A 144,179-nucleotide genomic window follows, 5' to 3' on the forward strand; every position below is an offset into this window, starting at 1 on the left:
AAAACTTCCCACTATTATTCCACAGCCGAGTAGGTTTGGGAGTACGGAATAAAATGCTGGAAAATCACATCTCTCATCAAAAAAGTTAACAGATTTCACCCTGAATTCACAAGGGCTGCTAAAGCAGAAAGGCCTTTTGTCCAATCACTTTTCTGATCACAATCCAAATGTGATTACAAAACAACGGTCTGCCCTCTTAGTTTAGTGGCTAAAATGTAGACTATAGGTTGAACCTTCCTAGTCTGGCACTCTGGTCCAGAAACATCCATGGTCCGGCATGATTTTAGTTAGCCAGTGTCCACTTATGGGTGTGGCCAGGTTTCCCGCGGTCTCATAAAGTTTGTTTACAGCCCCCAGTCCTGGTGCCCAGCGTTCTGTGCTGCTATTTAGCTCTAATTTACCCCTCAATGTCTTCTCAGAGCCCAGCGAGCAGTGGAAAGATTGGCGATGCTGTTAGACCATTGAGCTCCCATGGTCCAGCAAATTCTCTGGTTCGGCACCGGTCAGGTCCAGAGGGTGCCGGACTAGAGAGGTTCAACCTGTAGAAGAGTGGATGTACAATGTTTCCCAACACCACTGTTCCAGGGTGCCAGAGCAGTGTTTCAAAAGTGACTGGAGATCTTGGCTGTTCCCATTTTTGGGTGCTGATTAAGCCATTTAAAAGGCATATGATGTTCTCAAATGAGTACTCAAGCACTTTAGGCACATAAGCACGGCCAGACTGGGTCAGCCCAAAAGTCTATTAGCCCAGTGTCCTGTCTGCCCGCAGTGGCCAATGCCAGGTGCCCCAGAGGGAAGAAACAGGACAGGTGATCTATGCTCTGTTGCCCAGTTTCAACTTTCACAATATCAGGCTGCTTCACGGAATATCAGCTTGTGCATTCCAGAAATCAGGGGCGGGGAACCTAAGGATCCAGCCCCCGGCTTGCCTGGATCCAGCCTGAGGCTCAGGGCTCTTCACCCAGCATTGGGGAGCCCATGGTGGTGCTCCAGTCCCACCTCCCCTCATCGCACCCTGCAGGGCTGGAGCACACAAAATCTACCAGCCTGGGACCCCTAAGCTCTGATGTGTGAGAGGCATGTGGGAAGGGTCTTTCTGTGTCTCAGTCAGAGAGAGGGTTTTTTTGTTTCTCAGCTGTGTGCGGCCCGACTGATTTTTCTGACCCCAAAAAGGGTCCCCCACCCCTGCCATAAATGGAGGCTTCTAAAACTCCCAGTTGCTTTCTACAATCTTGGGCTTTTCTACTTAAGAACTGGAGAGAGACTGAATAGCTACAAGCAGCAGAGGGGGGAGCAGGTGGGAAGAGCCGGCTTTGAAGCCAGCTCCCCTCTGCCTGCCCCCCTGCTGCCTTCCACAAAGGCAGTGAGGGGGGCAGGCAGGAGCCAGTGCTGGAGAACAGCCTGCTTAAAAGGCAGCTCCCACCGAAGCATCCGTTCTGCAGAGTCGCCTCTGCCCCCACCCCTGCCCTGCTGCTGCCTCTATCAGAGGCAGTAAGTAGCGTGCGGCAGGGGAGGCTGCCGTGGAGCATCCTCTGTCTGCAGTGGACCCAGGTTTGTCACGGACAGAAGCTGCTCTGTGGGATGCTGGCCAAGCCTCTGACCACGGGGAGCTCGACCTCTGCGGACAGGGGTTGGTGCTGCCTCTGATACAGAGGAAGCAGCATGGGAGAGCAGGGCTGGGAGCGCACTGGTTGCCAGCCCCCAGGGACTATCGAATAGTCGTGTAACTGATAATATTTGATGCAGTTACACAACTGTTCAATTCATCACTAACATCCTGAAGACACCCGCAGACTTCACTACGTCCCAACCAGCATACTTGTTTTCCCAACTGGAATACAAGCCAGCACGCAAAACTACATTTTCAAACACATTTTCTTTCATCTTTTTTTCCACCCCGTTGCTCTTGGCCTCCCTTCATGTATGAAGCATTGAAGACAACTGGAGCCCTCTAGTCAGAAAGGAGCTGGGTTTTTTTTTTAAGTGAATTGGCCTGGATTCGAGCCTGCAATCTGCACTCGGGAAAATCTAAATTGACTCCAGAATGCCTGAGGAGAGATGGCTCAAAACTGCTATTTAAAGTCGGAAAAATAACCGTTCTTCCCTCGTTGGAAAAAAAAAGACAATAAAAAACCCTCTAATGCGAATACTTTATTATCAATGAGTGACTGGTATTAGCTTTTTGTCTGGTATTAATAATATTTCCAAAAACCATACATCAAAATTAAGGGCTTTCTCCTATTTTTGCTGTATAATTTTTTAAAATCTGTATTGTAAGAATTATATAAGCCAAAGTGCATTTTCCTTTTTTTGTCCATATACACATTGCACCATACATAAATAATTACATTGTAAAAATGACTCCATAATTACAAGTATAATATATATTTTCATATAATATATAAAACTTTATATTAAATCTAGGTAGATGATATTTGGGATAGTCTGTTTCTCTCTCTCTCTTTCTCTTTCCTTTCTTTCGGCAGAGGTTGATTGTTATCTACTGTTGCTGAGTAATATCTCCAACCAGCAAGGACAGGACGTGATGAACTGTCTGGAATAACACGGCCCCCATCCTTTCGCAAAGCTTATCCGAACGCTGTTTGGGTCGTAGGGCCCATCTGCATAATCCAGATCCGTGGCGTGTTGTAAGAGGCAAGACTTCTCGTAATCAAACACCTTGATCGAATAGCCAGGCATCACTTTGCGCACTATTAAAGTCCTACAATTGGGGATGTCCAGAGTGGGGGAGTTGACAAAGATAGGGTGCTCACTGCGATTGTAGGCCCATACCCCGTCTGGCTCTTTGCTAAGTAAAATCCCATAGCCGATTTTGCTCCGAGTCCTTCTAACAGTTTCACTCCTATTTTCCAGGGTTAGCTGTCCGAGACAGAAGCCATTTCCTTGAGGTAGGTCATAAAATATACTGACAGACTGTTCATACACTGTGTAGAGGCGTCCCACGCGAGTCCGATGTTCCCAGTAGGCAACATTACACCAGTGGCTCTGCTTAATGGCATCTGGGGACATACTGGCATCTGTGGGAGGGATAAAAGCAAAGGAACATTCAAAGGTTGCTCACATAGCACCGACTGACTTCAAACCGACAGCTCTAGTCTCACACATACACACACAAATAACCCATTTAATAATGATCACGGCTTGAAAATGACACAAGGGAAGAAACCCCAAGCTAAATCGACCCCACGGCAAATCCTCTGTGCTCACACCAGGGCCATCAAAAGGGGTTGCCAGATGGTTTCACCAAAAATACCGAACACCCCCCCCACCAAAAAAAACCAACGGAGAAAAAATTCTGTTGAGAAAAACAGAAGAGGAGGAGACCAAAATTGTTGAGTTAAAAAAAGGACCCTGAGCATTAAGCAAAAAAAAAAAAAATATATATATATATATATATATATAAAAATAATTAATAATAAAGACCCCCTTCAGAAACGCGTTTGAGGCTTTTTGGCTCTAACAGGCTGTTGGCGGCTGTCCACCATCTTGTCTTCCTGCTCCGTCGCCAGACAGCTGCCGTGCAGAACCAGGTAAGCACCCGGGATTTTCGCCTCCTGGCTGGGAAAATATCAGAAAATACCGGACATTTTAGATGTCTGGTATTTTCTGAATTTTTGCTACTGGAAAGGAGGCAAAAATACCGGACTGTCCGGGTCAATACCGGACACCTGGCAACACTACCATCAAACTATCCCAAGCGACTTGCCAAAACACATACCACTTCCTCTTTCTCACTGGCAGCATGTCTAAAAGCCACAAGCAGGCTGGACCTTTTTGTGCTCGGTGCTGTGCAAACATACAAACAAACAGGGGCGGACCGTGGCTATGGGGGACTCGGTCACTGTCTAAGGCGTTGCTACCCCGGGCGCCCCCAATGACGTCAGTCCATTGACGGCTCTGCAGGCAGGGGCTTTGGGCTGCTCCTGCAAACAACAATCTCTGTCCCAAAGTGTTTGCAGTCCAAAAGACAAGACTTAGCAGGAGGAGGATACAAATCAAAGGGGCCAGAGTGGAGGGTCAAGAGTCACAAAATAAAAATGTAACAGGTTGTGCAAACTCTTAGAGGGTGAGTAAAATCCCATTTAAAATGATATGTTTAACTGGCCCGCCATAGGGAGGTGGTGCTCCAGCTGGATCCACCGCACCACAAGCAGCTCTGACCAGGCTGGGTGCGGGTTAACCAGTTACCAGTAGGCATCACCCAGTAAGGTGGATTTGCTAAAATCCCAGAGCTTACCAGTTAACCAGTTACCCGTTTACATACCTACTGCTCATCCAACACCCGATTCATATAAATTCTACTGCATACTTGGTCTGGCCACTATGGTGCACGTGCTATTCCATATTGTACACTGTCTCCCATCTTGTGATCACAGTAAATGTCACACACAGCTGGACCACTGTACTGTTCCTCAAGTGCTAAGAGAACCAATGCAAGTTCCTTCATGTTACACCTGTTGTCAGAGGCAGAGGGAAGTATTTTATCAGAACACCAGGCAGTAAGCGCCTACATTGACGTAAGCAAAATACAGGACTATGTAGCACTTTAAAGACTAACAAGTTGGTTTATTAGATGATGAGCTTTCGTGGGCCAGACCCACTTCCGCAGATCAAATAGTCTGGCCCACGAAAGCTCATCATCTAATAAACCATCTTGTTAGTCTTTAAAGTGCTACATAGTCCTGTATTTTGCTTCAGCTACACCAGACTAACACGGCTACATTTCTATCACATTGACTTAAACATTAATCATCTCCGTTGACAATCCAGGACACCAAAGGACACAAAATATCTGTGAAATGTTTTCCAACTAATTTTTGAAAACAGAAATTACTTCAGTCAGGGCTACTTGATCTTAGTCACCAAACATGTACACCAACGTACCTTTGTTTTCAAAGGGAAACTCATGTTGACACGTAATGCATGGATATACCCTTGAAATGTTACTACCTTTCAAGGTAAAGGATCTGAATGCAACTATAGTTTGGATTATTTCTCCTAGCTAACAATTTTGGCAAAGGCTCTGGTGTCACTCTAATGAGAATAAGAAATGAAAGGCCCACTTCCATGGCAACGGTAGAATATTTTCCATAAACTACACAAGTGTATGTGTGCAACCTTGACTGGCTGATCTTCCCACCAACAAGAAGCTTCCTCTTTCTGTGAGCCACGTTCAGTGAAGAATGGAGGTTCTGGGAAGTGAGAGGCGAGTTTAAAATTGACGCTTATTATTATTTACAGGGCCTCTTGAAACCATAACAGAATTCACATCTCTTAAAAGGGTCCCTAAAAGGTGAACCAAGCTCTTTCCAAACGCATGGACCTGATGAATACAGACTTCCCCCCACCAAAAAAATCGGCTCTGATTTCAAGGATGACTGAATAATAAATAGATTCTTCATCCAGGGTCTCCATTCTTCAGCTGCAATGCCATTAGATTTAGCTTATATCTTCCGGCTACTAATAATGCACAGCATACGTGCTCCCCCGTCACAGAGCTCTCAGCATTCAAAACACTCATGACATGCACACATTCCACCCCCCGGAAAAGTGAGCTTTGCATATTTTCCTTCGCTGACAGTAATCTTTTTTATGGAGGTGCACTTTGGACTACGATTTTTCTGCTTCCAATTGGTTTAGTGCTAAATGGTTTACTCCGTTGGCAAAACTGTGCTTAGCGACAAGTGCCGCCCTTAACTAAATAAGCCAACACGACATAAAGAAAACAATTACTTCATTTGTTACTGCATGGGGGGCGGGGGAGGAGGGAGGCTGGTCTTTTCATAACCAAGCTAAGTCGGCCACTTCTGTATAAAATAGGCCTAACATTTTTGTTCCGGGCCAGGGTCTCAGAGTTACAAACCCGGCACGAAGCTCTGCGTTGAGCCAGCCTTGTTCTGTACCCTGCATTAAGCTCCCTGACAATATATCACAAGACCGTGGCCTCTTGACCTTGCTGCCTTCATGCCATCAAGTCTGATTAACTCACACACAGAGTGATGCCATTATTTTGCTTCAGAGACTCTATTAAGGCACCGGATTTAAAGCACAGGCCTACAGCCCCAGTTCTTTTCATTCTCAAATTACACTGGAGTGGAATGGGCTTTCCCTCCCATTAACAGCCTTTGAATGAAGCGGCTTTGTGAGAGTTTAACTTGAGTTGTAACTCTACAACTTTAAACCAGGGGCGGCGGCGGGGAGGGGGGCGGAGGAGGAAAAAAAAGGTAGATAATTGGGCTTTTCCACCTCTAAACATAGAGGTGGCCTGGCCCAAATCTGGCTGCATGCTGCAAGACAAGGCTGGGGTATGTTCACTGTCCAGCATCAGCCTCTTTAGGTGGACGCTCATGAGCTGTCCAAGGCACAAACCTTAACAGGAGGAGACCGACTCTTCCCATCCCCCACACATCTGTTTGTAGAAGCTCCAGGCCCCATCCATGTGAACGGCTGCCAAGCAGAAGCACCAGCCCTATTTCTCCAGAGCCCCCACCCTGAAGACTGAAGGTCTGGAGTCTCCCTTGCTCTCTGAGGTGGCTTGTCTGAAGGAGCAACCCAGTGCTCAGTTGCTACCAAAAATTCAGGGTGTCGTCCTGGTCCCCCCTGAAGTAAAGGGCAAAACTCCCAGTGATTTCAATATGGCGAGGATTGCACCTCAGAGTAGACAGGGGAGGGCTAAAGGCATCTTTTTGGCTCTACCACTGCTCTGCTTGTAAACAGGATTTCTCAGAAGCTACGTGCTCAGAACCTGTAACTCTTATGCAAAGAAATGTGTCTGAGTGCCTCTGATGAGCAGGCTACTAAAACTCTGGGGCTGTGTCTACATTGGCACCCTTTTCCGGAAAAGGGATGCTAATGAGACAAGTCGGAATTGCAAGTGCTGCGGGGAATTTAAATATCCCCCGCGGCATTTGCATGAACACGGCTGCCGCTTTTTTCCGGCTCGGGGCTTTGCCGGAGAAAAGCGCCAGTCTAGACAGGATCTTTCGGAAAATAAAGCCTTTTCCGGAAGATCCCTTATTCCTGATTTTAAGAGGAATAAAGGATCTTCCGGAAAAGGCTTTATTTTCCGAAAGATCCCGTCTAGACTGGCGCTTTTCTCCGGCAAAGCCCCGAGCCGGAAAAAAGCGGCAGCCATGTTCATGCAAATGCCGCGGGGGATATTTAAATTCCCCGCGGCACTTGCAATTCCGACTTGTCTCATTAGCATCTCTTTTCTGGAAAAGGGTGACAAAGTAGACACAGCCTGGGTGAAAAATAATGCAGAGCTGAATTCATTAATATATTACCCAGGCGATGTATTTTAAATAAGATTCTTCTTCACAGGATCTTAGAAAGAAAAGATGCAGAGTAGGGGTGTGAACGGGAACCCGGTTAACTGGGTTTATGGGAGCAAACTTCCCCCCTGATCTGAGAGTTGCTCCAGCTCCAACAGGCCCTCGCATGGGGCCGCCAGCCAGCAGCTTGCCCCGTGCTGCTGGGGCCAGGAACTGAGAGCTGACAACTTCCCCCCCCCTCACCCTGAGTGGCTGAGACCAGGAGTCAAGACCTGGCATCCTGCCCCCACAGTGGCTGGGGCCAGTAGCCGAGAGCCAGCAGCCCGCTCCCCTCAGTGGCTAGGGCCAGGAGCTGAGAGCCGGCAGCACACCCTGAGCAGCTGGAGCCAGAGACCCAGGGCCGGGAGCTAGCCCCACATGACTGGGAGCAAGCTGCCAGCCCTGTGTGTCTGGGGCTTAGGGATGTAATAGTGCAGACACTTAACCAATAACCAATAAGAAAACCCTTTACTTAACAGTTAATGCTATAGACTACACGCATTTCCCTCCCCCACCTCTGTCAGTACATTTTTTAGCAGATTGGCCAGCAGCCTGGCTCAGTCCTGGCTTGTGCTAGGTCCGGGGCCTACCCCTGCTGTGGTTCTGCATTTAGAGTGTATTAGAAGCTGGGTGGGCAGGCAGCCCGGCTCCATTCTGGCTCATTCTGGATCCGGGAGCTCAAACCCAACCCAGACAGGGGTTGCTGCCACCCTGCGCTGCTGCCTCTGTATCAGAGGCAACAGCACAGGGCGACAGGCAGCCAGTCCGCGAGGGGAGTTGGTTTTTAAAGTGGCTCTGCTCACAGACCAGCTCCCGCCTGGCACCCTCTGGAGTGGCAGGGGGCTCCTCAGACGTGAGGCCGGAGAGCACTGGCTGCTGGCCCTGCCCCCGGGGACTACAGAATAGTCGAATAACCGATAAGAATTCATGAGGTTAATCGACTATTCAATTAACCGATATTTAACATCCCTACCAGGGACAGGAGCCTGCAGTCAGCTCCACACAGCTGGGGCTGGGTGCCGGTGGCTGGGCCTAGGGGCTGGCAGCCAGCCCCGCACAGGGCTGGGAGAGGGCACCCCGTGGGCTGGTGCGGTCCCCCACGCAGGATCACGCTTCGTCAGTTAACCAGTTAAACGTTAGGTCAAACTAACGTTTAACTGATGAACTGGGATTTTACATCCCTAATGAAGAAGGCCTATTAGTCAATCCAAATCCAGCTCCCAAGATTGTTCTCAGCAGCATGTTTGAAAAGCCCCTAACAGGGGGGCTCCCTGGCACCCCCCTTCCATGAGGTGATCATGACAGAGCCTAATAGACCTTACATTGCATTTCTCCCCTGGTGTAGACCTGGCCTCAGACCTGCTCCTTAACCACTGACCCATCCTTTGGTACATGTCACTTCCCTTGTCAGTCTTTCAAAAGCCAATTAATACAGACAAGAATTTAGCAGCAATATGATAGGATGCGTAGTCCCACTTGACGGCCCCCTACTTCCACTGTCGAAAGGCAAACAGCTGCCTGATGGAATAACTAGAGAATGGTTAATGTTGGGGCTGCTGTTTTCAATGTAGCATCAAGAGTCTGGTGCCCACATACCACAGAATGCAACTGGGAGTAAGTGATCTACCTCACTTAGGTGCCTTTGAAATTTGCAGCCTGACTCCAGAAGATCAGCAAATTACACAGGCAGAGGAAGTGGTGAAGACCAGGACTTAACAGGGTTCAAAAAAGAAGTAGATAAATTCATGGAGGTTAGGTCCATAATGGCTATTAGCCAGGATGGTGTCCCCAGCCTCTGTCAGAGGTTGGAAATGGATGACAGGAGACGGATCACGTGTGGATTCCCTGTTCTGTTCCCTCCCTCTGGGGCAGCTGGCATTGGCCACTGTCGGCAGACAGGACACTGGGCTAGATGGACCTTTGGTTTGACCCAGCGTGGCCGTTCTTATGTTTTTATGACTGAGGAAATGGGAGTCTTTTGTTTTCACATTGAAGTCGTACCCGTGTTTTTCTTCTGTAATCATAAATGACATTGTTACGGCTGTATCTCTCGCCATCCCTCACACAGACATCCCCAGCGATAAGAAAGAGGTTTATTCAGCTCTTGACTGGCTCACGGACAGTCACAAGGTTAGCTTTTCCTCATCTCGTAAACCCTTCATCTCATGAACAGCATATCCCGTCCTGGACTCGGCAATGTTTTAGCTCAACGTTGAAAATCAATAGGCTGTGCTGTAAAAGGTCTGCCATATGCCTTGTGACACACTGAGAGTTAGCGCGGAGACACTGGGACACACTGAATGCAGTTAATTGTCAAATCGTTGGACGGAAGCTGAAGTTCCTGTTCAACTAAGAAAATTAATCTTGGGAAGTAACATCCAGCACAATCACATAACTTAGCCCTGTGGCTCGACACATCACACTGACCAACATAAACAAAAGTCCCCTTACAACCTGTTTGCTTTGGGCTCCAAAGCAAAAAAACGAATCCCAGCTCCGGCAAATTTCCCTTCCATCTTCCTAGATGGCTGGAAACTGTTCAGTGAGTCACTATATAATAAAGAGTCCTTCCAAGTTCTCCAGACTGTTCACAACACAACGAATTTGTAAACACAAGATTTTTTTTCTTTAACCCTTTGTCAAAAGACTTTATCTCCTTTACCATCTCGAAAGGACATACAGCCCCTGGCTTGTGGGGAAATTAAATGATGAGCAGGCTTACTCTTAACTTCATCCACGGTGCTGTGAGGAACTTGTATCCAAGCACATCAATAAATAGTGTTGGCTAGACTCTGCTCTTCCCAAAATATGTCACAGTGACTTGCCAGCCACTCATCTTGGGACCATGCAGTTTTGGGAGACCGATTCAAAGTTAATTTTGAATTATAAACATGTGTTTGGATTCAAATATGACATTTTTCAGCCTCACGCATCTCTAATCAGAATAAAGACCAGTCATTTTGAGATTTTTAGAAGTAATTTTAACCAGTTGAAAAAAAAGTTTCTGAACTGCAGTGTTTGCAAAATTGCATGGATACAGTCAATGATATTAACATAAATCTGCCCTGACAAAAGTCTCATCCATTCAAGCATTTCCAAAACACTTATCCGTCAAATCAAATTCTGTCCTCAGTTATGTTTGTACAAACCACTGAATTCAAGGAGTTTGGAATGGGTATAGCAAACCTGGTATTTTATTACAATTTTCCCCTGTGTATTGCCATCCAATGAGAGTAATAATTTGTTCCATGCCAATTTTCTTTATATAATATTAAAACAAACAGTTATATATTTCTACTGAAATGTTAAAGCTTTCTGAAAAGAGGATGACTGGCAGACAGAACTATAGTAAAAAGAACAGAGCACAGGTACTGAGCGGCTGAGTTTCATTTGTAATTAAATCGTCCATGGCGTACACTGTAAACAAACAGAATTTGCTGTGCAGAATAATCGTATCTTTTTGCTAGCTTTCTAGATAATCTTTTCCCTAGACTATCATGTATCTGAGATACCCTCTATATCAGATCCCCTTCCTACACCAAATGTTACGTTTTGTTGTTGTCTCACATTAAGTCTAGTCATGCCAACAGTCTTTGAGCTACAGTAAAGTTTGTGGCTTTTCATCTGTAGGGTCTGGAACCTGGTAGCAATTACAGAGTTCTGCATCTGTTTAACCTCCTAACCTCTGCAAAGCCCCGTTTGCCCATTAGGTAAGTAGTTTTTGTTATTATATTTTTCAGAAATTACCCCTTAACCCTAAATTTCTCTAACCAACTCAAAGGAGGATAACATCAATGCTCGATTTTGCATGGAGTTAAAAGTAAAATTATTGAGACCTGCCAGCCTTAGACATTTTAAAAAGGTGTTTTTATTGCAAATCGCTCTGCCTGCTGTCCAATAAAACCAACGACTAAGGAATGCAGCGGTATACGCTCAACATCAATTTCCAGCTCCAACAGCAGGCTGTTACTGTCCCCAACAGTATGCAAACTTTCCACGAATATGCAATAATTTGATAGGAATTCCTCCTCCCTATCTGGAGTAGTGAAAACAAGGGACTTTTTTTTTCAACTAGGATGTTCCTAATCAATCATTACATCACTGTTGATGAAGTCAAGAGATTAAATGCCTTTTATTAAAACAACCTCCAGACGTGACTTGAGAATCAATTCATATAGCTGTCTGCCCAAACAGGAGTGTACACACACATCCATCCACACACCCACTCAATACATCTCATCCAAAACAACCAGCCAACACACTTCATCTCTTTTTCCCCTCATTTCAGTTCCTTTCAAGGCTGTCCAGAAAGGAGGGAGGTAAGCAATGAAAAAGTATTTGAAACATCTCCTGTGCTTGGAGCTGAGACGGATGGTAGTTTGAGTTAACAGCATTTGGACAGACAAGGCAGCGAAAAGTCACCCCTGCAATCTTACTTTTCTTTGGTGGTGAGTGGGCTAATAATGGCTTTTAAAAGCCATGCAAGAGCTGAAAAGGAAACCCATCTAAGGCCCAAAGGCAAATAAAACACACTGAAAGGAGACAGTTAAAATGTTCCAGTGAAAAGACGGTGCCTCCGGAAAGCTTTCTAAAGGGTCTCTTTATGAGCCCCGTACACAGCCTCGCTTTCGGCTGTCTCCCCTGCTAAACAAAGTGGCTGCCTGTGCAGAGGTGGATTGGTTTTCATTCTTTTATCTCCCGGCGTATTCAAACAAATCCTGAAAAGATGAACTCATTTTGCAGCCCTGACATAAAGCAAGCACTTTAGCCAGCCCCTATTACAAGAGAGTCTGCTCTGTGTCTTATCCGCTGCCAAGTATTAGTTTCGCCTCCAGCTATTAGACTCTACCACTCACCAGACAGCAGGGGCAACGGACAGAAAGACAGATCCCTGCAATTTAAATAAATAGCTGGAGTCTCCCCTTCTTTTGCACGCTGTCCTGGATGGGCTGACAAGAAGATCAGGAGGGGTTTTTGGACAGAGCCGTGCTTGTTCAAGTTCTTTCGGAAAAGTCTGTAAGCCCGTTCCTGCTTTCCTCAATGGGACCGGCCACATTTTTAACAACTATCGTTGTAGGCAGCTACAACTTATAACAACCACATTTCGGCTGGCGTCAGAGCTATCTCTGCCATCAAAGCCAGCTTTATCGATCGGACGTATACACTGGAACTCTGGCTCTTGTTTACTTTTGGGCTTGTTCCGCAGTGTCACCGTCTCCCCCGGTGAAGCTGTGCCTCCCCACAGACACATCCAAAAGGAAGCCCAAAAGGCAATTCTCTTTCTCCGTGTGGGGTCTCAAGGTAAAGAAAACCTACCTTGAGGTTTGGATGGTTTTGTGATCTGACAGCCCTTTAAATGCAAGTCAAGTTCAAAGCGCCTTCGCTAATAAAATGCCTCTTGTAAACGAAATGCGAACAAAGAATGCCTTTGCTGGCTATTTCGTACTAACGTTAGAAGTGCTGCCGAATTGTCCAGCACATTTTACCAACATTTTCCAGAGAGCATGCAAAAATCACTAGCTACTTGCTAGCATGCAGGACTGAAATAGCTCTGCTTCTGTTTAAATTGAGGCCCCAAATTAGTAGTATTGACCGATAAGCACATACTTCAAGCCACCCCTATTCCATAAAGTATGTGCTAAAGCAGTCCTCTCAAACTCACGGTCCATGTCTGGCCAGAACAGTTCCTCACCACTTCTCTGCAGCTCCCGCCGCCACAGGGAACGTGGGAAGGCCTGACCACTGTTGCCCCACTATGTCAGTCCCCATTCCCTAATAATCTCCAAGCCTATTTCCCTCAGGGGACGTGGTGCCATGGCGGGAGAGGGTTAGAGGGATGGTGGTGGGAAGAGGCAGGGCTTCGGGGCCAGGAACCAACAGTTCTCCTCCCTGCACCGGCCAGGACAACTGCTTTGGTGGGGGATGGCCCTCAAGGCTGTGAGTTTAAGACCCCCTGTGCTGAAAAGTTAGATCCAAGCTGTTCTGGGCAGGGGAAAACTTCTGCATCTATGTGGCACCCCACTGAAGCAAATTAATGAGGCTCTACTGCAAGGGTTAAAGAGGTTCTGGACACCTGGCAGGATCCAGATCCTCTGTGTGTTAAATCTGGAGACTAAATTCAACCACTAGCACATGAAATAGAAGGATTTAATACTACTCAAGACTAACTTCCACCCACACTCTTAAGAGTTGCTAAGTCCCTTCCATAACACAGACCCTTGGTTGGGAGTGAGATTTACACGTCATCTGGTGGGTGGGTGTGTTCAGAAACTGATTATCAAACTTTGATCACTGTTCTGCTGTGATTCAGACTGTGGTAAAGTGGCAATGACGTCTGGTCGTACTTTTGTTTCAAGACAGAAAGGAATCAATACAATGCTTTGAAGCGTATTATCATTCCGGTGCTATCGTATCTTAAGTCAGGGCGGGGAGCCTTTTTTGGGTCGGGGGCCACTGACTCAGAAAAATCAGTCGGAAGCCACACACAAAGGAGAAGCAAAACAAAAAACAAAATGCCAAACCCCGAACCCTGACATGCTGAGGAGAAAGACCCCCGCACACACACATTCCCTTTGCACCCCAAAGCCCAGGGGCAACCAGCCAAATAGATTTTGTGTGCTCCAGCCCCACACGGGGTGGGGGAGGGGCTGGAGTGCCAGCCAGCACAGGCTCTTCAATGCTGAGGGAAGCCATGAACCTTGGGGGCCAGATCCAGGAAAACCGGGGGCTGCATTGGGCCACCGGGCCTGAGGTTCTCCACCTCTTTCTTAAATAGTCACAAATCAAGCTGTTTTATTTTCTAAATGGAGACTCCCAAGAGGGATGAGAACTGTAACCCCATGGTATTGAACTTTTACAAAGTAACCCAAAGGGATGCTGTTTACATATGTTCTGAATGACACTTACTATGGGTTACTCAAAGGAAAGATGATTTAACAAAGTTATTGCATCTCCCAAACAAGGTTCCCTTTCATGTTTTTCATCCTCGTGAGCAATACGTTTTGTTCTCCACAAGGCAGAAACACAGGCTGCCGGCTGTGGGCACTCTGCTAATCACCGGGGTGGCGCCTGAATCTCTCCAGGGTGGCCACCCAAGCGCTCAGTCTACAGGGAACTCTTCTCTCAAACTCTTTTAACAGACATGGACTTGAAAAGTCACCTAGGACTTTCTTGTAAAGGGCTGGACTGCAATATTTGAAGTGTCGAAATTATTTAAGAGAACAAGTCCAACAAACTTTCAATGAGATCTGAGCTCCTAATTCACTTAGGATTTTTAAAAAAATCATACCCTGGATCTGTAATAAAGAATTTCTAATGTGTAATGGGCCACATACCATGTCTGCAACCATATGCTTCACTTACTCTATGGAGAAGCTTGCAGGAAGTTTTCCATTCTACTTTTATCCCTCTTTAGACTATACAGGTTGAACCTCTCTAGTCTGGCACCCTCGGGACCTGACCGGGGCCGACACAGAGAATTTGTCAAACCACAGGAGGTCAATATTGTCCAGCAGCATTACCGATACTTCTACTGCTTACTCTTAGAAGACACTTAGGGATAAATTAGAGCTAAATAACAGCACACACTGAGAGCCAGGATAGGTGGCTGTAAACAAACTTTATGCGACCACAGGAAACTTGGAAGAGTGCCGGATTAGAGAGGTTCACATTAATTATATTATATTATATTATATTATATTATATTATATTATATTATATTATATTATATTATATTATATTAATGTTCAGTAATCACTTACCTTTGCTTCAAAATAAACACCACATATTATATGAAAGCATACAACAGAGATAATTGTAGATATAGATGTTATGCTGTGAATAATTTCCTAAGCAAGGTCCAGCTAGAAAATGCAGCAAAAAGAAATTTACATATTAAAAAAAAACCAAACCACCCCACAAGGGAGCCATCAGTGGAAATAAACCCTGCTAATATTCTTTGAAATAAGTTCCAGGGTAGTGAAGAGGTTAAAACTTTCCAATGTAGAAATGGAATTTTTATGGCCCTACAAAAAACAATTAATTGTCAACCTGCCCCAGCAATGCTCACAATCATTTCTGTTAAGCCAATATACTTAACATACTTTAGCCTTACAAGTTTCAGCTGGAATGAATCACTAAAAAAAAAAAAGTTAAAAAAAAGCCGTTCCCCCCACCCCACCAACTACTACATTGCATTAAGCTCCAACAAAAAGACGCCTGTGTGGATTTTCTGCCTGTGGAGAAATTACATATGTGATCATGTATAGCGCACAGAATATGATCATCCCAAAAGCTCTCATTTTCCACTGTTTTCTTACAAGCATTTATATCTGCTTTTCCGAGGTGCAGAGATATTGATTTGTTGCAGATGGCCACTTAAAACAGGATGCCTAAAATTGCTTGTTTGTGGAGACCAAGTCTTTGAGATAACTTCAGAGCCACTGGTTCCTAGACTATCAGTAACTGCCATTTCATTTCAGTTCTAAGATTTAGGAAAATAAGCCACCAATCCAAGGGAAGGAAGATGCTCCACAAATCTGAGCGGTGGAGCTCTTCCAGAGTCCAGCATTTCGCCGTTCATTTTGTGGAAGAACTGAAAACCAAAGTAAGTGTAATTTCTTTTATGGATACTCTTCAATGTGTCACCAAAATAAGTGCCTCGAGGGCCGCAACACAGCATAAAACACCCCAATGCCAGGCTTCAATTCTTAGTTGTTATCCCTTCTGCATGAAAATCCAGGTCATATCTTCACTACCACAAGACCGACATGGCAGCGGTTAATCTTTCAGTGGTCGATTTAATAGGGCTGGTAAAGACCCGCTAGGCTGAATGCTGAGGGTGCACTCTGTCGACCGTGGTACTCCTCGCAGTTGCGAGGAGCTAGGGAAGTCGATGGGAGCATGTCTCCCATCCACCTCCCTCTGTGGGGACAGCGCTAATCTCATCTTAAGGTATGTCGACTGCAGGTACGCTATGTCTGTAGCTGGAGTTCCGTACCTTAAGCTGACCTTCAAGCTTTAGTATAGACAAGGCCCCAGTGAAGGACAGAAGAAAAGTAAGATGTGAGGGTATCACTTTTTTGTTCCTATTGGGAAGAGCTAGGGGGTTCAGCATCCTGCACTCATGGAAAGGCCAGGAGGACACTCCTGAGGGACTGGAAGGAAAAGCAGCGGATCCCATTCGAGGGGAGGAGCAGTGGGTATGTGTCACTCCCCTGGGAGTTGAGTCATGACTATATTGCCATCGGCTGCCTCCTCAGAAAGGAACTTAGAGCTAGGGATGTAGACAAATAGTCGAGTAGATGATTAACCGATAAGGCTAGGCTTGCTGGTTAATCTTCTTGACTACTTGCATTTACCCCCAGCCTTGCTGCCTCTGTATCTGGGAACCCCCGCAGGTCTGGCCTCTGTCTGCAGCCAGCCTGGACCGCCGTGGACAGAGGCTGCTTCGCAGCAGCCTTCCCCACCCAAACAGCCTCTGTCCTTGGGGAGCTGACACACAGGCAGCAGCGCGGGGAGACGGGCAGCCGACCTGCACGGGGAGCTGCTTTTTAAACTGGGTCCCCTCATGGACCAGCTCTCTCCTGGCACCCCACGCTGCTGCCTCTGATACAGAGGCAGCAGCGCAGGGTGGCAGGGGGCTCCCTGGGAGTGGGGTCGGAGTGCATTGGCTGTTGGCCCCGCCCCCAGGGAACTATAGACTAGTTGAGTAACCGATTTAAATGTATGCGGTTACTCGACTAATCTATTATCCGATATCTAACATGCCTAGCCCCTGCAAAATTCTGCCCAGGGAACGCCAGACGGTGTGCAGAGAAAACTGAGGTGTGTGTGTCTGACCAGCTCAGGAGAATTTCCCACTGGCCTCTGCACTTCATGGGCACTACTAGCCCTGCTCCTTCAGAAAGGCTACTATGCCACACTGAGAGAGCAAGGGGAACGGAGGCTGTCCAGAAAACAGCCTGGAGCCTGCGAGGTACCTTTGCTTTTTCAGCAGGATCTTCTCCGGAACAGGAAAATCCCATTGTGGAATACAGTTCAGACTTCCCTTCTACACAAAGCACACACTTGAACTATTTGCATACAGATGTTTCCAGAGGGGCCATTCCGGCTCAGGGAAAGCTCCCAGTGAAGGCAGAATCCATCCCGAAGGACAACTTGACCGGTATTTCTGATATACACAAGAAGCGCGTCAGACTTCAATTGCAGCAAGGGAGGTTTCGGTTGGACACTAGGAAAGTCAGGGGAGATAAACACTGGAACAAATTGCCTAGGGAAGCTGTTGATTCTCCATCTCATGCACTTTCAAGTTGGCCAAACTGATTTTCTCAGGGGCCCATAGGAAATACACTCCCAGCGCCTGCTGATTTTCCCCGGGGACTGGGCCTCAGGTCTCCCATGTATTTGGACACCTCACTCCCACGATGCCTAGATAGTTGGGATGATCTATGCCTGGGGTGTGTAACTCTCTCAGAACCCTTAAAACGTCCCAACCTGGACCACAACCAATAACTCATCATTTTGTGAAGGCCTCTGAGACGCTATCACAGATTTCAGGCTTTCCCTCATGACCTGACCCGGGCTCTATTTGAGTTGGTGATTTTGCTGCCAAAGACTCCACACTACATTATCTAAGTTCTGCAATCATCTTTTTTCTTTAAATAACTTCCCAATCAATAAAGGCCAGATTCCCTCACACTTACCTGTACTGTGTAGTATTTTACTCTATCACAGGACGTTCGGCCTCCCTGACAGACAATTAAAATCCTACTGTAAGCAACAAGCAGAAGGAAGGGACTAATGACAACACGCATTATTAGCATACCAGCAACTTTTTCTGAATAAAAGAAACCACTCCACAAAACCATCTGGAAAAACTTACCACCCGTATCAATACAGATTCCTATTAAGTTCTGGTCTGAAAACTCCAATTCGAATGACACTCTTAAGTTGGCTTTTTTGAAGGGACTAATTTCAAGAAACTCTGGTGTCTGATACGTCATTCCCTTGCCTTTTAAATACTGTGTCCTGAATATTATAGGTAAATTGTTTTCCGCTCCCCTGTTGATATTTATGAGGGTCTCTTTGGCAAGAGAGAAACTGGCTATACAGAAGAACGCATGAAAAAACAAACAAATGGCAAAGAAAGTATTTTTAGACTCTCAGACTTTACAGCCAGAAGGGGACCATCATGATCATCTAGTTCAGTGGTTTTCAAACTTTTTGTCATTTGCAGACCCCTATAAAATGTTGAATGACTAAGCTTAAACATAGTCTGTGGATCGCCAGAAGTCTGCAGACCACAGGTTGCAAACCACTCTCCTATATAACAACCTTCTGTGGGCCCATGACACGGATGTGGTCTGCAAAGCCCCAGAGGTGCAGACTACAAGCTGAAAACTACTGCTGTCTTCTGACCTGCTGCACGGTGAAAGCCACCGACCCTCACCCATTCTCTCCTGTAACAGAGCCCTAACCTCTGGCTGCGTTACTGAAGTCCTCGAATCATCATTTAAAGATGTCAAGTTACAGAGAAATGGCCATTTACTCTAGTTGAAACCTACAAATGACCCATGCTATCGGGGAAAGCAACCCCCACCGGGGTATCTGCCAATCTGACCCAGGAAAAAATTCCTTCACTACCCAAATATGGCAAGTCTGTTGCATGATGAGGATGCCGCTAATCTTTTCGCAACTCCATTGAGTACAGTGTTTTCAGGTACGCACAAAGGTGATTTTTTCCCCTAAGATAACTTAGCCCTTTAATCTCCATTTCTCATAGGCACATCCATGACATTTGAGCACATCTGTGTGCTATGCGGTACACGTAACTGATACTTGGCGCGTGAAGGCATAGACATACGTGATAAAAAGGGGCTCCATATGTAACCGCTCCCTGCCAGCCCCTCCTTACCAATTATTTCTCAGTTGTTTGCAGGATGCTCCATCTCATACAAGTCAATGGGAGTTTTGCCACTGACTCCAACAACAGTAAGATCTCAGCAAATATTCCGATCAAGGCCAATTCTTCTGATAAAGCAAGAGGGCATGACGCCAAGGCCTACAGAGAACTGGGTGACACGTACTCCGTGTCAGAGGATACGCAGCCAGGAGCCTTCCTGAGGTAAGCAGCTCCCACCCAAACAGACAGGAATCGTCTCCAGTTTAGACAGAGGGGAGAGAAGCAAAATGATGAAAGATGGGAAGCGGATGTTGGAGGGGAGGAGGAAAGGGTTACAGAGATCAACTTGCCAAGGAATCGGGGGGCCTACAGCTACAACAGGCTTCTGGGTTCATTTTGGGAAGATTTAGCTCATTTCTCTGCTTTTTTTTTCCCATGCGCCCTTCTGCTTTGTTCTCACGGCCCCATAGCACTATATGGAGAAATCCCCCAATGCACATAGCGCCCCCTGGAGGTAGGGAGCAGGGGAGTGTGAACGGGCACTCAAATCTCTTAAAAACTACCCTGCCCTCTGCCAAAGCTTCAGATCTTGGGAACTGTGACTCTCAGAGCCTAAAAGTGTGTCTGCAATCCTTGACCAGAAACATAAGACAGAAAACACACGAGGCTCTGGGAGAACTCATCTCATAAATCATTCGGTTGTTAAGTTTCCCTTTTAGCCACAGCAAAGTCAAACTCTTCCTTCCCCCCACTGTTAACCATCCTTTGTTTGCTTTATCTCTTGGCTGCTTGGGGTGGCAGCGAGCCAACTCTTGTTATTAATTAATCTAGGGGGCGCATGCTGCATTCCTGGCCACCCTAACCACTTCCTACTTTGGCTGGGACGGTGGGCAGAAATTCAGCCTGCCAAATCCTTTTAGTTACATTAGGCTCCTTGCAATATCCTCACCGTATCTGGTGACCACAAATTGCAAGAAAGAATATTGAGACTCAAACATAAAAAAAAAAAAAAAAAAAAAAAAAAATCAGCCACGCTTCTGACACATAACTATGTATTAACCATTTTCCTACCACTGGGGCGAGATTTCTATAGGATTAACTCTGCTCCCACTGAAACCACTGGGAGTTTTACCCCTGATTTCAATGGAGGCACAGTTAGATCAATGCAGAATGCACTGAAAATCCCAACTTTAGTGCTGAGGGGGAAAAAACCACTCCACGAGAGATGAGGAGACAAAACGTCAACAAGCAGACATGGACGTGCTCCCCTAAACAGCAGACCCTGAAAACAATCTAATAATTTCTTTCGCCTGTAAATCGTCTTCATCTGAGAGCTTCAAAGCATTTTACAAACACCAGCTAATGATTAGACCCAATTTCAGAGTAAGTTTCAGGCCTAGTTCTCAAGGCACTTTACAAAGGTTCATGAATTATGACTTAGCACTATTTTACAGATGGGGAAACCAAGGCAGAAAAAGTCAAATGATTTACCCAACTCCATACAAAATGTAAATGGCAGAGCTATGAAGAGAATGCACAACTTCTAATTCCCAGTCCACTGCTTTAACCACTAGAGAAGATCATCTTACAAGAGGATACACTGAAGCACAGAGATTTGAGGCTGTTAAAACACCATTTGTTGCATGGTTCACACTAACAAGCCATACACACTGCTCTTCCGGCCAGCATAGGCCAGGAACGGCCACTGTACAAAAGTGTTCTATGCGGACTTAGACTACAAGAGCTTTGGTAAGACTGTCATGCCAGGCAGCTGTAAAGGCCTGGCTACCGATGTTCAAACCTTCACACCTCCAGCCTCTGCAAAACTATCAATCAAGTTCCACTGGTGATCTAGCCGCTGTGTGAACACTCATGTCCATCGGGCACTAGTGTCATTATGACTGACAATACTAATTAAACCTGTCAACACTGGCACCCTTGGAATCTAACTGGTGCCGAACCAGAGAATTTGCCAGACTATGGGAAGTTCATAATGTCTAGTAGCATCACCAACACTTCCACTGCTTCCTGGAATCTGAGAAGACAGTTAAGGGTAAGTTAGATCTAAATAATTGCACAGAACACTGGGAGCCAGGACTGGTGGCTGCAAACAAACTTTTATGAGGCCGTGGGAAACTTGGCCATCCCCATGATAACTCAAATCATGCCAGTCTCTGGATGCTGCCGGTCTAGAGAGGTTCAACCTGTATTATGCATTAATTATACTGCAGTAAGTCCCAGTGGATCATTACATCATCTGTCCCTGGTCAAGTTAAAAGTGTGTTAACCAGCGTTAGAATGAATCATGTTTTAAACTGGTCCGGCAAACAGTTCAATTTCTAATGCCTAGCAGGCCAGCGCCTGGTGAAATCAGATGGAAGATCCCTACTGGCTTTGGTAGGCACTGGATCAAGCTCTTGATCCACTAGTTGTCTAGTTGTCACTGGATACAACTGTCACGGTTGTATCACACAGCAAATCTGTGACATAGTCAGGAACAGAACCCAGGTCTCCAGTCACATTCTCTCTAGTCACTAGTGATGCTGCCTCTATGCAGAGGATGGAAAAAAACTCGTGGCAGATTTTTCCAGGTTTCTAGGGTAATAACTAACAGAAATAAGCATTTTTAGAACAACAAGGGACAGCTGTTGCAAGCACCATGTTAGCTGAGCAAGCATATGGCCAGCTATTCGTGCCATTTGGGCCATTGTTATACTCTATGTTACTAAGAAACTTGTCAAAGTGAAAACACCAGGGCACGTTTGCTTGCACTCTCCAGACACATGTGTTTCTGCACACTACAGGAATGGGAGTTTCTGCCATGCTGGTGCCTGTTAACAAACCCTACGGGAAAACCACACACGGTAGCAAGAAGCGGAGAGACTCCCAGTCAAATGGCAGTTCAAACAACTAGACGCATTTCTAGAGTATCTTACAACCCAAATCTGGACTAAATTTTCAGGAGTGATTAGTGATTTGGGTGCCTCAGTTTTAAAGTGCTACATAGTCCTGTATTTTGTTTCATAGAACACTAGAACTAGCAGGGACCTTTGACAAGTCATCAAGTCCAGTCCCCTGCCCTCGCGGCAGGAGCAAGCACTGTCTAGACCATCCCTGACAGGTGTCTGTCCAACTTTCTCTTAAATATCTTCAGTGATGGAGATTCTACACCCTCCCTAGGCAACTTATTCCAGTGTTTCACCACCCTGACAGGTAGGAACTTTTTCCTAATGTCCAACCTCAACCTCCCTTGATGCAATTTAAGCCCATTGCTTCTTGTCCTATCCTCAGAGGCCAAGGAGAACTATTTTTCACCCTCCTCCTAGTAACACCTTTTAAGGTACTTGAAAACCACTATCATGTTCCCTCTCAGTCTTCTCCATTCCAAACTAAACAAACCCAATTCTTCCAGTCTTCCCTCATAGCTCATGTTCTCTAGACCTTTAATCATTTTTGTTGCTCTTCTCTAGACCCTCTCTAATTTCTCCACATCTTTCCTGAAAAGCCGTGCCCAGAACTGGACGCAATACTCCAACTGAGGCCTAACCAGTGCAGAGAAGAACGGAAGAATGACTTCTCGTGTCTTGCTCACCATAAGGATGTTAAAGATTAGTCGACTAGTCTTTATCGACTTGCTTATCGGGATAGTCTTTTGACTAGTTGACATCCACCTCTTGCTACCTCTATGAGATAGAGGCAACAAAGGGGCGGGGGAAGGGGTGCAGCACTGCCACTTTGAAACCCCAAGGCGGCCACTGCACAGCTGATTCGCGGATCAGCTGTGCGGCGGGCTGCCCCTTTAAAAGGCCGTCTCTGCACGATTCAAAGGAGCAGCCAGTTCCATGCGGACCCAGGGCTGTTGCTACACTTCAAAGGCTGCGGGGAGCACGGGGCCAGCAGGGGACTCACTGGCCCTGTGCTCTTTCACAGCAGCAGTGCCACATGGAGCCTGAGCTCAGACTCTGGCCCCAGGCTCCACACGGCACTGCCACTTTGAAGCACCCTCTTCCCCCCCACCCCTTGCTGTCTCTTTTTGACAGAGGCAGCAAGGGCGGGGTGGGGGAGGGGAGGAAGCGACTAGTCGTTCACATCCCTAATTCGACTCTCCTTTTCTTCTGGAGACGGGCTGACTGAAACTGTGTGTTGCCAGGGTGATTGTGGCAAAGTGGGCTCTGTCGTGGGGAGCTAACTCTGCCCTTTGGGACAGGACAGAATAATGGTGGGCATTAAGGCTACTGTGCATCAGTAACATTTTCGCCTCTCCAGATGGAGAATGTGGGAAAGATTCCTGCTCTTCCCCTGGTCTGCCAGTATACTCATGCCCGTAAACACACACACACACACACACACACACACACACACACACACACACAAAAACATACATGCTGACCACACATCTACACACACAGTTGGCAAATTTTTCTGATAACAAGCTTGTTTATGTAAGTGTAGACATTCCGGGGATGACTACAGCCCTTGCTTACAGTCAGCAGCCCCTCTGCTCCGCCTACCCCCACTGAGGATTACTCATGGCCCAAAATATGTGGGCTCTTAGTCCCGCGTAAGGCAACGAGCAAACAATGAATCAAGCACGCAGGATTTGGGTTCTACATAAGTATTTCTTATTTAACATTCATAATCCTCTCACGGAAAGTTGGAGACCCCCTGCCTTCCGGACTCTTTCTATATATGAAAGCATCGTGAATTGGTCTCTACGAGAGAAAACATCCATGGAAAATAATTCTTGTGCCATTTGGATACTCTACTGGAGCACTGTTTGGGTAGTTCAATGTGTGCTGTTGAATATCACCCCCACGCTCAATATTCAGTAGAGAAAATTAATAATACGTAGGCTACATCTAGACTGGCATGATTTTCCGCAAATGCTTTTAATGGAAAAGTTTCCGTTAAAAGCATTTGCGGAAAAGAGCGTCTAGATTGGCACGGACGCTTTTCCGCAAAAGCACTTTTTGCAGAAAAGCGTCCGTGCCAATCTAGACGCGGTTTTGCGCAAGAAAGCCCCGATCGCCATTTTTGCGATCGGGGCTTTTTTTGCACAAAACAATACCGTGTTGTCTACACTGGTTCTCTTGCGCAAAAGCATTTGCGCAAGAGGGCTTTTGCCCGAACGGGAGCAGCATAGCATTTCCGCAAGAAGCACTGATTTCAGACAGTAGGAAGTCAGTGTTCTTGTGGAAATTCAAGCGGCCAGTGTAGACAGCTGGCAAGTTTTTCCGCAAAAGCAGCTGCTTTTGCGAAAAATCTTGCCAGTCTAGACGCAGCCTAAGAGTTTTTACTCCAGTTTTACTACATGATAGCAGATATTTTGCTAGCTGATAGCAGATAGGTTTACTACCCAATAGCGAGTAGTTTTACTAGATGATAGCGGATAGGTTTACTACACGATAGTGGATAGTTTTACTAGATGATAGCGGATAGGTTTACTACACGATAGTGGATAGTTTTACTACACGATAGTGGATAGTTCTACTAACATGGATTAAACATAGCTGTGGAACAAGCATAACTATGTTTTTTATATTTACTACAATGGGACCCATCAATGTACCAACGTCTATCAGAGCACCATAATAGAACAAATTCAGACATGGAATTAGCAGCTACAACTCTGCACTGTGGTTGAATATACTTTCATTTGGTGGGACTGGACCTCATGTGTTTATTAAATTATCTAAAAAAGCAGGTATAGCTAATGCGTAGCCTCTAGCAGAAATCCATTACAGCCCAGCAAGTCAGTAATGCCTGGTTTTTATAAGTCCCCTAAGCATTTTCACCATACTCTCCCATTTGACAAAATCCCTCACCATGCATGAGAATGGAGGTGACTCATGCCAACTACCCACCCTTCCCAGAAGGATTTGTTTTCAGTTCTAAAAACCACAGTTTAAAAAAAAATGGAAACAAAAGAAAATACCAACACACACACTCACGCCCCTTCCCCTCCCCCTCTCCCAAATGACAGGAGAGAAACCAACTTATGAAAGAAAATTCACCTTCTATTCTGCTGTTCCACTCACACCAATCCAGAGGCAGTGCATTAATCGTGCCTTGTTTTGTGTCTCCAAAGAGCAGGGGGTGATTTGATACACAATGGACACATTAGTACTTAAGCCACAAAGTGTACAACGAGGACACATGGACAGCATTAACTTCGAGTCTCCTGGTTTTCCATGTCACTCATCCAGCATAATTTAACTATAATCATTTGTGGGGGTCATTATGGGGGTCATAGCAGTCAGGAGAAATATGATTGTTCTCAGGAAAATAAGTGCCTTCCACTGATGTATCCTCCTAGCTTTCTTGGACAAACAGGCATCAGGGGGGCGGCGCACGGCAAGACTTTAAAGCTAAATAAATCACTTTTCCAGAAAGCATTCAATTTACTCCCACGAAATGCCAAATCTAAAATGCCCAGCCTGATCGATGTTATTGCTCTTAGCTCTGTAGCCCTGCCAGGGCTTCGCGTAGAATGCCCATAGAACATTCTGGCACTGAGGGAAAGTCTGAAGAATTCAGTTATAAACACTGGTAATTAAGAGCGCTTGGTTGAGTGTAACACTAAATGACTTTCTCATTTCAGGAAAAAGAGGAGAGGAGGGGCAGTAGGAAAATTTGCAAATCAGGGGCAGTCAGATTAACAGAGCATACGAATGCTTCATCACGGCTAACGAGTTCAAGACCGTACACAACTACTCAGAATTTAGCACCGAGGGAAAAACGTTCCTCTGCTCTTCAGTGTGAACGGATGGAAAAAATAAAAGAAATATTTTTGAAGTATACGCAATAGTGTGATCACAAAGCTTCAGGCTATCTCATTTCACTTTACTGCTGAAGGACCTTGTCAGTACAGATCACACACGTGCGTGCACACACGAGTGTACACAAAGAAATACGCCCCCAAAAGCCAGCAGAAAAAATATTCAGTGAAAAAATGAGGTCTGTTGTATTTTGCTGGAGTAAATCAGCAGAGCTGTTGACACAGTTCCACACCCTGCACATGCTTAATTCCTATTTACACCAGATTAGCTTTATTCCTCCCTCCCCACAAGATTTCCCACTCTTTGTGGCGGGGAGAAAGTGAGTGTGACAGATGGGACACTGTTAAACCTGATTACAGTACCCAACATTGCTGGCCTTATACATGCTGTCCAGTTAGTGAACCAGCATCCTTACATTGTTAACAATAGGAAAGAAACTGCACAATTCACATATTTTATAAAGCTGGGTTAAATCAACATCTGCAAAAAATATCCCCGTTAAACGAAAGAGCAGGGTTTCATTAAGTAAATTGCAAGTTGGCAAAAATTCTGAAAGAAAGGGGGGAAACCCACAGCCAGCTCTGTAATTTAAACCTTATTTTAACTGTGACGACTACAGCACGAGGCTCGCCTTTCCCAAAGAAACAATCAAATAAAGTCTAAAAAAACTCCCCGTCCTCCTCGTCGCCACCTCAGCGGACCACAATGTTTGCAGTAATTATAACGTTACCTAGAGCTTTCCCATAGAGCGACCGAGAAAAACAATAAACCCAGTGGAATCCTCTTCAATAATCCTCATTGCCATGAAATGTTAAAAAACCGGCCAAACTCTGGGAGTTTCCACAAGAGCGGCGTCCAAACCTTTGCACAACTGAGGGGCTGCTGGTTGTCTACTGAGCCCTGGGCCTATGGGATGCCCTTGATTTGTATAAAATGAAGCTCATTGCACTCAATCCACCTTCAGTAGAGCGGTGCAGCCAGCCAAGACTACAGGTTCCGAGCACAGACCTCCAGCTTGATCCACATTGTGCTTGTTTACACGGTAAGATGCGGAACTAGGTCTAGCTCTTATTTAAAGATTAAGGGGGCAGTATTCTTGCGGCACACAAAAGGCAAACATCTGCCCTACACCGACGTTCATCTGAAGTCATTCCATTGCTACCATGGTGATCCTGGAGGTCCGTCCCCACACCAGGGACCGTGTCACTACGTTCCATTCAGTGAATTCTTCAACGGAAAGGAGATGGGCTAAAAGCATTCATTTGGCAGCTTTGGCCCGGGGAAATATAGCAGTCTTTGTGATGCCCCATCACACGCACCACGTTAATCATAGAATCATAGAATAATAGGACTGGAAGGGACCTCAAGAGGTCATCGAGTCCAGCCCCCCGCCCTCAAGGCAGGACCAAGCTCCGTCTACACCATCCCTGACAGATGTCTATCTAACCTGTTCTTAAATATCTCCAGATAGGGAGATTCCACCACCTCCCTTGGCAATTTATTCCAATATTTGACCACCCTGACAGTTAGGAATTTTTTCCTAATGTCCAATCTAAACCTCCCCTGCTGCACTTTAAGCCCATTACTCCTTGTCCTGTCGTCAGAAACCAAGAGGAACAAATTTTCTCCTTCCTCCTTGTGACACCCTTTTAGATATTTGAAAACCGCTATCATGTCCTCCCTTAATCTTCTTTTTTCCAAACTAAACAAGCCCAGTTCATGAAGCCTGGCTTCATAGGTCATGTTCTCTAAACCTTTAATCATTCTTGTCGCTCTTCTCTGTACCCTTTCCAATTTCTCCACATCTTTCTTGAAATGTGGCGCTCAGAACTGGACACAGTACTCCAGCTGAGGCCTAACGAGCGCAGAGTAGAGCGGCAGAATGACTTCACGAGTTTTGCTTACAACACACCTGTTGATACAACCTAGAATCATATTTGCTTTTTTTGCAACAGTATCACACTGTTGACTCATATTCAACTTGTGGTCCACTATGACCCCTAGATCTCTTTCCGCCATGCTCCTTCCTAGACAGTCGCTTCCCATCTTGTATGTATGGAACTGATTGTTCCTTCCTAAGTGGAGCACTTTGCATTTCTCTTTATTAAACCTCATCCTGTTTACCTCTGACCATTTCTCTAACTTGCTAAGGTCATTTTGAATTATGTCTCTATCCTCCAAAGAAGTCGCAACCCCACCCAGTTTGGTATCATCTGCAAACTTAATAAGCGTACTCTCTATCCCAATATCTACATCATTGATGAAGATATTGAACAGTACGGGTCCCAAAACAGACCCTTGAGGAACTCCACTTGTTATCCCTTTCCAGCAGGATTTAGAACCGTTAACAACAACTCTCTGACTACGGTAATCCAGCCAATTATGCACCCACCTTATCGTGGCCCTATCTAAGTTATATTTGCCTAGTTTATCAATAAGAATATCATGCGAGACCGTATCAAATGCCTTACTAAAATCTAGGTATATGACATCCACCACTTCTCCCTTATCCACAAGGCTCGTTATCTTATCAAAGAAGATAATACATAACGTTTTCCTGCCCAGAACCTGGAGCTAGCGGTGGGTCCAAGAGAAAGGGATGGGATGGCTGATAAAATGTATTTCATAGAGTAAACTAAAAATCGGGACACTTTCATCTATATGTCTTTGAAGATGACTGTAAGTGGTGATGCTTACCGGATTCTGGTTAACCGGTGGGGGCGGAAACAGCTCCCCGCCCGCCATGGGTAGGGGGCTGCTCCAGCCCCGTGTGGCCCAACACAGACAGGGGCTGCTCCAGGCATCAGGAGCAGCCCCTGTCCTTCACGTTTAACGGGTTCACCTATTTCATGGGATTTTACAACCCTACTTATCATCGTTTGTAATGCCTGGGAGACCCCAGGAGCTCCCACAATAATTTGTGTTACTCTGATTCACACCAATGTGCCGTAGCAAACAACACAGCAGCGCCTTCTGAGTGTCACTTATCACATTCCCCGCCCTTTTCCTCCATCCATCAGACCTGCCTCACCCTAGGGGGAAGGCTCTGCCTTCCCAAACCGCCAGCCAGCCTGGCCGCGCCCACGGCCTGCCTACTGTAGGTGTTCTGGGAGCAGTGCGTTGCTGTCCCCAGCGCCTGCCTTCCCAGTGCTCCTGGCTGGAACCACTCTTCCCTCACCTCTCCCTCTCATTCCCCCGGTGCTCCAGGGAGGTTGGGGAGTGCGATGCACTGCCCCGCCTCCTCTCTTCCCCATTGGAGGCGGGGCCTCAGCAGAGGGGGCGGGGCTGCAGGTGAGGCTCGGGGCACCCCCCGCACCGCCCGCCCGTGCTCACTTTATGTGCTCTTCTCCCATTCCGGTGTTCTTGCCTTCTTCCGTGGGCCTCTGAAGGCGTCTCCACGGCAAAACCCACCTACGTGGCAGCAGCGGGTCTCAGAGCAATGCCAGCCAACCAGGGCTCCCGCTGCCCAGTTAGCTCAAAACTGCAGTGTCATTTCAGGGTGTTCCAGCCTGAGCTCAACCGTCTACACCAGTGTTTCTCAAACTGGAGTCTGCGAACCGCCAGGCGCCTGCCAGCCCTGCAGATCAGCTCGCCCCCCTCCCTTCCCTCTTTCAGCTCCTCCCCCTGCTTCCTCGCAGGCCTCCTGCATTCTTATCCCCTGTTCAATGGCATGCATGAGGGAAGGGGAGCAGTGGGGTGGAACAGGGGCAGGAAGAGGTGGAGCAGGGGCGGGGCTTAAGAGGCAGGGCCAGGAGCTGAGCAAGGAGGAGAGGCTTTCGGGGGAGGGGAGTCCATGAAAAATTTTAAACCAAAATGGGGGACCTCAGGTGGCTAAAATCTGAGAACTGCTGGTCTACCCCAGTGTTCCCTGTAAGCCATATGCTTGGGCAGCCTCTCTGGAGAGATTCCAGTGCCGCCCAGCTGCTTAGCAGAGCGCCCCCAGCTAGGTCTGTGTTCCTCCGGGTGGTGCACTCTCACACATGCCTCAGTGCACATAAAAATGTATTCTGCACATGAATAGGAAAAAATCCACCTCTGGATGGAAAAAGATCAGAGGGGACACGTGTCTCCACTGCGTTTAGCCCCACAGTGCAAGCCTGAGTCGGCTGTCCCTCTGAGACTCGCGGCTGCGGGTTTCTATTGTGTGGTGCAGGCGTACCCGTTAGGTGCACAGAATTACCTCCTGGTCCCACAATGCCAGGCATCCAGCATTTCTTCATTCCATCCCTTCCAAAGAGCCTCTCTGTGCCCCAGACCCAGACTTACTAACATAAACATCCACCCCGGGCCCATTTTCCTCTGCCCTGCCACTTGACTCTGGTTTCCCGGCTCTGTCTGGTAGCGTGGGGCGTGTGTGACGAGCCATCTTGCACGGTGCGTTGTCTGTGAGTGACATTCGTTGGGCCACACTGCCGTGTTAGCCATGGTCTTGGACACCCCTCTGCCCCAGGCCTGGAGTAGCTGCAGGAGGCACTGAGACACAATTCCTCCCTGGCTCGCTCCTTGCCAGGGGTTTGCTGCTCACTTTAGCCAGCAGTGCATTATGATGCCGGCCAGGCCAGTTTCAGCTGTGCTGGCCACGGAGCAGCAGATGGGGAAGGAGTAGGAATGAGGCTGCATATGGTGCCTAGTTACTCCTAGTCCCTCCAGGTGGAGTTCTGTGTTCACCTGACAATTTCTCTCCTTTTCTCAGGGCTGCCCTTAAAACATTCCGCGAAGATGCTGCTGTACAGAGGGGGGTATTTTGCTGTCACCACATCACTCAGGGGGTGGATTTTTCACACCCCTGTACAACGCAGTTACACCCAGATACGGTGCTAGCCTGAAGTAACAAGCGCCCGAGATCTGTTCCAACAGGTACGTCAGCCTGCTTACAGCCAGGAGACGGGACCAGCCTTGCCAATCACAGGAAACCAGGGAATTCCCCATCCCCTGAAGGTGTCTCCATTTGGGATGTCGGCAGCCAGGATAATTCATTTCTACTTCCCTGAACTATAGGTTGGGTTGCATGGAGTTTGAGGAAAAAACATCTACTGCAGAGCCTAAGGTGACAAACCCAGATCTCTGGACGTCGATTTCCATCTCCATTCTGGAGGATCCACCTAACTCCAGTGTTGTCCCGAACTGGGGATCTTTTTACTCAACCTGGATCCCGCGGGGCCAGAGACAAACTCCCCAGAGGGTAACTGCAGCCCTAGACACAGCTGGGAATCAGGCAGACACATCACTGAGTCCCAGGATCAGCGAGGAGCTGGAAATAAAGGCTGCAATTTCCACAACCTCCCTAGGCAATTTATTCCAGTGCTTAACCACCCTAACAGGTAAGAAGTTTTTCCTAATGTCCAACCTAAACCTCCCTTGCTGCAGTTTAAGCCCATTGCTTCTTGTTCTATCCTCAGAGGCCAGGAAGAACTATTTTTCTGCCTCCTCCTCATAGACTTCAAGGTCAGAAGGGACCATTATGATCATCTAGTCTGACCCCCTGCACAGTGCAGGCCACAGACTCTCACCCACCCCCTCCTAGAATAATCCTCTCACTTATATCTCAGATATTGAAGTCCTCAAATGGTTTAAGGACCCCAAGATGCAGAGAATCCTCCAGCAAGTGATCTGTGCCCCATGCTACAGAAGAAGGCAAAAAACCTCCAGGGCCTCTGCCAATCTACCCTGGAGGAAAATTCCTTCCTGACCCCAAATATGGCGATCAGCTGAAGCTTGAGCATTAGGAAAGACTCACCAGCCAGACACCCAGAAAGTTCTCTATAGTAACTCCTATCATCCCTCCATTGACCTATTTACCACTGATAGTGAAAGGTCAATTAGTTGCCAAGATCACGTTATCCCATCAAAGCATCCCCTTCATAAGCCCAGCTAGCTTAATCTTGAAGCCAGATAGGTCTTTTGCCCCCACTACTTCCCTTGGAAAGCTGTTCCAGAACTTCACTCCTCTGATGGTTAGAAACCTTCGTCTAATTTAGAGTCTAAACTTCCTACTAGCCAACTTATATCCATTTGTTCTTGTGTCCACATTGGTATTGAGCTTAAATAATTCTTCTCCCTCCCTGGTATTTATCCCTCTAATATATTTAAAAAGAGCAATCATGTCCCCCCTCAGCCTTCTTTTGTTTAATGTAAACAAGCCAAGCTCCTTGAGTCTTCTTTCATAAGACAGGTTTTCCATTCCTCGGATCATCCTAGTGGTCCTTCTTTGTACCTGTTCCAGTTTGAATTCATCCTCCTTAAACATGGGAGACCAGAACTGCACACAGTATTCCAAATGGGGTCTCACCAATGCCTTGTATAACGGCACTAACACCTCCTTATCCCTACTGGAAATACCTTGCCTAATGCATCCCAAGACCGTATTAGCCTTTTTCACAGCCATGTCACAATGGTGGCTCCATAGTCCTGTGATCAACCAGGACTCCAAGGTCCTTCTCTTCTTCCGTTACTTCCAACTGATGTGTCCCCAGCTTATAACTAAAATTCCTGTTATTAATCCCTAAATGCATAACCTTACACTTCTCACTATTAAATTTCATCCTATTGCTATCACTCCAATTTACAAGATCATCCAGATCTTCCTGTATAATATCCCGATCCTTTTCTGAATTGGCAATACCTCCCAACTTTGTGTCATCCGAAAACTTCATTAGCACCCTCCCACTTTTGGTGCCGAGGTCAGTAATAAAAAGATTAAATAAGATTGCTCCCAAAACTGATCCCTGAGGAACTCTACTAGTAACCTCCCTCTAATCTGACAGTTCACTTTTCAGTATGACCTGCTGTAGTCTCCCCTTTAACCAGTTGCTTATCCACCTCTCAATTTTCATATTGATCCCCATCTTTTCCAGTTTAACCAATAATTTCCCATGTGGTACTGTATCAAATGCCTTACTGAAATTGAGGTAGATTAGATCCACTGCATTTCCTTTATCTAAAAAATCTGTTACTTTCTCAAAGAAGGAGATCAGATTGGTTTGGCATGATCTATCTTTTGTAAAACCATGTTGTAATTTGTCCCGATTGCCATTAACCTCAATGTCCCTAACTACTTTCTCCTTCAAAAATTTTTCCAAGACCTTGCATACTACAGATGTCAAACTAACAGGCCTGCAGTTACCCGGGTTACTTTTTTTCCCTTTCTTAAAAATAGGAACTATATTAGCAATTCTCCAGTCAAATGGTACAACCCCTGAGTTTAGAGATTTATTTAAAATTTTTGCTAATGGACTTGATATTTCATGTGCCAGTTCCTTTAATATTCTTGGATGAAGATTCTCTGGGCCCCCCGATTTACTCCTATTAAGCTGTTCGAGTTTGGCTCTTACCTTGAATATGGTAATATCTACCTCCATATCCTTATTCTCATTTGTTATGTTGCCATTATCCCTAAGCTCTTCATTAGCCTCATTAAAGACTGAAGCAAAGTATTTGTTTAGATATTGGGCCATTCCTAGATTATCCTTAACCTCCACACCATCCTCAGTGATTAGCGGTCCCACATCTTCTTTTTTTTGTTTTTTTCCTATTTATACGGCTATAAAAACTTTTACTATTGGTTTTAATTCGCTTTGCAAGGTCCAACTCTACCTGACTTTTAGCCTTTCTCACTTTGTCCCTACATGCTCTAACCTCAAAAAGGTAGTTTTCTTTGCTGGTCCTTCCCATCTTCCACTCCTTATATGCTTTCTGCTTTTTCTTAATTACCTCTCTTAGATGCTTGCTCACCCAGCTTGGTCTAAAGCACCTGCCTATAAATTTTTTCCCCTTTCTTGGGATACAGGCTTCTGATAGCTTCTGCAATTGTAACTTAAAATAATCCCAGGCCTCCTCCGCCTTTAGATCCATAAATTCTTTAGTCCAATCCACTTCCCTAACTAATTTCCTTAATTTATTAAAGTTAGCTCTTTTGAAATAAAAAACCCTAGTCTCAGATTTATTTTTGTTTATCCTTCCATTTAGTTTGAACTGAATTAAGCTCATGATCGCTCGAGTCAAGGTTGTCCCCTACAACCATTTCATCTATGAGGTCCTCACTAGTCACCAAAACCAAATCTAAAATGGCATCCCTCCTTGTTGGTTCTGCAACTACTTGATGAAGGAATTCATCAGCTATCGCATCTAAGGAAATCTGAGCCCTATTATTACTAGCACTTGTTCTCCAATCTATATCTGGAAAGATGAAGTCTCCCATGATTACGCAGTTTCCATGAGTATTTACTTCATTAAAAACATTAAAGAGGTCTCTATCCATATCCAAATTAGATCCCAGTGGTCTATAGCACACCCCAAGCACTATCCTAGGGGAGGATCTGATAGTTTTCTTCCCCAATGTGATTTTTGCCCAGACAGATTCTGTCTTCTCCATTCCATCACTTTTTATTTCTTTACAATCTACCTCATCGATATACAATGCGACTCTACCACCTTTACCCTTATTTCTGTCTTTCCTAAACAGCACATACCCTTCAATACCTGTACTCCAGTCATGCCTAGTATTCCACCATGTTTCTGTTATTCCTATAATATCTGGTTTCACTTTCTGGACCAATAGCTCTAGTTCCTCCATTTTGTGGCCTAGGCTCCTCGCATTGGTGTACAAACATCTTAATTTTTGCTGTTTGGCCTCACTCACATTCTTTACCCTTGTGACACCCTTTTAGATATCTGAAAACCACTATCATGTCCCCTCTCAATCTTCCAAACTAAACAAGCCCAATTCTTTCAGTCTTCCTTCCTAGGCATGGTACATGCAGGATCCAGCCAAAAAACTCTAGCCCTGCTAACCACTAGCACCAACAGATCCATTGCTCGGTTCCAAAATCTCACTGATCAACTGAAAGGGCTTGATAAATTACAGCGGAGTGTCCACTAGGGGTCGCATGGACCTTGAGCTGAGAACTCCAGGAGGTGCTCCATACCAGCAAGTCCCAGTGAAGTCCGCGGGATCCGAGGATCCTTTTTAATACCTTAATGCTGGAGAAATTAAGAAGCAGCAACCTCAGACATGTCTCGGCTGCATAGTCAGATGGCACAAGAATGCCCACCCTCACGCCACATAGCCAGGTTATGCGGCAGTGAATCAATCAAGTGATTCCAGATTTACTGAGCGCAGAAGCGGTACAGAAAGACGAAGACACAGGTGACAAAGCCACCATTCTGCTTCCAGGGTGTGTCTTCTAAAGCGGCATTTCCCAAAGAAATGCAGACGTCTGAAAGTTGCACCTTGCCGGCTGTCTGATCACTCAGACATCCTGTTTATTCCACCCTCTCTGAGTCCTTCTGGACCACACGGATGGAGAGTGAACTCACTGCTATAAGTGATCTTTACTGATGGCCCAGAGTTGGTAGGGGTGTGAACAGGTAACCAGTTAAGCATTCCCCGGGAATGGCCCCCCAGGAGTCAGCAGAGGGGGAAGCGGCAGGGTAGGAAGGGTGCCAGCTCCCAGCCCGCGAGTAGGCAGCCTTGCGCAAGGTGGAAGCAGTAGCACGTGAGGGGCAAGGAGACTGGCCGGCAGCCCTCTCCCCCTGCTGCTTCTGGACCTGTGAAGCTGCCAACTCCCTCCCCTGTTCAATCAGCTAACTTAACCAGCTCATGAATGAAACGGAATTTTACACCCTTAACAGCTGATGGCAGGGGGAACGTTTTCAAAGGCTAAAGTTTAAAGGACTGTACGGGGATAGAGCTGTAATCCAGTGAAGGCACTGGGGGCTTCATTCCACTCCCAGGGAAGGTCAACAGGAGCATTTTGTAGATTTCAGCGGGAGGTGAATAGGAGGCTACGTTTCAGAGGAGACACAAGTATGGCGACACATGTAAACCAAAGCAGTCACGCTTCTGTCTAGCACCTCAGGCCTAATCACAAGGCACCCCCCCCCCCATCCATAGCTGGAGTCCCGTACACCGAAACGCTAGCTGAGCAACCACAGTGCCAACTGCAGGCAGTGAATCTACACTGCTGGGAAATATGGTAGTCTTGCCGTCACGGGAATCAAAGGCTACTGAAGAACTCCATCAGAATCGTCCCTGACAGAGCTTCCCAGCCATCTCCGTAGGATCACTGCGCTCTTTGGTGAACGCAGACGGCGCAATGGCTAGCCTCAAATGATAACGTTCGGACAGCTACTGCCACAAAAGCTGACACCAGCCGAGTTCTAAGCCAAAACTGTAAGTCATGATTATTTTGCACTAATTTCACCTCTGGCACATCTGGCTTGTGTAGTGCCTTCAGCATAGGATCCTCCGACATTCACTGTCCATTCCGGTCAATTTCACGGCCAGAGGATGTTAAACATGATAAATTCCATGATGTCATGTATTTAAAACAGAAATCTCACGGCGTTGCAAGTGTAGAGTATTGTTGCCCTTACTTCTGCATCGCTGCGGGCTGCAGCTTTGCCTCCAGAGCTGGGCAGATGGAGAGAGGCAGCGGCTGGCCTGGGATGGTGTGGCCACCCTTACTTCTGCACGGCTGCCGGCACAGCTGGGACCTCAGTCAGCAAGTGCCCCCCTCCGGGAGCCCCGTGCTGAGAGGGCAAGTGGGGCACTGTGGCGCTACCCCTGCTTCTGTGCTGCCGCTTGTGGGGCGCTGCCTTCAGAGCTGGGCACCCGGCCAACATCCCAACCACCGCTCCCCACGGGCCCAGGGCAGAAGTAAGGGTGGCAATACCGTGTCCCTACTAAAATTACCTTGTGGTCCCCCTGCAACTCCCTTTTGGGTCAGGACGCCCAGTTTGAGAAACGCTGGTCTCTCCCAGGAACTCTGTGCAGTACGGCGTAAAAGCAGCCGAAAGACCAGAGAGACAGCGCGCGCGAAGACCAGATCCTATGATGAGTTTCACATGGCTGTGGATCTGGTAGGGCTCTACTTAGGAATAGTGTTGAACTATGCCTTGCAAGACTGCTATGAGGCCGTAAGCTGCACTCTTTCCCATTTCAGAGACAAGACTACAGAGATGCAGAGGTCAGTCCACTTGTTCAAAGCCGGGTAGCAGAGCTACTAGTAGAATCTGTCTTATTAGTTCTCATTTCCAGTCCCGGGCTCTACACATTAAACAACACTCTTCTTCCTCTCTCAGCTCAACCCCGGGAGTTCGGTAGGGTGGCACACAGAGTCAAGTGACTACCCTGGTGTCAAGTGACTACCCTGGTGTCTCTCGGCGGAGAATCGAATCAGCTCCACAATCCACCGTCAGTTAAGGTGCTAAGGGCAACATTTCAGTCGTGATTCTATGTTTCCTGGCTCCTGAGGGTTCCAGCCAGGCCATTCATGTTATTTATAGGTTCCTGTGTATGAGTTTCCATTTGTTTGTCTATTTAAAAGCAATTAGGTGAAAAAGAACTCCTGGAGTACAGACAAGTTTTTGAAAATGTGTATTAAAAAAAAGTGGTCTGCAGGATCTAAAATGATCAACAGCTCCTTTGGAAACATCCCAGCATTTCCTTAAATGCCTATTGTGTAAATATTTAAGGTACTTCATGAAATTCCTACAATGTACTTAGTCGGCCATAAATCTCTATGTCAGAACCATTGCTGTCTACTGTTTGAGCACCACTTCACAATTTTTAAAAATTCTAACAGCCATTTTTGAAAGCTAATTTTGGACCCAACAGACCATACAGTCTCTCTAAAACACTAGGCTATTTTTCAAAATAATGGGCAAGCTGGATAGACGCTCCCATAGTTCTTTCGGACTAACGGATGTCATTCCAAAATAACGCTGCTGTGGAGACGTACCCTTATAGTCAATTGTGACAAAGAGCCTTTGGAGAACTCATGAATACACAGCCATTCCTCTGCCACACTTATACGTAGGGTTGCCAGGTGTTCGGTTTTGAACCTGACAGTCCAGTATTTGAGCTTTCTGTTTGGGAAACAAATTGAGAAAATATAAATGTCCAGTATTTTCTAAATGTGATGTAATGTAGATTGTGATGTAATGTCAAGTGTGTCTGGTATTTTTGTTGAAACCACCTGGCAACCCTGCTTATACACTGCTGCTCCTCGTGCTAAAAATCTGCAGGAAATAATTACAAACCCGGTCCACCTCTTCTCCCAAAATGGAGTGTGGTTGTGTAATAAATCATCCCAGAAAGCACACCTCCAGTAGTCACTCAATATCTTTTCTAAACTACCGACAGTTGCCACGCAATAGTCTGCATTATGAATGGAAGGGCTGTAATTTTTCAATGTAAAATCCACAACTGGATCTTTTTTGTAGTAGGAGCAAAAACGATGTAAAACTGGAATAAGTCACTTCTATTTCATTTGCAGTCCTACTGCTTCAAGAACGAAATAATTTCTTTGCAAATGCCATGTGGCATAAATGCGAACTGTCTGAACTAACAGGCAAACAACACATTTAGCACAGTTTCCATTAAAGTGTTTCCTTACTGCAGTTTAGTTGTCTTTGAGGCCAAAAAAACCAAACCAAACCAAAAACCCTTAAAAAACGGCGATGGAGAAACACAAGCTTATTGACGCCGCAAACGAATGGCTTTGTATTGTGTCAGATGACATTTGCAAAGGAAGTCAGAGAAGACTTGGATGGCAGTGAAAGGCTACTGTTTTAAAGGAGAAAGTGTGCTGTTCAATTGAACGGGTAAATAACTTTGTCTCCGACTAAATCACTGAAAGGCTTTCAAATTCCCGGCACTTCTCATTTTTATTTATTGTTGTACCCCAATGCCCCCAGCCTTGTGAACAGTGCTGTTTGAGGCTTTGCAAAAGCAAGTTGTGTCAAGACATAAAAGGTCATTATGTGCTTGGTGCCCAGCTCTTAATTACATGGTGAGCAGCCTGTGTTTATTTTCCAACCCGCATTATCTTTTTCACTTTATTCTAAACCACTCCCCAATGTGAACGGTGGTAGCTGGATTTAGTGACACTGATGTAAGTCCAGAATAGTTCCATGGATTTCATATATGTTGGATTTATACCCGTGTAACTGACAGCCAATGTTCCCGCTAATTTTTTTCCACCCACGTGTGGAATGAATTTTATTATATGTACCGAGGCATGTGTGGATGCGCACCAGCAATAGAAACACATGCTTCCAGCTGTGAGTGACTGTGGTTCTCTGCTAATCAGCTGGGCAGCAGCTGAATCTCTCCTGGGTGGCCACCTGAGCTCACAGCTTAGAGGGAACACTGCCGAGAGGAGCATGTGGTTCTGGATATTCAATACTCTTCTTTTTTTTTTTTTCTTTTTAAAAGAGCATCTTGCTCTAAATGACATTCACTGCCATCCGTTATTAAGGAGCTAACACCCCACTGTCTTCAGCAGAGAATTTTCAATCCGTGGCATCAGACAGCGCTACGAACCTCCAAATTCAGCACATACTAAGGATGTTAAAATTTAGATTAATCAACTAATCAAACACCTGATGCAACGTGCATCGACTATTCGATTAGTCGATAAGGGCACCTCTGCCTTTGAAATGCAGCAAGAGTCCTGCCAGTTCTTGTTACATTTCAACGGTATAAGCGCCGCAGGGAGCACGCAGCCAGCGGGGGGACTAAATTCTGCTCACCTTGCTTACACAAAACCATTGTGACTAAAACGGTTAGTAAAGCAAGGAGCGTCTCACCCTCTGTAATCACCAAATTGCTTTCTGCTGCTCTGTCCAAATGCTTCTGAAAAGCTCTGTCCTCTACGACACATTCCAGAGGCCGTGTGTAACCAACACATCGCACTGCGCGTCTCTGAACCACGTTAGTGAAGCCTTAGGGTATGTCTACACTTGCAGCCTATTTTGGAATAGGGCTGCAAATGCAGGCATTCGGAATTGCCAATCAAGCTCAGGATTTAAATATCCCGCGCTTGATTTGCATCTTCTCGGCTGGGTGCCATTTTTGAAATTTGTAAGCCCGGAATAACTGCCTGCGTCTACACACGGCAGCGAAACGGACGTTCGAAATAAAGCCCACGGAACACACTGTGCAGAGACACACACAGTGTGGTCCCAGCAACTGGGTACGTTGAGAGCTTTGTGGGGCTGCAGCAACCAGGGAGCCTGCCCAAGGATCCCGCTGGGTTCCTGGTGAGGAGCTGCCTAGGGTAAGTGCCTCCTGGCCAGCGCCTGCACCCAGAACCCCACTCCCTCCTGCCCCGGGTCACAGCTCCCTCCCAGACTCCTCCGGCACCCTGGTCCCCTACCCCAACCTCCCTTGTGCACCCAACCTCCGTCCCAGACCGTGTACGCCAACCAGGAACACAGAAAAGTGTCCCTTGACCACTTGCCACATTGTTGGAGTGGCCTCCTTCAAAAATTAATGCCCAGCCTTGTTACCCAAGGCCCCCCTGCGGGACCACACCCCACACCCTAGTGGCAGGCCCCCACCTGCACCCTCCCCAGAGTGGGCAGCACATGGCCAGGCGGGAAGATGCAAATCAAGCGTGGGATATTTAAATCCCGGGCTTGATTTGCAATTCCGAATGCCTGCATTTGCAGCCCTATTCCGAAATAGGCTGCAAGTGTAGACATACCCTCAGGCACCTGCTTGACGCTAAGCACACAAAAGGCAACAGTGCTAGACAGGAGGAAATGACAGTTAAAGCTTCTGTCACGGATATTTTCAGTAAAAGTCACGGCCAGGTCGTGGGCAAAAAAACCCCAAAACTTCATGGAAGCTGGGACAAAATAGGGATCTGCGAGTCCCCACATCGTCTGCAGTGGGGCAGTCGCATGAGGGACAGGAGCAGTCTGCAGCAGCTACAGGGGCCCACAGTGGCAGGGAACTCGAGGGGTTCCCCCTCCGTCCACAGGGGCTAGGGCTACCCCTGCCATCCACAGCTCTGGGGCCCAGTAATGGCCAGGAGCAGGGGGGAGTTGGGTTTCTCACCAACTTGGAGCTCAGGGCTTCTCCCAGCTCTGAAAGCCCGCGCTGCCAGGAGCTCTGGGGGGTTTCTCTGCCACCCAGGAGCTCGGGATACCCCGCCATCCACGGCAGCCATGAACTGAGGGGTGCCCCACAGCTCCCTGCCCCTTCAGACTACGGTGGGACCCTGCAGTCACAGGGGTCACTGGAAGTCACAGATTCTGTGAGTTCCAAGAGCTCCGTGACGAAATCGTAGGCTTGATTATAGTATATGCGCTTAATGGACTCAAAATCTTAGATTATCTCCCCTTGTGGAAAGACTCATAGAATTTAAATTAACACTGTAATTCCGCTATAGGTATTTTTAGCCACTCTACAGAATTTAAGAGATTAAATGTCTGTCACAGAATTCCATACAACAGTTAAAGGAAATGGAGGAGGAAAAACAGAAAAGATCTCTTTCTTTACTAAATTCTGTGCTGATTTGGAATAACATCTATAGAACCTCCTGAGTATTTAAGAAACCCTATCGGCTTCATCCATAGCAATATCTGTAAGACTTTTCGACTCTGTTGTTTATTTAGCATGTGTTAGAGTAAAACTCCATATTCACGTACTAGAGAGACACGGCGGGTGAGGTAGTATCTTTTATTGCACCAACTTTGGCTGGTAAGCAAGACAAGTTTTCAGGTAAACTCAAAAGTTTGTCTCTCTCACCAAGAGACAGTGGTCTAATGAAAGGTTTGACCTCACCTCGTCTCTCTCATATCTTGGGACTGACATGGCTACAACACTGTATATTCATGTGTGGTATTCTTCACATAATAATCTGCTGAGATTGCTTTATGTAGCTATCGATTGATAAATGACAAATATAGATATGTAATATGAAGGTGATACAGTGCTCAGAAGCAACCCTATGTTAACTACCTCGTGTTTGTACATTTAGAAAGGGGACAAGTTGCTTCTTTTAGCTTCCAGAGGGTTACTATAAAAGGGAGAAACAAAAAGATGGTATTTTTAAACTCCTACACCCATGATAATTAATGATATTTTCTGCCTGTTACATCATGTTCTTGACTTCAAACAATGACGCTAACCCAGCTCTAATTCAAATTAACAAGAATTTTGCCACTGATGTAAAAGGGAGCAGGCAGAGGCTGATACATTACAGTATTTTTGATTTTGAAAAATGGGTTTTCTCTCTCACATGCCACAGATGATCACCCCAACACACTTCCTTAGCTTGGCGGCCAAACAGAATCAACCAAGATGACAAAATTCTATAGCAAACACACAGCACCAGGTGCCACCAAATGATCTCAAATATTTCTCCATTATTTCCACACAGACAAATGTTTCAAGGTCTCTCATGGTTTAGTGTTTTCACCAATTTTACAGACAAAATGCCCTGTGCCTTTATGTTAGTTTGGGCTTAAAACTGCTAGCATTGAATGGTGTATGCAAATACCAGCATTTAAACATCGAGCTATTTGCAAGTACAAGCAAAGATTGCCTAACTTTTAGCATTTGTGCTCTCTCTTAATTGCACCTGCAAAACTGAAGGGTATTTTTTACCTATGGACCCAGGTTGTTTTTCCGGGTGTCTGAAAACAACACGCACATCCGTAGTTTCCAAGCAGGAAAAAAGAACACCCCCTCCAGCTGCTAACATAAATAGGATGATCCTTTTAAAGATATCCCAGTGCACAATTCACAAGCCCCACACTCACAAAAATCAGCAGCCCCAGCCCTTAATTAGAAAGCCTACTGATCCAACCTGTGGCTGAGTTATTCAGCGTACTGGGGTGGGGACTAGTTTGCCGGCTATAATCAGTCTCATTTTACCCAAAGTGGCATTTACCAGGAATAGTATAAAAAACACCATCATTCAAATGCCACAAACCCCATTAAAAAGTGAACGTTTGTGCTAGGAAGTGCAAGGCTCCATTCGCACATGGCATCAAGCGTGTAAACGATGGGTGGAATTCAAGTAGCCGGGAGGATAGGGATTAACTGAAGCTGGCACACGAGAGACTCTAACATCAAGAAGCCCGCATCTCACCTTAGAAGCACTTTTAGGAGCTGCTATTGTTTTGCAGTTTGATGGAGCTACCTGTTTGAACTGCCAAGAACAGACTGTGAGCCTGTTGGTTAAAAAGATCCTTCTAAAAATCTAAAGTTTTTCTGCATCACTAGAACTTGCTAAAGTTTTCCTTTTTACATGCATAACAGACACGTCCATAAAAATTCTGCTTCATTCTGTCCTGGGTTCATTACTAGCCTTGTAGCATCCGCATCTCCATTGAATATTCACACTGCATTTCCCCTTCCCTTTGTTAAGCAAGTTGACCGTCTCCACCTTCTCTTTTGCGGCAGAAAATTCAAGTCTGCAAAGGGCCTCTTCAGCTAGTCAAGAGAGTCACTGACATGCAAAAGGAAACAGCACAACCTCCCAGAGGAGAATGAAACCCAGTCTTCCTTCATCCACATGAGATGGCTCCATAGCTTTGGCTGTGTGGCCTATCATCATATCAGTGCAGGTGTAGACACATTATAGAATGTGTCTTACCATTCCAATAACTTGATTAAAGATAAAGGGTTTTTTTTTCCTGCTTCTACTTCCCATATTCTCCTTGCGCACAGAAAGCTGCCTGGACTTCACCAACAGATCTGGCTGAACTGTTCAACTACAGGGTATCTGGAGGTAGATGGTCATGTCAAAGGGATGCGGAGCATAAGACCGTGTCCTGGAAATACAGTTTTGAGCATGGGACACACAATCCCATTCTCAGTTATATACGTCAGCTTTGTTCCCAGCCTGTAATGTTCATAAGAACGGCCATTCATTTCTGAACTCTTTAAAGTTCACAGCCAATTTGATTTTCCACTCATTTTCACAGTGGTGTATAGCACACAGACTTGTTATAAGACATTGGCAGCCAGTAATTTGAGCTAAACTGTGCAAAGAGGGGGTGTGGGGGCAACCAATTAGAGCTGTGCCAAACTTCCCTAATGAGACCTGAGACAGCCAAACTCACCTGGTTTCAGGTTTCCTTACAACTCCAGAGACACAAATATGTTTGTAATTCTTTTGGTGACTCTGGGCCAAGTTTCTAGCAGGCCAATGCCTGGGACTGAAATCAGGGGGAAAAACATAGCAGTTTTGACCAGAAACCAGGAAAAAAAAATACTTGGCAGTTTCGGACAAGTTTTGTTTGATCACAAACCTCAGGGTTCAGACTCCCATGGTTTTGAAAGCTCTGAGATTTGTAGAGCTCTGCCCCAACCCAGTGACTAGGCTAACAGACATTTCTCCAAGCATATTTTCTTGTCAGTCCAGGTTCGGCATTTCGAAAACGAAAAGGAATCAGAGAGCCTTGTGATTCATGCATAGCTGATGACCCCTATGCTGTATGGAGATGACTTCCAGTTTACGTCATTACCTCGCCGCAAAGCACACCAGCTCACAGAGAATTCAACCCCGTCGCACTAAAAGGCTATTCCCACATACACAGAGCTTCCAAGATCTTTCCACCTGCTACAAAGTCAGGCTGGAAAAGCAGAATGCTTGGCAGAGGCCTCTCTTCCCTCAAATCAACAACCCACAGCCTTCTTCAAAACAGAGGCGCCACTGTGGAAGTATTCGAGTCGCATTATTTCCAAACCTGGGTTCCCGATTTATTCACCTCCCGACGGGAGTTCCACTGGGGCAGAGAGCATCGTGGAAACCAAACACCGGCCAAAGCCGTCAGTCAAGAGTAGTCGATGAGCATGGGGTAGAAAGGATAATGTAATGGAGGCTCCACTTATGAACACTCAACTGTTACCCCCGGGGAGCAATCTAATCTTTACCCCCTACACAGATGGTTGCTGGACGGGACTACCATTCAACAGCCTTGGAAACTCTTTGGATTATTCAGATTCTTCAACTGAGGCCGTGAGTTTTACCCCATCAGATGGGGGAACAGTGGCTAGTGAGTCCTTTGGCCCTATAGTAATACCAATGGGCAAATAACAATGACACTAAGTAACTTGGGACTACTAAGCCCTTTGCCTTTGAGTCACTGGTTCAAGAATGATGACAGGGACCAACCAGGGGGGCCAGGGACTGACCGACCACGGAGGACACACTGCAAAGTCAAAGATGATGCAGATTGTTGGGGCACCGTGGAGGAAGCAACCTCATGGCATGTGAGATGGCGCGTGTCAGTGTGTTTGTATGACATCAATACTACATTCACCGTTATCGAGGAGAAAAGTAAAGCCACCACCAGAAAGGTCATGGTTATTACTGCTAACGTACAGAGAAGGGCATAAAGCACAGGTTCTCTCCAGCCCCATGAAATCTCATGCCACACACTCTCAAAGCTGCATGTTTCTGCGAGTCCCTAAGGTGCAACAGGTCTACTCGTTATTAAGGATGTTAAATTGTGAGTTATTGACTAATCAAACAGCCGATGAATTTTGCATCAACTATTTGATTAGTCGATAGGGCGCTTCTGCCTTTCAGGTGCAGCAACAGCCCAAGAGCTGTTGCTACACTTCAAAGGCGAAAGTGCCCCGTGGAGCCGGGGATCAGCTGGGGACATGGCTCCATGCGGCGCGGAGAGCCTGACGCCGGGCTCCCTGCAGCGTTTCAAAGCAGCAGCGCCGCACGGAGGCCGGGGTCAGCAGGGGAGTCCCCAGCTTTTATGTGGCACTGCCGCTTCGAACACCACGTGCAGCCTGGGGACACCCCAGCTGGCCCCGGGCTGCACGCGGCATTTCAAAGCAGCAGTACCACCTGTAGCCTGGCTTCACATGGCACTGCCGCTTTGAAGTACCCCTTCTCATCCCCCCCCCCCCCCGATAGAGCAATTAATCGACAAGGCTGTGGACTAGTCCGTCACATCCCTACTTGTTGTTTTTAAAGTTACAGACTCACACAGCTTCCCCCCGGAGACTTTTTCCCGTGGAATCTGTCAGACAAATCGAGCTCCAAGGTAAGTGAACACAACGGGGCTGAAAATGGCTCCCCGTCCTTCGCGGAGTCAGCCCTTCAGCCGATGGCGGACTCTCAAGGAAGTGGGGTTAGTGTTTCGCTGGGAAGCTGCAGAGCATCCGGCACATGCTCGTCACTTGGGAGGGGATGCTGGATTCGCGGGAGCGCTGAGTTCCGCAGGAACCACTCTCACGGCCCAAAGGACCGTCTGCGCCATGGAGACTGTGCTCACCAAAGAGGAAAGCCGTGCCGGCAGGTCACGCAGGCGGCTGCCAGTGAGGGGTCTGAAGCGAGAACCGAAAGCCGGGCGACCACTTGACGATCCCGTCCGCTTTTCGTGTTTTACCCAAGCCAAAGGAAACGGCTGAGGGGGATCGCTGGATGTAGGACGAGGTTCGGCCACTGGTTCAGATACATCCCAGGCTGGTAGTCAGCCATAACACCAGGATGAGAAGCACGAAGTAATCTGATTGCTGCCTCTCGCCCAAGCGTAGCTTCTTAAAGCTCAGTATGTTTGTTACCCTCATCCCGGCCCAGGAATCGGCCTTAGCAGAAAGGGTTAACTATCCAAGAGGAATTTTTGGACCATCCAACTGAATGGCACAGAAAATTATCCCTCTAGTAGAGGCTTTCTGGTATGGAAGTCTGGAGAAACAGCACTGTCTGATGAATGCTATAACCAAGGCTCGACAAATTATGTCATCTACTCACCCGGGGTGAGTACATTACAAGCTGCAAAGCCGACGCAGCCCGGTCTGTGCATGCGCAGACCGCAGAACCGCGTGGCTGGCGAGTGGGGCTCGGCGCCGCTTGATGAGCCCTGGCTATAACTCCTTAGTATACGTTCTATGGTAACCTCCTGGATTAATCCCTACTCAACTCTCCAGGGCTTTCCCACAAGGGGAGGTGTTGGAAAATCTACAGTATTCCGGACACTTCCCATCCTAATCTGCAGTGAATCACGCTGCTGTGCAGTACTAAGCAACGGCTTTGATTCCACCCATAAGGTGGACGCATTTCAGCAGTAGAGGCGTGATCGCTGCGGAGATATGATCTACCCAGCAGAACAGATCATCTGTAAGATAAGCATAATTCCCTGTATGTGTTTGGGCTACATTTCAAATTCAAAACGTTTGTAGTATAAGCACCTCAAGCCAGCCGGAGGCACCAGGGTCTGATTTCAAAGATACTTAGGCCCCTAAAGATGCAGGTAGGTGTGCACTGGGATTTTCTGAAGCACGTAAGCAGGACACAGAAATTACACAGAAAATCCCGCCAGCATGGGAAACTTCATTGGATGGTTCTCCATAAACCTGACACGACACATGGTTCCACGGGCCAGCTGTAAAGAGGGAAAACCCCACGTTTCAAAAGCAACAGATCTAGAAGCAAAACATTTCAAAGGCTACGAGAGCTGAGAGAACACCAAACAGCACCAAGAAACAAGCAATGAACACGCACTGGCGTTGCTGCTTGCCAATTTCTACCTTGCCAGGCCTCTGCTCACAGCTTGCTCCTGCCTTCAAGGGAAAATTCATTTTCGTCGTCAGCTGTTTCTAATTGCGTACTTTTCACAGCCTGCCTAGCTACCTGGGGGTGGGAGGCTAGGGAGCGTACGGATTACAATCATATTGTGTACAAATGTCAGTGAGAGTCAAAAGGGGGGAAGGGAAACGATTTTTATACACTGGGGCGCTATAGTAGAGCAAACGGCAGCTGATTTAGGATTATCTTTTAGCTCTTAAAAATGTTCTTGTGTTATTTCGTTTGTCCTCATTTAAACTGGGATTGCTCGTGTGATGTACATAAATATCTCAAACGCAGTCTATTCATTTGAATCAGCTGGGTAACACAATCCAAAGGTAATTTGCCACAAATGGGGCATTTACATTCGATGCGGGCAACAAACCAAGGTTTTTTTGCATAATGCCTACACTAGTTTTGTACTCTGCTATTAAAGCAATCCCCATTAGCCTCACAAGACTTAAGAGTCCGAAGGTGGTTCCATTAGAACCCTTTTATCCTGTGTTTAAAAAACCGTCATTACGATTCGCACCGCGCTGAAACTCTGCATACAGATAAAATTGCTTTCTGGCCTTTCAGATCTTACTATACTTTAAAAAGGTTTTTCCTGCAGGACGACAGAGTGAGGTCATGCAGCCAGGGCCACATTATGACTTTCGTGGGCCCTAGGCACTTTTGCCTCCATAAAAAAAAAAAAACATTAAAAATTATTTTTGATATAACTTTAAATACTTCAACATTTTTTTTTTCTGTTTTAGGCAAAATGTAATTGATTTTCGTGGGCCCTAAAAGTTTCATTTTTTTCGTGTGTGAGAAAAAAAAATGAAAACATTTTCTTCGACCCTACAAGTTCATTTTTTTCTTCTGATTTTAAAAGAAATTAAAACATTTTCGTGGGCCCCTAAAAGTATTGTGGGCCCTAGGCACTGTGCCTACTGTGCCTAATGGATAAGTCGGCCCTGCATGCAGCCCCTCCCTCCATCCTCAGCCATGCTTCCACCTGCCACGCCGAGGCCTGGGGTGGCAGGAGCCGTGAGCTGGGTGGCTCCTGGTGCGTGCGGCTTCCTCTCCCCCCCACCCTACTTTGTTCTCTCCCTCCCTTGATCCCTTATCGGCCCCCATCCCCGCCCTAGTTTGTTCTCTTCCCCCCCCATAATCCTCTCCCTCCCACACCCCCGGCCCTTGAGTGTCCCTCTGTCACATGGGTGGGCGGCTGCCAGAATTCAAATTGAACCACGCAGCTCCTGTGCTGTCCGGGGTAGGGGAGGAGGGGAAGCAGGGGGTGGGGGAGGGAACAGAGGCGGGAGCCAGAGGCTCGGCTGGGCGGAGGGGCGAGTGCAGAGACTCAGGTGGGGGAAGGGGAGGAGTAGCAAGCAGGAAGCACCGCCCCCTAGCTTTTATTTCATAAAGGCTGTTCAGATACGGGTCTAATTACTTGTCCAAAATACGTTTGCCAGTTTCTGGCGTTTTTGCATTCGAAACCAGTTTATTTTGGGGAAAAAACATTTTTACGTCCCGAGCCTTTTCATATTTCCTTACTGAATGTCTAGAGAATGGTGAACCATCGCTGGTTCAAATCCAGACCACGTAAGTCGTTTCTGTAGCCATCAGAACGAAACCAATGGCCTTCAGCGCCGTCGCTCATGGCCTATTAGCCTCAGAGCTCAAAACCAACCATCACGTTCCTTTCATTGGCAGTCACAACAACCAGCCCAAGGACTAAGGCTCATGGACACTGAACGGTTCCTTAATCCTTCAAGTGCCGCCACCTGTACTCTCCTGATCTGTGAAGAAAGAACTTTGGTCTCCCAAGGCTGCCCATGTGGCTCTTTTGCCTAACCCTGAAATTCACACTTCAAAAAAAGAAACAGAACCAGCGGATCTCAGTGTTTGAAAACGTCTGCATCTGCATGAAATTAATGGGTAGCAGCTTTAGAACTAATAAAAGAAAGTTCTTCTTCACACAGCGTGTAGTCAACCTGTGGAACTCCTTGCCAGAGGAGGCTGTGAAGGCTAGGACTATAACAGAGTTTAAAGAGAAGCTAGATAATTTCATGGAGGTTAGGTCCATAAAAGGCTACAAGCCTGGGGATAGAAATGGTGTCCCTGGCCTCTGTTTGTCAGAGGCTGGAGAAGGATGGCATGAGACAAATCGCTGATCATTGTCTTCGGTCCACCCTCTCTGGGGCACCTGGTGTTGGCCACTGTTGGCAGACAGGATACTGGGCTAGATGGACCTTTGGTCTGACCCAGTACAGCCATTCTTATGTTCTTAAAGGCATCTGACATGGGCCATCAGCTCCTTGCAAAGAGGGACACGGTTGGCCATGGCAGTAACGTCATGAGTATTTTTCACAGTTGTCTCATTTTTAAATGGCTTTATATGACTGTTGGGGATAAATTAAAATAAAGCAATGGAGATTGCCTATCTCCTAGAACTGGAAGGGACCTTGCATTGAGTCCAGTCTACTATTTTCACAGCAGGACCAAGTACCAGCCCTGACAAATTTTTGTCCGAGATCCCTAAATGGCCTCCTCAAGAATTGAACTCACAACCCTGGGTTTAGCAAGCCAATGCTCAAACCACTGAGCTATCCCTCCCTCCAAAGCATCCTGCTGTATTGTCCATGGTGTGCCTAGCAATCACAACTACTATAGACCGAGCTCTTGCAGCTGCTCTGCATACAGATCCTACACGGATGTCGTTAGTTTCTGCAGGATGAGGCCTACATTCCTCTTTTTAGGGAATCTCAGAAATGCCTGTTTACTGAGAATTCTGCACAAGTAGGAGGGTGGGGGGAATTGATGGATGACAAAGGGAGAAGATAGTCATGGCATTTTGGCCAGTTCTCAGACGTTTCTGACCCTAGCCACAGACTCTGGAGAACACCTTCTACTTCCCAGCTCCTCATCTGTAAACAGGATAATAATGTATTTCTTTCCCCACTTTTTGATTGCCTAAATAGATTGTAAACCCCTCAGGGCATGGACCATCTCCTACTCTATGTCTAGCATCTAGCACAATCCCTCAATCTCGCTGGAGCCTCAAGCAACTGTTCTTCATCGAGATCATTTGCCAGTCAGTCCATTCCTGTGTGACCACAAAGCTTGATGGGACCTAAAGCCCCATGGAGAACAGATTTGATGCACCATATAACAGAGGTCTGTGAGCCGTCTCCATCCCTTGGTTGGTGGAATTTTATCCCAGATATTGCAAACCTTCCGGAGAATGCTGTTCACCATAATTTCTTACAGCATTCTGCCAACATCTCCGTGGACAACGGCCTTAGTAGTCTATAAGCAACTAAATTATTTTTAGTAGTAGTAGTAGTAGCAGAAGCAGTAATAGTAGTAGTAATAGTATTCCACATCTGACAGGTACATTGTTAGAAGAGTGCTGGAACAGTGTTTGAGTGCATTGTCTTCTTTGGGTGTTTTCGGAAATATGCTAAGCAAGGAGAGTGCAAAAAATTCAGCAGAAATCATTCCCAGCCCCAAATATGCCAAACACAGCCACAAGGCAACAAACACAGGGGATACGTCTAGAGAGTGGCGCTATTTTGGGATACTTCCTGTATCCCGACAGCGCGACAGCTTTTGAAAGAATGGGCATGCTATTCCGACATCCCTATAAACCTCATTCCATGAGGATTAAGGGCTGTTTCAGACTAGTGCTCTATTTCAAAATTAACTCGAAATAAGCGATGAAATTTGTGTAGCTCAAATTGAGTAGCTTATTTCGAGCTATGGGTGCAGTGTAGATGCACTCAGGGAAAACAAACTGTGCCCCATAAAGCAACAAGGAAAAACTCTTATTCCTCCCAAAAGGGCAACATATTAAGGAAGAGGGCAGGATAGTAGTAATGAAGGGAAATATGTTCTTTTTGTCTGACGTTAAATCAGGCGTTCTGTTTGAAATGATTATTTGCTTCTCTGCTAGATAGATACTCAGTCAGACAAACCTGATGGATTCTATACATGTCCTACATCCTCCAACAAAAGTTGATGGATTTTTATCAGTGAAAGATACAACCTTTCAGATTACAGCACAGGCCTATCAGAAGGAACACCCTGATGCCAAAGTACAATGCTCCACCTTGATAATACAAACACGGAAAAGTCAATGGACACGATGCTATCCCAGAAGACACTATTTTCCAGATCCTTTTTCTATCTGCTTATGTCTTGAAACATGAGGTTTGATTTCCTGTGCTTTAGCATGTATGTTTAGCTACAAATGTTATTACTGGTCACAAACTAATCCAGCTCTTGCAAAATCAAGCCACAATGTTTTGACACAACGACCACCAACAGCAAATAATTCCGCAGGATGAATGCGTGCTGTTTGAAAGAAACTGGTCCTTTTGTTGCTGGCATTTATATCATAAAAAACAAGGGCTACGTCTAGATTGCATCCCTTTTTCATAAAAGGGATGCAAATTAGACGTATCGCAATTGCTAATGAAGCGGGGATTTAAATCTCCCCCGCTTCAGTAGCATAAATATGGCTGCCGCTTTTTTCCGGCACGGAGCTTTGCGGATCTTTCGGAAAATAAAACCTTTTCCAAAAGATCCCTTATCCCTTATTTTAAGAGGGATAAGGGATCTTTCAGAAAAGGCTTTATTTTCCGAAAGATCCGCGTCTAGACTGGCACTTTTTTCCGGCAAAGCTCCGTGCCGAAAAAAAGCGGCAGCCATGTTTATGCTAATGAAGCGAGAGAGATTTAAATCCCCGCTTCATTAGCAATTGCGATACGTCTGATTTGCATCCCTTTTAAGAAAAAGGGATGCAATCTAGACGTATCCAAGGAGTCCAGTGGAACTTCAACAAATGTATTATGGCTGCAGAGGGCAGCCGAGTTAGTCTGCACAGGATAAACTTAAAAAACAACAAATAGTCTGGTAGCACTTTATAGACTAACAAAACATGTCGATGGAATCATGAGCTTTCGTGGGCACAGCCCACTTCTTCAGATGACCAGAGTGTTGGATGTCCAGAACTGATCCCATCGACATGTTTTGTTAGTCTTTAAAGTGCTACCAGACTATTTGTTGTTTTTTAAATTAAATTTATTATGGTATCAGAGCATAAGCTTTTGTGAGCTAGGAAGGAAGGAAGGGAGATGGGAGTGTGACAACAGTGCTCATGAAATCAAAATGGTTGTGGCTAATCTCCAGCAGCGGTGAGAAGGTGGATGTACCTGTACCCGTACCTGTACCCGTAAAGGGAGAACCAGTCCATGTGTGTGGTTCAGGGTGTCGAATTTGCATACGAATGCCAGCTCAGCAGTTTCTCTTTGCCGTTTTTCTGTCTGAGAATGGCAACTTGCAAGTTTGAAGCTCTTGCCCAAGCAAGTTAAAATGCTTCCCACTGGCTTTTGGATGTTACCATTCTTCATGTCCGATTTGTCTGTCAGTCTGCCTGTCTCTTTTTCTCTTCAGCATCCGAGGAAGTGAGTTGTAGCTCACAAAAGCTTATGCTGTAATACCCTACTGCATTTGTTAGTCTTCACAGCGCCACCGGCTCTTTGTTGTTTTTGTTGAAATAGTCTAACACGGCGACCTCTCTGAAACCTGCATTCATACCATGAAATGATTAGGGATGTCAACATCTAGTCAACTACATGATAAGCCTGGGCTTATTGGTTAATCTTGTCGACTACATGCACTACCCCCCCTTGCTGCCGCTGTATCAGAGGCAGCAAGAGGGGAAGAGCTAATGTCCACAAGGAGCTGGCTGTAAGCCTGCTCTCCATGAGAACTGGATCCGCCTGCCCCCCCACTCCTGCACTGCTACCTCTGATAGAGAGGCAGCAGTGCGGAGGGTGATGGGGGCAGGCTGGAGCTGATATGGGGAGCGGTTTTCGAACAGGTTCCCTGTGCGTGTGGCTCCGAGGACCTGCCCACTCCTCTCACCTTGCTGTCTCCTATAGAGGCAGCAAACAGGGGCAGGCAGGAGCCGGTGCTGGGGGGAGCCAACGTAAAAGCCAGTTCCCCCTAACACTAGCTCTACAGTGCCGCCTGCGCCCCCCCCCCCCCATGCTGCTGCCTCTATCAGAGGCAGCTGGGGGTGGGGCAGGGAAGGCTGTCGTGAAGCAGCCTCTGTCCGCTGTGGCCTGGGCTTGCCGTGGCAGCAGCCCCTCTCCGCGGGGGGGGGGGGGGGGGGGGGCGAGCTCGCTAGCAAACAGAAGCTGCTGCTGTGCTGCTGGTTTTTAAACTGTCTCCTCTTGTGGACCGGCTCCTGCCTGGCACCCCACGCTGCTGCCTCGGATACAGAGGCAGCAGCGTGGGATAGCAGGGGGCTCCCTGAGAATGGGGCTGGGAGCGCACTGGCTGCCAGCCCTGCCCCCAGGGACTATCGAATAGTCATGTAACCACTAAGGTTTCGTGCGCTTACACGTCTATTCAATTCCATGATGGCTAACAGCCCTCGCAGGGCTCTCAGACTCGCAAATCATTTCACCACTAGTGCGCTCCACAGGGCAGTTTGGGCAGAGAGTCAGCGGGATCGGTGCCACAATGCGACGATCGATAACGCTGGCCCACGTTCTCTGTGTTCTTCACGATCTAAGTTTCATTGATAAGTGAACCGTTGGCCCCCTATCATTCGATGCAGCACGCTCTAAGACACAGTCTAAAATGGCCGCATGTTCTCCGTGCCCCTCGCGCAGGGCTGTATTAGCCAATCCCCAGGAGGCCCAAACATAAGGAATAGTGATTTCAGAGTCTCATTTGGGAAGCAATCAAGTAGGCATTCAGGGAAAGAGCAGCAGCAATGGGAACCAGGTGCAAGGGACTGACTTGCAGTCTACAGATGCATGAGTTAGTCAAAGCCCGGCGCCATAGGTGTGTGCTGGTCACACCCCGTAGAGGAGCATCTTGCCACAGTGTCCTGGAGGCGCCTTGCAATGCCCTGTCAGCACTGCAGCCTTTTGATCTCTCTGCAGGCCTGATGCACCACAATATTGGTATGTTGGCACTGAGGGACAGCAAATGTTTAGAGAGAAGCCCTCAAAACTGTGAAGCCTGTGGGTGCTCACCACAGGCTGAAATCATTTCAGTCTTGTTTCATTTTACATTATGTAAAAGGAGGAATTTCATCACGCAGCACACAGTCAACCTGTGGAACTCCTTGCCAGAGGATGTGGGGAAGACCAGGACTTTAATAGGGTTCAAAAAAGAGCTAGATAAAATTCATGGAAGTTAGGTCCATCGATACTTATTAGCCAGGATGGGTAGGGATGGTGTCTCTGGCCCCCATTTTTTAGAGGTCGGAAATGGGTGACAGGAGAGGGATCACGTGATGATTCCCTGTTGTGTTCACTCCTGGCATTGGCCACTGTCAGAAGACAGAACACTGGGCTGGGTGGACTTTTGGTCTGACCCAGTGTGGCCCTTCTTATTCCAAAGGGCTTGTTCTCCTCGCACCCCAGTGCAAAGCTGGCGTGAAGCCATGAAGTGCGGGAAGGATCAGGCACCAAGACTCATTGTGGCAATATACAGAGCGGGGCCAAACGATGCCCGAGGGGGTTCACTGCAGAAGGGAAGAGATGCTCTTAGGGTGGCCAGATGTCTCAACCTTTGGCCATTTCTGCACTCACAAACCAGCCGGAGATCTCTGCTCTGGTGCAATCGCCTGTTCTCTTGGTTGACAGTGTCAGTTTCCCCCACCTCCAAAGTTCAGGCCTGCAGCCTCCAGCACCACTAACTTCTACTGCTAGAAGGGAAGCACAGCCTTGCATGACCTGGCCCCTCCCTTCTCTCTCCCCATCCTTTCTTCCCAGTAGCTTTCTGTAGCCCCCGCTGAATGAGGCCAGCCACCCCGCCAGCTCCAATGAAGCCATCCTGATGAAGAACTCGCCCAAGCCCTTCTCTTGACTCTTCACCCTAGATTCAGTACTGATTTACACCATTTGCACGGCCATTGAACTCAACGGCGTTGCAAGGCAAACGGTACCCCTAGAAGAGGTGCATCAGCAAGGCTTCAGAGTCTCAGACAAGTGATTAGAAGCCGGTCGCCCCATCTTAAGTCAACCCCGTTCCATTTCAAGGGAGACACAGTTGCGGTTTTGAGGAAGGGCCAATTTGCAACACAACAGAAAGTAAACACCCAACAAACAGCAAGATCCCATGGGTCCCCACTGAGCGTGTCCACTCCGACGGCCAGCGTCCCGTTGGCCAAACTTCCAAAACAGCCTCTGATATTTGCCCTGCCAGTTTTACACACAACCCTGCTGCAGTTAAAAGAGGCTGACCAGGCCATTTCCCAAGTGCTTCAAAACCCGAGAGGTTCGTTTTGTATTCCGAACGAGAACTGGGCCTCCAAATCCGTAGGTGGCTTTGAAAATGTCGGCCTCGTTTTTCTTTCTTGGGGATTTGAACTGAGCCAGTCATTGAGGTTTCCCCCAAAAGCAACAACCAACGTATCTCCTGGTCTAAAATACAAAGTGTGAGGGAGCCTTTGAAGCAAACCCCTTCAAAGAAGGACACATTCCAAAAGCCACTGAGGTTTTTTGCACAAACAAATTCAGCATGGCCAGAGCAAAACTCATTTGCAAAGATCTTTAATGTTCAGAGTTTCAAGTGACTGACCCTTTCAAGCACAGCTGAATTCAATTCCAGCTCCCAAGATTCATATCGCTGGTTTTGAGTGGAAAACACCATGAGTATTTTAAGAATATATGGCCATAATTACCTGAAAACTTTCAAAAGCCACTAGTTTTTGGAGCTGCCCAGAGGGTTTCCATTCTAAAACCAGTGCCGTGTTTGTACGTACTTGTGCTGACATTTCCCTTTCATTAAAATAGCTCAATAATGGAGGCAGGAGGGGTGAACAACTCCCCATGCATATAGGATCTTTACCGTACTTTGTCCTTGCAAAGGAATTTACTTGATTTCTTTCAGAGTGGAAGTTTCCATACATCGGCCTCCCGCTGCATGCAAGTCACTCCAAGTGCCTTGCAGCACAGCGACAACTGGGTCTCTCTCTTTCACGTGTTTCTTTTTGATGCGCAATGGGCATAAATCTTTCCAGCACGGGCATAAACGAGTTTAGCTAAGAGAATACAGATGTACCCACCGTGTGAACAGGCAAGGCTGGAAACTCCCCAGGAAAAACGAGCTTAATACCCTCTTAAACACAGCTCAAACTGGGAAAGCGGGAACAAATAATTGCATCCGTGCCCAGCAAGTCCAGAATGAATCTTTTTCCACTGTGGACGGGTCCATGCAATCCTGCCACAGTTGGTCTTCTGCGGCACAGTGCTGCATGGCTCCCCCAACCGGCACAGCGCCTGGAACAGTCCGTGCTCCTGGCTGCCTAATGCTTCGAGCCTGCAATTCTGCACGATTGGCGTTTTCATGGAACTGAGCGTTTGACTTTTGTTTATACAATATTGAAAACTGAACTGTGAGTCACGCCATGTAGAACTGCCTGGAAAAAATACCAAACCAAAACGTATACCGACATTCCATTGTTCAATAGTCTAATTACATATATTCGGCTGAGCCCCACTTGCAGTATTTCTTTCTTTCTTTTGTACGCCGGCCCTCTTTAATTTTTCCCAGGGCAGTAAAACCTGCCCCGGGTAAACACCACGCCATCCCTGTGAGAATGCCTGTCTCCTACGCACTGGTGTTCCCAGAGTACACTTAAAAGAGCTGCCCTGCCTCCATGCGAAAACAGTTGTGGATTAGCCATGGAGGTGCCTGGAGGCAGGGAGGAGACGGAGGGATATGCAGTTGGCTACAAACAACAAACAGTTGCTTTAAACTGTTGGCAAAAAACCCTTAACCACTGCTGTAGGTTGACGTATTTGTTCTTGCCAGTGACACACCAACCTGTCTGGTTAATAGCACTAGAAAATCAGAAACTTTGCCTTTCATTTCGCTTGGCAGGCCACAAAAGTTTGGACTCCAGTTTTTTAAAAAGGAGAAAGTTACAGAGGCTTTTTGCCTGGGTCTCCGCGCTTTTTCTTGTACGCCGCAATGCTGACGCTGAAGTAGCCAGGGTTCCCACACAGGAAACATCTTGCTGTGCTTAGAGATGGGCCAAAAACAAAAACCAAGGACAAAAAAGCGCCTTTCCTCCCACCTTCCACACCCCTCCCCAAGCTTCAGTGAGTCTGATTCACATCTGGGTTTGGCTCTGCACCCCTGCCGCCTCTGTTACATTATGGGCTTCAGGGGGTAGCCGAGTGAGTCCGTTACAGAAAAAAAACAACAAATGGTCTGGTAGCACTTTATAGGACTAACAAAACATGTAGATGGTATCATGAGCTTTTGTGGGCACAGCCCACTTCTTCAGATGACCGGAGTTATGAGTAGGGGATATGAAAACTAGAAATAAATAGGAGAGGGGAAGGAGAGGGGGGAGAAAAAGAAAAAAAAGAGAAAAGGAAGGGGGTGTGTGAGACAGAGCATCATTAAGTATCTGGAGAATGGGCACTTAAACCTAAGTAGATCAAAGTAAATAGATAGATGCTCTTGACCTACGGCAAAATTCCCATGGGCATCAACTGGGGCAAGATTTCCCCTCCCCGCAAGCTGCAGCTTACTCCATGCTGGGTTTGACAGCACTACTCAAGGAGTCAGGCACGACTTTGCTAGGAAGAAGGACGGAACACGATCTAGCCCTTACGATCAGTTTCAATGGGACCGGGTCTGAAGCACGGTGGAGGCAAGATTTCAGAATCTGGCCCTTACGAAATGACTTGTCTTTTAGAATGTCTCTCCCTGAGACAGCGGCTCCGGTCTCGCCGGAGTAAAAGCAGTGAGGCTGTGAGGAGACTGATTTCTGTAAAAGGGCGGTTTACTTCGGTCGCGCTAAGACGATTAGGAACTGGTCTCCAAAAGCCTGTCTCTTGCAGATACGTGGGCCACACAGCCCTTTGCGTCCGTTCAATGACTAACGCAGTTTTCTCATACAGAGGAGCCCTCCGAAGCTCAGCTCCTAGCGCGGCGAGCCACTGAAAGCAGACAGACAAAGCCAGCTCAGAAATTAGAGTGGGCAGCATATTACCAAGTCTGGGAGGGAATTAAAAAGCCTAATTTCCCACTGCTTGACTCCCCCAACCGCTCCCCCCACAGGGTTCTCTCTCCAGTGGGATAAAAGAGACAGACGTCAAAGAAATGCGGAGAGTGGGGGGCGTGTAAAAAGCAGGACAATCCTGTTCCCCGAGGTGCTCTCCGAAGTTCAGAAAATGTCTCTTCTTTGCAGCCTGTCTGACCTGGGCCGCCTCTCGTCCTCTTTTCCGTCTGAGCGGCAGAGCTAACGGCATCCCCTGAGAAGCGCTGAAATCCCATCCTGACATCGTTTCAGGCCAGGGTCCTGTCTGAGGCCTGGTGGGTGCCTGCCTCCAGCGCAATGAACGATACCAAACTGAAATGGGTGAATGGCTCGGCACAGACGCCTCGTCCATCGGACAGCTCGGTGCAACCACCCGGCCCCATGCTTCGGGGGACGCCGCAGGGCACCGGACCTGGTGCTGGCAGGAGGGGGTCAGGCCCATCCCCACAATCATCGGCAGGGGTGAGAAGCAGAGAGACCCGGCCCCAGCCCTCTCTGCTCCCCTGGCTCCCCGCTGCCTCACGCAGGGCGAGGGGGCTTGGAAGATGGGGTGGAACATCCCCCCCATTGCCTGCTCTCACTAGTGGCGGTGGGCAGTGCAGTGACGCAGCAGTGGGGGGCAGGGGGCAGAACAGGCTGGGGCTGGGTTGCTCTGCTTCCCATCGTGGCGCGTGGGTGGGGGGCAGGTCCTCCCCTGCTGCCGGCACCAGGCCCCCTACAAATCCCCAGTCACATCGCTCAGGGGAGGGATTTTGGGGGAAAGGGTGGAGAAGGGGCAGGGGAGGTGGAGGCTTGGGGGCAGGGGTGGGAAGAAGCAGGGTGTGCCAGGACCTGGGGCAGATGTGAGGGTTTGTCCCAGGCCCTGCACTCCCCTAGAAGTGTTAGGCTGGCAGCGTGTGTGGTATCCCTCTGCCTTTAATGGTGACGTGCCTGGTCATGTCCACTGAGAATCCAGTCCTCTCTCGCTTCACAGGGAGAGTCTGGAAACCTGAAGTGGAGTCGTAGTGGGATAAAAGCCCGACATCACCTCGAACTCATCACCTCTGCTCTGCTCGCGGGTAGAGGGTACACGGGATAAAGCATCAACCACAGGCTCGTTGGTCTGCTGCTCCTACTCTCAGAAAAGCAAAACCGACAAAAGATGGTGGCTCTCGACTCGCAGCCGCTGGCGGGACAGACCCAGCCTCCCCGGGGGTGGTCTGCAGCCTCTAGAAACATGTCGCTTGCTGCGTGACACCCTGCCACACAGACAAGCCCGGAAGAGGTAGCATCTTTGCTGCTGGGGAGGGAGACAAGCTTCTGAGCTACGCGGGTCTTCTTCAGACCTGAAGAACAGCTATCGGGGACCAACACAGCTACCACATCCCTGCAAACATCTCCACCGCTTCTCACCGAGGGTGGCCAGAAACCCCAGCACTACAACTGGTGAGATGAACACCTGGTGGTGCCCTGCTGCTTCTTTACGGGAAGAAATCCTCTCATTCTGAATGGGGATAAGCCTGAAACCAAAACCCCGGCACCTACTGATCTCTAGGGCGGTTGTGGCTAGGGTGCCAGGTGGCCAGTATTCTACTGGACAGTCCGGTATTTGTGCTCTTTGTCCGGGAAAAAAATTCAGAGAATACCGGACATGTGCAATGTATTCCCTGATTTTTCCGGCTGTGCACCAGACGGACGCCTGGTGTGGGCGGGGGGAGTGGCTGGAAGGCGGGGCCACGATAAGCGCTAGGAGCCTGTGATTGCGCAGAAGCATGGCAGGGGCGGGAGTGGCTGGACTCCAAGCCACTCCCCCCATCCCCGCCAGGCTTCTGTGCAATCACAGGCTCCCAGCGCCAATGGAGGCCCCGCCTTCCAGCCTGGGAGTCCCAGCTGGGAGGCGGGGCCGCGATTGCAGCGCTGGGCACCCCAGAATGGGGGGAGGGGGGGAGAGGGGGCTTATTATCCCGTGTTCCTTTTTTTTTCTGATGGGTACAACTTGGCTCTCAAATATAAACACCTGCAAATCTTTGAGAACCATGTTTTCAGAGTCCAACCCCGAGCTGGATTTCACTCCTGGCCCATCTCTACCTGGAATCCAGATCTGAATTTGACAGCTTGGGCTTGTCACTAATTATGAACGACTATTTCTTAAGTTCAGCGTGAGTCCTATGTTTAAGGGACTAGCAAGACTACCCCCTGCTCCCTGTCACCCCGGCTCTGCACACACCCACTGGAATGGACGGTTTGTTCGTTTGTTCGTTAATGGAAGTGACCAGTCCCTTACCAGTCAGGGTGGCAAAAATCCATAATCTGAGAACAGAGTGTCTGACAGCCCTGGCATAGTTACAAAAACCAAAGACGACCAGAAAAGTGAAGAGATTTCCAACTCTTCTCCTTCCTGGTTTTGCACTATAAAATGCCGCTACATTTTTCATGCCATACAGAATCCAGTACAAGGATATATTAATCACAACACAAGAATGTTAAAGGCTAATAATGTAGACTTAGTTGTGTGGACAATATACTTTACATGACGGCACAAAGTAGAGAAGACCAAGAAGTAGAAAACTATATTCCTAACGTGATATTGGCTGCATCCTTTCCAGAAGTAGCCTATAGCCGTACGATCCCTATTTTTGTGTGGTACCTTAAATAGCGGGCTTTAGTCGATGTGTAACACATTCTATTCAGAAAGTTCCTAGCTCCGTGCACAGATCTTGTCTCTGCACATTTAGAAACGGAGGACATTTTTTCTGCTAGCCCTATGACTCCATGCCGGGCTAAGGTGTCTGGACCAGTACAGAAAAGAGATGAGAGAACCTCCTCACAGGGAGAGGTCAAGTGTTTGGGTCATATCTTCAACTGGGGGAAATCAAGGGAGCCCTGGTGACTGCAGTAGCTGATGATCTTAACATATGGGTGAGCTATACATGGTGGGCAGCCAATATATGGCAGAGATGATTTAGTCCAACACAAGTGACTGGTCTGCCTGCCTTTGATAGGACGTCAGGCTACCAAGCCGTCCCTTCTGCCCTTCAATTCTATGAATGCAGGAAGGAACGGAACAAGTGCAGCTTGTTACCCGTGTAACACGTAGTGTGAATGGCAGCTGTGACAGTAAACAGGAGCTCACTTTTAATGCGCAGAGGTCACAAGAATAAAAGATGCTGAAGGATTCAGGGCCTGATTCTGCCCTTGTGTATGTCCACGCTGCTCCTATTGGCTTGGAGGGAAGCTGCAGATGGGTTCTCAAAGGCAGCGTTCGGCCCTTGTGAATAGGGACAACTTGCCATTCATTCAGAAGCGCCTAAGACCCAAGCTGGGGAGTTTACAGTGACAACGGTCAATGTTTGCTTTCTCTGCTCCACGTGCCCCGGTAGGGAGCAGACGGGGATGTTCACAGATTACTGAGCCTGGCCGCTGGAAAGGGTGACTCAACCGAGTCATTCTCTGAACTAGACAGATGCACATTTTCCCGGCGTATCGCCTGACAAACAGACTGTTGTCTGAATCCACAGCAGGCGCTGGCCCGCAGGCTCGGGCGAGAATGGGGAACAAGCGCTCGGTTGTCAACGGCCACTCTCTGTAGCAGTCACGAAAAGGAAAGGCGGAAGGCGAAGTGCTGTGGGTCGGCACGTACGTGGCACCTGCGGGGACCAAAACCTCAGCTGGTGTAAATCAGCATCTCCCCACTGAATGGAGTTGGCCCAGTTTACATCAGCGGCGAATCTGGCCCCCATGTTCTAGGGATGGAAAGACCCATTTCAAAAGTGAAGTGGTTAAATGACACGTTTGACTGGTTAATCGTGGAGGGCTGGGGTCCCACGGGCAGGGATCCTGCCACACTGCAAAGTAGGGAGTCTTGCTCCAACCAGACCCAGCCCTGCAGTTAACCCACTGCCCAGTAAGCATGCTGGTACGGCTAATGCTTACTGGGTAACCGGCTAACCTTTTACACCACTACAATGTTCGGAAGTACAAGGCTCCACACTGTCATCTGTGCAACCTGTGAATAGGGCTGTAAAATCCTGTGTAACAGCTTAACTGGCAAACAGCCCCCACCAGTTAACTGGAACCAGTAAGAGGGATGCTTACCAGTTAACTGTTCACCTCCCTAGTAGTGAACCCCTCCTCGTCAATCAAGGCGTGCTTTGCGGAGGTTGGTTTTTCTGAGGTAATTATTTAAAGAGAACTGCGTTAAAAAACAACGGAAACGGTCAACGGCCTTTTTCTTTTGAAACAAAGCCTTTCGCATTCTTTGGCTTTTCCCCGGGGGGGGGGGGGAGAATCTATCTGGGCCCTCATAAATGGAAAGATCCAAAAAAACTGTTGGCCTGATGAAGCATTTTTCCTCCGTCGACGGACTATGGTGATCAGTCTGGCACGCTCCCCGCGAGAGCCCTGCGGAACAGCCCGCTCCCCAGCCCAGGTATTTCAGATGAGGTTCTTCTTGGCCATTAAACAGCTTTTAAAGGGGGTTTGTTCTTTTTGAAATCCCACGGGTTAATACTAGGCCCGGGACCAAAATTAGACACATGCTTCTGCCTTCCCAAGTGAGCTATAGTCCACGTCAGAAGGAATTAATTGCAGGATAACACAATGCAGGAGAGAGTCTAGGAGTGTAGTGGAAATGAGGCCTCTGCTGCGTGCTATCCAGAGGTGTCTACAGGAGAAGAAAGGCTCGTGCCTACTCTTCCTCCCCAAAGGCTGTTGCTGAAAAGGAAAAGGAACGTGTCCCTCCCCCGCCCCCAGAGAGGAGTACCGACCAGAGAGCACCCCAAACCTGTACAATCAGGGGGTGGGTCGTGGAGCGGGATGGACAGAAAGCCTCCCAAATAAACGAAGCAGAGACTGGGAGGTTGTAAGTCTACAGCCAGCCCAGGTGAGACTCAGAGGCCTGCTGGGATGGAAAATGGAAACCATCGCTGGTGAGAACGGCAGCTCCCGAGTTCTAGATCAGTGGCACCAACAGGAAGCAAGCACATTGTGCTTGGAAAGGAGGGAGCAGGGCTGGGTTATGTTGAGAGGGGACACAGTAGGAAGGGAACAAGGGACAGGAAGAAGGCTCCTCGCGGAACTGGATCAATGGGGGGAGACCTCCAACCATTCAACCACACAGCTCAGCTTCTGTGGCTTCCCCAAGCCAAACATGCGGACGTTGCCGCCCTCCAGCTGCAACATAAAACTACGAAAAAAAAAAAGAACCAGGAGAATCACCGGCAAGAACCTAACAATCTTTATCCCATCCCCCTTCCCCTTGGTGGTAGGGAAGTGCCGATTAGGGACACAGCCTCTGCCTTCAAATGTCTTTGTTTAATATGGGCCACACTGCAGATTTGGATAAGACGTAAAACAGATGCCAGCGACTTCAAAGTCATGCACACCCTTCCTGGTTGTCCGCGACCACAGGAAAGGGAGGGAAACAGTTTTCATCGCTGCTATACATGGTACACAGCAAGTTCGTCCAAATGCAGAAGGCAACATAAATCCAGTGCGGTGTAGCCTCAAGCCAGGTCTATGTTACAGACCTATCTCAGCCTAACCACATCGCTCGGCGGGTGAGAAATCCCCCGTAGTTACACTGACCTAAGCCCGGTGGAGACTGCACAGTGCTGATGGGACAGCTTCTCCCACTCCTCAGGGTGATGGATGAACGACGCCAACGGGAGCTGCTCTTCTGTCGGCAGAGTAGCATCTTCCCCGCGCTGTCTCGATGTCGACCGGCTTTAACCCCCCAGATTCAAACCACCCTTTCAATGAACATCGCAGTTAGGTGGTGGAAGAACACATGTGACCTAACATCCACCGTTAAACGGTGCGGAAGGCAAGTTTCCAAAGCTTCTGTGGCATTGAGACTGTCAATTCACTGACGTTCTTACAGCAAAGGCCTCTGTGGCGGAGTAATGGGCTAGAGGCTAGGAAGGGAGTGAACGAAGAGCGGAGGGAACTGCTCCCAAGCTGCCCCTGTTGTCCTGCTCCTTCCTTTCCCTCGCAGGATAGACTGGAGAAGCTGCAAAGTAATAGATCTGCCAGCACCGTCTTTCCATCGCCTCTAGAGCCCTCTGCCCCCAGGGACAGCACATGCAGCTCCACTCTACGATGGGGGTGCGCACCCAATGTGCAGCCCTGCAAACGCTGCACACTAGTCCTGCTGCCGGATGCCCTCTGCGCTCAGAAAGGAACCAGGAAAACAGGATTTCCCCTTCCCAGAAAATGGATATTCTCAGGGCTCGCCAAACCGCGGCGAGCCCCGCTCACCAGCTGCGCTGTCCGACAGTCTGCGCATGTGCAGAGCACCCGAACCCAGCTCTTCCGGGTTACAATCTACTCACCACGGCCCCTGGATGTTCTACTGCTCCAGGAACGTCAACTGGGTTCTCTCATTCACACCACTGGAGACTTGGGACTACTTGGTTTTCTACCTTGCCTTTCATACACACCGGGCATGACAAACCACAAAGTTTAAGAATGCTAATACAACAGCTGCATAGCTCAAAGAATCTCACACCCAGCTTTGGACCCAAGAACAGGTTTTATTACACAGGCCTGGAAATCAAGAATGCTCCTTAGTCACAACAAGCGGCTGGGGATGTTTGTTTACCTCCACTCAGGCCATGTCTTCATTCTGCGGAAGATCAACACTGCCCTGATTAATCTTCCGGAGTTTGATTTAGTGAGTCTAGTTAGGACTTGATCAATCGAACTCAGAGGGCACTCGTGACAGCGTCCAGTACTTCTGCTCTTGCCAGAAGTAAGGGATGCTGCCAAGCTCAGCTTAAGGTAAGCCGACTCCAGCTACGTATTCTACAACACTGGAGTTGTATATCTTAAGCCGAGCAGCTAGGTCTAGTGTAGACCTGGCCTTAGACAGTGACTAAAAATCTCAGCTCAATAGCTCCCTGAAGACTGGCACGTCTTACGATCTGCCCCCCTTTGGTGCAGCCCTGCAGAGCACCAAATGCCCTGATGTCAGGTTCGAACCCTGAGTTTTCTGGGCCAGGGAGAAGGGTGGAGCAATAAATTCATGCACACAACGCCTGTGGTGGGCTAAAAGCAAAATGCTTCCAACACTATGAGCAAACTGATTTCAAATGTTTTTAAAAATACATGATAATGTTTAGCAGACAGGTTGGCTCGGGGGGGGGGGGGGGGAGAGGGGTTACTTTAAAGTGCATCTATCTACTTTAAAGTCCGATGCTGTCCATATTTACACCAACTGAACCGCATGTATGACTAACTCAATTGACATTCAGATTCCTATCGAGGGCAACAAGCCAAGTAAATAGATCAAGGAAGGGGCTAGCGGAACAGACTGTTAACAAGTTCCAGTGTTTTATCACTGGACTTGGTCTAATCCCTGTTCCAAACCAAGAAGCTGTAAAGGCTATTACAATACAGCATGTAGTAATTTAGGAGGAGGTCAGCCAAGACAGGCATTTCCATGAAAAATATTTTTATACTTACGAGAAACCAAACTACAGTTTTCAACGTACTTCATGCTGATAGTTTATTGCGTACGTTTTTTTTTATGGCAGTCGGTCACCCTAGACCCTCCTTTCTGCTTGAGGACTGTGCAGGTACTTAACCCCCACAGCAGTAAGTAACCCTGGTACCCTCTTTCTGAGGGAAGCGCCTGAGGCAGGAATGTGAGCTATAAGAGACAGGAAATACAGCCGGCTGCTGGGAGGGAGCAGTAGATAAAGCTAGCGTTTCACATGCAAAACTTGGCCTGGCCAGAGAAAATGACCATGAGGAGTCGGTCTTTGCTTGTGGCTTCCATCAGGCTGCATATCTTTGCTTCTAAGGGGCAAGCCATTTCTGAGGAGATGTGTACAATGGACCATTTTTCTGGCCAAAGGTGAACAGTGGGAAATAATAAACACTGCCTTGATATTAAAGGAGAGGGGAAAAACATTCTCTGGAGTGATGCCCAGTGGACGGAGGCCAGGCGTACTAGAGGCCAGAAAGCGTATCGTCCCACGGCGGACGATTCCAGCTAACGAAACCTGCACAAGTGCTCAGAGTGAGGCTGCACGGTTAGCCCATGTGACCGACACTGGGCATGGGTGGCGGAGGTACTGCCCCAAGAGGCGCTCCCATGATGCGTTATGCCTCAAACGCAGTGCACCTGGGAATGCAGTTGCTGCTATTCCCCTCCTGGAGCCAACGTCCCCTACCGCCGCTCATGACGGCAGAATGGGGCTCTCCCTCATCCTCTCTGGAATGCCTAGCCCACCGCTTACAGCAGATCCTCTACAGCAGCGGTCTCCAACCTTTTGAAGCATGAGATCACTTTTGGAATGTAAGTGCAATCCAAGAGCTACCTCAAACCCAAATACCCTGGCCCCGCCTCCTCTGTGCTCTTCCGAGGCCCCGCCCCTGCTCACTCTATCCAGGGACGACTTATCCATTAGGCACAGTGCCTAGGGCCACCAATACTTTTAGGGGCCCACGAAAATGTTTTAATTTCTTTTAAAATCAGAAGAAAAAAAATGAACTTGTAGGGTCGAAGGAAATGTTTTAATTTTTTTCTCACATCAGAAAAAAAATGAAACTTTTAGGGCCCACGAAAATCGATTACATTTTGCCTAAAATGGAAAAAAATAAAATGTTGAAGTATTTAAAGTTATATCAAAAATCATTTTTAATATTTTTTTTTAATGGAGGAAGGGGCCCACGAAAGCAAAAGTGCCTAGGGCCCACGAAAGTCATAATGCGGCCCTGACTCCATCCTCCCTCACTTTCACCAGGCCGGGGCAGCAGGTTGGCTTCAGGCTCTTGTCTTGGATTAAGGGATTTGGAGTGTGAGAGGGGCTCTGAGCTGAGCTTGGGGCAGGCAGTTGAGGTGCTGGAGGGGGATTCTAGGCGCAGGTTCTGGGAGGAGGGGTTTGGATGCAGGGGTGCTCCGGACCAGGGAGGGGAGGTACAGGAGGGGGGGTTCATAACTGGGGTAGGGTTTCAGGATGTGGGCTCCAATTGGGCACCACTTACCTCAGGTGGCTCCTGGGTGGTGGTGCAGTGGGACTAAAGCTCACCCCTGCCCTGGCCCTGAACTACTCCCAAAAACAGCCAGTGAACTTCCTCCCATGTCCTGCTGTGCCCCCCACCCTGCTCTGCGGAGATAGGATACAGGGTGGAAGAGGAGGCACCTTGACATCAGCACCCCTCTTCTCCCTCCTCTGCCCTGCCCTGCCCTGCATAACAAGCAGGAGGCTCCTGGGGGACGGAGGTGCAGCTCCAAGGCAAAGGGCAGGAGGTGCGCAGCAGTAGTGGGAAGGGGCAGCTGAAGTGCCAGCGCTTGACAGCCTCTTGGCCAAACCAGTCAGGATCCCCTGTTAGAGGCTCCAAGATCGACCAGTAGATCCCGATCGACTGGTTGGTGACCACTGCTCTACAAAGTACATGACAAGAGGCAATGGGCTAACATTGCAGCAAGGGAGGCTTAGATTGGACACTAGGAAAAACTTCTAACTGGTTAATCACTGGAATAAATTGCCGAGGGAGGTAGTGGAATCTCCACCACTGGAGATATTTAAGAGAAGGTTAGACAGATATCTAGCAGGGATGATCTAGATCAGGGTCTCCAACCAATGGGTCGCCATTACATTTCAAAAGGGTCACTAAGTGTCTCCCCAGGTGGCTCTGCCCTTCCTCCTCCCCCCATTTTTGAATTGCCTTGGGTCACCAAGTCTTCCTGAATTATCAAAATGGGTCCCCACCTGGAAAAGGTTGGGAACCGCTGATCTAGATGGTGCTTGGTCCTGCCACGAGGGCAGGGGACTGCACTTGATGACCTCTCGAGGTCCCTTCCAGTCCTAGTGTTCAATGATTCTATGACTGCACGCTTTCTCTTCCCCCGACTCGCACACCAAGCAGGGCGTAACTGAGCCTGGAAATGAAGACATAAACAGCAATGCACATGTCTGGAGCCCCCTCCAATCCAGAGCCCAGCCTACTCTGCCAGTAAATTTGACCTGTGGTCCCAAGGAAGCTAGGCAGTTCAAAGTCTTCGGCAGCAGAGCCAGAAACTGAAAGGACAGTTACTTGTCAGCGGCTGAAAAACACCGTAAAATCCACACAAATATCCAGTGTTCCAGAGAGGCAGGTTTAACTATCAGGGTCTCTGAAGAACGGTGGATATTTTCCTGAAGTCACTTTTTTTTCCAGTTTGTGTTAAGAGAGGTTTTTTTGTTGGGTTTTTCCCCCCTTACTCAAACATGCCTCCCACTCCCACACCACATACCCCTTTTAGACTTCAGCATCCTCCAGAGGTGAAAAACTCTGTTAGGTATCGGCTTCCAGGAAAGGAGGTGCCTTTGATGCATACCAAATCTACAGACTTCAATCGTTTCGGTGAGCGCCATGCTTTTAATAAGTTATTTCCGTGGAAAACCTTAGTAACTCAGTTATGAATCAAGCCTATAAAACACCTCTCCTCATCAAAGCACCAAAACAAAACACCTATTACTGTGACTCCGAATTCTAACGTCTCCCTACCAGTTCACATCAGAAACCAGAATTTCTATTTCAAACCGTTCCCTATTTTCAAAGGTTGGAAGTTATCTCTAGCATTCGGCAAATCCTTTTAAGCAGCAAAACACACACAGAGAAAAAAAGGTCAAGTTCAAACAAAGACGTCCCCTCAGATTTACATTATTTAAAAGACACAACAGGAGTGACATCACACACGTTTTTACGACCCAGAAAGTCACATTCAAATCCTAACAGGGAACAGATTGTAATGTTTTGGCTAGAAAGACTAAATTCATTTATTTTTAAATAACTTATGTATTTCCTGATGTTTCCTTTTTAAGTGTGATGCTTAGGTGCCTAGAGAAACAAGGGCTATGATTATTCTGTGATTCAAGGTCAAACATCATAACTACTCAGTGAAACAGAGACAAACACATAGTTTATCTGGGTGTTGTGCTTGCTCAGAGAACTTGTACATGAAAAACATTCTCACTAACTATGAAAACCCACTTCCAATTCCAGGTAAAGGGGGGGAGGAAGGGCACTTTGCTAAGTTACTGAAAGGAGGATGGCCGTCCTCTAATATTGCCTGTCTCAGACAGTTTCCCCGTCTGAGCCAGTGTCGTTCTGATTAGACAAATCAACTCTGTTGAAAAACAAGGTGCTCCTGGAGTTATTCTTTCAGGCTGTCTATAAATTCAGACAGGCATCACTGTACCAGTTCGCACTGAGTTCAGGCTTGGAAGGCTTCCTTTGCAAATATAAGCGTTAGAAAATTTATGTCTTTGTAAATCACAGCTGAGATTCAGAAGCACAACGATGCAGCAATTTAAAAATTGTCTGGAAGTATAGGGCAATGTTCCATGATTGCATTCTGGGTGTCCCGTGTAAAGCAACGGGAGCTGCGTGTGCACATCTTGAGGCAGAAGTGCGGTCTGTGGGGTAGCTCTGATTTAGTGGATTTGGCACAGGCTAAATGCTAATGAGACCTAATTTGGACTCCCAGTTCTATCACTGTTTATTCAATGTGGGATAAGTCTTTTCTTAGTGCCTCATTCCCATTTTTTTTTAATTGGGACAGCGGTGATTTTCCACTTTTGTAAAGTGCCCCAAGATTAGGGGCATGTCCCAAGATAGACGTGCGAGCAATATTTATAACATTGGGAGAGGAAACATGGTGGTGTGGTTAAGAGACTGGGCTGGGGTTCAGGATATCTTGACTCAATTCCCAGCTCTGAGACAGATTTTTCAGGTGACCTTGGACAAATCACTTTCTCAGTGCCTTAGTACCCCACCTGTAAAAACGGGGTACGAATCCTTTTCTCCGAGTCTTCATCTGTCTTATCTACTTAGACATATATTCTTCAGGTGAGGATTATTCAGTGTTGTGTTCAACATCTAACACAACGGGACCCTGATCTTGGCTGAGGTTGCTAGAGACTATTATACTGCAGGTTGAACCTCTAAAATCCAGCACTCTCTTGTCCGGCAACATCCATGGTCTGGCAGGACCTCGGATATTGCTGGACCAGAGAGCCCAGATGGATGCACGGGCCGGACAAGGTCAGGAGCAAAGCTGGCATGGTGGGGAGCTGGGAGTGGATCTCATCGACAAGGGCCAGGAGCGAAGCCCAGTGGTTAGGGCTGGCATCCTAGAGGGGCTGATGGCCGGGAGAGGAGCCTTGACCTCTTGTAGCCAGGCAAACTCCCTGGTTGGGGACCTCTCAGGTCCCGAGGATGCCGGACCAGAGAGGTCCCACCTCTAGTGCTACCACTAATGATCTTGTAGTCGTGTGGTCACTTCCCTTACAGTGACTATGACCACAACAGTTTCCACCCTTGGGAAGCACATGCCCGAGGTGTGTGAGATCAGATTCTTTGGGAACAGCAATGACCGCTGAGGCGCCACACCCAAGAGGCAGGGCAACCTCAAGCACCTCTCAATCCCTTTGCCAATCAAGACTCCCATACGTCAGGACGCCAACTTGGCAGTGACCCAGGGCAGTAACCATTCTTGCGCCTTCGCGTGACTCTCCTCACCAATGCGGCTCCTGATGATTAACAAGCAAGAACCTAAGCTCAGAGGCAAGTCGGAGGAGTTCTACTGAAGTGTCAACTGAAAGACCATTCTACTGAAATCGGCCGCTGCTCTAGCGGCCTGCCACAAGACATAGCAAGTAGTAAAGGTAGGGACTGAACTCCCTATGAATCTCAGTCAGTGGGATGACGTTCAAAGAAGCAGATAATGGCATCTGGGTTCAGTCAGACTGAGACCTTCCTGCAACCCTTTGAGATAGTTTGGGCAAGAATATCAGTCGTCCTCTCATTTGTTCTGCACCTGTGGCAAATAGTCTAGGAGGCTCCAACTCGGCGGTGCACAACCCATGGTCAAGGGGGTCGCGGTTGTTTTCCTGGGGGTTGCAGTGCCGGGCCGGCCACCATTTTGTTTTCCTGGCTTTGTATCCAACGTATTAAAAAAAAGGTTGAGCACCTCTGGTCTAACTGACCCAGCCCTGTCTAAATGAAAATAGGCTCTCAGTGCACCCTGCATGGGATTCAGGTCACAGGCCTCCCCCACCTGGATTTGAAGACCTTCGATTTTGCCTTCCCCCCCCTCCCCCCTCACCTGAAGTAATGGGGCTTGGCCTCCCCTCCCCCCGCCCAGCTTTGGTTCTCCTTTCTGGGGCCATGTAGTAATGTTTATGGTTAGAAGAAGGGTCACGATGCAATGAAATTGGAGAACTCCCAATTCATGGCATGACTGTGTCGAGGATGGACTAATCGCAAACCCTAGAGACTTAACTCGTGCCTTTGGGGGCATATGTTTGGAGGAGTTGGTATGGTGCACGGGGGAGGCAGGGAAAAGAACAAGAAAATTTATCAAAGGCCTAAAGTAGCTAGGCCATAAAACTGGTGGCTCCTGTCGTGCAGCCACTTTCACTAACCAGAAAACACGAGGTGGTTGGGGCCAATCCACCTTTGTAATCCTGGCTACTGAAGTTGCGAGTGCTCCCAACAGGCAGGTGTGGCCCCAACAAACACCGTCGCTCAAACAGGATCCAGTCTTGCCTGCACGGGGCATGTGCACGCCCATTGTGCAACCTGAGTGGAAATTAGTTGGGGAACTATTAGTAGCATTGTTTGCCCCCAGGATACAAAAGCATGGATGAAAGAACCTCCTCCAGGCAGGGAAAGTGTCTTTTATGACCTGTAAAGCACCACACATGGCTACTGTATGGCATTGTGATAGTGTTTGGGGACACAAGACACCAAGTGGGCATTGGCCTTCCCGTATACAGGTCCATGCCACAGTCTTCCTCCAGTTGTCTCTCTCTGCACCACCCAATGAAGCTGGGAAGAACGCTACTCTTGCTGAGTTCCCTTTCCAGACATTCAACAAGAAGGTGGTGCAAGAGCTTATGGTTTCTCCCTACGTGATATTACACCAAGGGAAATGTTCCCTCATCCCAGCCTGGAAAAGGCCCTTCTCAGAAAGCCAATCGGATTCTGTGATTACTTCCTTTTGGCCTTGTAAAAGGCAGAGGAGTGGAGAACAATAATCCTTACTTGATGTTAGTGAGAGATGAGTTACCCGATTTCATTATGCACAAGTATCTTACTGCATCCACAATGGAACAGCCTGAAGGCCCTGCACCTCTGCATACAAGAAGTGGAAGAGGTGGATGGCGCTTTTTCTTAAACTCACAAAATCATCCAAAGTGCAAATTTGGTGGCGATGGGGGACCTCAACTATCCAGACATCTGTTGGGAAATGAACACCGCAGGGCACAGATTATCCAAGTTCTTGGACTCCACTGGAGCCAATTTTTTATTTCAGAAGGTTGAGAAAGCTAGTAGGGGGGAAGTTGTTCTAGATTTGATTTTAACAAATAGGGAGGAACTGGTTGAGAATTTGAAAGTGGAAAGCAGATTGAATCATAGAATCCTAGAATACTAGGACTGGAAGGGACCTCGAGAGATTGGGTGAAAGTGATCATGAAATCAGAGAGCTCATGATTCTAAGAAATGGTAGAAGGGAGAACAGCAAAATAGAGACAATGGATTTCAGGAAGGCAGATTTTAGTAAACTCAGAGAGCTAGTAGGTAAGGTCCCATAGGAAGCAAGACTAAGAGGAAAAACAACTGAAGAGAGTTGGCAGTTTTGTAAAGGGACATTATTAAGGGCCCAAAAGCAAACTATTCCACTGCATAGGAAAGATAGAAAGTATGGCTGGAGACCACCTTGGATCAACCAAGAGATCCTATGGAGTCATATAAAAAGTGGGAGTCATATAAAAAGTGGAAACTAGGTCAAATTACAAGGAATGAATATAAGCAAACAACACAGGTATTCAGGGGCAAGATTAGAAAGGCAAAGGCAGAAAACGAGCTAAATCTAGCTAGAGATGCAAAGGGTAACAAGACAACATTCTACAAATATATTAGAGGCAAGAGGAAGACCAAGGAAAGAGTAGGCCCTTTGCTCAGTGAAGAGGGAAATCAAGAACAGAAAACTTGGAAATGGCAGAGGTGCTTAAAAACTTCTTTGTTTCAGTTTTCACCAAGAAGATTGATGGTGAGTGGATGCCTAACATACTGAATGCTAGTGGAAATGGGGTAGGTTTAGAGGTTAAAATGAAAAAAAGAACAACTGAAAAATTACTTAGAAAAGATACATGTCTTCAAGGCACCAGGGCCTGATGAAATGCATCCTAAAATACTCAAGGAGCTAGTAGAGGAGGTATCTGAGCCTTCAGCTATCACCTTTGAAAAAACATGGAAGTCAGGAGAGATTCCAGAAGACTGGAAAAGGGCAAATCAAGTATCCATCTATAAAAAGGGAACTAAGATCAACCCAGGAAACTACAGACCAGTCAGTTTAATTTATGCGCCAGGGAAGATAATGGAGCAAGTAATTAAAGAATTCATCTGCAAACATCTGGAAGATAATAAGGTGACAGATAACAGCCAACATGGATCTGTAAAGAACAAATCATGTCAAACCATTCGGAGAGCTTTCTTCGACAGAATATCAAGCCTTGTGGATAAGGGAGAAGAAGTGGATGCAGTCTACTTAGTAAGGCATTTGAGATGGTCTTGTATGACCTTTTTCTCAATAAACTAGGGAAATGCAACCTATTATAAGGTGGGTGCATAACTGGATGGATAATAACTACTCTCAGAGAATGGTTAACGGTAAACAATCCTGCTGGAAGGGCATAAGAAGTGGGGTTCCACGGGGTTCATTTTGGGATCGGTTCTATTCAATATCTTCATCAATGATTTAGATATTGGCATAGAGTGTTTGATTATTAAGTTTGCAGATGGTACCAAGCTGGAAGGGGTAGCAAGTGCTTTGGAGGAGAGGGTCAAAATTCAAAATGATCTGGACAAACTAGAGAAATGGTCTGAGGTAAACAGGATGAAGTTTAATAAGGACAAAAGCAAAGTGCTCTACTTAGGAAGGAACAATCAGTTTCACACAAAGAATGGGAAGTGATTATCTAGGAAGAAGTCCTGCTGAAAGAGTTTTAGGGGGCATAGTGGAACAAGTTAAACATGAGTCAGCAGTGTGACACTGTTGTAAAAAAAGCAAATGTGATTCTGGGATGCATTAACAGGAGTGTTGTGAGCAAGACACGAGAAGTCATTCTTCCATTCTACTCTGTGCTGATTAGGCCTCGACTGGAGTATTGTGGCCAGTTCTGGGCACCACATTTCAAGAAAGATGTGGAGAAATTGGAGAGGGTCTAGAGAAGAGCAAAAATGATGAAAGGTCTAGAAAATATAACCTATGAAGGAAGGATGAATAACTGGGCTTGTTTAGAAAAGAGAAGACTGAGAGGGGGCGTGATAGTGGTTTTCAAGTATCTACACAGGTGTTACAAGGAGGAGGGAGAAAAATTGTTCTCTTTGGTCTCTGATGATAGGACAAGAAGCAATGGGCTTAAATTGCAGCGAGGGAGGTTTAGGTTGGACATCAGGAAAAACTTACTAATGGTCAGGGTGGTTAAACACTGGAATAAATTGCCTAGGGAGTTTGTGGAGTCTCCATCACTGGAGATATTTAACAGCAGGTTGGACAGACATCTATCAGGGATGATCTAGATCAGTGTTTCTTAAACTGTGTGCCGCGGCACACCAGTGTGCAGTGAGACAGTCAGAGGTGTACCGCCGCCTCAACTTTTTTTTTCCCCCGGCAGAGACAGAAGCTCAGTTGGGACAACACGTGCGGCAATTAAAGGGGCCACGACTGCTTTTTTTTGGTTTTTTTCCTTAATAACTTTCCCCCAGTGTTCCGCATTAAAAAAATGATTGTTTGGTGTTCCGCAGTCTTAAAAAGTTTAAAAAACACTGGTCTATATGTTGCTTGGTCCTGCCGTGAGGGAAGGAGACTGGACTTGATGAACTCTTGAGGTCCCTTCCAGTCCTAGTAGTCCAGTTCCAGTATTCTATGATTCCATGGCTTAGTTTAGACTTTACTTCACAGAGCAGAAGGTTTCAAGTAGGCCCATAGCGAGCAGGGCTGTTTAATGAACTCACCTCAGAAATTCTTCTACATTTGCTAACTTTGTTGGATGAATGTTTTCTCCTTTCAGATGCCTGACACTAAGGCCAGATCTATACTAGACCCAGAAGGTCGGCTTAAGGTACGCAACTCCAGCTACGTAATAGGAGTCAACATACCTTAAAACGAGCTTGGCGTTGTCTTCATAATGGAAGGAGAAAACACTCCCATCTGGTTCTCTTACTCCTAGGGACTGCAATTGCCAGCGCCAACCAGGGACATTCTCAGCGTTCAATCTAGAGAGTCTTTACTAGACCTGATAAATCGAACGCCAGAAGATTGATCTCCAGCACGCGAGTGGAGGCATGGCCTAAGGTCTGCATTTCCCAACCACTCTAAAATGAATGGGAATTTTCTCACTGACATCAAATATTAAATATTCATTGGCAAGTTTTGTCTGAATAGTTATACGCAGACACAAATACCAGATTCGCTTTTTTTTTTTGCCGCCAATCAGTGGTGTATTGTAATATTTAAATATAGTAGTAATTGTGCACAGAAATGTAACTTCTGCAGTCTGTTGTAGAATACAGGGCATTTAACATGCAACTTGATCTTGGGAGCTTTTCCTTCCATTTGCAAATCACATCCAACTTATATTAATTAAGTCCAATTATTATGGACAATGTTTTCAGTAGCATATTATCTTGGTGCTAGCGGACCATCCTATATTATATAATGTTCTTTATTCCTACACAAACATAATGGGCTCTCTTTCTATGTTTCTAAAAGTCAACCACACTACACAGTCTGTTATTGTCAGTTTTTCAGCTTTCTATTAGAAAACCAATTTTATTCATACAGTTATTATCTGGGCCACCTATGGAGTCAGATATAATTCTAAATCCAATCCAGATGCCCATCAGTGTCTTGCCTTGCTGGCTGTTGGTGTATTTAATGTCGATCCAGAAAGACATTAAACTTTGGCTATAAAATAAACGACAACACCTGGATTTCCCCTGCCACCTGCGAGTTCCAAAATATTAAACATGACATATCACAGACTTTCCCTAACTTTCCTTTTAAAGATTAATTAGTTATCTGAACAGTGATTCACCTTGCTTTATGCAAGTGTTAGCTTTGATGTCAATTCCAGACAAGGAAAAAAGTTTTGTATTAACAAAAACTAAAGTGAAGGTACATTACTGTTTGGGGTTGGGTTTTTTCAACTCATTGAGAAATGATATTGCTCAATCGTGCCCTCGGATTTTAATTTAAAGGTTTATAAAGCTGTATGGGCCATATAGGGAAAGAAGCCAAGAATTATTTTCTAAAGTAAACTGGAAAATAGATGCACTTTATTTCCCGTTGGCAAACTAGGACTATGGAGGAAAAATATTTAATATAAAAACATTTGACAAAGCACCTCCAGGATGTATTTTTTTGCATCAAAGAAGTAGCTCTTGGCAACAAACATGCTGCCCTGACAAGAAAACTTTTTAGCCAAGCCCTGATTGTTATAGACGGCTCAGAGCGAGGAGACTTGCCAAGTAACCTGAAGTTAAATATGAAAGAAAAAGGAAAACATTACTAGCATAAATAAACATCTGTCTATGATTAACCTGGATGCACAGACAGGCATTGGCTTTTTCCAAATGAACTCGACATCCTTTTTAAAAAAATTATACAATACTGTGGAGACTCTGATTCTGCATATGCAGACTGTGTACTTGCACAGAGCCCCAACAAAATCAAAGGGGCCTGTTTGCTGTACATGGTTAATTGCAGGATCCGGGTCTAACTCAGGGTACGTCTACACTAGCCCCCTACATCGATCTAGGGAGGCAAATGAGGGCGACCGAAATTGCAAATCAAGCCCGGGATTTAAATATCCCACGCTTGATTTGCATGTTCCCGGCCGGTCGCCATTTTAGAAATTGACTAGCCCGAAGTAATTTCCTGCGTCTACACGCGGCAGTGAAACAGGATTCCGATTTAAAGCCCCTAACTCGAATTAGCTGGTAAACCTCATTGCAGGAGGAATACCAGCTAATTCGAGTTAGGGGTTTAAATCGGAATCCTGTTTCACTGCCGCGTGTAGACGCAGGCAGTTACTTCGGGCTAGTCAATGTCTAAAATGGCGACCGGCCGGGAACATGCAAATCAAGCGTGGGATATTTAAATCCCGGGCTTGATTTGCAATTTCAGTTGCCCTCATTTGCCTCCCTAGATCGATCTAGGGGGCTAGTGTAGACGTACACTCAGGGAGCAGTGACTGAGCCTACACAGAATAATGGAGAGCCTGGAGTGAAGAAAGATTTCAGTTATTGCCACAATCTCAAACACAGAGCGGAAAAACAGCAAGAGGAAGAGCCTGCCCTCCCAGGCTAGTAGGGACTGCTACAGAGCTGGGAAACAAATGTTCTACCTCCAGCAAGAAATTCCTTCCTGGTTTAATTCCGGTGAAAAATAGTATTGGGTTTTCTATTAACAGATAATTTCACAATCTCTCTTCAAACCTGGAAAGGCTCATGTTTGCCCAGTTTCCACACACATCCGCCTCACATATTTAGAGACTTTTTTTTTCACACTCCTAACAGAGGACATCTTCATACATTTCCTCCTTAGCACAAATCTTGCCAGGCTTTTTTTGGGAGGTGGGGTGGAGAGGGGGGTATTCATGTCTCCAGACAGTTGGGCCTCAAAATATGTTCCCTTCCATTCATCCAGACTGCTTGCTATCAGCACACCCATTGCTTTGTGCTAAGGCAGGGGAGGGGAACCTTTTTTGGGTTGGGGGCCAGTGACCCACAGGAAAATCCGTCGGGGGCCGCACAAATGTGAGAAGCAACCCCCCCCCCAAAAAACCAACAACACCTCACGGACACGGCCCCTGACTGAGAAGCAGAAAGTCAATCCCCACACCCCCTCTCACATCAGTGGGACCCAGGCTAGTAGAGTTTGTGGGCCCCCCTAGGCTCTGGGGTGAGGTAAAAAATGAGGGGTTCAGAGTGTGGGAGGGACTGCCGGGAAGAGGCCTTGGGATGTGGGGTCTGGGTGGGAATGAAGAGTGTAGAAGTGTGATGGGGGCTAGTGGGTCTGGGAAGGCGGAGGGTGCAGGAGCAGGCTCAGGGTGGGGGAGCCAGGCAGGGGAGTAGGGTGCAGGAGGGCAGTGGGGGTATAGGAGAGGGCAGGGGTTGTGGCCTTTGGGTGGGAAGTAGGGTGCCGGTGCTCCAGCCCGGGGTAGCTTTCCCACCCCTGTGCTAAGGGAATTGCCTGCGTACTGCTTTGCATTGTAATTCGGGGGCATATTCCATCTTGAACACGAGGACAATTCCATCTTAACAAGCTCCCTCCTCCTGCTGCCCCCCCATTCACACAGCCACCCACGTGTCATCCCCTCCTCAAACACTGGCTCCCCAGATAGCGACAGGGCTACATCAAAACCACCTCCCTCTTGTATTTCAAAAACGTCTGTGGATTTCTTCCAAGCTGCTTCATAGCCAGGCTCTCTCCCTTGCACTCCTTGCTCCTCTGCTCCGTTAGCACTGGCCTCCCCTCTCTGCCTCTCCGCATTAGTGCAGGGTGAATAACTCGTAACAAACCATTTATGTGACAGCTCTCACCTCTTCTCTTCGGGAGCAGGCCTGCATTTTCTAGACTCGACTCCTTATTCACAACATTCATTAATTCCCACAAATCGTTCTTTGTCTGGTGCAAGCCCTGGACATTCGAGCTGGTCTGAGCGGCGGCAGGGAGGCTATGTGGGCCGGTTTCTGCGTCCTCACTGGGGACCGTAACCCTCTGAATAAGGATTCCGGTGTGAACAGCTAGAGTGTGGCACGGAACTCTGCTTTGCACGACTGGTCTCACGGGACTGACTGAACTGTCACCGCTTCAGATGCACGCTCCTGCCAGCACATCCGTTCACTAGAACGTCTGTGGGGCACAAACGCCCCGGGGGAAGTGAATCATTCGAAAATCCACAAGCACACACACAGAAACATTTCTGCTGCATTTGCCCAGCTCCACATAACCTACCATTGTTAGTGCAAGAGCCTTCTCCTTTTTCACACTTGCCCTCTGCCGTTGTTTTCCTGTTCTTCTCCCCCCACCGTCTCTCCATCTCATTACAATTCTTGGTCCATAACGAATCTTTTTTCCCCTTTTCGGTAGCTCTTATCTCCCCTTTTGCTTCCATGGGGTATTGAACTCAAAATCTCTTTGGTGTACAGTAATTCCTCATTTAACACTATAGATATGTTTCAGAAAATGATCATGTTAAGTAAAAACATGTTATGCAGGGTCAATTTTCCCATAAAAAATAATGGAAAAGGTGGGGGTTGCGTTTCAAGCGGTGGTGTCTGTTGGGACCAGAACATAAGGTTGGGGGAGAAAGGGGGCTGGGTTACAGCTCTCAGGTTCTGAGCCAAGAAGGCAGTTAAGCATATGCTTAACATAAGTACGTGTACAAGTCTCGTGAGCACGAGGGTCCACATGCTTAACATAAGTACGTGTACAAGTCTCGTGAGCACAAGGGTCCACATGCTTAACATAAGCATATGTACAAGTCCCATGAGCACGAGGGTCCATATTCTTAACATAAGCACGTTTACAAGTCTCGTGAGCACGAGGGTCCACATGCTTAACATAAGCATGCTTAGAAGTCTCGTGAACACAAGGCCCCGTGAAGTAAAGATCTTGTGAGACCCATACATGTGCTTATGCTAAGCATACGCTTAAGTGCCTTTTTGGCTCAGAACCTGAGAGCTCAGCCCTTTTCGGAATCAATTCCTTACCTGCGCACACTTGCACACAGATTGACACATGGCTCAGGCGTGAGAATGGACATGTGGCTGGCCCAGTCGGCCACAGGCCTTTGCAGGATCAACAGTGACTTGTCCTCCCCAGGCTTCTTAAGCAGAGACCCCCAACAGTCAGCAGTAATGACAGAGAGCAGGGGAAAGAACTCCCCACGAAAATATGTGACCTCTCTCTATACTTCCTAACCCTAAATCTGCTGCTGCTTGAACTTCAGAGACTGGAGACTTTGGAACCAAACACTCATATTTGCCTTTTCTGAGCAATCCTAATCTTCCAAACCTGTCCTATCTTATCAAGAAACCAGACGCTGCAGACTTCGCTGCCTTTTACAGCTGCTTTCTCACGGGAGAGTATGCTTGGCACAGCCTTATCCCAGACTAAAAGATTCCCTTTTGTGTCCAAAATGTTTGAAACCCCAGCTGAGGGAGGGTCCCGGGACTCCACCGTTGCATGCATTTGCACAGGACAAACGTGATCATATTTTGCACCATACATTTGAGAAGCTTTCTCTTATAGCTTGATAAATGTCTATGTTTTTTTTTCCCCCAATGTAATCTTTAAAAGGCTTTTGATAAAGAGAAAAAGATAAGATTAACTTGTGGGTGTCCTTTTCCAAGCTAGGACCATGCCACCCAGACTTGGCAATTTTTAGAGTGGATTTGTTGGTTCATTAGAGACTTTTCAAAATTCCTAGGATCAATACTGTGCACATGAAAATAAGGTCATGTTCAAAGGGAGAGGGGTTTTGTTTTGTTTTACAGAGATAACCATTTGACTAGTGGCTAAACCTTCCTGGCTACAAGTTCATCTGCTAAACTAACAACTATGAAGAATGGACCTCTTTGTTACCCACAACCTGAAGTTTGTGGTTTTAGTAGGAAAGGCATTTTTGGTGCTCAAAGCTAATATAATAAACAGTAGTGGCTTGATGCTACATCCAAAGTTTTCTTATGTTTGGAACAGGAGTTAAATGCACACTTCAGTTCCGTAGCTACATGGAGAAGGCACGACCGACACAAGTTTTAAATGGCATGGCATATGTAAGTTGCAACCGAAACTAAACAAACCAAAATATGGCACTCATATTGTTCCAAGTTACGTTTCTCACTTCCTGGTTGACAACACGCATGCGTTAACTTCAATGCAACTCTTATCTTCTATCTGTAATCACGGCTATCGGGAGAAAATAAATCACATAGCCCCAGACTCTTATTAAGTGTTGCACCATTTGAAATTACACAGTGGGAGAGAAGGTATCCAATTTCAGTACAACCCGGGTCACATTATCATTACGTTGTTCAAGTAAAAGCTAAAATATCTCTTCTACTGCGGAAAACCTTCCAGACGTCCAACTCAGATAACACAGAAACTAAACCAACAACATCCATCGGAACTCTGGTTCTAAAATTCTGCTGCGACAATGAATGGCTATTTACAAGTTGCCATTAAAAGCTAGGCACATCAGCAGCACTGTGGACACAGCACGGAACTAGCACATGCTCCATTGCACGAGGAGTTTTTGCTCAAAATCACCAACATAGTTTTATTTACAATGCAACTCAAACCAATCCAAATCCCCGCTATCAAGTTTTCCCCTGCCATGGGCAACAGTCCCATGTGATTAGTATGTCAAAACAGGACGGCATATTCAACGGCACCAGAAGAATCCCAAAAAACAAGGAAAAACATACCAGGGAGAAGAGCAATGCCAATCCACACCGTGTAGCTCTTCCACAATGAGGGAACCACTTAAACAGCTTAAGAAATACAGCGTTCTCCCAGAGCTCAGGGCGAACTCTTTGATGAGGTAAATGGAGTAGGGCAAAGAGGAGGTCTCCTCAGTTATGAGACTGGCCAATAGTACCTCAACTGATGTTTTGATCATTCGCAGCCCCTCCTGCCTGAGTCCCCAACACCGCTACGATGCAGTTTATAGCTGGCCCTTTAAGCAAGGCCCAGGCCCTCTGGCCTGAGTCCACAGCACAGTCACAATGCAGTTCAGGGGTTATAGCGGGGCACACCCCCGGGTAGGGGGACCCGGGCCCACCCTACTCCACCGGGTCCCAGCCAAGGGCCCTGTGAGTGACCAGGTAACGGGTCACTCCCTCGGCGGGGCAGTCCGGCCGAAACGCACCGAGGTTCTCTGGGCGGGAGAGGCAGCTCCCGCTCCTGCCCTGGGCCACTTCCTACCCAGTCCCCGGGGGTGCCTTCCCCTGTACCTGCCCAGCTGGCTGCGAGCTCTGTGCCGGCGTCCCCTCGGTTGGTAGTCCCGGGGTTGCCCCAACTCGCCTCCGCGTCCTTCTCCGCCTCTCCTGGCGTCCCCAGCAACAGCTGAGAGGGAGCTCCCTGCCCCGGTCCTTCTCCTCCGGCCGTCTCTCCAGACTGAGTCTTTCCCCAGGCTTTTATAGCCCTGCTGCAGCCCGGGCATGCTCGGTAGAGCTGTGGGGGAGGGGCCTCTGCAGCCAGGTAACCCTGGCTGGGCCCTGTAGGTTCAGTGCGGGGCTGCCTCGCCCCGTCACAGGATGCCAGAATTCTCTGATCTTTAAGCGTGGTTGTAAACCCAATCATCAGCAACGGTCTCGGGATTTAGAACACACAAAAAACTTGTACCTTTTGGTGTGCGGAACAAGGGTGATATAATCCTACTAGGCAAAGGCGGCATAGGACCGGAGCAGCAGCTCCCAGATCTACTTGGTTGATGAACCACTGTCTTAAACACAGCTGCGAAGTGAGCGGGTGGAACATCAAGCTCACACACCTTGTTTTGGAAACCCAGGACTAGAAGGCCCGTGGTCGGGGCAATCTCAGGCTGGCTGGGAATGGGCAAGTTCACCGACCAGCCATGATTCTGCAAACGGGTCCAAAAGCAGGATGAAAGGACGCTCACTCCCTGAGTGCATGTGATAGACCACCAGCCATTCCGCCAACATCTTGTCCCTGCCACCTGAGGTTCACCCTCAGCTGTGGTATCTTAGCATGAAAACTAGGTCTCAGCCTGCGGACTGTGACCTCCCACCCGAAATGTACAAGCTGAAAGAATGGTTCGGCTCACCGCTCCACTCCAGGAAGTGGAATTACACCGGGGATGAATGACATGGAGCTGCACCAGGTTCCTCTCTACAGCAGCTTACAATCGAAGTCTCCAAGACTGCAATGGGCTTGCCAGAGAGTGGACCTCAGTGAAGTCCCATGAAAATCAATGAAGTTCCGTGCAGATGGAGGGTAGCCAATCCCAGAAAAAGGGTCGAGAACCGTGGTGTCCACCCAGTTCTGAAAGCACTAGCCACTAGCCACACTCCACCGGGCAAACAGCCACATTGCCTAGAGGCTAGCGTGTCGGACACCATGGATCTATGGGCTGATTTTGCAAACTATTGCTCCAAGACTTCAATGGAATTGTACGGGAGAATACTTTCTGCCCCCAGCCCCCTCCCCCTCCCCCTCGCCCCCTGAGCAAGGCTCTGCATACTAGCTCCTGAAACATCACAGTTAATCCACACAGTGACTATTCGCCAGGGACAGAAACAGAACTCTATTCAATCAAAATATTGGGCGCTTAGAGACCATTCGCAGCTCATCCTTCTGGGTCAAGGTTTCAATAGGATCTTCTCACAGTGATTTTTTCTTAAAGTCTGCACAACTCTCCAGAGTAGGAACGGCGTTCCTGCCCTACCTTTGAATCTCCTTGCTTTTCCAAGCATTCCTCAGCCAATTAAAACCATGTTGATAAAGCTTGGCCTATACAAATAACTCTACTAGACCAACCAATTTGAACAGCCCCTTCACTTTTTTGTTTTCCCTGGGAATCTCACATGCAGAACTATATTTCATTCGGCTTTTCTGCGAACCCAGCCAGAACAGCTGCAACCCAGCAATCATTCAACTGATGTGTTAACGTCTGCCAACCTGAGAATTCTCCAGGGGTGATGTTTGGTGAGTTAGTAGCCTCTGTTTCAGTGTAAGACAACGTGGAATCTGATAGATCTGGAAAACAGAAGGAGAGTGTTTAGTACTTATGCGCCACAAATGTGATATAATCATCCACGGGCATACGGTGCCACTCTCAGCCCTTCCACAGAGAAACAGCGGCTGAGCCAAGGTGGCAAGTTAAGTGCTTAACTTTTCTTCTCTGCCACGCAAAAATGAAACGTTTCAATTGCTTTGACCACAAAAATAACTGCAGTTCAGTTGATGAAACAAGTAGAAACTTGGTGCGCACTGGATAAAGTTACATTAAGCCGCTAAACAATTCATAGTTACTATACTTAATTATCACCATTAAAATTCTTGAAGCTGTTTATTCTTGCTTCTTTCCTTCCTTCCTCTTTGCTGAAGCTAAGGAAACTTTGTTTTAACAAGTTAAGAGTCCTTGTTATTCTCTTTCTTGCCCCTTTAATTAAGCGCTCCAGTGTTTGCTCACAGATTATTTTTTCAGGCAAATACACCCTTGAAATACATCTGACCGTTTTCCGTACCTGCAGCACAGGTAGCTCCTAAACGGAATTAATGATGAGATTACTTTTCTTATGTAATGTCAACGAACACAACTGGCCCTTTTGCTTTCTGAGATACTCCATGGTTGGACCTTTGGAGTGAACCATTAGACATGAAGCAAAACCCACTGTGAGCAACTTCTCAGGGTGAGCTGGTGAATCTAGTAAGGGGCAGGGACTGCACCCCCCTAAATGTAGTCCCAGGAAGCACTGTGTCTCAGAAGCACCCTGCCGAGACACATCCCCCTCCCGAATTCTCTTGCTGTGGGGGTTAGTACTTCGCTGCTGACCCAGACCATCCGGGAATTAGGAAACTTCCCACACTAATTCAGCTGGCATTGCTTATCCTTCCCTGCCACTTGCTCTAGGATGGAGAGAGTACTAGGCACACAATACACAATGCCCATGTGCTGCTCCACGGCTGGGCTTAAGGTGTGAATCACCTGCACAAAAGGGTTCTCCTTTCTCATTAGGCTCCTGCATAGGGGCATGGTCCACGACCCGGTCCAGCCTTTGGCTTTGGTTGGGATTTCTTTGGTTGCTCGATTTTCTGGTGTGTGTTCTGGTGTTTTTTAGAAAGGCTCAAAGGCACGATTCTGTGATCTTTACTCAGTCTTTTGGGTCTGACTCTACCTTTTGTATGAGCCCACAAGTCCCAATCTGGTGTTTGCACAGAGAATTCAAGAACAGGCCCTCTCTAAATCTCTGTGAGACCTCACAGCAATGCATTTGCCAAGACTGTCCTTATCTATTTGGTAAATTCTGAATATTTCCTTATCCCCCTATGTGATTCTAACAGCTCTACAATGAACATCTTTCTTTACATCCTCTTTTGTGAGCCAACATTACTGACTATGGGTATGTCTACACTACCACCCTAGTTCGAACTAGGGTGGTAATGTAGGCAACCGGAGTTGCAAATGAAGCCCGGGATTTGACTTTCCCGGGCTTCATTTGCATAAAGCCGGGCGCCGGCATTTTTAAATGTCCGCTAGTGCGGACTCCGTGCCGCGCGGCTACATGCGGCACGGACTAGGTAGTTCGGACTAGGCTTCCTAGTCCGAACTACCTAGTCCGTGCCGCGTGTGGGTGCGCGGCATGGAGTCCGCACTAGCGGACATTTAAAAATGCCGGCGCCCGGCTTTATGCAAATGAAGCCCGGGAAAGTCAAATCCCGGGCTTCATTTGCAACTCCGGTTGCCTACATTACCACCCTAGTTCGAACTAGGGTGGTAGTGTAGACATACCCTATGGGAGAACTGGAGGAGTAGGGCCATGTCTTCACTCAGTGGAAGGTCAATTAGATGGCAATTGATCTTCCAGAGTTTGATTTAGCGGGTCTGGCTAAGACCTGCTAAATCAAACTCAGAGGGTGCCCTCAGTGCCAGACGGTACTCCTACTCCTGCGAGGGGTAAGGGAAACTGATGGGAGCATTTTCTTCGATCAGCCTCCTGCTGCAGGGACAGCAGGGAAACTCAAATCAAGGTACATCAACTCCAGCTGTGTAATTAACGTAGCTGGAATTGCATATCTTGATTCGACCTTCCCCTTTAGTGTAGACCTGCCCTGAGATACCACACAATCTCAGAATCTGGCCCACTGCCTATAGAGTCTCACAAGAAAACCACATCAAACCTTTCCTCTTTGAGGTGCACTTGTTACTTCCTATTTACCTGAATACCATGAAAGCCAGGGCAGAATTTAGCACAGCATCTACTAAGGGGTATTTTTAAAATTTCCCAGTGACAATATGTGCTTTGGAAGGGTATGTCTACACTACAGAGTTTTTTTTCAGAAAAACTGCCGTTTTTCCGAAAAAACTTCAATTACGTCCACACTGCAATCACATTCTTTTGAAAGGAAATTAAAAGAACAGAGGGGTTTTTCCGACATTGGTAAACCTCTTTCTTCGAGGAAAAAGCCTTTTTCCAAAAGAGCTCTTTCAGAAAAAGGTGTGTGTGGACGGAGAAGAGGGAGTTCTTTCGAAAGACTAGGAAAGAGAAAAAAGCACAGGTGCTCTGGTGGCCACTCTGTCCATAGTAATCACAGCTTACATGCGAGACAGCGTCCATTCAGTGTGGACGCTATCTTTCGAAAAAGCAGATCACTTTTTCGATGCACTTTTGCTGTGTAGACGCTCTCTTCTGGAAGAATTTTTTTGGAAGATCTCTTCCAGAAAAGCTTCTTCCGAAAGAAGCCTGCAGTCTAGACATAGCCAAAGGCATTCGCTATTGAATTTTGCCAACTTTAAAAGTTGGTCAAATTTTATGCCTCGCCGTGACCACATTTATTTCAATGAATATTTTAAAAAGTCAGAATAATTCATCGGAAAAGGTGAAATTCCATTCAAATGTTTTACAGTGTGGAGCTTAAAGAGCCCATGTCTCCGTTTGATAAACACTATACTGGTGATCCTGAGCACTTTACATCGCGCTCTTCGTCTCAAGAGCGTAAGGAACTTTTCAGTAAAAGTATAATCATCCCCATGTTACGGGGTGATATGCCCCCGATGAGAGAGCAGGACACTTATAGAACCAGGCATTCTGACCCTCTTTCCACTAAGCCAGCCAATTTATATGATAAAAAATGGATCTGTCTATCATTACATCTTCATTATTAATGACAGCGTTTCACTTGAGTGCCGATTAATCTGAAAAATACAGAGGCAGCAAGGAATGCGAATTAAGAAATAAAAATTAAAATGTGGTCATTAAAATATGATAAAAACATACACATTATTTTGTTTCTAGTCGTTCTATTTCTGATCACTCCATCAGCTGATGCTTGATCAGAATCAGAGAGGAGTAAGGATGTAAAATCTGGTTTAACTGATTAAAGGGGGGAGTGTTGGGGAGGCACCCTCCCCCCCCCCGCCTGTTGGGGTCGGGCTAAAGTGGCCCTCACTGCTCCCACCGCAGCTCCCAGCCCTGATGTGGGGGCTGCCATGGCTCCTCTCCTGATTCCCCACACAAGGGTTGCTGGCTCCCAGACCAAGGCAGCTGGGAGCCAGCAACCCCCCCATGGGGAGCCTAGCAGGGATGGAGCAGCTCTCTGCCTACAGTCCTGCTCCCAGGTATCGGTTAACCATTACTTGTAAGCATCGCCCATTAGGGGTGATGCTAACTGGGTAACCGACTACCTGTTATCCTTAGTGAGGAGCGACACAGTCCTATATTTTGACATTTGTCTTACATACCAAGCTGGAAACAAGCCCCGTAGAAAATAATACAATGTGTTGGTTGTGAACTGTGAATATCCTGAGAGTTTGTAAAGTGAAGATACTTACCCAGTGGCTTTTGCTCGTCATGAGGAGACAGCCGAGAATAAGGAGGCGGTGGCGACTCTGGAAAAACAAGACCTCGCATTAATGCTATATCAGGTTAAAAGTTCCAACCCTAAGAAGTAATATTTCAGTGATAAGGTAAATCCTGGTTCAGAACAGTCCTATGCAAATAAATCTTGGCCAAAAGTTTTCAGAAGCAGCTGGTGATTTGTGGTGCCCAATGTAACACACCTGTAAGGCGTTTCCAAAAGTAGTGGGCACCCATCCCCTGAAATCAGGTTCCTCTGGGGCATCTCCAAAAATCCAGTTATCCAACTTCAGTCCTTTTTGAAAAGCTTGGCTTTTATTGTCTAAAATATTCCTGTTTCAAGACATAACCATGGGATTCCCTGGATACTGTGTCACAAAGACTAAGGAGCTGCACAATGTTGATAAAAAGACTTTCTATCTATACACCAATGTAAATCCAGGAAACTCAATGAAGCAACTTGCTCTGTCTCTAAAACTTCCTAGATCAGTGTTTCTTAAACTGTGTTCTGCGGCGCCAAGGAGAACAACAAAGTTCAAAATGGCCACCCTTAAAGGGGCAGGCAACCTTTTCTTTTTTTCCCCCACAATAACTTTCCTCCCGACCCTTTTTTGTTTTTTGGTCAATAACTTTTCCCCGGCCCCTCCTTTCCCCCCCCCCCCCCCAACAAAAATATCTTTGGTATTCCTCATAAAAAAAATGTTTGGTGTTCCTCGGTCTTAAAAAGTTTAAGAAACACTGTCTTAGACAGAATAAAAGGTCAGTAGTAATAGCCTACCATAATGGCACGTTAGCCAATCTTGCAAAACTACATCAGCCTTGATTCAACAAAAACAAAGTACATAAGCACGTGCTTAGCTTTACTCATGAGACTAAGTTACTGACAGTCGACTTAAAGTTGAGCATGTGCTTAAGTGCTCTTTTGAATCAGGGCCACCTAAGTAGCTCCCGGACCACTTTCATAGGTAAGAACCCAAAAAAATAATGTCGTCTGATAAAGCCTTACAATGGGTCAGACTTGAATAACAAGAGGATAGCAGTAGGAATATTCTACCTACCACCTGACCAAGATGGTGATAGTGACCGTGAAATGCTCAGAAAGTTTAGAGAGGCCAGAAAAACTGAAAACTCCATGATGAGGGATTTTTACTATCCCAGTACTGACTGCCACCTCAGGACCAAATCCAGAGATAAAATGTCTAGACACATTAATGATTGTTTCTTGGATCAGCTGGTTCTGGAACCCACAAAGGGAGGGGCAATTCTTGATTCAGTCCTAAGTGGCACACAGGATGTGGTCCAAGAGACGAATACAGCAGAGTCACTCGGTAATAGCAACTATAATGTAATTACATTGAACAGCCATGTCAGGAGGAAAATACTGAAGAGACCCACCACAGCAGCATTTAACATCAAAAAGGGGGAACTACAGGAAAACAAGGAGGCCAGTTAAAAAAGAAATTAAAAGGAACAGTCACAAACGTGAAATGACTGCAAACGGTATGGGAAAGTTTCTGAACACGCCCCAAGAGCGTCAAACTAAACGTATACCCCCAATTAAAAAAAAACAAAAACAGAGGATCAAAAATAAATAACTAAATAACTAAATGCTACCATGACTAAACAACAGGGGAGACCAAAAGACTTCTTTTCAAAATTGGAAGTTTCAAATCTTACCAAGGAAACTACCAAGAAACATCAACTCTGGCAAATCAAATGTAAAAATATAATCAGACAGGCCAAAAAGAATGTGCAGAGCAACTAGCAAAAGACACAAAAACTAACAACAAAATTACTTGCAAGTACTTCAGAATCAGGAAGCCCGCCAAATGATCAGAGGAGCCACTGGATAGAATCCTAGAACACTAGAACCAGAAGGGACCTCGAGAGGTCATCAAGTCCAGGCCCCTGCCCTCCTTGCAGGACCCAGTACCATCTAGACCATCCCTGATAGATGTCTGTCTAACTTGCTCTTGAATATGTCCAGAGATGGAGAACCCTCAACCTCCCTAGGCAATTTATTCCAGTGTTTAACCATCTTGACAAGCAGGTAGTTTTTCCTAATGTCCAACCTAAACCTCCCTTGCTGCAGTTTAAGCAAGGGATGCACGATAAGAAAGAATCACTCATCGAAGGAAGACAAAGCCATTGCGGAGACGCTAAATGTACAGTAATTCCTCATTTAACACGTGCCCGCTTAACACGTTTTCACGATTTCCCTAAAAAAAAAATTGGGCTCTTTTTTGAATTACACGACCGTCCCCGGAATAACACGATTTCCCCAGCCGGCCTGTCATTGGCGGCTGTGTCGGGCTTCCCCGCCTCCCTTCAAAGTGGCGGAGGGTTCACCGCTCGCTGCACCTTTCCCCAGCGACCCCCCCCTTGCCGGACACAGTGCGGGTCCCAGCAGACCCATCACAGGGGCATACTGTACTCCCAACCCAATCCCCCTCCCTCCTCCTCCCCTCCCCTTCCCCAGAGCCAAACACCTCCCCTCCCTGCTATAATCCAGTCCCCTTTCTCCCCCAACCTTATGTCCCAGTCCCAACAGACACCACCGCTTGAAACGCAACCCCCCTTTTCCATTATTTTCAATGGGAAAACTGACCCCGCATACCACGTTTTCACTTAACACGATCATTTTCTGAAACATAGCTATAGTGTTAAATGAGGAATTACTGTATTCTTTACACTGGGCTTCACTGCAGAGGATGTCAAGTAGAGTCCCACAACTGAGCTTTTCTTTTTAGGTTTCAAATCTGAGGAACTGCCCCAGACTAAGATGTCAAAGAGGAAGTTTTGGAAGAAACGGATACATTACACAGGGATGAACCCAGCCAGATCCAGGTCACCCAAGGGTTCTGAAGGAGCAGATACGAAATTGCAGGACTTCTGATTGTGGTATGTAACTGATCACGTCAATCAGCTTCTGCACCAGATGACTGGTGGGTACTTAACGCAATGGTGATTATAAATAAAAAAGGTTCCAGAGGCGATCCTGACAATTACAGGCCGATAAGCCTAACTTCAGTACTACCGCAATCGTCTGAAACCATAGTAAAGATCAGAATTGTTATCCACACAGGGGAACACGATATGCTGGGGAAGAGTCAACAGGGCTGGCATAAAAGGGTCTCATGCCTTGCCAATCTATTTGAATTCTGAGGGGATGGGAGCCAACAAACATGTGGGCAAGCATGATCCAGCAGAGCTTGTACGGGTCTCAAACTCCCAGCCTGCAGGCCATCCCTGGCCAAAGCAGTTGTGCAATCCAGCCTGGGAGTCCAGGCAAGCTGAGGACCTGTTCCTGTTCCCCAAGACCTGTCCCTTCTCGCCATCACCCCGTCCTCTCCCCCCATGTGACCCTGTCCCCGAGGACATGGCTTGGGGCATTACCGGGGGGCAGGAGGCGCAGGGAAGCAGAGTGCAGCAGAGCAAGTGCACCTGCCGAGTGCACCCCGCTTCCCCATGGTTCCCTGACCGCTCTTGCTGCACCACACCAGACTCCCTTGCCCCTTGGTAATACCTGCAGCCACATCCTCAGGGAACAGGGAGCCGTGGGGCGGGAGAGGGTGGAACAGTGGCAAGAAGGGGCAGGGCAGTGGCAGGAAAGGGCGGGGCTAGGAGAATGGGAATGGACATCCCTCCCCCAGTCCGCCAGGAGTCCTGGGATGGATTGTTCAACGGCTCCGGCCGGGGATGGCCCATGGGCCGGGAGTTTGAGACCCCTGAGATACACAGTATCCTGGCACCTTGAGAAAGGTTTGGACACGGTCCCTCACCAATGGATCTGAAGCAAACTAAGCTGTCATGGATCTGTAACTGGTTCAAAGTCAGGAAACAAAGAGTGGAGACTTCCCCTCAAGGATCTTCAGTGGGACCACTGCCATTCAACACACTGATAAATGGTCCGGGATAAAGGGGACACAGCACGGTCACAATGTTTGCAGGTGACACAAAATCCTCAAGACTGTTCAGTCCAAAGCTCACTGAGAAGTTACTAAGGGACCTCACAAAGCTGAGTGACGGGGCGACAAAATGGCAGCTGGAATTCGGTGTCGGAAAGTGCGAAGTCATGTGCATCGGGAAACACGATCCCAGAGGGACAGACAAAGGGACGGGGTTTCCACGGGGCAATACTGCTCATGAAAGAGATCCTCTGTGGGGGATTCTCTGCACCCAGCCACTCAATGTGGGACAGCTGTCAAAGCAGCTAAGAGACTGTATGGAGGTGTGGGGAAAGGAACGGCGACTCTCAAAGGCCCTGTAAAAATCCCGGGTACAGCCACACCTTGAGCCCTGCATGCAGTGCTGCTCCCTCTAGGTCCAAGAAATAGAGTAGAACTGGAAAAGGTAAAGAGAAGAGCAACAAGACTTATTAGGGGTATGGAACAGCTGTGGCCCGGTGATTCCAAAGGGCCGTGGCGCCCAGTGCTGCCCTTTAAATCAGCAACATCACCCTGTTACTGCTCCGGGCAGCTCTATGGGTAAACGGAGCTGGTGTGGCCCTACTCCTTCTGCGTGAGACACCGCCCCTTCTGGGAGCATGGAGCCAGACCTCCCCCCACTGCCCACCCACCCACAAGGGCCCAGTGTGGCCGTCAGCTCCCCTAAAGGTTTATACACTGGTGCGCGGCGAAGAGAAACTGAGGAAGTGTTATCTACCCAGTCACATGATGCGTGGACGGGAGCCGTGGCTTTCATTACGGGGAGCGACCCACTACGAGGTGGCGGAAAGCCAGGAACTAGGCCGCCTGGCTGTACGGTGACCAGTGGGCGCGCTAAGGTAGCTCCCTGCCTGGCCTGGCGCTGCGGACCACGCTGTGCCCTGGGAGCTGTCACAGCAGGTCTGGCTCCTAGGTGGAGGCGAGTCGCCAACTCTCCCAAGATAAAAAAGCTAAACAAGCCAAAAAATGAAGCCAGTCCCACTGCAAACCAAACCCAACATGAGCCCTCCTCCTTGTAACGCCCTCTTAGATATTTGCAAACCACTATCAAGCCCCCTCTCAGTCTGCTGTTTTCTAAACAAGCCCAGTTCTTTCAGTCTTCCCTCACAGCTCCTGTCTTCTAGACTTTTCATCATTCTTGTTGCTCTTCTCTGGACCATCTCCAATTTCTCCACATCTTTCTTGACATGTGGTGGCCAGAACCGGACACAAACCTCCAGTTGAGGCTGAATCAGTGCTCCAATTGAGGCATCACTAACTAGGAGCCGCTGGAGGTCAGCCTGTGCCCCAACACTCCCCTTGCCTCAGCTCTGAGGTCCCCCCCAACCGAGAAACCCCTGCTGGACCCCAAACACCTCATCCCTGCCCCCGTCCCATAGCCTGACCCTCTGCATCCCACACCCATTCCCCACACCAGAGTACCCACCTATATACTGAACCCTTTTGCCCCACCCCCCAGCCTGCACCCCAAGCCCCTCATCTCTGGCCCCACCACAGAGCCCACATCTCCAGGAAAAGTCTTCAACCCCTGCACCCTCCACCCCTCCTCCCTGCGGCCCCACCCTGAAACCTGCACTCTAGTGAAGAAATATCATTATGCTAGGTCATGGGCATCAACCATTTTCTTCCACAGGGTCCGTGGGAAAAAAAAAGTTGAAAAATGCTGAACTCAAGGTGGCCCAAGTAACTTCATGGCCAACCGGGTGAAAAACCAAAGGAAGTTTTCTCTTCCCACTACGCACAATCGCACAATCCAGGACGCATTGGCACGGGAGGTTGTGAGGGTCAAAAGCAGAACTGGGTTCAAAACAGAATGAGACCCGTTCGTAGAGGTCCATCAATGGCTATCAGCCAAGCCGGTCAGAGACACAACTTCATGGCCAGGTGTTCCTAAGCCTCTGATGCCAGAAGTTGGACATCAGGGGAGGGGATGCTAGGGTGCTAGGGGCAGGGGCTTGTATCGGTTCAGGAGCATTCTGCAGACGTTCCCTCTGGTTTCCATGAGTTCTGCTTAAAATTCAAAAGCAAGATGTGGCCCTCAGGTACTGACATTACCATGTGTTCTTCAGCATTCTATGGTGCCCGAAAACAAGTGGCCCTGACCGCACAAAGACCCCCCTACCTGATCTGCCACACCCTTTGGATTACTTTCTTAAAACTGACCTCAATCTGCACCGTGTGAGGGTTTCAATTTGGACTGCAGTCATTGATGGCTAGAGCTAAGGCTCTGCCTCCCGAAATGAGCACGTGTCACCATAGGCAGGGCTCTTACGCTGCTAAGCGCACCGGATCTGCACAGGCAAGATTGCTTGCTCCTAAGTATTTAAGAGCTTCAAAGAAAAAAAAATAGCCAACCTGCCAGATTGTGCTGATTCTAAAGGAATGGGACCTCGCTGCATAAGTTGTGTCTGCACCATATCCTTCCTCCATGCTAAAGACACATTTAACACTGTACTAGTTTATCTGTCACAGCACAGAGTGCATTTGCTGCTGGCTCTGCTAGCTACATACTGTAAGCCCACTGATGAATGGGCAGCGATATGGGTGCAAACACACACACACAAATCGGAATCCCGGGTAGGCACACAGGCATGTCTGAAGAAAGGGCATTACGGCCAGATACAATTCTTACCAGACTCTCATTTCCAGATTGCCCTCAATGGGAGCAAAATCTAGCCCCCAGTGGGTAGCTCACCACAAATTGGCAGTATGGAAATGATCAAAAGATACTCTACCCAGTTAAGGGCTGTGCTGTTTGTGGGTTTCATTCTACATTATTTGGAGAGCTTTTACATAAAAAGGTAACTTGAAAAGTTCTACAGATGTAGCCTTCTCTAATGCACATCTGCTACAATTAAAATGCGATTTCACATTCAGGCACCTAATAATCTCCAAGGGGAAAAACTGCCTTACTTCTCGGCATAAAATACAGTAGTTTCTTACAAATAATTGGTACAGAACTAAAGAGGATTTCTGTTTTCAAAATAAATAAATAAAAGCTTTTCCCAAGAAAAAGGAGAATTAACATATTTAATGTTCTTCGGGATGTCTGCTCATAACAAAAGAAAACCAGCATGTTTTAATAAGCTAATGCACCTCAAGAAACTTTAGACCACGCAAAAAGTTAAACATTTTCTTTGGTCGGCACTTTCCATCTTGGAATCTCTTTTGTTCTTATATTTCCAAACTGTATTTTTACATAGACAATGGATAACTCACTTTCATTGTTTAGGTGGTTCACTCTTCCCGGTTTTCTCTGCACTAAGAGCTCCCACACAGGAGTATGTGCTATTTCCCCCCCAGAAAGCCTGAGCTGGCTGGAAGAAGGGAGCACTGCAGCTTTAAGAAAGCAGCAGTAATTGACTAGATCCCCACTCCGTCAGATAAACAGCTAGTCAGACTGGCGCCAGCAATATGCAAACTGCATATTATCACCACTTCTTCACCTAAATAGCAGAGGGGGGACCCCTCCTTAGGAAAAAAAAGAGCTTTTTAAGCACAACTTGAAACTGATCTCAATTCAAAGGGGATAATGCCAGGCCAAAGAAAAGAAAAGTTTTTGTCTGTTTAATTCCCTTCTTCTTTGCTTCAGCAAACCTATGATTTTCCTAAGCTGCCTTCTAAGTCACTTACAAGTTGGGTCTCCTTCAGTGTGAGGGAGAGACTAACAATTTCGGGAAGATGTTTGCAGCGAAATAAGAAATGGGGAAGCATGGAGAGGGGGTTTATTCCCAGTTAATGGGTGCTTTGGGGAGAAGGGGCTTTAAACATCAGACATGCACCATGTCCATGATCTGGTGGGTGAAAGCCAGGCACCTTTTAACTGAGGACAGACCTCTCTCCAAAGCACTGGTTTTGCAAATGCAACTCACTGGAAGTGGGGGGTAAAGGAGAAAGGGGAGGGGCTCATCTTTTACATCCTCCTTTGAAAAGCATGTTTGGAGAAGGGGCCCAAGGAAAAGCCCAGTTCGCCTCCCTTAATGACAGAAATTACAGAGCCTTATCAAGCCATGCATCGATGAGTACGAGCTATGCGCACAATGCTACCAGAGCCCAGCTCCTTCTCCAAGAGGGACTGCAGGCTCCCTTTGGGGAGGGCTAGCTCACACAGAGCGGATGGGAAGGGGGTCTCAGACATCCCCCAGCTTTGGGAGCCTTTGGTCTCTCTCCCTCCCCTCCCCCTTGTCTCTCAACCCCTCATCCTCACACAGCCCAGGCCAGGGCGGGGGATAAATTCACTCCTGACAGCTGCCTGTGGGGGAACAGCAAACTGACTAAGTGACAGTTCCAAGTTCACTATGGGCTTTGCATCCTGGAGGGCCTATTGCCCCAAGTGGCTGCTACCTCCCCCTGCCTGCTTGCACACAACACACGCTCCAGGGGCAGTAAATGCCAATACACCAGCTGTGGCCCTTGACAGCAAGAGCAGCTCTCAGCACAGCAGCTAGTCCAGCCCCAGGAGAGCAGGTGAAACGGCGCTCAGCAGCATACCAGGGCAACACAGCCTGGCATGTTTGCCCCATGCCACCAGAGCTCCCTGGTCTGTTGGGTCGTGTGGCTGGTGCAGGGGAGCTGGGACTGAGACCTGCTCCAGGTGACCTGCACAGATGCTGTGTGAGAATGGTAGCAACAGCAACTGAGAGCAGCCTTCGGCACTCCCTCACTCTGGCGCCTCCTGCTGGCCTTTGCACACAGGGACAGTGCTCCGCCAGCCTAAAAGGGAGACAGAGACAGCAAGAGACTATGCACAAACAGTTCCAGTGCACTGAGGCCTTCTCAAACTCCTTCAATGGGTGGAAAATCATAATTCAGAACATCAGCTGGCTGCATCTTAAGAGTGTTTCTCTGGCTCCGTTGGGAAACAATGGGGCAAATCACTGAACACACCAAAGCCACGAAAATCAGGAAGCTCAGGCTTGGTATGCAGGCCTAGGTACCCCATATTACACATAAAGGAAACGGTTCTGCACCTTCCCAAGGCTGGGGACCAACTCTGACCCAGACCTGCGGGGGCATTTCACTGCAAGAGATCCCCCACCAGGCAGTGCACTGCTGAACACTGTCCCAATCCGAATGAGCAAGAGCTATGTTTCAATACAAGCTACTAAAACAGCTGTGATGGGCTATTTGGTACAGACCGGTCCACTGTAGGAGACAAGCCAAGAGCATCATCTTGAACCTAGATGGTGGTCAAAGGTATCTTAGTTAAACCAAACCCAATGCTCCTGGCAGTGCTAGAACTAAAATGTCCCTTCCCACTAGCCCCACTTCAGTTTTGTTTGTTGGTCTGAAACCCTTAAATGGCCAATCACGTCCCATCTTTCCCTTTTATGACCCTCCCCCCCAATAGTTCCTGAAGGCTGCCTGCACAGCACACTTCCAATCTAGTCCCAAAGGGGCCCTGAAATGAGCAAAAAGGTGATGTTGCCACTTCTCTTGGCTTGAGCTCTGGGCTTGCATAGGCCTTTATGCAACTTTCCATCTCCCCTTTAACTCTCCCGCCTGGATATTGCTGGATCCTTAGGGGCATTTTTGGAGAGTGGTCTGAAAGGGCGTCAGATGCCCAGGGCAAGTTACTGACAGATCTGACAGATTTTGCTGCTGGTTTAAAAAAACCCCAAAAACCATTCTGCAAAGGATTTGCCTGGGTGTGTTTGCGTGGAGGGAATAGCGGAGAAAGGGGCAAAGACCAGGATCCAAACCGCCCCCGCCCTGTAGATCGACCAAGACCACCAGGTGAACCCTCCCTCTTCCAACCCACCCCTTGTGAAGCGGGAACCCCCCGTGCACAGAAGTCGGGCTCCATCTTCTCGGGGAGGGGGACTGCTAGACCCTGGGCGCGGCGATGGGGTGTGTGTCCCTTAGCCCCCCCGCTCCCGCGACTTACCTGGCCCACAGAGCCGGCTGAAGTGGTAGGGGTTGCAGCACACCGTGGGGCTGTCGGCCAGCCCGAAGCTCTGGCACTCGCACAGCGGCTTCAGCTCCGCCGCCTGCTGCAGGTCCGGCCAGCGGAAGAGCTTGCCCAGGAGCAGCTGCGGGGCCGCCGCCTGGCCCCCCAGGCGCAGCTCGGTGCGGGGCACCAGGACGCAGCCGCCGGGCACCCCCCCGCGGGACTCCACCGCCTCCAGCAGGCTGTCCAGCGAGCGCTCCTTCAGCCGCTTCAGCAGCGAGTAGGTGACGGACTTGAGCTCCTGCTCCAGCAGCAGGAGCCGGGCCCGGGCCTCCCGGCTGCGGGGCTCCTGCGGGCAGGCGGCGGGGCGCAGCGCCCGGGCCGGGGAGGAGGCGCCCGCCTCCTTGAAGAGGCAGCAGGTCACCGTCTGGCCCTCGCTCTCCGGCGCCCACGCCGGGCTCTCGCCGTCCCCCGCCGGCCGCCGCGGCGCCGCCATGGGACTCCCCCTGCCCTCCTCCGCGGCGTCCCCGGCCGGGCGGCGGGTCAGCGGGCGGATTTCCCAGGCGGGCTCGGGCGGCGGGGGTTTGCTGGTGCCGCCCCCCTGGTCAGGGCTGCTCCTGGCGCTCGCATCGCCCCCGTCCCTGTCCGGCAGGACCCGGCTTCTCCAAAGGCGCCGCACCAGCCCCGCGCGTTTGGACCTGAACATACGACAGCTCGGGGCTGGGATCCGCGGGGGGCTGCTTCAGTTGGCGGGGCGCTCCCAGCCGTGCCCGGCGCAAGCCCCGCGCTCGCCAGCCCGCCTGCAGCGGCGGCCCCTCGCAGCGCCGTGCAGCAGCCTCGCCCCGCGAATCGCCGGCAGATGGCCACAGGGCTGCCACATGGGGGAGACGGCGGCGAGGGGGGGCAGGAAGGGCATAGACCGCGCCGCGGCGGGGGGGGGGGGGGTCCGGAGACGCGCCCCCGAGGGGGGGAGGCTGCGCCAAGCGGTCGCCTGCAGAGGCTCCTGCGTGACCCGGGAACCGCCGAAGGAGATGCCCTACATGGACTAGCAACTCCCAGCCCCCGAGAGGGCAGCCAGGGTCCCCCGCGGCGTCTCCACTAGCAGCCCTGCCTGGAAAAGCAGCCCCATCCACGGGCTGGAAAGGGAGGTGGCAAATCCGAAAGTGCAGGCTGGCTCAGTCGCTTGCCCTAGGTCCGAGCCTTGCAAGAGGCTGGGAGCGATTTCCCTTTAAAAAAAACCCCACACAGGCGCGTTTCAACACATGAATGGAAATTGTAAATATCCCGGAGAGCGCGGCTGGAAATCCTTAATGAAGGGGGGGGAGAGGGGTCCAATCCACTGTCCAGCGGCCGGGATAGGAAAGTGACTTCTGCGTGCTCGGCTGCGCTCGGCTCTGGTCAGGCAGCCCCGTGCGCTGCTTTTCTTCCCCCTTCTCTCGCTCGCTCTCTCTTTCTCGCTCTTTTTTGTTCTTCTAAAACACACACAGGGCCCCCTAGGAGCGCGCCGGAGTCATTGGCTGCCTCCCATCATGTGCCAGTCTAGACACTTTGGCGGCTCTCTGCTGCACAGATTGTTGCGCAAACAAGGTTTCAAGTTTCTTAACTCTTAAAGGAAAACACCTCCCTCGCAGAGGCGCGGCCCCGGGGGGGAGGCTTGCGGGGAGGGGGGGCATGCTCTGTGCCCGGCGTAGGGCAGCCGTCCGTGTGGCACACCGGGGCAGCGGCTGCTCCAAGACGTGCCCCCCCCCCAACAAAAATGACAGGGGCCATTTGGGCACCAGAAACGGGCTTGCAGGTCCAGGGACCGCTCCTCCGAGCTGGCGCCAGGCGCATGGGGGCTGGTTCCAGCCTGTTTCAGAGCCTCCGCCGCCCCCTCATTTTTCATGGTCCGAAAAGCGGCGCCCGGCCCAGGCCACCTGACTCGCGGGCGGCTGAAGAGGACTTTGATCGCGCTGGGCACAGGCGGCGGGCGAGACGGGCAGGCCCGACGGGGCTGCTCGCGCAGCAGAACCAGGGAGCGAGCCCTCCCTGCAGCAGGGCTACGCCTGGGGCTGCGCTTTGGGGGCCTGCGGTCCGCACACGCCTGTCCCTGGGGACGCCCTGCTAGCGAGGGGAACCATCACTCGGAGACCACGGGCAGGGCGCACGGGGCGGTCTGGCTTCCTCATCGGCGGCACGGCGGGGATTAGGGAAGCAGCATCTCCGAGCTCAATCAGTTCTTGAAGCGGTCCATGTCCCCTGGCCCGCTCGTGGGACATTTCCCGGGAAATCCCTTTCTACTGAATGTTGCTTGACAGCCTCCCCGCGAGGGGGCGGGTTCCCCCCCCCCCCAAGGACTTTTTGGTTTGGTTTGCTGGTTTATGGTGCTGCTTCACCCTGCGCCCTTCCACAACTGCACGTGGAAAACCAGCTCCGAAAAAAAAAAAGCTGCCGAAACTCTTCTGAGTCAGCTGCTCCAGCTAGGCGGCCAGCACTGCAAGAGTTAAGGTAGTTTCTTCCCCTGGAGTCAGTCAGACTGGGACACACCCCCTGGCTGTATTAACTTGTGCAGGGTGGCAAAAGTTCAGGCTTGTAAAGTCCCGATTGGCTCTCCGCAGAGCTATGCCTCGCCCCTTCCATGCTGATTGGACGGGCGGGTGAACTAGAGCAACCTACTTTCCAGCACAGATTGTCATTGAATGAAAGAAATTCCGTTATCGTCATTGGTCCTCAGCGGTATTTATGCCCCATTCACCTGATGTTGGTTAGGAGGGATAGGAACTTGACTTTTTTTTTTTTACAAAAACAATCCACGACTTTACCGTCCACCAGCACAAGCCTTTGCATTTGGTTTTGCTCCCGTTTATAATCTCTTCCGAGTAGTTTACTGTAATTGGCTACACTTGCTCTCAAAACCTGACTCCCTTTAAAAATAAGTCTCCCTGAGGAAGTTAGAAGGCTTGGGTTTAGATCGTGGATATCATAGGTCTGTCTCTAGTTTAAGTAAAATGCCCAGGTCCTGAGTTTCAGGTGTACGAAATAAAATGAATATTGGGCTAGAAAATACCACTGAGGGATTAATTACTAGATGGCAGCGAATTTATTGATTCAAATGGCAGCTAATCAGCTGAGGAAGTGGGTTTTTGCCCAGGGAAGCTTATGATTCCATATATTTTTGTTAGTCTCTAAGGAGCCACAGGACTACTTGTTGTTTTTAAAGTTACAGACTAACACAGCTGCCCCTCTTAGACTTTATATCATGAGCACTTCAGCCTGTATGTCACAGGTGTCAGAGGGAGTAGCCCTGGTAGTCTGTTTCAGCCAAAACAGCTAAAAGTACTTTAAGACTAACACATTTATTAGGGCATGTTTGTTAATCTTCAAAGTGCAGCCTGACTCCTTGTCTCTGTTGCAGGTCACAGGAATGAAGCTGTATTACAATGTCCGTCCACTAGAGGGTGGCTCTGGTACCTCACAGCTGCCAAGTTTTTGTTGAAACATTTTCTGGGGAAGAGAAATTGATTTATTCCACCCATTAATATGGTACAGTTTGTTAAAAGTAGCAGCAGCTTTCTCCTGCTAGGAACATAAGCTTTTGGCGTGAAACCGGATGGCTAACCAGCCTGCTTTCCTGAACTTATCATCTCAGGACTACAAAAGTTTATTGAAAACTCGATGGGTTTATTATGCTGAAAATATGACGTATAATTGTAGGGCCTTTGCAACTCAACTGAATTTCACTTTGAAGTGGCAACTGACCCCTCCGGGAGATTTCTGAGTGATACTGCAAACAAGGGGTGGTAAATATCATTTAACTGAATAGTCTATTAACCTCATGAAATCTTATCGGTTACTCGACTAGGCTGTGTCTAGACTGGCAAGTTTTTCCGGAAAATCATCTGCTTTTCCGGAAAAATTTGCCAGCTGTCTACACTGGCCACTTGAATTTCCAGAAAAGCACTGACGATCTCATGTAAAATCATCAGTGCTTTTCTGGAAAAACTATGCTGCTCCCGTTTGGGCAAAAGTCTTTTTCCGAAAGACTTTTGCCCAAAAGGGCCAGTGTAAACAGCATAGTACTGTTTTCCGCAAAAAAAAGCCCCGATCGCGAAAATGGCGATCGGGGCTTTTTTGCGGAAAACCGCGTCTAGATTGGCCACGGACGCTTTTCTGCAAAAAGTGCTTTTGCGGAAAAGCATCCTGCCAATCTAGACGCACTTTTCTGAAAATGCTTTTAACGGAAAACTTTTCCGTTAAAAACATTTTTGGAAATTCATGCCAGTGTAGACGTAGCCCTATTGTATAGTTGCCGGGGCTGGGGCCAGCAGCCAGTGCATTACGGCCCCACTCCCAAGGAGCCGCCTGGCACTCCACACTGCTGCCTCTGATACAGAGGTATGGGGGGGGCAGGCAGCCGCTGGTCCACGAGGGGAGCCACTTTAAAAACCAGCTCCCCTGATACAGAGGCAGCAGTGCAGGGTGGCAGCAGCCCCTGTCCAGAGATGGAGCTGAGCTCCCAGACCTAGCGCAAGCCAGAACTGAGCTGGGCTGCCTGCCCACCTGGCTCCTAATACACTTTAAATGCAGAATCACAGCCTGGGGTAGGTCCCAGACGTGGGGCAAGCCAGGACTGATCTGGGCTGTTGGCCATCTTGCTAAATAATGTACTGGTGGAGTGAGGAAGAAATGCATGTATTCTATAGCATTAACCTATACGCTTTTGCTTATCAGTTAATCGACTACACTATCACATCCCTACTGAAACCTGCCTCTTATTAAATGTTACCTGTATTGTACAGCGTTTTGGATGTTTACCTTGTGAGGCAGGAACATGGATACAAATACTTAAATATCGAGGGAGAGGTTGCTACTGTAAAATAACTTTACTCTGGTAGCAAACACCTGCTTGACTGATGCTTGCAGTGTAGCTCTCTCATAACACAGTATTATACAGGGACTTAGACCTGGAAAAAGGTCTCTCTTGAGTAGCAAAGAGACGCTTCCAAACTCCTTGCCAAACATGGTTTATTGTGCTACAGATAATAAAAGAATTCGTAACACATCATCATTTTCCTGGGCTTTTACCTGCTCAATTCCCCTATCTCCATTCATTCTCACTCATCAGAACAAGGTAGTTTGGCAGCTAAAGAGGGAGGTTTCTCACAGACACAAATGCTTAATGAAGTAATTGTTTGGGAATTCAAAGCTACACATCAGAGATAAATATAACAAAAAATGAACAGACCTGGAGACCTTCTAACCCTGATCCTAGAACCAGTTGAAAAATGATAGCATACACAGACTAGACATGTTCATCGTTTACCCCCAAGCTACCCCACCCCTCCCCTTTCCAACCAGTGATTGAACCCGTCAAGAAATTTCTATGAAAATACAATTTCAATATAAAACATAACAAGAGGAAATTAAAATGTTCATGATTTCCTCCCTCTCCCCCATTTTCTCACTAACCCCAGGCATCATCACAGACTTATTTCAAGTTCTCTCCAATCACAACTTTAACTGAAGTTTAACTGATTTTGTTGTGTGGATGCTTACACAATATAACCAATTTTAAACCTGTGTAAGTATGTCCACACAGGGCTGCAGTGATTTAGCTACATTTATGAGCAGACAAGTCCCAAATTCACTTCCGCCCCAGTCCAAATCAACCCAAATGTATTGACCTTCAGGGCACGCTGCAAAACTCTTTTTATTTTAACTGGGCTGGGGAGAGGTGCTTGGGACGTTATGTTCCTTTGGGAATGAAAGTGGGGAAAGCGGAGGCCTATCCCTCCCCACTCAATCCTCTTTCCACCTCCCAGGTTTTTCAGGGCTTATGGGGGGATTGATTAGCTGTTCTCTCCAGTACTGTCCCAGGAAGACCCACTAGGGTTCTATGCAGAAATCTGGCTGTGAGTGAATACAGAGGATCTCCTGTGAAGGTTGACTCACTATTCATGGAAATTATGTCATGTAAGAGACCATGATCATCAAAGTTTCCTCTAATCTTTTTCATCCATGCGTGGATTTTTTTCCATCCATGCGCAGAATAAATTTTTATGTGCACCGAGGCAACCACCAATAAAAACACAAAACATAGCTGTGGGCGCTCTGCTAATCAGCTGGGTGGCATTTGGATTTCTCCTGGTGGCTTGCACAAGCGCTCAGCTTACTGGAACACTGATGCAAATATTAAGATACCTCAATGCTCAGGAGTGAACTGCAAGCTTGACAGCACTTTGCACTTATCTACAAATATTAGCCCCTGCCATAAGTATTATCCACATTTTGCAATGGAGAACTAGGATGCACATTACATGATTTGGTAAGGTCACAGAAAAAGTCAATTTCAGAGCCACACGCAAAATTCATGAGATCCCAGAGCCGTGGTTAGACCTCTAGCTAGGGTTGCCAGCGGTCCGGTATTGAACCGGACAGCCCAGTATTTGGACTTTGTGTCCGGTAAAGAAATTGACATTTATGTGTCTGGTATTTTCTAAGGAAGGAAGTTTCTCTACTTTCCCCGGGCCCAGCTCAGGCGCCCAAGGGAAGCCTGCTCAGGACACGTGGCAATTAAAGGGGATGCGACTGTAACCGAATTTCGGCCTGACCCAAATCCCCACCCCCCAAGTCTCTCTGGTTACTCCCCACCACCGTTTTTTTTTGTTCGACAAATTTTTGTCCAATATTTTTTTTTTAAACCATCTGGTAATCCTGCCTCTAGCTACTCAGAATTCATGCATTTTTATAGGTCAGAACTTGATGGATTCCAATGCCTTTAAAAATTGTCTTTGCCGAACCAATCCACGGTGATTCACAGATCTATCCCTTTACATGCAGCCAACTCCTTTCATTGTAATACCAGCATTGCAAGGTGGTGCCCAAATTCAGCTGTCACACACGTGCAATTACTAGGGCATTGAAACATAACCTGACATAGGGTTGGCACGTAATACGAAATGCTTCTCCAAGAGCATATACGGTATAGCTCAAAGAACAATGGAGCCTTCACGATAATAACTGAGGCCTGCTCTCGTTGCAAGCAGAGGTATGCAATACAGGAGTCCCCGTTTCACTAAATGTGCCATCCATTTCATTATTTTTTTTTCAACAAGACCACATTGTTTGGCGCTACAAAACGGGGCAGGAAAAACAGAGAACTCAATTGTACTTTTCATAATGGGGATGTAATTTATAATAATGTTGGTTATTAAAGGATTTTTAGTCATTAATTGTGGTGTGCTATTTCCCTGCATTTTTGGCCTCTCAGAAGGGCAAACGCGCTTGTGAGATACTCTTCAGTTTATCACACAGGTCTCCAAATAAAAGCTGGATAAAGTGTTAGAAGGCAGTGCAAGTTTGCCAGTTGCCTAAAATTGATCCTTTTTTTATTCCACCCACAGGTACTGTGCAAGGTCAAACTCTAAGCCTTAGAAGAGGACAGAGGAATGAGTCAGCCTGCTTCTACTGTCCAGAGAGAGCCAGGGTGCATCTGGATTACGGAGGGAAAGAGGAGGCAGAGACTTGCAGTGGCCAGCACACCAGTGTAAGGGAAAACTGAGGTAAATGCCTGCATGGAGGGATCATTTTATTTTCTTCATTTGATCTTCTTGCTATCTATTTTAGAAATGTCCACCTGTCTGTCTGTCCATCTGTGAGCCTGTCTGTTCAAGAACTCCTCCTAATCGGTAAGAGCCAGGACCACCAAATTTGGGATGCAGCTCCCTTTTATCCTAACTTAGAGCAAAGGCAGGTTTGGTTGTGCCAGGACAATGGGATGTGCCTGGAATGTGATTGTTTCTCATAAAATGGAAAGGGAGGGATCTGGCAGAAGGGACAGTTATACTGCAGAATGACCACAGGGGGGCAGCAAGAGGCCAGAAATAGGGACCGGGACAGCTATAACCCCATTGGGGCAACAGAGGAGAAAGGGACAGCTATCTACTGTATACTTCAGAGAGTTTGCCTGTTTGTGTGTCTGTCTGTGTGTTTGTCTGTCCTCCCAGCTGGGGAGCATGCACCTCTCACCTGACTGTGCCCGCTGAGCTGTAGTTGCCATGGAGAGGGGCTTTTCACCTGGCCTCAAGCTGCTGTGGTGAGAGAGAGCTGGGGTTGTTTTCTCTCCCCAGGGCAGCCTGCATCCTGAACCCTCCTCTCAACCCCACCCCAGAGCAATGATGTAAATGAAGAAAAACAAAACTCAGTTTCATTAATGACCCGAACAATGCTGGGTAAATCTTCTTGTAAGAAAAAGAACCTAGTAATTGTCTAGATTTTATAACTTCAGTATTTTTTAAAAGGCTTTGAACCGAATTAAGAAGGGATAAGAAGTGATTTGAAAAATAGTCGGAAAGATTAACATTTACATTTTAAAAACCTTTGTATTTTGATGTGATATTATTTGTATTGAGGTAGTTCCTGGAGGACTGCATTGAGATCAAGCCCCATTGGACTGAGTGTTGTACTTCCATGTGGCAAGGAACAGTCCCTACCTCAGAGTTTACAACCTCAAGGGACAGAACAGACAAAGGCTAGGAGACAAGAATTATTATCACCCTTTGACAAACAAGGAATTGAATCACAGCCAGAGCCAGTGACTTGTTGAGCTGGCTGGGAAAATTTCAACAGAATCCCATTCCTTCAGAACGTGTGTTTCCTTCGAAATCAAGAAGTCTTGCGAAACCGGGTAGCTTTTGCCAGATTTTTGTCTAGGAAGAGAGCCGGGGGGAGGGAGGAGTGGGGAGGAGGAGGAGTAGGGAGGGAGGGAGTTCTGACACTGCTGAAACATCCAGTTTTGACATTTTTTGAATGGAACATTTTGATTTTTCATTTTGAAATTACTTCGTTTTGGAACTTTTTAGCTTTTGTGCTATGTTGTATTAACAAAACGTTAAAAAAGTCAGAATAGAAAGCAAATGTTTTAGTCATCCCATGGCCTGGCCTTTTGTCCTGTGAGGAATTTCAAAATGTGGAGGTTCTTTGGGCATTCCAGTTTGGAACCAAACCAAATTTAGAAATCTTGAAATTCTTCAGGAAACCGAACTTCCATCTTCTGCACCATGCCAGTGACTTGCAGAAGGTTCCCCAGGAAGACCAAATCAGAAGCAAAAATTGAACCGAGGTATCCTGAGTCCAAATCCAGTGCCTTAACCACCCGACTATTTGACTTCTGCAGCACTTAACAATAGATGACTATAGAAGGTATGCATTATAGGCGTGCATGCCTGAAGGAATGAAGGAATACAGATCTCCTACTAATACAGAATAGAGTAAGGACCTTCTGATGTATTTATTAGCTTCAAACTTTTATACGTAGGTGAAGCTAGTTGAAGAATGATGGTTTCTAGATGTCTAAGGCTCATGATTTATACAAGCTGGGCTGCTTGAACATGTACTACTCACTATTAAAAACAGAAAATTGAACAGAACAGAACAGAACAGAACAGAACAGAACAGAAAAGAAAAGAAAAGAAAAGAAAAGAAAAGAAAAGAAAAGAAAAGAAAAGAAAAGAAAAGAAAAGAACATACTCTTAGTTGGCATGGTGTGATCCACCCTTGTTACCCGTTCCCAGCCTCTGACAAACACAGACTAGGAACACCATTTCTATCCATCCTGACTAATAAGCATTGATGGACTGAACCTCCATGGTACGTCTACACAGCAGCGTTATATCAGAATAACTGACGTTATTCTGAAATAACAAAGTGCATGTCTTCATAGCAAGCCATTATTTAGAAATAATATGGAGATGGAGGACTTCTTACTCTGACTCCTATAACCCTCATTTCACAAAGGCTGTGTCTAGACTGGCAAGTTTTTCCGGAAAATCAGCTGCTTTTCGGGAAAAACCTGCCAGCTGTCTACACTGGCCGCTTGAATTTCCGCAAAAGCACTGACTTCCTACTGTAAGAAATCAGTGCTTTTTGCGGAAATACTATGCTGCTCCTGTTCGGGCAAAAGTCCCTTTTGCGCAAAACTTTTGCGCAAAAGGGCCAGTGTAGACAGCTCAGATTTGTTTTGCGCAAAAAAGCCCCGATCGCGAAAACGGCGATCGGGGCTTTTTTGCGCAAAAGCGCATCTAGATTGGCACAGACGCTTTTCCGCAAAAAGTGCTTTTGCGGAAAAGCGTATGTGCCAATTTAGACGCTCTTTTCCGAAAATGCTTTTAACGGAAAACTTTTCCGTTAAAAGCATTTCCGGAAAATCCTGCCAGTCTAGACGTAGCCAAAGAGTAAGGGAAGTTGAAGGAAAAGTGCTCTTCCTTCGACTTCCTGCTGTGTAGACAGTGCCAAAAGCCAAATTTAGCTATTTCAACTTCAGCTACACCATTGATGTAGCTGAAGTTGCGTATCTTAATTCGACTTTTGCCCTGCTGTGTAGATGTGCCCCATGAATTTATTTAGTTCTTTTTTGAACCCTGTTAAAGTCTTGGTCTTCACAACATCCTCTGGCAAGTAGTTCCACAGATTGATTATGTGAAGAAATATTTCCTTTTGTTTGCCTTATACCTGCTACCTATTCATTTCATTTGATGACCCCCTTCTTATGTTATGGGAACAAGTAAATAACTTTCCTTTATTCACTTTCTCCAAAGTGAAACCAGTCATCATTTTATAGACCTCTGCCATATCCCTACTCAGTCTCCTCTTTTCTAAGCTAAAAGTCCCAATCTTTTAAATCTCTCTTCATCTGACAACTGTTCCAAATGCCTAATTAGTTTTCTTTCCCTTTTCAGAACTTTTTCCTATGTTAAGATATATATTTTTGAGAGGAGGCGGCCACAGCTGTACACAGTATTCAAGATGTGGGCGTACCAAAGATTTATACAGCGCCAATAAGATATTCTCTGTCTTATTCCCTATGGGCATGGTAAGGCCAGAAGACATTGCTTTGGGAAACCAGAGCCTAGGAAACTTCATTGGAAGCCTGAAAGATTCCAAGTTCTGTTTTTTGGTTCAGCTGGTGTGTTTGCATGACATCACTCAAGTTATATATTCATGTCTGTATCCACTGTCATAATGCTTTGGTCTTACTGAACAGTTCCTGCAGCTAAAGCTGTGAGGTTTCCATTGACTTCACTGGGAATTTTGCTACAAGGACTGACAGATTTGGCTTAAAATTTGCATAGAAAATGAATGTAAAGTGGTCTGATCCTGCAGATAATGATGGGAAGGTTAGAAGGCGGGCAAAAGGAGTGTTACCGTTACTGTCCCATCAAGTGGAGGCTATAACCTGGGAGGTATCTTTGCTTGTTCTGGTTTTCCCTTCCAGTGAAGTGTTTTCTGAGGGGGTCTGGTCTCCGAACACAATGAAATAAACTCACGGTCACAGCATTCCGATGACCCTACCCAGTTCAGTTCTGAGGCTGCCAAGTTCAAAAGCTATTGCTTCCCGGAGTATTAGTTCAGCCTCCCCACAGTGGAGGGGAGCCCTCCTCTTGGGTCAGGCGCTTGGGCAGATGTCAGTGGCTTGCTCACTGGCCTAACATAGGGCGCAAAGAGGCGCTAAGAGGAGAGCAAGTGTTTTCTCTGCAGATCCAGGGCATTTGTCAGTGCTGGGTAGGAGGCCTCACCCATGGTCTCCTCTGTTACCCTGGTGCCCAGGCCAGCAGGAAAACAAGCTACTGAGTATGGAGTAGAGTTAATGGAAACTTGACAAGACAAACTTTGAGGAGTTTCCTAGCCTTTCCGAGCCCATCCTCCGAGTGGGTGGGGAGTAGGGATGTGAATGGGTAACCGGTTAACTGGTATCCAGGCAACAGCCCTCCACCAAGGCCCACAATCTGAGGTTTAACCGGTTAACTGATTAATCAGGATTTTACATCCCTAAGGGGAGCGAGGCTAACCCATAGTTTCCAGGGCATTTCAACGTGCCCAGTCTTTTAGGCGCTACAGCCACAGAGCCTGGCAGCAATGGACATGTTGCAACCCCATCGGCAGCAGGGAAAGATGCTTTGCCTTAATAGACGTCCTGCTATCTTCCTTTCTGCAGCTTTGTGGCTATCATGCCTACTCCTCTGCGTTGGCTTTCTCCATTCTCTCCCCAATTTTCTTTCTTTCTTTCTTTCTTTCTTTCTTTCTTTCTTTCTTTCTTTCTTTCTTTCTTTCTTTCTTTCTTTCTTTCTTTCTTTCTTTCTTTCTTTCTTTCTTTCTTTCTTTCTTTCTTTCTTTCCCACAGGAAAAACATTTCTTAGTGCTGCAAAATCTTCAGTCCCTATTCAAAACATAGCTGTGGGCAGAATAAGAAAAACAACAGAGACTCCAATCTGCAGCCAGCACTTAGCTAAGAATGTGGTTATTGTCTGTCCTGCTGTCCCCTCAAATGTCTTTGACTTGAAAGCTCTTATAGGACAGTCAAATACTCTTCTTAACTCCCGGGTCTCATCGTGTAATTTCATTTTTCAGCAAGAGATGAACAATCACACATCATGAGTGGCTACCTTAAAGCACTCTCCATCCTCCTCCCTTGAAATACTAGACAATTGGAAATACTAGACTATACTATTTGAAACCCTTACTAGACAAGTTTGATTAGTATGTACGCTTCTTTGGGATTGTCCAAAAGGAGAGATTGTAACCCACATGGATAACTCAGGCTGGTTTTAAAGAGGCCAAATTTGCAGCTTGGCTCACGTTATTTTCTGCTAGCATCAAATGGGACCTCAATGCCCAGAGGCAGAAATAACTGCAGTCCTCAAAAATCAGTTTCTGCTTCAGGCCCTTCTGTAAATGAAATCCATGGGAAAGCCAGAGCATAGCAAAATACCACAGCAGACAGTGAGTGTAACAAATGCTGCAGAACTCGTAGAATTTTTAAGAGCCTGCATCAAACGTTCCTGTGTGTTACTCTGAAACTCCTCTGATGCGCTCCAGATGAGATATGAAGTTGGGTGGTTCTTAGCGCTTCTGTCAGTTGCAAGGGGCACTTGGAAATGTGGAAACGTGCCTACAGGGGTAGCCCCGTTGGGAGTTCCTGGAGGTGTAGAAAATGAAAAACAACATTGCAGCTGCTCAGTGCACACCCCTCAGCGCAGACACGGCGAGGGAGCATCGTAAGAACAAGAGAAATCAAACCTAAGTGGAGCTTTTCTATGCCCTGAGAAGAGGGAAGAACTGGAGCTCCCAGAGTTCACTTGGGACTCTGTTCCACCATTCCCTTGGTCCGGGCCTTATTGATGCTCTGGAGAAGGTGCACAGATGGTGATGGGCAGCAATACAGAACTCTAAAATAGGACTTGTCAGAATCACAGGGAAGTCAGTCCTGCCTGCTTTTAGGCTGCACCGCGTCACACGGAGCTGAGTTTTGCACACCAGGCAGTTCTGATGGGAGATGAGCAAACAGGGCAGGGATAGTCTGATCTGAACCAAACCAACCTTTTTTGAAGGTTTCACAAATCGCTTTCTCTCACTTCCTCGGGAGCTACCTCCAAACACTGAGCTACCGGAAGGGGAGGTGCCAATATGCCCCAGGCCCATGCCCACAAGATGCCCTTCTGAATTTTGCAGAATCAAACTTCAGTTAAGCATCCAAAGCTCCACCCCTGTCATTACCCAGCCCTCTCCCAACTGAACCGTCCGACCCTTGCGGTCTAGCGAGGCCCCTTCATTAGAGGGTCTTTAAAACACTGATTCTCACAACATCCCAGTCAGGTAGGGAACTACTATCACTCCAACCTCCCAGAGCATCCCCAGCTAGGTTTTGTGTTTCTACGGGTGGTGCACACTCACACATGCATCAGTGAACAGAACATTTATTCTGCACATGAATGGAAAAGATTAGAAGGAACGTTGGTCCAGCCCTCATTTCACAAAGGCATGAGTACCAGGTCGGGTTAGGGCTCTGTGTTTTGTGGCATAAAAACAGAAGCGCTGCTCAGGAAATACACTGCTAGCCGTGAGAGCAACACGCTGTGACATTGGCAATTATTTTCTGTGCTTACAAACTAAGTAGGCAGGACAACGGGCAGGAGGGGCTGCCTGAATTCTGTGCCGGTGCTTTACCCACTAGGACATACTGCCTCCCACACATGGCCGGGGCTGAGCAGGCAATACACTTGGGGTTGATATGGCGGGGCATTATCCTTGTGCCTCACACATGGCAATGGAATGAACATGACAATGGCATTTGCTGTGGGCCTGATAGCAGAGTTCACCCGAAGGAGGCAGCATGCGAGAAGGACAGCGATATGGTGCAGGAAATTCATGGTTAGCCAGAGCAGCGTGGCGCTAGATCAGGTCCTTTGCCTGTACTCATGCAGAGGGGTGAGCTGCACTTGTTCTCCATACAACAACTCTCCAAGGGTATGTCTAAACTACATGGCTCCGTCGACGGAGCCATGTAGATTTGTTGTTTTGGCAAAGGCAAATGAAGCCGTGATTTAAATGATCGCGGCTTCATTTACATTTACATGGCTGCCGCGCTGAGCCGACAAACAGCTGATCAGCTGTTTGTCCTCTCAGCGCGCTAGTCTGTACACTCCCCTGCCGACATCAAAGCCCTTTGTCGGCAGCCCCGGTAAACCTCATCCCACGAGGAATAACGGGGCTGCCGACAAAGGGCTTTGATGTCGGCAGGGGAGCATCCAGACTAGCGCGCTGAGCCGATAAACAGCTGATCAGCTGTTTGTCAGCTCAGCGCGGCAGCCATGTAAATGTAAATGAAGCTGCGATCATTTAAATCACGGCTTCATTTGCCTTTGCCTATAATCCTAATCTACATGGCTCCATCGACGGAGCCATGTAGTCTAGACACAGCCCAATATCACAGCCAATGCTGAGGAAACAGTAATTTGGGTGGGAAAACGGGCGGAGCAGTTTACTGGCCCCACTGCGCAGAGGCAGAAGCGTAACGCCGACAGGCAGAACCGAACCTGCGAAGCTCAGTGCATGAGCCTCTACAGCTTGAGCTAAATGCCAGCTGGCTCTCAGTTAAGACTGTAGAGCAAATTCATTCTCTCTCTCTGTGAGTGGTCTCCGTGCCCCTCCACGGGACAGAACCCCACACCCCGTAGGTGTGTGGGTTACACAAGCAGGAACGCTCAGTCCCAATTCAATCCCTGTTTTGCTCCGGGGACAGCACCTTGCTTTGCTGCCCTTCCCACAAAGAGGATGCTGCTCCAGTCTGCAGTTTACCCATGAGCCGCACTGTCCCACAGCGTCCACATCTCGAGCTCCAGTTCTGCCACTCTTTGACATTTCCAACGTTAGAGAGACAAGAGGGTTTAGCAATTCAGATTCCACTGGCTCTGTTATGACTACAGGAGTCAGATGATATCACAGAAAACAGACACTTCATTCAAATAGGAAGGGGATTACAGCAACCACTGTCCGCATGGGGATACATTCTGCAAAAGCCACCACCCATAACAAACACGTCATATTTTGTCCTTTTTATCAGCATTTATTCAGCAGCCTGTGGCGACAGTCTGCCTTTCTGGAGTCTTTTCCAGGCAGATAACACCCAGTGCTGAAACTGCCCTTAATTTTTTTGGCACCATTGTTGTGGATCGTCATTTTCAATCTGAAAGTGTTCCGCAGTAACAAAAACACGCTGGCTTTGTATGTGCCGCAAACCCGACCTAGAAACAGACTGAGCAACATGCCAGACCCAAATAAAAAAAAAACATTTTTAATTACAGAAAATTGATCTTAATTAACAAAATTCGCTCGCCCTCCACTGCGACTGCCCGAGGTCGAGGTGCACCCATGCAGCCACTATAGACCTAGGAGCTGAAAATGATGTGTGATGTGTTCCCCAAAACATCAAAGCAGACCTGAGAAAAGTCAAATATAAATGGCATTTTGTCCTTTTATGCAATAGTTTGCTCTTCTATTTATGTTGGTATTTTCTGGGAATCACCGGTTAAAGCCAACTAGGGCAGGCTTGTAAAAAAAGATAATTTTTCTCCCTTGAAACACACAAAGACAGACAGACTGGGCTGCTGGCTTTTCTCCCTCCCCGTAGATCTGCTGCCCTGGGCAATTTGTTCTGTTGCAGCAGCTCTCTGCTGAAGTGACTGGCGTCTGGTACATTTCAGAGCCGACGCCAGTCACTCTAGCAAAGAGCCACTTACCACATCTTTGGTAAATATTTTCTGCCGTGGTGCAGTCGTGCTCTTATAGGGCAGCCCTCTGATTTCGTCGTCATTTCCAATAACAACTCCAAGGGAGCAGTACAGAAATGCCACAAAATGCCAGTCAGCAAAAAGCTGCTGAGACGGAGCAAAAGTTTGGAGCAGCAGGAACAGGGGAAGGAAAAGGGGAAGCTGCCCCTGAATTTCCTAAGAAAATGAAAACTATGGATTCTGAGTTACTAGGGAGGATCATCAAAGTTAGAGTGAATGGGCCACTTCAAAGGGCTCGTCTAAATGCATATGTTGGTCAAGCACCAGATATTCGGATGCTTCCCGAGACTCCATCCAATGTCAACCACCCCTATTTCTAATAATTCCCCTTTCTGGTTGGATTGCAGGTCTGCAAAGCTGGCTCTGGAATAAAGAGGTATGTGAACATGGAAAGTCATAGGGCTAGGAGAAAAGGAAGGCCTTGGTGCAGAGGGGTGTACCAAAGGGTGATCAACTTTAAATACACACAAGCGCACAATACTATACAATGTGCCATACTGGTAGCACAATTGCCTCTTTACATTCAGTAAAGTGTGTGTGTGTGTGTGTGTGTGTGGACAAAACTCCTAATTTCACACAGTGTGCTTCTGGCTAGCGCTAGGCCGAGTATTCTCTCTCCCCGTCTGGGGAAAACAGTAATTCCCCATCTAATTGCTCACCTCAGTGGCTCACTATAGCTCTCAGTCCAACCCCTCTACTTCAGGGACAAGCCGTACTCTGATTTCGCCACACTCATCATCGGCATAGCCAGGGGGAAAGGGAAGGGGAAAATCACTTAGTTTCTAATGGCCTCTCCGGACATGGAGGCAACAGACTAAATTCAGTTTCTCCCCTTCTAGCATGGGTATACTCCCCTTGGACTACTGGGGCAGGGTTCCTCCGAATCCCTCGCCTCTGCACCCACACAGTGCCTTCCTGATACCTGACAGCTTCACCACATTTCCTGCTCTCCTGCAGCTCAGCCTCCTCCCACCACTCCTGGCACATCACTAAACTGACTAAAGGGGAGGCTTTTAACCAGTTCCAGCTAGTCCTTGATTTGCTTCAGGTGTCCTAATCAAACCTAACTGTCTCAACTGGTTCTAGAAGGTTCTAGTTTGACTACAGTTGTCTTAATTAACCTGGAGTAGACCCTGTTCGGTTACCAGGGAAGCATAACTTGTTTAACCTGGTGCCAATATACCTACTTTCTGTTACTTTTTTGTAGCCATCTGGCCAAGGAATCAACAGAATCCTAGGTATTAACAGGAATAAACTCTGCTAAGAAAGGAAGATGTGGTTCAAAAGTCGCTCCAGTTTCCAGCCTGAGCTATGCTGTTGCCCATGATATGCCAGTAGAAAGAGAGTCCCTTGCCTGCATGCTATATCCATGTTGTACGTGTTTCACTGCTCTTGGTTTTGCTTTAGAAGAATAGAAGCAGTGTCTTAATTTCCCAAACATCCTTAACAAAAATCCTCCAAAGTAGAATGCCCTCTCCGACATTGCTGTAAGATGTTCTATGCCTAGTTCTGGAAACCGACTTCTTTTTCTCTGTCCGGACAAAACAATCTCTTTGCAGGATCAAGATCAGTCAGATAATCCCTGGTAGTGATTCACAGAAAGCTCATCTCACCGACTGTGATCACATTTTAGATACTTAAAAAACCCCCATTAAAACTAATAGTTTTCCATGGCCCGTCAGGTTATATACACTGGTAATATGTGTCAAGAACACCCTGCTTCTCATAAAGATCAAGTATGGAGGTGTACTGCCTATTTAAAAAGTCCTTTATATAAAAGTTTATGTTTCATCATCTGTTTCTTTTCGCTTAATTACTAAGTAGATAGCTATTAATTTAGCACTTCTCTACACCAAAGAGGATTAACTTAGAGCAAGAAAAATTGGGAATAGGTGAGGTTGGTCCTGCTTTGGGCAAGGGGCTGGACTCGATGACTCCTGAGGTCTCTTCCAACCCTAGGATTCTATGATTCTAAATACAAGGAGGGTGGATGAAGGGTTTTTATTCATTTAGGGCCCCCAAAGCGGCCTGACATTTCTACAACACTTTCATTTGCACTCAGGACTATTTCAGTCATCACTGAAATGCATCCACCTCTGGATTGGAGCACAGCAGCTGTTTAACACTGCACAGCAGCTTAAGGCAGGAAAAAATTAAGAAGGAAGGCAAGTATTTTGGCTAAAACACAAGGGCTGCGTCTAGATTTGCATGATTTTCCAGAAATGCTTTTAACGGAAAAGTTTTCCGTTAAAAGCATTTTCAGAACAGATCATCTAGATTGGCACGGACGCTTTTACGCAAAAGCACTTTTTGTGGAAAAGCGTCTGTGCCAATGTAGACGTGCTTTTCCGCAAAAAAACCCCGATCACTTTTTTCGTGATTGGGGCTTTTTTGCGGAAAACAAATCTGAGCTGTCTACACAGGCCCTTTTGCACAAAAGTTTTGCGCAAAAGGACTTTTGCCCAAATGGGAGCAGCATAGTATTTCCGCAAGAACACTGACAATCTTACATGAGGTCGTCAGTGCTTTTGCGGAAATTCAAGCGGCCAGTGTAGACAGCTGGCAAGTTTTTCCGGAAAAGTGACTGATTTTCCGGAAAAACTGGCCAGTCTAGACACAGCCCAGGATTAGATCAGGATCTATATGTTCCCTGAAAGATGCAACTGTTAACACTTTCAAGCTGCCTAGCCCCATAATTGGGCACAGATTCAGTGCCTGGCTTAGACTTCCACTCGTATAATGTTATTCGACTGGGTCACAGTTTGGAAAAACAATAGAGTGGATCCCCAACTATCCAGACGGAGATGCCCCAAAACCTTCAGGTTACAAGAGGAGCTGGATCAGCATCCTTTGAAATGCAAGCTCGGGGTTTTCATATCCTACACCAGGAGTCAGCAATAATTTTTGAATGGGCGGCCACAGCAAGATTTTGGAATGTGGTCAAGGGTGGCTCTTTTCTATGGAGGAGGTGGCTAAAGGGCTGGATGCAGAAGGGAGCTTGGGGGAGGGGTTGGGGTGCAGGAGAGGATGGGTCTGGGCGGGACTTTGGATGAAGGAGGGGGTTGTGATCCGAAGGAAGGGTGTAGGAGAAGGTGCAGGATCTGCAAGGGAGTTGGGAGCTGAGGGAGGAGGGTGCAGAGGGTTTGGGTGGTGCCCTGGAGCAGGGAGTTAGGGTGCAGGAGGGGGTGGGGTGCTAGATGCAGGCTCCGACCAGGAGGCGCTTACCTAAGCGGTTCCCAGCCAGCAGCCCAGGGGGACCCTCAGGCAGTCTCCCTGCCTGCCAGCCCCAGGCCAATCAAAGCGGCCGGCTGCTCCGTGTGCCTTCCTGCACTGCATACTGGGGGCAGGGGAGAGACTTCACACCCTAACCCCGCCCCCAGACCAATTATCGCAGCTCCTATTGGCCGAATATTGTCCTGGGGGCGGGGGCAGCAGGCAGAGTCTCCTCCCTCCCCAGGTGCATGGTGCAGAGAGTCCCTGCAGCCTGGGGTTGTGGCAGGCAGAAAGCCTCCTTGAGGGTCCCAGCGGGCCGTGGACTGGATCCAAGGGCTTGGCAGGCCAGTTTCGGCCGCAGGCTGTATCTTGCCCACCCCGCCTAAACGCAGCTATTGAATACATCCTACTAAATAATAACAGCCCTGATCACAGAGCGAGTTCGGAGTATCGTCATAAGACAAACAACCAATGTTGCTCTCTAAGGCCTAAAAGCAAGGGGAGCATTTTTATTAGTTGAGGTTTCTTTATTTTTTTTTATGGCCTTATCCACAAGCGCAGAGAGCCAGAGGGAATTCTTTGTTACTTACATTGAAGCAAAAAGCCAACCGACCACAGCAACACATCCACGCCTCGTATCGTTACTTCCCCAGGATTTATGTTATGCTCATTGTTAACCCTTGCCCAGTGCCGTTGCCCTCACCACACACCGAGAGCTCGATCACTTCTAAGTAGCGCGAGTGCTGGTTGTTGTTATTGTGGAATTGGAAGTATATTTTCATGAGACTAAAGGGAATATTTTGCCAACCAAGCAATGACTCTGATGTAATTTGTTGCTGCTCCCAGTGAAGACAATGGTGAAACTAATGTTGGATTTCAAAGGGAGTCCGGTGCTTAGAAATATATCACACTGTGATTACCTGGGATGCTCTTGCTCTCTGTGCTCAGACTTAACGTGGGGTTGGGATGTTGCTAATTGGGGCCCTCCTTCTTGGGGGTCTAACAGAACCTGAAATTGGCAACCTTTGGGAGAGGCTTAAGGATCGCAATCCTGCTCCCTTAGGGCTTGTCTTCACTTATCCCAAGATCAACACTCCGGAGATCAATCTCCAGGGGGTTGATTTAGCGGGTCTACTAAGGACCTACTAAATCAACCGCTGATGGCATCCCCCTCAACTCTGGTACTCCACTAGGTCGTGAGGAGTAAGGGAAGTTGGCAGGAGAGTTTCTCCCATTAACCTGCCGCAATGGGGAATACCACAGAAATTCAACCTACACTAGTCTCGTAGCTGGAGTTGCGCATCTTAAGTCAACTTTCTCTTGTAGTGTAGACCAGGATGAAGTAGGAGTTTTGCCATTGACTTCAATGAAAGAAGGAGAGGCTTCACACTCTGTTGTAGATTTGGAGTAAGTAGATTTGGATATTTTCATTGGGCAGGAGCCAGGAGGTAGTAATAGCAGAGAATGGTCTATTCGCTGGGTATTGATCAGTAATGGATATTGGTAGGATGGCTGCAAAAATGACCCCAAACCTGGAGTCAAATTATACCAGCAGACGTCCACATGGTCAACTTCCTAGTATCCAAGGGGAGGCTCAACAGCTGGTCCCACTTACACCCATGAATGATCCTTATTTTACAAAGTGGCACTCAGCGGGATCCCTCCCAAAAGGGCTGCTGAGTCAACAGTGCGCCCTTGTAGCCAAGAAGGCTAACAGCATTAGGTGCATTAGGAGGAGCATTGCCAGCAGATCCAGGGGGCGTCTACACAGCAGCGTTATTTCGGAATAAAAGGCGTAATTCCCAAGTACCTTAGCGAGCATCTACACAGCAATTCCATTATTTTGAAATAATATCGAAATAACTGTGGCTTATTCCAGAGTCTGTAAACCTCATTCCACAAGGAATAACGCCTCTTCCGAAACAGCTATTTTGGAATACCGGTAGTGTGGACCCTGCACTGCTGCTATTTCAAAATAGCTCCTCCCCAGGGTCATCCAAAGTAATTACTCCCCAGTGCTTCCTGGGGCTCTAAATTGAGCCTACTTTGGACTAATTTCGATGCTTCCCTGTAGTGTGGACGTGCTATTTTGAAATAAGCTATTTCAGAGTATTTCTTCCAGAATAGCTTCTTCCGAAATAAGAGTGCAGTGTAGATGTACCTAGGGACATGATTATTTCTTTTTATTCAGCATTGGTGAGGCCACATCTGGAGTACTGCGCCGAATACTCCCCTCCCATTACAGAAAGGATGTGGACACACTGGAGAAAGTCCAGTGGAGGGCAACAAAAATGATTAGAGGGCCAGAGCACGTGACCTACAAGGAGAGGCTGAGGGATTTGGGCTTATTTATTCTACAGTAGAGATGAGTGAGGGGGGATTTGAGAGCAGCCTGAAGGGGGGTTCTAAAGAGGACAGAGAGAGGCTGTTCCCCGTGGTGACATATGACAGAACGAGGTACAGGGATCTCAAGTTGCAATGGGGGAGGTCTAGGTTGGATATTAGGAAAAACTATTTCCCTAGGAGAGTGGGGAAGCACTGGGATGGGTTCCCTAGGAAGGTGGTGAAAGAAAGGTTTTAAGTCTCAGCTGGGATGATTTAGTTGGGATTGATCCTGCTTTCAGCAGGGGGTTGGACTCAATGGCCTCCTGAGGTCTCTTCCGAGTCTATGATTTGAAGAACATTTATCTCTACCCAAATAAACACTTAGTTAATGAAACAGAGGGTATGTCTACACTAGCCCCCTAGTTCAAACTAGGGAGGCTCATGTAGGCATTCAAACTTGCAAATGAAGCCCACGATTTAAATATCCCGGGCTTCATTTGCATGTTCCCGTCCGGCTGCCATTTTTAAATGCCACTAGTCCGGAATAACTGCCCGCGGCTACACGCGGCAGTTAAACGGTAATTCAAACTAAGTCCTTAGTTCGAATTACCTGTTACATCTCATTCCAGGACTTAGTTCGAATTACCGTTTAACTACCGCGTGTAGCCACGGGCAGTTAGTCCAGACTAGTGGCATTTAAAAATGGAGGCCAGATGGGAACATGCAAATAAAGCCCAGGATATTTAAATCCCGGGCTTCATTTGCAAGTGTGAATGCCTACATTAGCCTCCCCAGTTCAAACTAGGAGGCTAGTGTAGACATACCCCAGAGAGACTAGGAGGCTTTTAAAACAGGTTTTAAGCAGCTATGCATACTCAAGCAGTCAAGAATGTTAGAGATCCTTGCACCCTGTATCTCCTGAGTATTGGCTGGTTCCCTTTAACAGCTAATCTCACTGACCCTTGCTACATTACCCCCAGTGAAATAAACGTGCATGATGTTTGGTTACACTGAGGATCCCTCCTCTGTTTTGCTGATGGGTTGAGTTGTGTATTGCAGGCTGCACTTGCTACAAAGAGTTAAGATTTCACTTCTCCGCCTGTTTTTGCTGCTATTCACATGTCAGTGCCTGTCATTTGTTTAGTCAATAGGACATGTCCAAGGGATGGAGACAGACTGGGTTAGTCATTCTGACCGTGGGTCGCCAGTCACTGAGAACTGCCTGAGGTCATTTCCAGATACACCACTAACAATGAGAGGGAATCTAGACCCAGGAGACGTGCAGGAAATAGAGCTCAGATTAAAGACAGAGATAGTCCTTTACAAACGTACATTGGAAGAATGTTCCCGATGTTCTGTCAACAGAGTTTCTTCCTCGATCAAGACTGTCTTTCTATTTTGAGTCTGTTTTCAAACCAAAAATGGTAATCTCGTGGCTTAATGACACCCAGCCAACCTGCACTTCCCTGCGCTGCAGTTTGAGCCCTAGGAGCTAGGCTTAAGGAAATGAACCTTCCCAAAGTGGTTTTAAACAACATCTCCTTGTCGTGGGAAGTCTCTGACGGGTTTGTGTCTTTGACCAGTTACATCACTTGGCATTAAACCTAGTCTGGAGCCAGGCCCCCTGCCACCATTCCAGGCTCTCTGCGCTGACAATTAACACGGGGACAACTCGAGACAAGCCACGAGGCTAGACCACGTTCTCTCAGTCCTGCACAGCTAGTCCCATTGACATGAATGGGCTTGACTCCAGGAGTGAGATATGAGCCGTGGCAGAAACGGGCCCTCTCTTTGCACCGCATAGTGACGGCTGGCTCAGCATTTAACAGTTCTCCCATTTTATTAAAGGGGTTTGAACTGCAGCCATAGCCATTTGCTTTTTTCTCTTGAAGCAAACTGGGGGTCATGGGAAATCCCTGTGGTCGCTGATTTATTGGGGGGGTCAGGAAGACACAACCAAAAAGCAAATTAGGATGCGTTTTGTAACTGGAAACCAGCTTCATATTTTAAACTAACTCTGAGCAAACTATTGACCTTCTGCTAGGGTTGCCAGATACCTTCACAAAAAATCCCGAATATGGTGTGAGAGCAAACTTGTTGAGAAAAAAAAAGGGGTCGCTGCGCCTTTAAATTCTTGTGCTCCCTGCTCATCACTTGCCCCCCGCCTGCCGCTCTCCACAGCGGGGGAAACATGTCCCTGCCGGCCTTCCGTCCGAGAAAACAGAAAATACAGGGCATTTTACATGTCCAGTATTTTCTGGGTTTTTTTGGTTTTTTTTTTTACTAGACAGAAGACGCAATTACTGGATTGTCCAGCTGAAAACCAGACACCTGGCAACCCTACCTTTGGGTGCCTTCGGGTGTTTTGGGAAAACATCAGTAACTCCCACATTATTGGGTTAGAAGTCTGATTTCCCCTCCACGTGCACTGTCTGACCCATGGCAGCCGTGGATTCATAGTATGCGTTAAAACACTGTATATTACATGAGCTGCATAGATCCCATTGGAGCACACCGCCTCAGTGCCGTTAAACAACACGACATTAAAGCACACAGGGTCTACCCAGACCAATTAAGTTGTAGCACGTTAGCGCGCTTTAGAAATCACTCTCAATAGTGCGTGCAGCGGCTCTGGCGACAAGCCCCAAAATTCCACCAGGCTTTTATCAAACCCAGCCAGATAACAAGCAGCATCACGTGCCAGGCAGATGGACATAATGGGTGTGGCACAGAAGAAGCAGTCATCATCCACTGGTTCTGCAAAAGCAAGGGTTAAATTCTGCCCTCCGAGGCGCGTACCCCTTAACTGCTGTGTGTCTAACACTAGGGGCTAAGGCAAGACTTGGAACGTCTGGGTCTGTGTGGTGGATTATAATAGCTCCTTCAAGACACGGGCTCAGGCAGTTGACCAGGCACTGCTGAACTGAGGGTGTGACTGACATGCGACAGAACAAAGGGCCTTCTGATTAACTACACCCATGGCCACCAGAAGTCGTAGGTGCTGTTTTTATGGAGCTACTTATGTCCATACTGCAGCGCCGAGTCGCAGAGACTGACTCAGGCTTGTGGGCAACTTGGCCAGCCTGAGTTATATGACAACTCTGTTGGGGTTCGTCTACACAGCAGCACTATTTCGGAGTAACAGACGTTATTCTGAAATAACAGAGTGTGTGTCTACACTACAAGCCTTTATTTTGAAATAATGGTGAGCTGAAGGACTTCTTGCTCCGATTATGGTAACCCTCATTTCACGAGGACTAAGGGAAGCTGAAGGAAGAGTGCTCTTCCTTCGACTTCCTGCTGTGTAGACAGCACCAAAAGCCAAATTAAGCTATTTCGACGTAAGCTATGCAATTGATGTAGCTGAAGTTGCCTAGCTTAATTCGACTCTAGCCCTGCTGTGTAGACGTACCCTTAAACAACTGGGACAAAAAGCCAGACAGCCAGTATAACCAGGGAGAGTAACCCCTGGGGAGAAGGACCCTCTAGCCCAGCGGTTTTCAAACTTTTTTCCTCATGACCCAGTTGAAGAAAATGGTTGATGCGGTGACCCCGCATAGTTTAGAGTGTGGGCTCTGGAGAGGGCTGAGGATGAGAGCTTTGGAGGGTAGGAGGGGGCTCCGGCTTTGGGGAGGTCAAGGCTGGGGCAGGAGGGGCTTACCTTGAGCAGCTAGCATCCTTGCCCCAGAAGCAGCCAGCAGCAGGTTTCCAGCCAATGGGAGCGCAGAGCTAGTGCTCAGGGCAGGGGCAGTGTGGGGAACCCTGTGCACTCTCTGCCCTCCCCACCCCCTGCAGGAGCCGGACCTGCTGCCGACTGCTTCTGGGATGCAGCGTAGTCTGTGGTGCAGGACAGTCAGGGAGCTGCCTTAGTCCCCACCACCACCCGCTGCTCACCTGATCCCCCTGCAGCAATGAGATCCGGTGGCCGACATTCCACCGCTCACTGCTGGGTTACAACCCGCGGTTTGAAAACCCCTGAGCTAGTAGGCAAGGCTGCCACAGTGCTCCTGCACTATCCCCTCTTTTCAAGTCTTGGTGCCTAACTGCACCCGCACCCAGCTGACAACATGACTTCCGCTTGTATTCCTATGTTCTTAGAAGAGAAACAAAAGTGTCACTAGTTTCACCCTACTGCATTGTTCTTTGTCTGCTCTGGACAGTACCGACACTGAGAGCAGTAGGAATATGCTGCCGTTCGGAGCCAGTCTCCCTTTCAGAACTGAGGCTACATTTTCATTTAATCACTACCCGGCGTTGTCACTGTAGCAGCAGCATAGAATAACGTGTGCCAGAAAAGAGGAAAGGAGGGAAAAGCAGATGGAAAGCAATTTTTGAAAAAAGAAGAAAACCAGTTCTTTTCGGATTTTCAGTTTTCCTGAATTCTTATTTTGTATTCATTGTAAGAGGGCATGAGGGAGCGCATGCAATCTTATTTAAGGACATTCATTAGGAAATGTAATTACTTATTTTAGGACTGACGTGATAAAAAAAATTGTGATTAATCGTGTGATTAAAAGAATAATCACAATCATGCAATTAATCACACTCTGAAACAATAATAGAATATCATATATATCAATATTTTGGATGTTTTTCACATTTTCAAATATATTGATTTCAGTTACAACACAGAATACTTTATAAAAGGTGCTCACTTTATATTTTTATTATAAATATTTGCACTCTAAAAACAAAATAAATAATATTTTTCAGTTCACTTAATACAAGCACGTTAGTACAATCTCTTTATCATGAAAGTACTTACAAATGTCGAATCAAGTACAAAAATAACTACATTCAAAAGCAATGCAAAACTTTATAGCCTACAAGTCCACTCAGTCTTACTTTTTTGTTCAGCCAATTGCTCAGACAAACAAGTTTATATTTGCAGGAGATAATGCTGCCTACTACTTGCTTACAATATCACCTGAAAGTGAGACCTGGCATTTGCATGGCATTGCTGAAGCTTGTTTTGAAAGATATTTACATGCCAGATATGCTAAGGATTCATGAGTCCCTTCATGCTTCAACCACCACTCCAGAGGATGGGTCCAATCTGATGGCGGGTTCTGCTCAATAACAACCCAAAGCAGAATGGACTGACACACATTCATTTTCATCATCTGAAGCAGATGCCATCAGCAGAAGACTGATTTTCTTTTTTGGTGATTTGAATTCTGTAGTTTCCATGTTGGAGTATTGCTTGCTCTTTTACAAATCTGAAAACATGCTCCACATCTCGTTCCTCTTAGATTTCTTTGTGTTTTGTCAACTCTGCTGTGAAAGTGTTCTTAAAATGAACCACATGTGCTGGGTCATTATCCCAGACTGAAATAACATGAAATATATGGCAGAATGTGGGCAAACAAAACCAGAGACATAGAGTTCTCCTCCCGAGGGGTTCAGTCCCAAATTTAATTAACACATTTTTAAAAAATAAGCAACATAAGCAGGGAAGCATGTCCTTTGGAATGGTGGCCAATGAATGACGGAACATACTAATGATTAGCATATCTGGCACATAAATACCTTGCAATGCCAGCTACCAAAGTGCATGTGAACATCTGTTCTTACCCTTAGATGGCGTTGTAAATAAGAAGCAGGCAGCATTGCTGCAAATATAAACAAACTTGTTTGTCTTAGCGATTGGCTGAACGATAAGAAGGACTGAATGGACTTGGAGGCTCTAAAATTGTATAGAGTTTTGTATTGTTTTGTTTTGAGTGCAGTCATGTATCAAAAGCTATATTTGTAAATTGCAAATAAAGATCTTGCATTACAGTACCTGTATGAGGTGAACTGAAAAATATTATTTCTTTTGTTTATCACGTTTATAGTGAAAATATTGGTAATAAAGCAAAGTGAGCAGTGCACATTTCATATTCTGTGTTGAATTGATATCAATATATTTGAAAATGTAGAAAAACATCCAAAAGATTTAATACATTTCAGTTGACATTCTATGGTTTAACAGTGCAATGAATTGCAATTCCGTTTTTAAATCGCAATTAAGTTTTTTATTTCATTGAGTGAGCTAACTGCAATTAATAGACAGTCCTAATTTATCTATAATGCAGTTATGCCTAGATGCCTCAGCTGATGTCTGGGCCCCACTGTGGTGTTCACCCTACAGACACATAGGCCTGGTCTACACCTCACACTCAGGTCAACCTGCCAACATAGCTCAGGGCTGTGAAAAATGTATACCCCTGAGAAAGCTGACCTAAGCCCTGGTGTACATACTCTTGGTCTGACAAAAAAATTCTTCCGTTGACTTAGCTACCACCCCTCAGAGGGTGGTTTTACAACAGTGATGGAATAACCCATTCCATCAGTATAGCAAGTGTCCATACTATCATGCTGCTGGAGCGTAAATGTAGCCAAAATAAGAGGCAGTCACTGCTCCAAAGAGCTCACAGTCTAAATAGACGAAAGGTAAAGTAGAAGTGAAATGATCTGTCCACAGTCTCACAGAGAAACTGAGCACAGAACCCAGCTTTTGTGATGCTTAGCCCAATGCCCCACTCACTAAACCATGCTGCCTTTCTGTTTTTCCGTGAAGATTTCATTTGTTTCGGTCCCTAAAGAAAACACCAAAGGAAAAAAAATCCCTGTCTGGGATTCCATTGGCTTTTCAGTGCTTTTAATGGGCTTGATCCATCAGAAGCAGAGGTACTCACACCTCAAACGATCCGAGTCCAAGGGAAAAACACAAAGTCAGTAAGGGGATACAGCATGTGGTCTACATTAAAAACGGGAATTTGCTCCAAGCTTTGTGCAGGCTGTTCAGCAGTATTCTGGTTCTGCTTCTGACATGCTCAAAGCTGCGGAAGAGAGTGGGGACTCAGAGGCGCTCCATAGCTCCCCAATGCTGGCTCTGTCCTTTGGGTCAGCTCCCATCCAGAGATCGTTGTCACTCAGATTATTGTCTTCAGGGCTGGTTTTCCTCTTACCTACGTGGGTTTCCCACTGGTGTGACCCTACTGCCTTCAACTGAGTTGTTGTTCGTTGGCGCCGATGTGTGTGAAAGGAAAATAGTACATTTGGCTTTGTCTTCGTTAGGAAAATGGTGGCCCTCAGTTCATCTCTGGTGTGTTCTTCACCTAGACTAGCTCTGTTGTGTAGCCCTCTTTTCCATCCTCTTGCTGAGCCTGGTTAGCTGCTCAAATGGGAGTACAAGGGACTGGTCCTATCTGCATTATGGCTAGCACCTTTGCTGCCGGGGGTGGAACTGGACTGGTCAGAAGCCTCTGTCCTGGTGTAGACATACTCTCTGTGTTTCCTGTTTGTAAATATCTTTGCCCTTTCCTCATCCCTGCATTTCAGAGACGGCTCAGATATTGCAGTGCAAGAATGTCAGAAGGGACATACAGGGTCAAACCAGAGGTCCATCCAGCCCAGTATCTTGTCTTCCAACAACGGCCAATGTCAGGTGCCCCAAAGGGAACAAACAGAATGGGTAATTGCCAAGTGATCCATCCCCTATCACCCAGTTTCTGGAAAACAGAGGTTAAGGACACCATCCCTGCCAATCCTGGCTAATAGCCATTGATGGACCTATCCTCCATGAATCCTCTTTTTTGAATCCTGATCTTCACAGCATCCTCTGGCAAGGAGTTCCACAGGTTGATTGACTGTTGTGTGAAGAAATACTTCCTTTTGTTTGTTTTAAATCTGCTACCTGTTAATTTCATTTGGTGACTCCTAGTTCTTGTGTTATGGGAGAAAGTAAATAAGTTTTCCTCATTTACTTTCTCCACATCTGTCATGATTTTATAGACCTCTATCTCATCCCCCCTTAGTCTCCTCTTTTCTAAGCTGAAAAGTTCCAGACTTTTTAGTCTCTCCTTGTATGGCAGCCGTTCCGTACCCCTCATCATTTTGTTGCCCTTTTCTGAACTTTTTCCAATGCCAAGATATCTTTTTTGAGATGAGGCAACCACATCTGCATGTAATATTCAAGATGTGGGCATACCATGGATTTATATCTATCCCCTTTTTAATGATTCCTAGCATTCTGTTTGCTAAGGAGAGAAAATCAAAGAGACACTTAAAAGAAAGCATGTTACAAATCCATTGTCAGCATAAAAATCTTCTGAGACCACTATCTCTTTCCGATAATTAAACTAAAGAGTCCAGTGAAACTAGATTCAGATGTGCTCTCACTGTCAAGACTCCGAGAATACTCACAAAATGGAAACATGCAGCGAGAGAGGCAGATCCCTCTAAGTGTGAGAAAACCTGTGGACAGGGTGAGGTGAGTGCTAGAGCTAAGAGGAGAAAGGTCACTCAATTTTGTGGAGGAGATATTTCAAAATCTGGTCACCTGCCAACTCAGAACAAAACCCAACAATTTTGACATTCTTCATGAAAGGAAATGGAGCCCTAGCTCCAGGGCAGTCTGCTTGGTGGGATGCCATGGAGACAGGGATGTTGAAAGAGCTAGGAGCATAGGCTGCCGTATGTCTAGGATCTCTCCTCATCAGTCTGCCATGTTTTGAAACTTGCTAGGTTCCATAAGAACGTCATCAAAACGGAACCCTCGCCCACAACACATTTCAATTTTGACTAACCAGCCACTTCTCTTGTGATGAAAGAACGTTTCATCGGAGTCTTTCCAATCGGCTAGAGCCAATAGCTTCAGTGGGCCATCAGCCCACACCTACAGATTTTGCTGCAGAATGTTTCTAGCCCTCGCAGTTGTGGGGAAAACTTAGAAAACGTGACCCAGCATGGAGTGATGTCTATCACGAACTGGCAAACAGCCCGGAACAATCACTCTGAGAAGTGGGAATTATCCCATTCATCTAAATCTGATGTTGACTCTGACACCCAAAGAAGACTGTCTGCTATCTATTAGACAACTCAAAAGGTGGAGATGCTATAAAATAACTGGAATTTAATATCAACTTAAATAACACAGGGAAGGCAACTGTGTTTAGTTTCAGGTGTGATTCATGAGAAACCTCAATCTTGCTAATTTATCTGAGGCTGCTGCTGAATTTCCACTGGAGTTGCTGCTGTATCAAGGACTCCTGCTCTAACAGTTAGGTCCAGTTTAGCCCAAGGTACCTGGGCCTTGATGATACCCTCAGAGCTTACTCTACGGGAATTGATATGCAAGTCGATTCCTTTAATTTCATTATAGAGACACACCAGAGGCTGGTGAACTAGGCAGGGAACTAAGAACCAGGAACATTTGAGTTCTGAGACTGATTTACCTCTGTGACCTTGGGGAACTCACTTAGTCTCAGTGCCGTCTCATCCCTATCTATCAAAAATGATTTATAACACCGAGCTATCTCTGTGGGGTGTTGGGAGTGGATATTAATGGCTGAAATATAGATTTGTTTTAATAAACATTTGAAAACATCTCAAATGTTTCTGAACGATCCCTCTGCTTCTTTCCATGTGACTTTGGCCCAGAACATAGACGGTATAAAGGCATTTCCCATTGAAATCAATGGAAGTTAGGTGCCTTTGAGGATTTGGGCCTTTCCTGAGGAGCTGTTTGCTCTGGCTTCTCATCATTTACCTGAGGATGTGATACCTCTGTTGCCAAAGCAACCATAACACTTCTACTTTCACCAGGGACCAATAACCTGCCTCAAATAAATGAAGAGACATATAGAAACCATTCTCTGCTTCTGACATAGCTACATCTTACACTGACAGGGTGGCTGCATCTACATTGCCATGATCTTGCGCCAAAGCGGCTGCTTTTGCACAAAAACATGCTGCCTGTCTACAATGGCCATGAGTTCTTGCGCAATAACACTGACGTTCTAATGTGTGAAATCAGTGCTTCTTCTTCAAGAACTAAGATGCTCCCACTCAGGAATAAGCCCTCTTGTGCAACTGTTCTTGCGCAAGAAAGCCCGATGGCTAAAATGGCCATCAGAGCTTTCTTGCCCAAGAAAGCATCTACACTGGCACGGATGCTCTTATGCAAAAGCACATCTCTTGCACAAAGGCACATGCCAGTGTAGATGCTCTCTTGCGCAAATACCCTAAAGCAAAAACTCTTGCGTTAAAGAGTATTTGCGCAAAATCTTGCCAATGTAGACGTAGCCGGTATGTCTAGACTACATGGCTCCGTCGACAGAGCCATGTAGATGAGGTTTCTAGACATAGGGAAATGAAGCAGCGATTTAAATAATTGCTACTTCATTTACATCAAAATGGCCACCATGCTGTGCCAGTCAGCTGTTTGGCGGCACAGCGCAGTAGTCTGGACGCTCCGAGGTCGACAAGGGAAGCCCTTGTCAACTGCCCCGTTATGCCTCGTGGAATGAGGTTTACTGGGTCTCTTGTCGACTGCGGAGCGTCCAGACTACCGCACTGTGCCGCCAAACAGCTGATCGGCACAGCGCAGCAGCCATTTTGATGTAAAAGTGGCGATTATTTAATGAAGTGGCCATGTAGTTTAGACGTACCCACATTGACCAAGAGAATTTTAACCAGAAAGTTGATCTCCATAAAATACACTATTCCTGCTATAGGACATTGGAGTAGAATAGATCCTTTAGACTATAAGCTCTTTGAAACAGGAGTTTGCTGTTTTTGCTGTTCACCTGTTGTACAGAGCCATGGACCCTTCTTTAATAAATCACCAGTGTGTAGATCATTCATTCGTCTACCCTGGGGAGCAATTCTGGGGGTTCATCTCCACTTACTGGGAGAGCAACACTGCAGAGATCGATCTCCCGGGGTTTGATTTAGTGGGTCTAGTAAGGACCTTCTAAATCGACCACTGATTGTGCCCTCATTGACTCCGGTACTCCAGTGTCACGAGGAATAAGGGAAATTGATAGGAGAGTTTCTCCCATCTACCTCCCACAGCAGGGATGCCGCAGGATGTCGAGCTAAGGTATTTCAACTCCAGTTAAGCCATTCACATAGTTGAAGTTGCGTATCTTAGTTCAACTTTCTCCTCTAATGTAGACCTGGCCTAAGTTAAAGGCCCAAACCTGGATGTCTCAACACATAGGCCAAGTCCAGGTAAACAGACCCTTCTCGTGTGCTTCAGGATATCATCAGGAGGGTGCAAAGTGAGGCTGAAGGAACCCAGAGTGGAACTGTTGGAACTGAAAGATGGCTGCAAGCTGATGTCTTGCTTTGTTGCTAAAACATGCAGGACATTTCTGTGCTAGTGAAAGTCTCATTAAAACTCTTCCCTTATACTTCAGCCCAGAGGTACCCATTCTGCTTTGGAAATGCATGTAGCTGGCATACATTGACAAATAGCAATGAAAAAAACACTCTTTCTACTATCAGCTGACAAAACCCCAGTGGATTATACCATGGGGGATTATTTTAGACTTATGCAGGATAGGAGCAAAACGAGTGAGCCGGATGCTTTTCCTGATGAAAAGCACAGCTAGGGATAACCTACGGACACAGAAAAGGCTTATGTGCTTTATTCTTACAATTAACTTTAAAAAGAAAAGAGAGGAGGATGCAATTGTATCTCCATTGGTTTGTGGAGTTCATGATGCAGCTGTCAATGAGAGCAAACATTTTCTCCCCTGGTTCTTTTCATCTGAGATGGTTTTATTTGCCGAGATAGGCAGAACACTTCAAAGGAAAAATAAAGAAACACAATTTTAATAGCAAACAGAAGATGCTGGACTTCCAGGATGTCAAACTACTTCAGTGCTACTAAGGGCCTAGTCTGAAACTCGTTGGTGTCATATGACTTTGATAGTCATGTGATCAGATCCTGTGAGGACTGCTATCTGGCTGCCCCGCCATCTGTCCTTCTGCTCACCTTGCTCTGCTGTATCTTGATTGTTACTGGGAGGGGCTTTGGTTGGATTTTCTCCCCTTGTTTATGAGAGCCTCTGGGGGAGCTGCACATAATAGAACAAACCCCAAAAGATAAGGCTAGTTTAATTCATGATGGATGAAGACGAATGAAGAGAATTATCCCTTATGCCAGGGATAGGCAATACAATGGTGGCAGTTCACCAAGGTTAGCCCCTGGCGGGCTGCCTGCTATATTTACCTGCATCTCTGCACGTACTGGCGTTTGCAGCTCCTATTGGCCAGGAACCACAATCCATGGCAAAAGGGAGCTGAGAGCCCCCTACTTGCAGACGTGCAGGTAAATACAGCAGTATGGCAGCCCACTGGGGGAAGGGATAGCTCAGTGGCTTGAGCACTGGCCTGCTAAACCCAGGATTGTGAGTTCAATGCTTGAAAAAGCCATTTAAGAATCTGGGGCAAAATCTGTCAGGGATGGTACTTGGTCCTGCTGTGAGGGCAGGGGACTGGACTCCATGACATTTCAAGGTCCCTTCCAGCTCTAGGAAACAGGCATCTCCATTCATATATTTAACCCTGGCAGACCAGATCCAGCTCGTGGGCTGATATTTGCACACCCCTGCTCTATGCAGAAGGCCAACACAAAGCTTAGGGTTTAAATGGGACTTAATTGTGGTATAGTTCTTTTGTAGACCCTCTGACTTTCACCTGTACCACGTATGCCTTTGGTAACAGTAATGAGGGTCAAATTCACATCAACGCACCAACATTTGGATTCCATCAAATAATAAACCGTGCTGTGTGTAAAGTTTCTTTCTTTGATTCTCCTGCCGGATTCCTAAATCAGTGACTTGGCTATGAGCAGACTGATGTTCAAGAGAGTCCTGAATACTCCTCACACTTCTCTCACTGCAGTGCTTCTATGTCAGATCACATCACATACTTTACGCCATGGCTACGCTCTCTTAAGAGCTCTGCTTCGCAGGGAAAGGTAAAACAATACAGCGTTTGGAGCCTAACTTCTGAATGGAGGGTTTGGATATTGTTTTCTTTTCCTGTTTTGTTTTGCACAGAATATTTCCCCTCTACGGAGTCACTGAGACTCCACAGACAGACTATTAATAAACTTTTTAATTGCTTTTGATAGTCCAAGCCAAAGGCTGAATTTAGAGGGGGAAGGAACATACAATTGCACAGAGCTTTTCATCACAATGAACATATAGTGATTATGCACCACTGAATGACAACCGTCTCTGTGGTGGCACACAGGAGCTGTTTAACACAACAGAGTCTAGTCTACTGATCCCTGAACTTAACTGAAACGACGTTCTCCATACAAAGCACATGATTTTTTTTTCTAGCTTGGATACCGTCTGGTGGCTTTCGTCAGTGCCTTTTGGTCAACTAAGAAATGGCCATATCAAAGGGGAGAAAGAGTGGTCTTGTGGTTAAAGCACAGAGCTGGGAGACAGGAGTCTAGCCAGGGATCTGAAGCCATCCTTGTTTGGCATCAGCAGTTCCCTCCCGGCTCCATCAGAAACTGCCGCATGTAAGCTGTCATTTTTAGAAAGAAAATAATAGTTATTTTGGAGCCTAGACTTCTACTCAACCAACTCCTGTGTGCCAAAGTACAACTTTCCTTGTCTACAGCAGAGGTTTGGAAGGTGTTAATTACAATACGCTGGCTAATGCATCTGAAACCCCTCCCCCACCCTGCCCGCCCACCTTTTAATCATAGTCTAGACATACCCTTAGAGGAAGAACCAGAAATAGATCCCAGATCTGACTCCGGGGCAAAAACCAGTTCAAGAAAATTATAGTCTCCAGTGAGAACTGAGAGTACCGTGTACCAGGTAGGAGTGGGAGAACGCTGGCAAGTTCCACTAAAATGACACATCTGTCTCAGACTTGAAGAATAATTTGTCATTAAGGCCTGCATGTGTCTGAGTTGTGCATGTAAAATGCCAGATGCTCACAGTCAGTACTTGGGGCACATGCAGATTTGCACACACCCTCACACACACCCCGGGTCTTTTGTGCACATGCCTTTAGTATGCGCTTTTATAAAATTGGGGCAATTTTTGTCCTTTGCATTTCTACAGTTTATGTAATTTCAGCTGTGTTGAATTATAGCCATTTTTTAAGTACTTGGTTCAGGGAGAAACAAAAAGATTGAGGCTATGTGTAGACTGCAGGCTTCATACGCAAGAAAGCTTTTATCGGAAGAGATCTTCTGCAAAAATTTCTTGTGCAAGAGCACGTCCACACTGCAAAAGTGCATTGAAAAAGCAATGCACTTTTGTGAAAGAGAGTGTTCAGACTGCACGGACACGCTCTCGAAAGTAAGCTCTGATTTCTATGCACAGAATGGCCACCAGGGCACCTGTGCTTTTCCCTCTTTCCGTGCAAAAAACCCCTCTTCCCCATCCACACACACCTTCCCCATCCACACACAAAAAGGCATTCTTCCTCATAGACTGAGGATTACCTATGCCAGAAAACCCGCTCTGTTCTTTCGATGTTTTTGCACAAAAATGTGCTTGAGGTGTGGACGCTCCGCGAGTATTTTCCGAAAAATGGTCATTTTTCCGAAAAAACTCTGTATTGTAGACATAGCCAGAGTGAGCAACATTGTCAACCCCAAGTTTGCAAATTGAGTCACTGGCAAAAAAGGAATCCTGAGACTAGCTTAAAAATCAGAAGGTTTACAAAATTATATATTTAGGGATCATTTTATTGGCCTTCTAGTTTCTGGGCCTTTTCAGATTCATATTGTCAAGTGTGTTTCTGAAACCATGAGGACTGGACGTTTTCTTTTATTTTAAATGAAAGGGGAGTTTGTGGTGTAATCACGTGACACCCAGACCTGATGCTTTACCAAAAATATAAAATCCTGGTTCCATTTAAGTCAGTGGCAAAACTACTGTTGATTTCGATGCAGCCAGAAATTTCACCGCAAATTTAATGAAACATGGAGAAAACCAGGAGAGCTGGGAACACAAAAAGAGAGCAAGAGATTTCCAGATATCGGTGTTCCTGCTCTGGCAAACAGATAGGGGCTCATAATACAGTCTCTAACAGGCTCTGTACCATACCACTCCCAGCTCATGCCAAAACATAATAGCACAAAAGGAGCTGGTGCTCACACCAACCACTACACTATAGCCTCGCACTACCTCTTGCAGCTTGGACTTGAACGAGCACTTTGAGTTGTAGCCAGAGCAAGGGAACAGAAAGAAAAAAATGACTGGTACCCCAGCAAACACGATATTGAAATGATCCTGCTGCTCTCCATTAAAAAAGCCACCCAGTTCCGCAGGAAACCCACAGGTCTGGCAACACTAATGCTAATTTATGAAAAGACCCATGTACATTCCAGATGTTTACTATGAAAGGAGGGGAAAAATAAATTCGGAATTTTCTCCTTGCCTCTATTGAATATCTGTTGGAAAGATTGCCCTCGCATAAATTCCTCCAGCAAGTCCAGAGGCACCGACAGAAGAGCGATGCTTTTCATTACCAACCTCCTGTAGCCTTCATCTCCTGGCCCATGGATAAAAATGTCACAGCAGTTAGACAAACTGGCTATTGAGTTGCACGTACAGAAGGGGTTTTTTGTTACAGTGTGTGTGTGAAAAGCAGACCTTAAATCCACATGGTGCTGAATTTCTGAGTTCTTTTCCACCAGGTGGGAACAAAGACATGCCCACGTGTATTTGTGAATTCACTTTTCTTCCACAATATGGCCTCCGTTCTGATTACTGAACTCATCTTAGGTGAGGCAGATTGGAAAAGTGGCTTCATTTTACACTGATAGAGCTTTGCTGGTTTAAAAACAAATACAACAGCTATACTCTTCTCTTCCTAGAGACACTAGGGGTATGTCTAGACTACATGGCTCCGTCGACGGAGCCATGTAAACTAGTTTACCCGGCATAGTCAATAAAGCAGGGATTTAAATAATCCCCGCTTCATTAAAATAAGCATGGCCGCCACACTGTGCTGACGATCAGCTGATCCGGCACCGCGCCAGTCTAGATGTGGATCTGTCGGCTGGGGAAGCCTTTGCCGACCAATCCTGTTAACCTCGTTTCATGAGGCATAAGGGATCAGTCGGCAAAGGCTTCCCCAGCCGACAGAGCCGTGTCTAGACTGCCACACTGTGCCGGATCAGCTGATCGTCAGCACAGCGCCGCGGCCATGTTATTTTAATGAAGCGGGGATTATTTAAATCCCTGCTTTATTGACTATGCCGGGTAAACTAGTTTACATGGCTCCGTCGACGGAGCCACGTAGTCTAGACATACCCTAGGACTGTGCATTCTGGATCTGCAGGACATGGACTCAACCTAATTGTACTTGTAATCTTGGTTCCTGGGTCTCTCTGCTAATAGCCCAGGGAGAGGCACCTTGAGGAAAAGAGGGTCACGGACAGACCCAGAATCCTGGTTGCTAGGCGACTAAGAGGGAGAGAAGGGAGCAGTCGAGGCCTAGGAGAAGTTTGAGCAGTAGAGGCCTAGGGGAAGTGTGAGCAGTAGAGGCCATGGAGAAGTGTGAGCAGCAACCAGGAAGGCCACCAGTATGCCGGCTCACAGAGGAACATGGGGAAAAGTGGGCGGGGAGGGGGGCTTCAAGAGAGAACTGAAGGGAGAACATGCTTGTTGGAGAGCTTAGGAGCCCTATGCCTGCATCAGAGTCATCCCTAAAAACTGGTCTGTGGGGCCTTGGCAGCAATTGTCCTCTGTTTGTTCCCGCTCCTGTTCACGGTATCTCACTGCTTATAGGTTTCAGCTGGGGAAGCTCTCATCTGGCTGGTTAGCCCCTTCACACTCTAGCTAAAGCAGTGACTATGTGGCAAGAAACCCTCCTTGTTGCTCGCTCAGGAGTTCCTGCCTGCGTTAACCTGCAGTTTGGTTTTACAGAATATGACATAAGGGATTGTTTAGAATTATTTTTATAGCGTCTGTGCCTTTACCTTGTGTCCCTCTCTGCCTGGCTGCAGTGGGCAAGCTAGGCTAATGAGTGGGCCGCATGAGTGGCCCTTCATCTCAGTGGGCCACAAGATCGTCGTAATCAAGACGGTCCCCAGAATAGGATCGTTTTGCTAACTGCGCTTCCGTACCTAGAATGTGCAGGGTGTGCCAAGTGAACCGTAGATGTGCTTTGATTGGATGCAGAGGGAGTGCACGGCTATCTCAGTCAGTGTCGTGTGCAATGAGTATGCTCCTCACTTCACTTGCCCTTGCTTTAGAAATACCGCTCGGAAAAAAACAACGTGAATGGAAGCCAGTGGAATCAGACAACCCTGTGAATGGGCAACAGTAAACACCATGTCTTGTGGATCACACACGAAACTCTGATGAGCCGCATGAAGCCCGCAGGCCGTAAGTTGCCCACCTCAGAGGCAGAAGCAAGTTATCGTTGGCAGCGAAAAATTCCACGTGACCAGCATTAGCATGGACCTTGACATCATGGAGTTTGGAAGTGCTAGCAGTCAGGGCCACTGGCTGGAAATTCCCTAGCAACCACTGTATCCTAAAGTATTGGGATAACTTGCTCTCTGCTCAAGCACCCACATCACCCTCCCCACCCAGCGATGGCCCCAGTGTTGTACACTTTGGATGTTATTCCCTTCTGGAGTAAGTCACAGAGTTGGACACTGGCGACTCAGAGAGTATTTCTCTGTGCTACTGATTAAATTCCCTGGTTTGATTCACTGTTTGTCTCTGAGTTATCAACTGGGTGTCTCCCTAGATCAGTTGGCTGGGTCGGGATTAGACAGACAGTAGTTAGACATTTTCCCTTCCAAGTAGCACCTGCAGGTACTTTTGCCTGGAAGGGAGAAGAACTGCCAAGTGATTGTGCATTGGCACAAGAGAATGAAGGCAAGGTTAGAGACAGGATCATAAGAACCCAGGCCTGTCTGTCAATCCCACAAGAAGAATGGTGCCAGAAGAGATAACCAAGTAGTACAGGTGTCTTACATATTGATGGTTGCATTTGTAGTCTCTTCTAACCAAGATTTGGGGACTTCTGTGTGATGTCATGAGGCAGCATGCTCCAAATTAGTTAGCCTGGGAGCTGCAGAGCAAAGGAGAACTTGAGAGTCTAGCCAAGATTTTCATGAAGCAATTCCTAAATTAAGGGTTCTAAGTCCATGTGTGGACACCTAATCCAGCCTTACTTTCAACAGTGTTGAGAGCCCACTAGTTCCCCTGACTTGACACGAGTCTTTTCACAGGTTAGCATCAGTGCTACTGGATCTTCAGCACTTGAAATTCAGGCCACTTATTTAAGTGCTTTAATGTGAATGTAGGAACATAATTGGAGGAACCTATTTACTAAAATCTTGTCCTCTGTCCTTTCCAGTAACCTCAATAAAGAATCCACTTTCTGTTTGTTAGAACTGAGTCCTGCCTCGACTTTTCCTTGTGGGACACCCCAGCATTTGCTGTTGTCAATGGTTTTCTTTTAGGGAGCTACAAAGGAGCCTGAAAGAACCCCAGGTAAAACCTTCTCAAAGTATCTCCATCACCCAGGAAGTAAAAGAGCACTGAAGAATAGATCTCCTGTTATTTTGGCCCAATAAACAACTCTCTTAAGCATTAAGAAATCTCACGACAAACACAGATCTCAGTACCTCTCTACTGCATATCAAACGGAGGCTTTTCAAAGAATCACACATGGTGTGTTTTTCCATGATCCCTTGTATTTATATCATCATTTTCCAAATATTCAGTCCAGGTATGGTTCAGCTAAGTGGCACACCCAACAGACTGTGAAAGGCTTCTGTTTGCTCAGTTTAGAACATTTTGTCCCCTCTGTCAGCCTCGTGAGACTGATTTGTGGGATATTGCTTCTGCACCATCAGATGAACTGATGTTCATATAACTTACCAAGAGATAGTTTCTTCATGGTAAGCAATGAAACACACAATAAAGGTTATCCTGGGATTTCTGCTAGAAACCTGGCAGCAAGAGATTTGTGTTTGTGAATTTCTCCTGGCAGCCTCAGATTGAAGTGACAGCCTGCATTGCACAGGCGCAGAGTGTGTATGCGACGGTGTGCCCCTGTCTGTGTTGGGGTTCTTCACGCTGTGATAAGAGCTTGTGTGAAATAAATCCATTCTTTTCCTCTTACCTGTACCTCCGCCTAATGTACACAGACTGAAACTCCCTCCTGCGCCAGGCCCCATTCTGCTTTGCCTTCAAGCTCTCCAGCTGCTTCCCATAGCCTTGCTTAACAGCAGCAGGTCCTCCACACTTTTTTGCATGGGCAACCACCTGTGCAGAAAATGGTGGCAATTTACAAATGACGCAGGTATGGCTGTATCCTTTACAAATTCTTTTCCATGCATATGCAAACGTGCACACTCTTGTTTGACAATTTAGCCTAGAAAGGACAAGCCTATCTCTCATACGTTTGTCTTCCTCCTGAAGACAACGGGAGATGGATGAAGGAGTATCTGCGGGACAAATTTAGTCCACAGGGACATGGTATACTTGACAGCTGTAAGTAATATAGACTAACGAAGAAAATAGGGTGACTGGCAGCTCTTTGGGCTAGGTAGTACCTACCTGATCTTGAATCAGGTGCCTCATGAGCCTTCATCCACTGCTGTAAATGAGCTCCGAGCACATTCAGTTTCTCCCTCACTTATCCTCCACTCCATCTCATGCCCATTCTCCACTCTTCCCCTTCCTGGGTTCTATAATCACACCCATCCCATGCATGGGTCTTATGTTTTAAGGAAGAAACACCAAATGTATTTATGGTGATGGCCAACTCCCTTGCACGATCTGGAGATGGGGTTCTGGAGCTGCAGCATTTGACTGCTCCACACTGCTTTCCCCAGCATTCAGCATGTCACTTTTTTTTTTAATCAATGAAAATCAAATACGAACAAACACATTTTGGGGGAGGAGAAGGAGATGAGTGGGGTTTAAAGGCTTCCGGCAATGGGTGTAGGCTTAGTGGACACTAACTCTACTAGTCTCATTATTCCCCTGTGCTCCCCCCAGCAGCCAATTGTACCTCATTTTACACATGGGCTGTGTCTAGACTGGCATGTTTTTCCGCAAAATCATCTGCTTTTGCAGAAAAACTTGCCAGCTGTCTACACAGGCCACTTGAATTTCCGCAAAAGCACTGACGATCTCATGTAAGATAGTTAGTGCTTTTGCGGAAATACTATGCTGCTCCCGTTCGGGCAAAAGTCTTTTTCCGAAAAACTTTTGCACAAAAGGGCCAGTGTAGACAGCAGAGATTTGTTTTCCGCAAAAAAACCCCGATTGCGAAAATGGCGATCGGGGCTTTTTTGCAGAAAAGCGCGTCTAGATCGGCCACAGACGCTTTTCCGCAAAAAGAGCTTTTGCGGAAAAGCGTCCTGCCAATCTAGACGTGCTTTTCCGAAAATGCTTTTAACGGAAAACTTTTCCGTTAAAAGCATTTCCGGAAAATCATGCCAGTGTAGACGTAGCCTTAGGGCATGTCCTCTTCAAACAGAGCCCCCTCAAAGCAAAGCAGGAACCTTTCGGTTTGCACCTGCAGCGTCCACACGGGGGAGTTATGGTGCACGTTGCTATTCATGCTGGGCAGGGTAGACATGGCGATAGTTTGTCAACTCTTTTGAGAAGGAACCTTCTTGGCATTGGGTGGACGTACATCTCCAAGCACACCTGGGCTCAGATCTCTGACTCGGGGCGATGGGCACTACCTCAATACAAATTCTAAATATATTAGCAAGATGTCAGCTGCCACACTCCAACATGGAGGACACAAGTCACCTTTCCTTACAGAACGAGAAAACACAGCTCAGCAGAAAGATGTTTGCATCCCCCTGATAATGGATGGGCAAGTCAGCACTGCTGGGTGTCTTGAGATGATGCAGCATGACCCAAAGTAGGTTTAAACAGAACTTTCCATTTGCCACCAAAATAAGCCCCTGATAGTGTCTCTATCATCCGTAAATCACAATAAACCTCCGTTCGGGTATTAAGGAGAGAAATATCTAATCCTGTTGAGTATGTGAATATGTGAGTCCCTCACACAATGCTGGGAATTATCTCCCTTTTGCAAGTTGCGCTGCACAGTAATCACTCTAGCCTTCAATATCTTGGTTTCTAGCTGCTAAACGAAAATGACAAATAAATCCTGACTGCAGGTAATAGCTAATGTAACGTGCATGCGCAATAATATTATTGTGGTTGCCAAGCAACTAACAGGAGGTACAATGAAAAGAGAAAGATAAAAGACTGACTAAAGGAACACACTCTGTCCTCTTTATAAGATACTCTATTTATGCAGCCTTTATCTGCCTTGCCCAATAGTTAACAGTGAGGATCTGTTTTATGTGAACATAAAAGAATAATCTCGGAGGGGTAGCCGTGTTAGTCTGTAACTGTACAAATAATGAGCAGTCCTGTGGCACCTTAGCAACTAACAAATTTATTAGTCATGAGCTTTTCAGGGGTAAAACCCACTTCATCAGATGAGTTGGAGTAGAAATTACAGAATCTGGGGTATATATAACAGCAAAAAGACGGGTAACTTTGTTGTGATATATAGCCTAGATTCTGTAATTTCCATTCCAACACATCTGATGAAGTGGAGTTTACCCACAAAAGTTCATGACCTAATACATTTGTTAGTCTCTAAGGCCACAGGACCGCTCGTTACTTTTATAAAAGAATAATAACTCTGCAGAAGACAGTGAATAATTTATTGGGACCTGACCCAGAGCCAACTGAAATCAATGAGAGCCTTTTCCATTGGTTTTCTTAGGTTTGAGAGCAGGCCATAGAGATCTAGATACTATGTTGATGAGCATACTAGAAACAGACAGAGGAAACAGAACCTGTGTTCTATAACCAGTGGAGTTCAAAGGGTCATGATTAGAACCCTGCACGGATGCAAAATTGGGTATCCGCATCCGCATAAATGAGCCCCAGATATCTACATCCCCATCCACAGATGTGGATACCCGAGGATATAACGTGGATACCTGAGGATATAACATGGATATCCATGGATTTTTAGGGATTTAGTCATGATTTCCAAATTTGGTATTTAAATTCCTTCTGCAAAATATGCATGCCCTCAGCCACATAGAGAAAAGATACACAAAGAATATCCAGTTGTGTAGGCAGGTATCTGTTTTTTGTGTGTAACTTTTACACACACAATCACTTGTTTGTGCCCACTTATGTATATTGGAAGGTGCAACATGGGCAACTAATTTTGGTCCTCACGTGAATGGCCTTTCACTTGAGGCATGGGCACCAGAAAGACAAAGCCCTGCCTTGCATCACCTCTAACAAACACAGCTGTAGTCAGAAAAGAGCCCTCCTTTCCCCCTGTGCCAGGGGGACTAGGAAGGTGCTCAGGACATCCCAGGAGATGCTGTCAAACTTTCAAAGTTGGCACCCAAGTGTTCACTCTGCATTAAAATAAATAATGGATGGCCCTTTAAAAGCTGTCCCTTCCATCCCTAAGTAGACCATTTGGACACCTAACCATCTGACTGCCCACAAGGCACGCTGTTTGACATCTGACGACTTTGCTTCCTCCAAAAACTCCCTGTGCTCTCGAGTATTAGCAGGTGCAAAACGAAAGACTGAAGCTCCCTTTAAAAATCTGATCCAACATGTGCAAGAATACAGCTGCCACGTGCTGAAGCGCTGACTATCTGGGTACCACATAGAAAGCCAGAGTCTGGAGCATGGAATCAGGGCAGACTGGAAGGCAAGCTAATGGCAAGACGGCCTCTCACTAAGGGCATGTCTACACTAGGAAATTATTTCGAAATCACTAAATTTGAAATAATAACTATTTCAAAATAAGCTTATTCCCTGATGAAAGCAGGAACACAGATTTCAAAATAACCAGCCCGTTATTTCAAAATAACAGGCTTGGTACTGTGGACGCGCTGCTTATTATTTTGAAATAATGGGAGTTATTTTGCAATAAATCCCTATTATAGACCAAGACCCAGTGTGCAGGAAAATGTGAGTTTTTTATTTCTTGTGGATGCCCTTTTCAAGTTCTACGTAGCTACTGAATATGTTGAGACCATTCACCCCTGAGAAAGCCAGTCAGAGAGACGTCAGGAGATTGGCATCAGCACCATTAATCAACTCCTAACATGACGCTCATTTCCCTTTTATATTAACAAACGCCGCATACTTTAACTACACATTTTAAGGAACTGCTCAAACTTATCTTCAGTCTCATGCAAGTTGTTAAGCTGCCACGTAACAGCCAAAAAGAAAATCGGAAAGAAACTACAGTCTCAAATCTCAATACTAATTTCACTGCACAATTACTGGCACCCTGCTGATCTATTGAAAATACAATAAAAACAAATAAGAGAAAAGTTTTTAAAAAACCAAACACCCTTGGGGAAGAAAGGAAAGCAGCACTAGAGAGGCAACAGCAGGAAAAGAATAAAAGCAATGCACATGTGCATTATTCATTGAGTATAATACTGATTGCAACTTTCACCCATTTTCCAGTCCACAAATGATTTGAATAAAACTTGACTTCTACCATCATAGTTGTTATTCTGTGTGGTTTATACAAATTTCAAGCTATAGGTTCTTTGCTATCTGTTTGCTTTGTTTGCTTACTATTTGTTGCTCTGGTGTATGTTTTGTCACACAAGGTACATCTACGCTGCTCGCTTATTTCGGAATAAGCTATTCCAAAAAAGGTACTCTGAAATAGCTTATTTCAAATAGCACGTCTGCCCTACAGGGAAGTTTCAAAATTAGTGTGAGGCAGGCTCCCCTAATGTGGATGCGCTATCTCGACTTAGCGCCCTGGGAGGCACCGGGGAATAATTACTTAGAATGTCCCAGAGGAGGAGCTATTTCAAAATAGCAGCAGCGGAGCGTCTATACCACTGCTATTCTGAAATAGCTATTTTGGAAGAGGAGTTATTCCTCGTGGAATGAGCTTTCCAGAAGTCAGAATAAGACGTCTGTATTTTCAAATTTTTTTTTAGAAATAATGGAATTGCTGTGTAGACGCTCGCATTGTTATTTCAGAATAACAGCCGTTATTCTGAAATAACATTGCTGTGTAGATGCACCCTTCAGCGGGAAGATTTTTCAGAGGGATCCTCATTTGTGCTGGAAGTCATTGATCTTTAGGACTTTGGTATATTTCAATCAGTACCTGGCTGCCCCCCGAACACTTGCAAACAATGAAGAACATTAGCCTACATGTAATTCCGAATCAAACGCTCCATTTGCATTTCTATCGTTGTTTTATTCTACTTGCTGTTCTACACAATCCATGAATCGTTATGAAGAGCTCAGAGGAAAGTTCCCCTCAGTTTTAAAAAGTGGTTAATCTCTCAGGGTGTGTCTACACTATTCATCTTTTAGCAACAAGGCTGTGGCCACCCAGCCTGGTCGCTAAAAGTTAGCCAGTGTGAACGCTGTTTATAGGCACTTTAGCCAACAAAGTCCTTCTCCACCTGCCCTCTCCCCCCCCACGAGCAGCTTTCACTTTGTTGGCAGGAGCACAATGCAGCGTTCACAAAATGTTGTCGTTCACCGGGATGTGTGGGGAGAGCATTAAGCACCCATGCACAACAAAAGTTCTATCAAGCACGTGCAAGTTTAGACACAACCTTAGATTATAGTAGGATGTGTAAACGGATAAAACCTGGGGGTTGAGACTGTCCCTAATTCTCAGGCTCACACACTGCTTAGCCTTTTCTCCTGGAGCATCCACAAACAGGTGGGCACGTTATGGTGGAGATCAGTCCTCCTTGTACTGTATGAGTTACGCCGATGGTATATTTTTATTTATATGGACCTAGTGAACCTATGATCACAACTGCATTAAACCCCATTCTGGGTCAAGCCCTCCTTGGTTTGGAGGATTTATGCAAGGCCTTCGGCACCGGGGGAGACCCCAAGGT

General features: G+C 47.0%; 1 protein-coding gene and 2 long non-coding RNA genes across 4 annotated transcripts; 1 reads left to right on the forward strand and 2 right to left on the reverse strand.

Moving 5' to 3' along the window:
• Nucleotides 1-2,138: 2,138 nt before the first annotated feature.
• SMAD6 (SMAD family member 6) lies at nucleotides 2,139-99,615 on the reverse strand. Its single transcript, XM_006132107.2, has 4 exons — nucleotides 97,839-99,615; nucleotides 87,980-88,036; nucleotides 84,106-84,183; nucleotides 2,139-3,038 (listed from the first exon to the last, which is right to left on the reverse strand). The coding sequence occupies exons 1-4, from the start codon at nucleotides 98,545-98,547 to the stop codon at nucleotides 2,497-2,499; spliced, it is 1,386 nt and encodes a 461-aa protein (XP_006132169.2). The 5' UTR covers nucleotides 98,548-99,615; the 3' UTR covers nucleotides 2,139-2,496.
• A 535-nt stretch (nucleotides 99,616-100,150) lies between these two features.
• LOC142818287 (uncharacterized) lies at nucleotides 100,151-112,087 on the forward strand. Of its 2 annotated transcripts, XR_012895688.1 has the most exons (5): nucleotides 100,151-101,620; nucleotides 105,224-105,366; nucleotides 105,447-105,508; nucleotides 105,950-107,089; nucleotides 108,557-112,087. It is a non-coding gene; the product is annotated as an uncharacterized LOC142818287 (long non-coding RNA). The 2 variants fall into 2 exon arrangements; XR_012895689.1 differs by lacking the exon at nucleotides 105,447-105,508 and having other exon boundaries at nucleotides 105,224-105,382; nucleotides 106,854-107,089.
• Nucleotides 112,088-130,908: 18,821 nt separating this feature from the next.
• On the reverse strand, nucleotides 130,909-138,524 carry LOC142818288 (uncharacterized). The gene is made up of 3 exons (XR_012895690.1): nucleotides 138,389-138,524; nucleotides 137,233-137,329; nucleotides 130,909-131,059 (listed from the first exon to the last, which is right to left on the reverse strand). It is a non-coding gene; the product is annotated as an uncharacterized LOC142818288 (long non-coding RNA).
• Between the last annotated feature and the right edge of the window lie 5,655 nt (nucleotides 138,525-144,179).

The sequence above is a fragment of the Pelodiscus sinensis genome, chromosome 14 (genome assembly GCF_049634645.1).
Source record: "Pelodiscus sinensis isolate JC-2024 chromosome 14, ASM4963464v1, whole genome shotgun sequence".
Lineage (NCBI taxonomy): Eukaryota > Metazoa > Chordata > Testudines > Trionychidae > Pelodiscus > Pelodiscus sinensis.

Bases quoted from the DNA above. Each gene is read 5' to 3' on its own strand.
- SMAD6 (XM_006132107.2), bottom strand. From the start codon at position 98,547: ATGTTCAGGTCCAAACGCGCGGGGCTGGTGCGGCGCCTTTGGAGAAGC. The intron at 88,037-97,838 runs GTAAGTCGCGGG...TTGTTTTTCCAG, and splicing joins CAGCCGGCTCTGTGGGCCAG to AGTCGCCACCGCCTCCTTAT. The intron at 3,039-84,105 runs GTTGGCAGACGT...TCCCTCCCACAG, and splicing joins CACCCCTGGAGAATTCTCAG to ATGCCAGTATGTCCCCAGAT.